The 131253-nt window shown below is 33.8% G+C and overlaps 13 protein-coding genes, 2 long non-coding RNA genes and 1 other non-coding gene across 18 annotated transcripts in view; 8 read left to right on the top strand and 8 right to left on the bottom strand.

Moving 5' to 3' along the window:
• Nucleotides 1-3305: 3305 nt before the first annotated feature.
• LOC25502562 (uncharacterized) lies at nt 3306-6739 on the bottom strand. The gene is made up of 6 exons (XM_013590113.3): nt 6563-6739; nt 6189-6253; nt 6059-6091; nt 5034-5958; nt 4455-4700; nt 3306-3675 (listed from the first exon to the last, which is right to left on the bottom strand). The coding sequence occupies exons 1-6, from the start codon at nt 6611-6613 to the stop codon at nt 3607-3609; spliced, it is 1389 nt and encodes a 462-aa protein (XP_013445567.1). The 5' UTR covers nt 6614-6739; the 3' UTR covers nt 3306-3606.
• Nucleotides 6740-8331: 1592 nt separating this feature from the next.
• LOC25502561 (myosin-2) lies at nt 8332-21524 on the bottom strand. 2 transcript variants are annotated; one of them, XM_024772393.2, is made up of 24 exons: nt 20957-21524; nt 20222-20323; nt 19996-20139; nt 19761-19911; nt 19631-19658; nt 19313-19481; nt 19026-19089; nt 18886-18899; nt 18712-18796; nt 17756-17859; nt 17511-17649; nt 17146-17264; nt 16873-17025; nt 16704-16793; nt 16150-16227; nt 15220-15378; nt 14170-14370; nt 13786-13991; nt 13567-13702; nt 13020-13149; nt 12588-12698; nt 12203-12315; nt 11019-11234; nt 8332-9240 (listed from the first exon to the last, which is right to left on the bottom strand). In XM_024772393.2, the coding sequence occupies exons 1-24, from the start codon at nt 21320-21322 to the stop codon at nt 8779-8781; spliced, it is 3540 nt and encodes a 1179-aa protein (XP_024628161.1). In that variant the 5' UTR covers nt 21323-21524; the 3' UTR covers nt 8332-8778. The 2 variants fall into 2 exon arrangements, with proteins under 2 accessions (XP_024628161.1, XP_013445566.1); XM_013590112.3 differs by having other exon boundaries at nt 11019-11231.
• An 11018-nt stretch (nt 21525-32542) lies between these two features.
• On the top strand, nt 32543-39099 carry LOC25502559 (proteasome subunit alpha type-6). Its single transcript, XM_013590110.3, has 9 exons — nt 32543-32786; nt 33989-34083; nt 34173-34254; nt 35033-35129; nt 35551-35609; nt 35771-35853; nt 36753-36848; nt 38471-38530; nt 38748-39099. The coding sequence occupies exons 1-9, from the start codon at nt 32711-32713 to the stop codon at nt 38838-38840; spliced, it is 741 nt and encodes a 246-aa protein (XP_013445564.1). The 5' UTR covers nt 32543-32710; the 3' UTR covers nt 38841-39099.
• A 2777-nt stretch (nt 39100-41876) lies between these two features.
• On the top strand, nt 41877-45553 carry LOC25502558 (lysine-specific histone demethylase 1 homolog 2). The gene is made up of 4 exons (XM_013590109.3): nt 41877-41980; nt 42082-42122; nt 42443-43988; nt 44548-45553. The coding sequence occupies exons 3-4, from the start codon at nt 42452-42454 to the stop codon at nt 45270-45272; spliced, it is 2262 nt and encodes a 753-aa protein (XP_013445563.1). The 5' UTR covers nt 41877-41980; nt 42082-42122; nt 42443-42451; the 3' UTR covers nt 45273-45553.
• Nucleotides 45554-46252: 699 nt separating this feature from the next.
• On the top strand, nt 46253-48322 carry LOC25502557 (uncharacterized). The gene is made up of 6 exons (XR_003007433.2): nt 46253-46609; nt 46812-46929; nt 47105-47536; nt 47663-47753; nt 47841-47894; nt 48083-48322. It is a non-coding gene; the product is annotated as an uncharacterized lncRNA (long non-coding RNA).
• Nucleotides 48323-51294: 2972 nt separating this feature from the next.
• Nucleotides 51295-55360, top strand: LOC25502555 (cytochrome c-type biogenesis ccda-like chloroplastic protein). The gene is made up of 12 exons (XM_013590106.2): nt 51295-51517; nt 51677-51787; nt 51893-51927; nt 52067-52197; nt 52300-52385; nt 52463-52494; nt 53218-53379; nt 53717-53789; nt 53878-53978; nt 54799-54891; nt 54999-55045; nt 55150-55360. Exons 1-12 carry the CDS (start codon nt 51310-51312, stop codon nt 55223-55225), a joined length of 1155 nt encoding a protein of 384 aa, XP_013445560.1. The 5' UTR covers nt 51295-51309; the 3' UTR covers nt 55226-55360.
• Nucleotides 55361-57448: 2088 nt separating this feature from the next.
• LOC25502554 (ADP-ribosylation factor GTPase-activating protein AGD5) lies at nt 57449-65381 on the bottom strand. 2 transcript variants are annotated; one of them, XM_013590104.3, is made up of 11 exons: nt 65159-65253; nt 64844-64902; nt 64518-64608; nt 63734-63788; nt 63542-63632; nt 63205-63397; nt 60188-60413; nt 58831-59009; nt 58411-58653; nt 58264-58322; nt 57449-57971 (listed from the first exon to the last, which is right to left on the bottom strand). In XM_013590104.3, the coding sequence occupies exons 1-11, from the start codon at nt 65207-65209 to the stop codon at nt 57815-57817; spliced, it is 1404 nt and encodes a 467-aa protein (XP_013445558.1). In that variant the 5' UTR covers nt 65210-65253; the 3' UTR covers nt 57449-57814. The 2 variants fall into 2 exon arrangements, with proteins under 2 accessions (XP_013445558.1, XP_039684590.1); XM_039828656.1 differs by having other exon boundaries at nt 57788-57971; nt 58239-58322; nt 65159-65381.
• Nucleotides 65382-79029: 13648 nt separating this feature from the next.
• LOC25502552 (expansin-A23) lies at nt 79030-80624 on the top strand. The gene is made up of 2 exons (XM_013590102.1): nt 79030-79174; nt 80005-80624. The coding sequence occupies exons 1-2, from the start codon at nt 79030-79032 to the stop codon at nt 80622-80624; spliced, it is 765 nt and encodes a 254-aa protein (XP_013445556.1).
• Nucleotides 80625-84608: 3984 nt separating this feature from the next.
• LOC112417556 (uncharacterized) lies at nt 84609-85607 on the bottom strand. The gene is made up of 3 exons (XR_003008148.2): nt 85390-85607; nt 85018-85216; nt 84609-84891 (listed from the first exon to the last, which is right to left on the bottom strand). It is a non-coding gene; the product is annotated as an uncharacterized lncRNA (long non-coding RNA).
• A 1335-nt stretch (nt 85608-86942) lies between these two features.
• LOC112417373 (uncharacterized) lies at nt 86943-87473 on the bottom strand. The gene is made up of 2 exons (XM_024772974.1): nt 87345-87473; nt 86943-87254 (listed from the first exon to the last, which is right to left on the bottom strand). The coding sequence occupies exons 1-2, from the start codon at nt 87471-87473 to the stop codon at nt 86943-86945; spliced, it is 441 nt and encodes a 146-aa protein (XP_024628742.1).
• Nucleotides 87474-88810: 1337 nt separating this feature from the next.
• Nucleotides 88811-88918, bottom strand: LOC112417583 (small nucleolar RNA R71). The gene has a single exon (XR_003008185.1). It is a non-coding gene; the product is annotated as a small nucleolar RNA R71 (small nucleolar RNA).
• Nucleotides 88919-93427: 4509 nt separating this feature from the next.
• On the top strand, nt 93428-95785 carry LOC25502551 (uncharacterized). The gene is made up of 2 exons (XM_013590101.3): nt 93428-93728; nt 94889-95785. Exons 1-2 carry the CDS (start codon nt 93491-93493, stop codon nt 95674-95676), a joined length of 1026 nt encoding a protein of 341 aa, XP_013445555.1. The 5' UTR covers nt 93428-93490; the 3' UTR covers nt 95677-95785.
• Nucleotides 95786-100686: 4901 nt separating this feature from the next.
• LOC112417372 (uncharacterized) lies at nt 100687-101037 on the bottom strand. Its single transcript, XM_024772973.1, has one exon. It carries the CDS (start codon nt 101035-101037, stop codon nt 100687-100689), a length of 351 nt encoding a protein of 116 aa, XP_024628741.1.
• A 6656-nt stretch (nt 101038-107693) lies between these two features.
• Nucleotides 107694-113795, top strand: LOC25502550 (PAP-specific phosphatase HAL2-like). Its single transcript, XM_013590100.3, has 3 exons — nt 107694-108017; nt 112018-112705; nt 113272-113795. The coding sequence occupies exons 1-3, from the start codon at nt 107873-107875 to the stop codon at nt 113573-113575; spliced, it is 1137 nt and encodes a 378-aa protein (XP_013445554.1). The 5' UTR covers nt 107694-107872; the 3' UTR covers nt 113576-113795.
• Nucleotides 113796-121512: 7717 nt separating this feature from the next.
• On the top strand, nt 121513-123734 carry LOC112417371 (zinc finger CCCH domain-containing protein 39). The gene is made up of 2 exons (XM_024772972.1): nt 121513-121987; nt 123466-123734. The coding sequence occupies exons 1-2, from the start codon at nt 121513-121515 to the stop codon at nt 123732-123734; spliced, it is 744 nt and encodes a 247-aa protein (XP_024628740.1).
• Nucleotides 123735-130670: 6936 nt separating this feature from the next.
• The window catches only part of LOC25502547 (187-kDa microtubule-associated protein AIR9), a 7017-nt gene continuing 6434 nt past the window's right edge, over nt 130671-131253 (bottom strand). The window contains exons 16-17 of the mRNA XM_039829071.1: nt 131085-131189; nt 130671-130993 (exon numbers count right to left, since the gene is read on the bottom strand). Coding sequence (XP_039685005.1) covers nt 130853-130993; nt 131085-131189 — 246 coding nt within the window. The 3' untranslated portion in view covers nt 130671-130852. The remainder of the gene's footprint in view (nt 130994-131084; nt 131190-131253) is intronic.

Below are 131253 nucleotides of genomic sequence, written 5' to 3'. Positions count from 1 at the left end.
TTCCATCCAACAATGTTCACAACTACGTAGACCAAATTAAAACGTGGACAAAAAGTATTTTATTTTGTAAGAAATACAAAAGATTAAAATTTTAATCATTCTATAAGAGTTCAAGTAGCACATAAATACATTTTTGATAGAAAAAGCAAGAAATAAACTTAAAAAGTGAAGAAAAAAAATGTCATTTTATTAAAATTTCCGTTGAGTTTCTATGAGTATTGGTCTAGATGATATATATTTAATTAGTGTTTTTCTTATATTGTGGTTTGATTTGGTTTGGTTCGGTTTGTAAAATCAAAATTGCAAACCTAACCAAACCATGCGGTTTAGTAAAAAAAATGATTCAAATACATCCAAACCAAATGTGATTTTTTGCAGTTTCGTGTGGATTGGTTCGATTTACGGTTTTTCTTTTGGATTGGTTCGGTTTTGAACACCCCTATTTTATGATGTATTTACTTTAGTGTTTTCTTTGATATTGTTGTAACAACTAAATTGTTGGTTGAATTTTTTAAATTGAATATCATAAATTAAAAAATAATATATATATATATATATATGGGGTATATCAAATGAGAATGAATATCTTATGTGAGAATGATAGGAATGATTCTGGATCATCGGATGAATAACTGTTTATTACTTATGAGAAAGATTTCAAATAGAAAAATTAAGAAAATTGTTCGATGTTTCTAGCATTTGAAAAATTGTTAATATTATAAATGATAATATGAATATTGTCTTCACTATCTAAAGTTCTGGATTTGCACTAATATTAATGCAGCTGATGATAAATCTCCACCCTATTTATCATTTAACTTCTTAATTAACTCTTCTATCCCACCACGAAATTAATCTTATATTTATCCTAACATGGATGTACAAATCAAAAAGATATTATTAGGTAGACGACTAATCTGGCTCATGCGAAGACATGCGCACTGACCAAGCGTTGTTCCCCAGGGAATCGAACCCGATGTTCTCCGGATACGTCCTTGGAAGGAGCTCCTTGCCACTAGAGCCCAAACAACTTGGTTAAAATATATATATATATATATATATATATATATATATATATATATATATATATATATATATGAGATGAGGATGACTTGCTTGAACACAAATACAAATAAAAATGGTTTGAACACACTCATATAAGTTAAGAAAAATAAATGAAGATGAATTTAGTTATATCATTCTATTTTTTATTTTTTTTTTAATTTTGTTCAATTATATGTGTGTGTCTAAACACTTTTTACTTGTGTTTGTGACGAAGATAGAAATGATGTTATGTTAGGGTATAGGCAATGACATGACAAATACGGGATATCTGTTCGGTTTATTCTCTCAAATAAGTTAAAGAAACCAAGGTTCGAGGCAGCTTCATGCATTTTGTTTGCTTCTTCATAATTTGTTTTTATCACTACAATGTTATAATCTTGAAATTAATATTTGGAATTTTATAGGTCCACTTGAAGCTGGACGACAAGGCCACAATCAAATTGTACAAACTGTACTACTCATGAGTAAGTCATTAGAATCAATACCCTAATTGGGTACGGAAGGAATTCATTGTCATAAAGATAAAATATCATATATATTAATTTAATTTGATCGTAGTATCCTATGTATATTGTGTGGTCTATTTTCCAATATTGTGTGGTTTATTTCGAAAATATGTTATAGTCTATGATCGATCAAACCAAACGTTGTTTCCAAATTAATGTCTTGTTATGACGTTTATCTGCCTAGGAAAATGTCTTGTTACGACGTCTATCTGCCTAGGAAAAACAAGACTTGAACACGCAAGTGTCAACCATATATATATGTATCCAAATAATTTTTGGATTTGAGGTTCGAACACCAACCATCATAAAAAAAAAACATAATATTTTATATGAATGATATACGGCATCTGCAGAGGGTGTTAAATTACCACTCTTCATGAATATCCCTTTAATCCATTTCATTTCACATAGATTAAAAATAAATAAATTAAAGCGGTGACAACTTTTATATCCAAATATTTAATTGGATAAAGTACTAGCAACCAATCATTTGAAGTCCTGTCATTTTTCCAAATTTAATAATATATTTTAATTGTTTTTTTCATTATATATTTTACCTTTTATTTAAACTATTTTTTTTGCTACAATATTATCAATATTATATATGAAGGGGATTGAGATTTTGGACTGAATTTTTTTATAATTTCAATTATACCCTTAAACAAATTTTTCTATATTAATGTTAAATTGTCGGTGGTATTAAAAAAGATAAAGAATATTTGTTCAATTATTGTTGTTATTGAAAAGAGATAAACATGGATTTTTGGGTTTGTTATAATTTGAAAGTCGCAGTTCGGATTATACGATCCAGACTTGTTCGAATATATAATCCGAATCAATCCAAGGGTATTTTTGAAAGAAAGAAAAAAAAAAAAAAGGCACGTTAGAATTTCATAGGATGGGAAAAGTAATAGTCTAATGATAATGGGTTTAGCCACTTAACTAGGTTTCTTTCTTATTTTTTGTAGTTGGATGCTATTGTAAGAATATTTTTGTACCATGTGCTCGGGAGATCCTTTTTGTTGGTATTTTAATTAATGTTGGCTTGTTCAAAAAATTAAACTCTTGTTAAAAAATGGTTAAGAGTGTAAATTTTTATGGTTAACGAAGTTGTAAAATTGAGTAATGACACAACTCAAATTTTATGTTAAAAAAATCATCATCTGTATTTAAAGAAAATGATTTTTTTTCAAAAATTAGTGACAAAAAATTGTTCTTCGTATAAATAAGGTGAACAATGCAGGTTGTCGCATTCTTTGAAGAAAAAAAATGTAGGTTTCTGCATATTGTTGTTAAAAGTGTGTTCAAATAGTATTTTTGATACAATAACTGATTCATTAAACAAAAATGTTATTTAAACACCATCTTGGACAAATATGGGACAAAATGTATGGTTCACTGTATTTATACAGTAAACTGTAGTTTTTTTTACTTACTCAAAAAAAAAAATCTATTTTTTATGATAGAGGAAGATTTTCGAAACACAAAAATATGTAGTTGTTTCATTAATCAATTTCACTATTGAATCAACCAAACAAACTTATGCCAATAACCACTTCGCAATTTTTTAAATTATATAAAATAAGTGGTTAATGAAGTAGTCAAAGTGGTTAATAAAATTTATGGTTAAAAAGTGGTCAACCGAAACTAGCACTGGTGTTGTGAGGGTTTAAAAAAAAAAAAAAAAAAATCTATGCAAATTAAATCAATAATTTGTGATGTACTTTTGTAAAATAAGACCAGGTGAATTGCATCGTATGATAGTGTGATGAAAAGCCACAAAAGGTAATGCAAAAAGAATTTGAAGTTTGGTATTTTGTCAAAAACAGAAACCAAAATTTTATCACCTAACATTGCAGGCTGGGGTCATAACCATAATACCCACTCACCCTATATACAAGAGTTAGTACACAAACCAATATGAAGCTTCAATAAGTCGTGTGATATCAGGCTAATTTTTCCCTTATTTTGAAATTGGGCAACTTCTTTCCTGGAGTTTTTGTATTCCTCAAAAAGAATGGATTGCTATACTCCGTTACCGCAGGTAAATCCTTCTAGCTGGATTACCTGGGTTCTTTGCCTCACGTTGATCGTTCACTTTTCCCTGTAATAATGTGATAATAATTTTGCATTAGCCTTGGAAGGTTTTTGCCAAAGAGCATTGAAACAAAAAATGCGGCGAAAGGAAAGAAAGTGTAAAGCACTTTGCAACCAAGTCACAAAACTGAAGTACAGTTCTCTATTAAAACTGCAAGATCAAGATCCGTGAGTTAAAACAATGTTGTCAAATAGCAGGCTATAGGCTACAGCAAAGCTATAGTGTAGTGGAATTTGAATAATCGTTATTTTCTGTGATACACTATTTAGTACGAAATGTTGTCAAATAATGGCTACTGTGGTACTATAGCATTGTAGCATAGTAGAATTTAAACAAGCTCGCAATCCGTGATTGACAACACAGGTGTTAAAAATAGAATGATACCATTTTTTTGGACAGGAAAATAGAATGATAATATGAGCACAACTTCATTGTAATAATTACAAATTTACATCTCTCAAGAGAACACATATCTAGAAATAAATATTTGGTCAGAAGCCATGGCAAGAAAAATTAAGTTGATCGAAAAGACTGGTACAAACTTCATGAAGAAACACAAACAAGACACTTGAATGCAATATCTGCTAAATGAAAGCCTAATCACATTCCTTTAAATTATAATTTAACAAAAGGATATTAGAAGTTGCCAGACATCTCAATTAAGGAAATTTTTATGATTTCTACATTCAACAACAATTCACAACGCATGATACATTAGACTTCTAACAAAACTCTAAAACTAATATTCTTTCAACAATGAACAAAACAAAAGAATAGTGAAATACCAGTATTGTCAAAGCCGCTGATCCTGCTTTGTCATCCTTATGTTGACAATTATGTTCTCTAGCTTTCTGACTTTTTAAAATGCCCCTTGCAAGAACACCTTTTTCATTACAATTTTTATTCACTGTCAATTTCCTGGTAGCATTCTCTTTCCCCTTGTCAAAGGCCTCCTTTTTACCAACGGTAGAGTTTTTTTTGTTGACTTTTCCTGGTAACATAGTACTTGAACTTACAGATCGACTTTTGACCTGTGAAAAAGTAAACCCAGCATTCTCGATAAGCACATATCTTATTACTTCAAAACTAAAAAGTAAATTATAGGATATCTAGGAAAGGAATTATTATGATGACTAACAAGATAACTGTCACTTAGTTCAAAGAGAATAGCTCAAAACTTCTAATTTGGAAGATATAGTGATGCATTTGATAATAATTTGGTGAAAACGTTTTCAATATTAAACTAATCAATGTTTTATATGAGCCGGATCAAATTTTCTAAGTCATTCAGAACTGAATAGAGATAAAATCTGCATATCAAATGATATAAAAATGCATGACTTGAAGACAGTACAGCTTCTCACCAATGACTTTGCAACACTGATGTTACTTCCTTTTGTGCTTCCTGTTTCTTTTCCTTCAACTTTAATGGAAGATGTCTTGGATTTATTACCAACATTGCATCTGTTCTTATCTGCAAGATTCATTGAGCCCACAACTTTCTTATCTGTGATTTTCTGCCTCTGCTGCTTTGATACAAACTTAACTTCATAACTAGGATTTGAACATGACCCAACACTAGACTTCCCAGAAGACAATGTACGACCTCTTGATTTTATGTTACCAACATCCATCTCCGCTTTTGGTGTTACATGAGTTTTCCCAAGATTAATACTATTCACTGATGAACTTCCACTTTTCTGATCACATGGTTTACTAGACACCTCCATATATTTATGCTGGTCCTGAACTACTCTTGAGGCTTCTACTGTAACCGCACTTCTTCCAAAACTAACGCTTCTAACCGACGAACTTTTGCTTTTCTCATCACATGATACCTTCTTATGCCCCTTATAATCCTTCTTTGGCATCATATTCTCAGATGTAACCATGCTTCTTGTAGACCTTTCATAATTCTTTTTATCCATAGAACTTGAACTTCCAACAAGATTGCAACTAGCCTTCGACGTAGCTTTTCCCCTGGTATTGTGTTCAAAAGTCAACCCCGATTTCTCGCTCATCAAACCGTTTGTCCTGCTAACATTTGACGTTGATTTAACCTTCACTTCATGACCAAAACTAGAACCTTGTTTCAAGCATCTCCCCTTGCTTAAACCCTGCTGTTTATCCAACAAAACATTCAGATTAACACCTTTCCCCCAATTCTTGTTAATGTAGTGTTTTCCTCTTGATTTCGAGACAGAAGAAGGAAGTGCCGGCGACGTCACTGCCTCCTCACCAGAGTGAGCAAATTTTGACTTTAACTCGCGAGCAGACAACTGATGGAACCTGAAAATGATTTGATTGCAACATTGTACTTAAACACCATTCAGTAAAACCCCGAACCCAAAATGGAAAACCCAAAAAATATTCCAAAAGGGATTCTTACGGGTGGCTTTCGTTGAACCAGTCATCATCAGTTCTGCAACACAACCAAACCAAAATCAAAAATCAAAACAAAATATAAATAGATCAAAACAAAAGTAATGCAGAATCCATAAAAATCCAAACTCACTCACATATTTTCATAACCAGAGTTAGCTTCAAAAATCAAATCTGCCCACATAGGTGCTTCAAAGTGTTCCTGTATGTAATACAATTACAACTATAAACTCAATTTCATCCTTAACAAAACAAATTAATAGCTAATTAACCCTAAAATAAATAACTGTTAATGAGTAATTGAACATGTGGTAAAATTGGACGCATTGCTGTAGAATTGATTGTCTCAATTTCAATTGATTGTAAAAACAGTACTTCAGTTTTTAGTTACCCTAAATTGAAACAAATTACAAGAATGTGAGAAAATTGAATAAGCAAAACCCTAAAAATTGTGAAATGCGGAATCGATGAAAATGGGAGTAAGAAGAAATGAGAAGAGAGTGTTGGTTACCAGAAAAGCCCAATGATCGATGAAGATCACGTTCTTCTTAGAAGCTTCCATGATTCTCCAACTCAACAAGGACTGTGAAATCGCTTCTCAGAGACTCGAATCGATGGTGAAATTGAACAATCGTGTGCGAAACGACGGTGTTCAATGTGTCATAGTTTTTTTTAGGGGGAAAACACATTTCGACATAGTTAATGTCTTTTTTTTTATATTTTTGACAAATTTTAATTGATAGATATAAATTGTGTTTCACTACCAAAAAAAAAAATTATATATATATATATAAATTGTGTTTTTTCTTTTTTTGTCAAGTAGCTAGTGGTCAGAGCTCACACAATTAAATTATGAACAAGTGGAGTGTCCAGATTCTGCATATAATATACAATATCTCTTGAGTTAAGCTCGCGGGATGATTTTAAAATCGTTCGTGGGAACAACCAGATAAATTGTAAATTGCGGAAAAATGTTCGAACAAAATTGAAATTTGTGTCTTTTGCTAAATCATATGATTACTTTTTATCTCAAATACAAATTATTTAAAATACTAAAATATATTTTTTCCATCAAACATCAACACAAAAAGTTATTCAATAACTTAAAAGTTTATCATATGTTGTTTTGTCTGGTACTTATTTTTGTAAATTAAACGAAATTGGTTTCTTCTATTACCAAACAAATTGATTAGTTAATCTACGTAAGTGATCACACTCACACATCTTAATCATAGAGAAATGGAAAGGGTCAAATTCAAACTCTACATCTTAATCATATTAATCTTTAATCCAACAATGCAATTTTTTCTCATACTTGATGTCATTTCCAGAAGTCTCATTATAGGCAACAATTTAGTTTAATCAATGTAAGAAGAGTTGGTTTTTTATTCACTGTACGCAGAGGATCTGCATTTTCAAGTTTGAAAATGATGGTGAGTGGTAGGTTTATCTGAATCCGTTAAAAAAAAAAATTGGGAAAGTTAAAATTTTATCCATTCTCAATACTTTAGAACCTATTGATTGAACTGCTTCAATGAATCAAATTTGAATTTTACAAATCTATAGCAATAAAAAAAAAAAGTCTTTCTTTTAATTCTACCGAAATGCATTAAAAAGGTTAAATGTGTCTTCATTAATTGAGTCAATGTTGTAACCAAATGATTGTTCTCAAGTGAATAATGAGTTTTAGTCAATAATGGATCTATAGGAAGAAGTGAAATTCAAATTTTGATTGGAACAATCATTAACCAGAATTTACTTACTTATCTCTCAACTCAACTTCGGATTATCAATGTTTTCCTCATTCCTCATGAAAATTAGAAGTTGAGATAAAAAAAAAAGATATAAATGCTATAAACTTTCAAGCATCTTTTAGCATACAATGATTTAACAAACAGGTTGGGGAAAATTTAACTCTTTGCCCTTTTGGATGACTGGCTCCACTAATTGTATTATGATTAAATGAAAATTTTCAATTTTATGAACTAGTGTGTTTCAAACATTAATAAAAATGGAAGTGTTTTCTCTCCAAAAAAAGGGAAGTATTTCACATGCCATTTTTGAGTTTGAGGGGGTAACATAAAACAGCCAATACCTTGGTGGTAAGTACTTTGACCCTCTTGGTCTTGCTAATGACCCTTTCACTTATGCTGAGTTCAAGGTTAAGGAGATATATAATGGAAGGTTGGCTATGTTCTCTATGCTTCGTTTCTTTGTCCTTCCTAGCCATTGTCACTGGAAAGGGACCACTGTAGAATATTTTGGATCACATTGACAATCTTGTGCCACGAGAAAACTGCTCATAGACATAACAAAACAGCTGGAATATTTTTCCCTTACATTGAAGATATTAACACTAGTGCATAAAATTCTTTTAGGTCGGCCGCAATATGCATGACACGACCAAATAAAGGAAAAAAGAATATACAGAAGCAGACTAGACCAATCAATATAACTATGCTATAAATCTACAGACTACAGCTTTGCATGACCTCTATTATTTCGACCATGTAACAAAAATGCTAGATATACAAATACAACTTTCCCTTCACCAGGTAGCACAATGATGAACACTTTTATCAAGTGTCCAAGCAACATCGTGAGATAATAAAGAAAGAAACTTTTCAAAAGATCATAGTTCATGACTACAATTATATTGCCATTTTTTTGCTGATTCTTCAACATTTATGTACTTCAGCAAAAAGACTTCTTGAAAACTGGATGCTATTATGCTCTTGAGCTTAATTTCCCGCCCCACCATGTCCGTCGGCTTTTTTCATTTTCTGAAATCCTTGCTTTTGTTTCTCGTAATCTGACCTTGTATTGTTTCTTCCATCCCTCAAATCTTTGCTTAAGTTTCCGAAGTTCATCAGCAGAATTTGTGTTGCCGGACTGCCCTGGTTTAACCTCATTCAAAGCTTTAACTTCATCATTAAAGGTTTGTCTTCGCTGCTCAAATTCCTTCATCAGATTGCTCACTGTAGTCAAAGTACCATTAGCCTGCCTCCCTGCATCAGACACCGAAAAACTACCAGAAAGCTTCATATGTGTGCTCCCATTAGTGGTTTGAGATCCCAATAAAGTAGCATCTTCAGAATCATAGTAACGAGGTGACACAAGATCATGTCTTACAGGTTGAACAGTGCCATTCTCTGAAGCAAGGCTCTTTCTAGCAGCAGCAAGACTCGTCTGCATTGAAATTGCAATTAAAGCCAACTAAAGAAGTATAAACTACCTGTCTAGTAAAAAGTGAAATAAACTCATGATAGCAAAAATCAATAGACACATTAGTTTACCAGCAACAATTTTTACTCATTAGAAATTTGACAAATTCAAAGTTAAATCCATTTGAATATCAAACCAACCTGTGATAACAAGTCTGGCTTACTTAAGAAAATTACATGCTACCAAAGTATATTTTGGTTCTCGTAGGTTTTAAATTAAGGCTGACTCATCCTTACAGAATCGGCTTGTAAGGTATGGGATGCACTTCTTTATAAACTTTTATTAGGCCTTATCTCCTTTCAATGTTGGATATGGGTTTTCCCAAATACACCCCCTTACCCACAATACTATTGGGCATGAAATGTGGTTAGTATGGTGGGCTCTATACCAATCTTAGATTTTGGATTTAGAATAACTCATCCATACAAAAACCGATTTGCAAGGTGGGGATGTCCTTTATAAACTATTTTCAAACCGTATATTTTTTTTTCAATGTGGGTCTTGGGTTTGCATTGAAAATGGCTGATTGGAACCAAGATAGCAGCATTTGGTCTTGTTGCTCTCAATCAAGACAGGCACTGCTGACTGTACCAATGTCGCAATCTTGCTTTGTGAGAAATTGCAGTGGAATGCTAGGGCATACAAAAAAATGTTGTAAACACTGTGATTTAATGACAGGTTCTACTTGCTAGTGCTAGAGCGAGAAATTTGCTCATCGAGCTTGTCTGAAATCCAAAAAAAGCTTGTCTGAAGTCGAATGCTAGAACGGAGTCAAAGTAAGAAACGAAGTTCTTGGCTGAATCTGATGCACAAGTCACCAAAGCAAATGAGTTTAACGGCGTAGTATATAAAGGAGTTTGTGCCCCCGTGGGTGATGGCGGTGAAAGAGGAAGAGGAATTTGATATGCGGAAGAAATGTGAGGACTAGAGAGCTCTTGATACAAGAACCCCCATTGGAGGAAGAAAAAATGGGTACTTATTAGGTAACAGGCAACTATATAACGACTCTCTCTCCTGAGCAACTAACGGATCCCACGATCAAAAGAAGTAATAAAATATGTATAAGTTGGGCCCACTTTCAAAAGAAGTAATATTTTATGATGTAATTTATAATTTAATAAATAAATTACTTTTGTATAATGATGTAAAGTTAGTGGGACCTATTTAAGTACATTTCATTGGAGTCCCTATTAGTGTATTGTCATTGGAGTCATTGAGTCCTTAATAGACATTTTTTTTATTAAAAAATTATAAATAAATGATGTGTACATGTGGAGTCCATTTAAGGAGTTCCTATTAGTGTACTACCATTGTGGATGCTCTAAGGAGCCAATAGAAAGAAATTGATAAAAGAAATTTCTGTATTTTGATTTCTGAGTATAAAGTACAGAGCTTAAGCTTATATAGAGATTGCAACCATCTCTGTCTGTAACTGACTTTATATGATAAGTTTAACTAAAATAGTTTCGACAGCTGTCCTAGCTAACTACCCATAGTGAACAGAGGTAGAAGTGGAATAAAAGTAGACATTTAAAACTATTAAGTTATTAAATTCAACTATTTGGAATGTAAATGTTATTTGGTTAGGAATCGGAGATAATAGTAGGAAGTAGAGAGGATAGTAGGAATTAATTGATGTAGACTAAAGGTAAATAAACTAATTAAAAATTTGGTTTGATATCAACTGCATCCATTTCAGTAATAAGTCAAAAAATGAGGCCTAGCCTAAACTGAAAACTTACTTGCAAGGATGCCATCTGCTTTTGCCATGCATCCTCCATTGACTTCATCTTTGCTTCATATTCAATCCTTTTTCTTTCAGATTGTTTTAACTTTTCCTTCAATTCGGTATTTTCGTCTTCCTTTTGCTCAATAATTGCTTCAGCCCTGTACACCCGTTTTTGGAGTTCTGCTAAAGCTGAAGGCCTATTTTGAACCAGCTCGTTGGACAAATCCTGCTAAACCAACAAGAAGAAAAGAAAGGACTTTCACCATGAGTGGATGGGTATTTTAACAATATCATGAAAAAATAGTCTATATCCGTGAAAGGAATATTTCAAAAAGTAAAGAAGAAAGATGTGCATTAAAAACATATGCAGAAGAAGTAGCAATATTCTGAAGGGAAAAAAAAATTTAAATTTTGGAATACAGTGTAAATTAGTGGTTGGTACCACTTTTTCCAGGAAGCCTACATTATTGTATAATTACCACAAAAATGAAGACAAATTAATATTTTGGATATCTGGCAGTTGACTGGTAAAATCCAGCTGCAACAGAGTTTGCTTTTTATGTCCAAACAAGGAAATAATTAAGGAAAAAAGTATTTCCAAAGCATTCCAAAGATTGTTAATTAGATTTAGTTGAGAGATTAATAATTAGGAAATAATTAAGAACTCAAATATACTAGAATTGGGGGTAGTCGAAATTATAAATGAAGCCATACTCTAGGACTTCTCTCCATTGGTTTACAACTTAATCTTTTTTTCTTTTTTTCTTTTTTTGACAAACCTTAAGTGTTTTATTCTTATTCTTAATTACTTAGTACTTTGTTACTGTAAACAAACAATTCAACACTCGTTAGTCTAATAATAAATGATATTTATTAGCTAGGCACTTGCTAATTAACCTTTGTGGATGCAATAATCTTTTATACCACTTATGCGATAAAGGGCACTTGATCTAAGTGAGTTTTTAGCACAACAACAGACATTTCAATGATATGTAAGCAAAGCATTTCCGGTAATAGTATTGAATGGTTTTTATTTGGAACCCTAATTAGTCGCAAGTTTTACTCAGAAAAAAAATAAAATAAAATAAAATAACTGGATTGTAGTGTATTTACAAAATTACAAGTGGATGGAAATAACTTAGAGCTGTCTAGAATAAATGAGATAAGAAGACTAGATTCAAGTGTAGAGTAAAATACCTTAACTTCTGGCATCTTAACACGAGACTTCCGTCTAGGTTGTGCATTTTCATGATATTTCCTTAATTTATTGATATTACTAGAATCCCTACGAACCTTCCACCCACGAATCACTGCATAAAAAGGAAATACATAATAACTAAGAGCATGTTTGAAACACTTCCCAAAAACTCTTTTTTAGTTTTTAGAAACTTGAAAATTAAATTCTTTTTTGCTAAACTATTTTTTAAAATTACAGTTTTGGAAACTGTAAAAGGATAACTATTGTGAGAAGAGGACTTGTATATTTCAAAAACTGAAAACAAAAACTATTTCAAACAGGCTCTAAATCAGATTCAACACCAATTTGGAATGCAAGCATGACTGAAAACAGAACCATTCTAACCAGATTGAAGTAATATGATTGCATGAATCTCCTCAATTTTTTTAGAATAAACTGTTATGGAAGATTTCGTCAAAACACCATGTTTCCTTCTTGTAACTTCTCCACGAATAACTGCAATGTGACAAATTAGAGATTAGCAAATTAGAGATAAACTAGAACCAAGGTTACGAACAACGAATTGTGACAAGAATTTTATGATTTAAGCCTGTAACTTAAACAATTTTCGTAATGAACGAGTACCAATAAGATCCTCAAATTTATTTTACAACTAGCGGCTAAACTGCTGAGTTGTGTTTCTATTTCAAGCAATATTAAAATTTCTTTTATGATAATTACCGAGAAATATTCATTTCAATGAAGAAAAATATTCAAAATGCCTACAATCAATAGATAGTTTTGCTAAAATTGAAACAATATTGCTACTGGCAGTACATGATTGTAATGTTGTCACTCCATTCTTAAGTTCACAGAAATAACTCCGGACTTGATGACCACGGAAGCATTTTTGAATCCCAACAGTTGCTTGCAAAAAATGTTTTCTCTTATCCTCCAGTGCACCAATCTACAAAACAAACCAGAGCACAGGAAAAACAAGGTAAACAAAAACACAATATGCAAGATTATAAAGTCAAATCAAACAAGAAATAACAGATTAAACATAGAAATTAGATATTCTTCCATGCAAAAGTTAATGTTCAAAAACAATATTGAAAAAAACGGGTGGATCATCTTTCAAGGGCACCTCCGGTGTTTCAAACAGAGTATGAGCCATCAGGTTTCCTTTTAACTCAATAAGTAGTATACACATACATCACTTTGATTTTGAAGTGCAGTTAAGAGAAGTGAAGTCAAGGCATGAATGTGTCTCTACTGCCAAGCTATATAGAGGTAATGAATTTATTTTACATGATGCAGGGGGGAAAAGAAAATGAAAATACAAAGTAAAATCCATCCGTACAAAGAAAACTTAGACATATACCTGCCCTGCTCGAAGATACAGTTTTGTGTAGCCAACTTGGTACATTTCAGAAGGGATATTAAATTTTTGCAAAACTGCGACTGTGGTGGTCAACGGATCCTGAGGTACATCAGTCTCAGAAAGCAGAATCCCGTACCTAAATACATCAAGGAACTGAAGTCAACCCACCATTCAAGATATAATCAAGAAACCACGGGAAATTTCTCCAATTTCAACTACCTTCTGGAAAAATCTTGATGTTTAATTCGAGTAGGATACCCAGCCCTTGAAATTCTAACAGCTTCTAGAAGTCCACAACATCTGAGCTGTTGTAGGACAAGTTCGTTGTCATAAATTCCTGGAAGCTTCTTAGTGTTTGGCTTTATGCAGCGAATAAAGTGAGGAGTCGTGCTCTCCAACTGATGCATCAACTTGAACAATTGATCCTAAGAGTAAGAAACCATTTAGATTTGTGTTATGTCAAACATTTTTTTGTATATGTATTGTTTAGGATAGAGTTCATTGTCCATCATCATGTCCTGATCTTCGGTGAAAAACAAAAATAATAATTTCTTTTCAAATTCTAATTATGCTAAAGCAGCTTACGATATGCTAAAAGATTACCTTGAACTTTGTCCCAATACCTATCTTCTGTGAGTATGCTGCACCAACATGGAAAGTGGAATTTCCATGCTCCTCAGACTGGTTAAACACTTCGGAGAATAACTTCAGCAGTTCACAATTACTTGACGAAAGGAGTTGAATGGAATTAGAAGACAATGTATCTCTGTTCTTTTCTAGAAAGCCATTTGTATCATACAAAACCTGATAGAGGCCCATATGTTAGTAAAATCACAAACTATGGACACATTCTGAATAACCAAAGGCTCACAGACAGAGAATTAGGAAAAAAAGAGGTTATTCCTAGCTCCTTGACAAGTTCCAGCTATAAATCACTTTCCAAATGCTTACAGACAAACTTAACTGAATAACATTTTTATTTGCAGGTAAAGAAAGAAACTGAAAACTATGAAGGGACAAAACAGTATGTTCAGAAACAACTTAAGATCACATTCAGAACTCGCACCTTTTGATAATCACATGCGGGATAAAAGTACTTTAACTTTCTAGCTAAGATAGTATAAAAAGGAAATAACTATAACAGATCTTAGAATATGGATTTCTCATGTCATGTACATCAGTTAAGAATTAGATTTTTGTGACCATGATTATCAGTGTCTTACAATATATGCAAGTCGTATCTCGATTAAAAAAAAACTGAACTCAATTATACAAATCTGTGTGTGTATCCATTTTGGACATGAATCGCAACTTCCTCCTGAAATTTCTGTAGCCAGACATTTTCTTTTCAATATTATAAAGCTAGACACTTTTCTTTTGTTATTTTCATTTATGACTTGAATTATTTTGAGGTTTGTATATAACATATAAGCTTGTTATTTGGAACATGTCTATTACTTTTGCTGAAAATAGCCTTTTTCTGCGATTTACCTTACGAATAAGTTTCAATTCAAGATTGTATTCCAAAAAAAAAAAGATTCAGTTCAAGGTTTGGGAAATAGGCCATTCAACTTATGATTTTAATCTGGATTTGATAATAATGTCTGCAACAACTAAATTCCAGAACTCCTTAAACACTGGGCCGAAACTAACCTCCCCTGCATAGTGACGAACACTGAAAGCTCTGCCACTTTCCTCTTTGAAGCAATGATTAGCATCCAGGAGATTCTTAAGTTTGTTGGCAAATGTTAAATCAGAAGCCTCAGGGAAATTTGATTCCTCATCCAACAAAGATAGTAGACTGAGAGGTTTCTGCACATTTTCAACAGATAAGGTAATAAGTACAGTAATGACGAGAGTAGTGTAAGAAGCCAACATTGGACCTGAACACATTATTCTCATAAAACAAGTAACCGTTTGGTTTGTGCAAATATTTTCTACTGTCATTTTTTAAAAATAAATTTTGTTTTGAAAATATGTTTTGTTTTGACTTCTTTTTCCTATTTTCATGAAATGAAAATATTGGAAATATGTTGTTTAACTAATTCTAATTATCAATTCATAAAATACTTTGTAGTGTAATTTGAATTTGAATTTATTGTAATATTAAATTAATTCTAGTATTTATTAATAAATAATTATAAAGATTGCTACATGTTTTTTTTTTACTGAATCAAGAGTGAGGATGACATCAAGGAGCCGCTGGACATCCCGACTAGGTCGGCACACCCAGGGAACTCCCATCCTAAAAGATTGCTACATGTAAGGAAGCCCATAGAGAATGACATGAGTACAGTAATTCTATCATTATTGTTTTACCTTTTTAACAATGAAAATAGTATTATTTTATTTTCAATATTGGCTCATTTTTCGAAATGTTTATAAAAACGTAACTAAAAAATATGGCCTCTATTGTGTTTTGTTTTAAGTAGAAATAGGAAATAAAATAAGTAAACAGGCCCTAAATGGTCCGTTCTATAGAGGGATAAGTCCTGGAAATGAATTATACTACAAATAACAGCTCAATTTCCAGGGAAAGTGGAATAACCATAGATCATTTAGAAAACTAAACCAAATAAGTACCTTCTCAAATAGATCCAAGCACTCTTGGTTGTCCTCAAAATCTAACACTGTACAATCTATGCCGTCTGATTCACAGTCCTGACAAAAAATGTAAATTGCATATCAAGCATGTGATGAAACATACTTAGCATGTAACCTTTAACTTATACATGCGTGAAAATAGTACCTACTGTCACTGCATTCATATTTTACTCTGATGAGAAATAGTCAGTTTACAGATCTACAATAATAGTACCAAGCAAATGACTCTTTAATAAGATATCCTTCTTGATTAAACTAGAGGCTGTAAATAGCATGCAACAATTTAATCTCCATGAATGTATTTTAACCACAAAGCCTTCATGAACGGATATGGTATTACGCCCATTTCACAGTTTTTATTAGTATTTGGAAATAATTTTGGTAGTCTAATCAAACCTTCCCTTTTGCAAAGAATAAAGAATTAAAACTTTAAACACAAGGAAGGAAACACTTTCTAGGAATTCACACGACAAAATTGAAAATGTACAGGATCAAAATATCCAGTAATATTTACACTTAACAGATTTACTAACCTCCTGCTCAAGTTTAAACAGATGCCGATAAAAATGTTGTTGAAGCCTCTCATTGGCATAATTTATACAAAACTGTTCAAAGCTGTTCTTCTGAAAAAGTGAAACAAGAATCTGTTAGATCACATACCACAATCTTTGAAGCACGAATATACTAATACAAATTGCATACCTGGAATGACTGAAACCCACAAATATCAAGGATACTAATGGATTTCTCAGTATGGTTTTCACCCACTTCAAGCGACTTGTTTACTTGTTGTACAAGCCATTCAAATAAGCTTGAATAAATAAATTTGGCAATTGCATCTCTTGTTTCAATTGCCTGAGCATAGAATGTGGAAAAGAGAGATAGTTAAATAAATAAATAATACACATATGCACATACTGAACAAAGAGCATTTAGAGCCATGAAAACTGGGACAGGTGAAATGTTTAAACTGACCTGCAATAATGTCAAACTTTTGGAAACAATATCCTGGTCAGATTGGATTTTCTGGCTAGATAATGCTGACATTAAATCCTGGGAACTGCAATCCATCAGCAGGGCAGCACTGGTTATAGCTGCAAAAAGAAGTAAAATTTCATGTATCCTCTTAAACTAATATCTTAGCCACTATTAAACAGGACTGGTTCAAAATCCTATCCTACACAATACAAAATAAGATATTTATTGTTCTGTATAGTATATGGCATCGCAAAGAATCCTAATCCCAGTATACTTTAAGAATTTAATAACACCAAGTCACAATACAAAGCAGGAGGTGCATATAGACCATCAAAAGACATGTGACATGCTATGTATCTTACCTTCATCACCCACAACCTCGATGTGATTTTCACTGTCAGTAACTTTGAATGATATATTTCCCAGCCATAGTATTGTAGCAAGCATCTTAAAGATCATCTCTTGGTCCTCTTTAAAAATTCGAACAGCATCAAATGCTTTCTGGAGAAATTGCAGATGCAAATGGAGAAAAATTACATGGATTTCAAGCGGCCAGAAATGAAGTTAGCGAGTTTACTATAAACCAAACACGTTTCAAGTAGTATACCATCAACTGATGAAAGTTTTTAGCATCATCAATACCACCAATTGTCATGCAGTCACTTTGATTTAGATATTTATATTCACAGGCTGCTTTAAGATTTAGTCTCTCTGCATAGAAAAAGAGAATGATTCTATTATTCAAATTATTACAAATTCAATTATGGTCGAGAAAACATTCTTCTGTACAACAGTACTCTCAACATAATGTTTTGTAGAATACAGTTCCGTTGTACCAAAACATTATATATTTCTTAGAATATTGGGTTGGGCCTAACTAAACCTTAAAAACTAGCTTGTAAGGTGAGAGATGCCTCTCACTTATAAACATTTTTTCAGGACATATTTCATCCAATGTGGGACTCTCACGACACACCCCTCATGCCCAGAAACTGGACGTCAAGAGCATGACCTGATTGGCTCAATAGCAGGTGGTCTAGCAGATTTTGGATATACTCTGACACCATCATATAATTTTGGATTGGGCCCAACTCAACCCTATAAACCGGCTTGGAAAGTAAGGGATGCCTCTCACTTATTAACACTTTTTTAGGTCACATTTTACGCACTATGGAATTCGCAACAATATTCAATGGCAGATCATACTCATTGTCAAAGCATGCCATCTTCAATAATAGTAACACAAGGGTAAGTAAAACCCCAATAAATATCCAGATACCACGAGCTGAGAATTTTTTTAATTATCAAAACACTTCAATACTTTCAGAATAAATAAAAGAATGGGATGGTTGGCTCTTTAGTAAACTCAATGATCATTGCCATTCCAACCGATTGCATAAACCTCATAAATAGAAACAAATATGTCATATACAAGATATGATGGTGTGACAGAAAAGTATGCATAAACCCCATAAATAGAAACAAATATGTCAAACAATAAATGATTGTGTGACTGAAAGTACACAAGTACACAAAAGTTAACAGATTTCTCAGAAAACACACCTTTAAGACTAGATGGAGATCCAGCACAAAGTTGATAAAATACGTGATACGACCTCTCACCACTGGCCAATTGAACAACTCTTGACTGCACACAGCACACATGATATTTCATAAGTGACAAAAGATGAATATTACAGTTCGACACTTGGTTCAAACAGGGGCATCAGAAATTACCTTTTCCAACAAATCTGTTCGAGTTAGCATATGGGTTGGAATATGACAATCACAGCCACAAAAATAAGTCAACTCAGTAACGGAGATAGAAATAAAATCAAGCACGTGCCTAGTAAAATGTATAGCTTGAGTTAGCTTACAGGTTTGAATGTTAGCCCCACATATTTTACCCGTTGCACTGAAATGAATTTCAATAAACTTTCCCTGCACCAAAATAAAAATATATATGAAAGAAAATGTCAGCCTTTAAATATCATCCAAAATGTGATGCATAGCCTTTAAAAAGTGATATGCATAGCATTTAAAAGTAAGACTAAAATTGCAAATTTATGGACTAACTTCTTGGAAAACCTTTCAAGCTGTAGAAATCCTAATAAAGCAATAGCAGGAGTAAGTTCATTTAAACTACGGGAAAGAAAATACTCACAAATCTGCTAGAGTTGTCATTCACAGATGTTTTTGCATTCCCAAAAGCTTCTAGTATACAATTTGTCTGAAGAACATCATTTGCTCTCCCAAAACTGCCGCTGCCAAGAGCAGCTAAGTATTGCATAGCAATTTTAGCTGTCTCTGTCTTCCCAGATCCACTCTCACCGCTGCAACCAAATTCTAATGGTGATTTTCAATAACTGCACTAGAGTTTATATTTATTACTACTATGACAATTCAATGCCATCAAGTAGTTAAGGAACGTATATTTAAGTATTGCGCACAAAAAGAGTCTCCAATGTACTAAAGTGCTGACCTTATTATAATGGACTGATTTACTTCATCTGCAAGATACAAACAAAAACAAATAGAAAACCTTTATAAACATGTAATTCAAGTACAGCACAAAAAATTCAAATGAAGAGAGGGAAACAGTCTCCACTCACCTCTCATCATCTGGTTATAAGCTGCTTCTGCAATACCATAAACATGAGGACTATCAACAAGTCGCTGCCTATAAGTGGAAACATAATCATTTCCATACATCTGGAGATCTTTGAAAGGATTGAGTGCAATTAAAACCGGCCCTGCTTTACTCTGCACACAGAAAACAAGAACAATTTATGAGGTCATATATATGACCACCTAAGCAAAAGAAAAAGCTAGAGCAGTCATACATACATAAATCATCTCCCGAGAATATCTAAACCTAAGATTGTGAAGAACCGATGGCTCATTCAAATAAGCCAGTTTAATAAGGTCGTCTGCAACCTCTAAAATGTCAGGATTAGCTGGTACGAGTTCTGATCTAGCCACTTTCAGCACCTGAAGTAACAGTTGAATAGCATGAGCAAACTTAAGATTACACATTATCTTCAAAAAAACACAAACAAGCATAGAAACTTACTTTTCCACTTGAAAATAAAACAGATGCTTCTTCTCCTGACGTTGATTGTATTGACCCTAGCTCCCATTGTCCTCTTGGTTGCCTACACCAAACACGAAGTTTCTGCGGAAAACAACAAACAAACCAAAAGTAAATTTAACAGAAAAACAATTTGTTATGCAATATCTTAGGGCCTGTATGGATTGACTTATTTGAGCTTCTCCAATATAACTTACAAAAACAACTACTGTTAAATATTCAAAAACAATTTAATGTTAATTATCTTTTGCTATAAAAATAGATTATGATAAGTGCTTACACTATAAGCTGTAAATAAGTTGTTTATCCAAACAGGTCCATAGTCTATTCTATTCTACCAATCACTAACAAACAAAAGAACAGATATGATGCAAAAATATACCGCTCAAAAAGACAACAATCACAAACAAAAACTCTAGCTTCCAAGGTTAAATTCAAAAAGTAAAGTAGAAAAATTTCAATGAAATACCCTTTGTAAAACAACCAAAAACAGTATGTGAGACAGAAAATAAGCAAAAAACTAAATGCATGTTCAGATTGATTAAATAACAGTGACACCGTGATTTTGTAAAAGCTCTTAAGTATAATTTTTTGTCAAAATCACACTGAGATATGATGCATGATTCAACCAAACTCATAGTCAATCCAAACATGCACTAAGAACCACTATTAAAACTCATAAATCAAATATTAAATAAGAAACTAGGAATTTAGTACCATTTTGATGAAATAAGAAAGAGTATCACAATCCAATTTCGCATAAGGTGACTCCACAGAAGCATCTTTCTTCACTCTCTTCCTTCCAAAACTACTCATACTCTCTCTTCTCGACGTTGATGTTAATATTGATATTTCCTTTCTCTTACTTTCCACATTGTCATTCATTACACTCCCAACTTTGAAATTATTCGGCAACGACCGCCTCGCGGGAGGCAGCCGTGCCTTGGAGGCTGGGCGAGATGGCAAAGCAGGCGGCAATTCTTTGTTTTTGTCATTTTCTTCTTCGTCTTTTCGACGAAGCGAATCTAACATTTCTTCTAATGAGCTTCTGGTTAGAGAATTTGGCGAAGCTGATAACACCATTTTGCTGGCGATTTGGAAAAGGCGCGAAATAGAATGTGATGGTTAGTGAAAGGGTGAGTTAGTTATTAGATATAGAAGAATGGTGCATTCAAGAGTGAAAAGTTGTTGTGTTATTGTTGCACTTGTTTGGGAGATATAGAGAAAAGATGGAGGAGAGGACTAAAAACAGGAAGGAACAAAGTTCTTGTTTGTGAAACTAAAAATTAATTAAGAAAAGAGAAAAAGGAAAGAGAGGAAAATGTCTTTTTCTTTATAATAATAATTCGTCCGTTGTAATAATACAAAAAACAAATCAAAATTGGAAAGAAAGATTTATATTTGAATTTTGAATTTAAAAGTATGGTGCAACTTAAGAGAGGTGTATCAACTTAAAAGAACCTATTTGGTTTGTATTGTTGATGAGCTAAGTTTATGAAAATTATTTGGATTGGATCGGATTGAATAAAGGAATATATGTTTCTCAAAAATAAATAAAGGGAATAATACGTAATGAAATAAAAAAAAATACAAAGAAAAAATTAGGTCTATAAAAAAAAACATATATATACTGCTTCAACATAGACATTTTATCAAAAAAAAAACATAGACATTTTATTAAAAAACAAATAAAATAATAAGGATCATGTTAACCATTGCTTCCGAGAAAATTTTAAGTTAAAAATGACACTTTCTTTACAAGAAGAAATTACACTTTTTAAACTTTTGATACATTTACCTTAGAACTTCCAATACAAATACTTTGTTTATATTTTGGGTCCTGTGAATAAGTTAGTCACATTATCATCAATTATTTTCAAATTTTATTGTGTTCATATCTCTTCAAATTGAAGAAATTGAGAACTCTAAAATGAAGAGGACTTTGACTCGTTTACATTATCCCGCAAGAGATTTTGGTTTTTACGCATAATATTTTTTTCTAAATTGGATTCACCAGTTCGCAACTATAAAAATTAATCTTTGAAGTCTTATAGAACTCAAATGTGAAGTAAACTCTTTCTAAAAGTTTCAACGTCATCACATGCCTAAATTCAAGTTTGAACCTAAAACCTTGGTTAAATTAAGAAAGACTTTAATTATCTCATCTAAGTGTTTTTTGTTAACAAATCTCATCTAAGTGTTATGAAATGCTTTTATGCATAATTAAGTAAAATAATGTTGGAACACTATAGATGGAATTGAAAGTTGCATCAAACGTGAGACTTAGGTTTATTCTTTCAACTTCCAATTCTAATTCGAGTATCCACCAATTCAAAAATTAAAACTTGATGGTTCAGTTGATAAATACAAAGCTCATCTTGTAGTCAAAAGAAAATTTAGACAAACAAATAATTAAGATAAAATTTAATTATTTGCATTTTTATATGTTTTGGTATGATTATAGTTTGAAAAATAGTTTTTGTAATTATCACAAATTTTGAGGAAATTATAAATTTGAAAAATCATGATATCGAAAAAGACACTAAGATTGAGTGCTACACATCAACTAAAACTTTGAACTTAATTTCATAATCGTTAGAGGTCGATACACCTGGTATCAATTTCTCCAATCCCTCATATTATATCCATACCAGTTTCTAATTATTCAATTTTTCAATTAATTTTAAAGTCAAAGTTCAGTAGAGATGGTGACGTTTTATAGTGGAGGCCAGTGAGAATTTTGAATGATTCGATTCAGTATGCTTTGGCATATCCATTTGTTTATATGTTTTCACCTTATCTTATCCAAACTAATTAAGCAATTTAAAATAGGAAATTGTATTTTTTTTTTATGATGGTCTATTTTTTTTTTATAAAAATAAACGATATTTATTCATTCAAATTGATATCGATATAATACAAATCCAAGTTCGCTGAAAACAAAAAGGATGAATCTGTGAACAAACTCACAGCATCCATGTTAATAGCATAAAACAGCAAAGTAGATATGCCTACAAATACGATTAATATGATTATATTTATGTCTCCGGAATACCCATGTCTCCGGATCTGCAATGTTGACGACGCCAAAGTCATTCTCATTGATCGTCTGCATTTACTCAAAGCTAATCTTTCAACCTGAATCAAATAAACACCGCACTAAGACGGAAAATCAAAAACACACCGCACAAAGATAAGAAATCAAAACAAACAGAGTCGTTCAGAAACGACGGAATCACAAAAACAAACGAAAGAAAACAGAAAATATGTTAAATCACTTATTCAACTAGGATAGAAAGGGGAAAAGAGTGAGATAATATTTTATAATGGCCTACCTAGTGGTGGATTTTTATGCCTTCTCGTTCCGTCTAAGGCAAAAGTGATAAAGAGACGACAAAAGAAAGCTAAAGAAAAGGTTTATGGTAACGTGCATAGTGTTGATGAAATGCAGACTCCATTTTGAAGGTAATGATTTTGTTCTGTTCTTGACAAACATGTTAGTAGTGAACTTACTTTTACTAAAATTCAATTCAAAGTAACATCTCAATCTGACAAGTCTCCGCGGAATGCTCCTTATGATTGCTCATCACTACAACCCAAATGCTTAAATATAAGTTTTGAGTTTATGAAAAAATAGCTTAAACAAATAAATAAATTTTGGGTTTAATTGTACTTTTTCTTCCTATATTTTGCTAATTGTGTAATTTTGTATCCTCTCTTTTTTTGAGCGATTTTGCACCTCATCTTTTTCCAATTGTGTTTTGTTCAAAATCATCATTAAAAGAGGGGAAAGGGGCAAAAGATGGGTGCAAAATCGTTCAAAAAAAGAAGAAGAGAGGGTGCAAAATCGCACAACTGACAAATAGATAAGGGGCAAAAGTGCAATTAAACACAAGAAGGTCTATCTAACCAGAAATAGGGCAAAAAGATACGGTGCAAAATCACACAATTAGTAAAAGATAGGGGGAAAAAGTGCAATTAAACCTAATTTTTTTTTATTAATTTATAAGATTTTACTAACGAAGAATGCATTATCATCGATTATTCTTTTCATCAATTATCTTGAAAAACTTATAAATAATACTAAAAAAAACCTTATTTATTTACATTTGTTTTGTTTTGTATGAGTTCAAAAATAAATCAATCAAAGACATACCTTAGCTGCCATTGACTTTGGTGTTATTAGTTCATTTTAGATGAAAAAGAATGATAAATAAATAATTAAAGTAAATTATTTAAATGAAAGAGAATGAATGGTTAAAAGAGAGATAGAACAAAGACACCAATAACGCACCCAAATGCTACTCCTTATGGACTTATGGAGCCCACCACTCTGATCAATTCAATTCAATTCAAGTGCATATCAAGTTAGAAGATGATCCAAAATAAACCAAACAATGTCTATGCTCTTCTTCCTTTACACTTCTTAATTTGTTTAGTTTCATGTGGGTCTAAACCATACCAACCATATGATATGTTACTCCTGTAATTCAACTCTTGTTCTTTTCCTTTTTCCCATCAACACTGCCTTGATTTCATGCGTTATTGCTAAGGTGTTGTGTCCCAATTCCAAAACATTTTAACTACACACATGATTCAATTTTGTGAAACCAAAAATAATAATGGTCTGGTTAATGAATGTCGCATTGATACTCTTTAAAGTTTTATATTAAAAAAGAGTTATTTAAGATTATAAATAAAAATAATTTATTTGGGTTGATCTGATGGTATTGGATTGAGACGTCAGAGTTTGTTCTCCTGAAGGTCTCATGTTCAATTCTCTTTGGTGCCAATTTAGGTGAACTAATTTAGTTTCTTAAAAAAAAATTATAAATTAAAATGGTATTTAAAAATGTCAAATACTATACTTTCGAATACTTTGAATATACACATTCTCAATAATAATATTATTAAAAAAAATAGTTTTTTTCAGACGAAAATAGTACTAATTGGATCTCTCTATAACTCAATTTAAGTCTCACACCTTCACCACAAAGCCAATTTTATATTCTCACACCAGGTGCCAAATTATCAGTGCATGGTTTGGGATAATTAGACTATAATATTCCTCGACAATGGTGGTCACATAGCTTTTAATTATTGTTGATTTTTTTTTTTTATTACGGATGAATTATTGATGATGTCCATCAACAAAAAGGTGCACTTTTAAAAAATCAAAATCACTTTATCCAAACCAAATTTCGACCTTGTGCCATTAATGATTTGTTCCGATTATTATCCTTATATGGTATAGCTTCATGTCTTCAGTTGGACTAAATTGGAGAGGAATCCCCGGTAAGCATGCTTTATGGAAAAATTAATCAATCGAAGTGTATGCATGGTACTGATACTCCGGTCCTTTTATAATCATGAGACGTGATCGGAGACGGATCTATGAATTTTGAATAATAAAAGTATTATATGTATAGATAAATTTGTAGTTATCTATACTACATGTAAAGAAAATAGTTTATTTTGAAAGATTTTTGGGCTGACCTTTTTGTTATTCTAATTATACTTTTAAACAATTTCTCTTATAATAATGCTATATTGTTTGTGCTACATTCAAATTGGAATCTCCAGATCGTCCTATCCATGAAAAATCGCTGCCACCTATAACCACACGCACTCACACCCCCCGTCAAACTCCCCACGTGTGGGTCTCATGCGCTTCCTTCTCAGTCGTGCATGGAGGTGCATCCGACCACCGTTCATTCAATCGTGTATCCTTGCGTTTTGCGCTATTCTCTCTCTCTCTCTCTCTCTCTCTCTCTCTCTCTCTATCTCGACAGTTTCAACACACCGTTTGTGATCCTTGATTTATTGCATATGGCTGTTTTTTATTCTCGTGAGCGACCATCTACCTTCATGACTCGTCCCAAATGTAGGTATTGTCAACATTTGGGACATACTATTGTTCAGTGCTGGAAACTTTACGGATACCTTTCATGTCCTTTATTTGCTCTATTTAACACCATTCGGACCATTGATTCTCCTAAGGTTTCTAAGCCAACTTATGAAGATTTTCTCCGATGTGTAAAATTTCGTCAACACTCAGTTGTTTCTAGAGCACACACTGGTAAATCATTTAGTTGCAACACTAAGTCACTTTCTCTTAATCCTTGAGTTCTTGATTCAGGTGCAACTCATCATATTCCTGGTAGTATTGTCACATCAAATGGTTCTAAATTAAACACAGTCTAAAGGCATTGTCACTTTCAGAGTATTCCCATCCTTGTCAATTACATTAGTCCTTTGTGTTCCCGATATCCATTTAATTTAATTTCCATCACTCAATTGACTTGTTCGCATGACTGTGTTGTCACCTTTACTAACGACAATGTTACTCTGCATGATCGAATTTTGGGACGACAAATTGGTATCGGATGTGAGTCTAATCGCCTTTATTAACAACTCGGAGATAGTCCTTAGAAAGCAAGAGAAAATTATTGTTGTTAGACACTTTAATGGCAAAATAAAATAGTCCCTCTCAATAATTAATTTTATTCCCACTGTTGAGATGCTTTTCTTAATTTTTTTTCTCTTTATCAACAAATTAAAGAATTGGAAGCTACTCATCAAGTTAGTTTTGTATTTTCCTCTCCTTATTCTTTCAATCTTTGTGTGGAATAGATTATGAAATTCAATTACTTACTCTTGCAGGATTCAATTGCAAGAACTAAAGAGTGAAGCAAAACAACCATTGTAAAGAATACTTCCCATATGCCATCAATTACTAAATGACTCGGTCTATACAAAGAAGAGGACAAATCACATACTTAAACACAAATTTTGGAGGTAAAGTAAAAATCAAGATTTTTGTGGGTGGTTATTATTGACATTTTTATTATTCAGATTTTTGTGTTTGTGGCATTGCTCGCTGAGGTGCCAGTTAGAAAGTAGCTAAGAGCACATGTACATACCAATGAAAATGCATTTATCTGTCTCAATTTGACTTTAGGATAAGTTTGATAGATTTCATGGGAATTGGCTATGTGAGCTTGATGACAGCCAGAGGGAATTTCATACAAACATTAACTTTTGTAATTACTAAAACATTAACCAACTATATTTTTAGATGATTGACATTCCCTTAAAAATAGCAGGCTTCATATTGTTCCGTATGACATAAGTTGTTTGATTGTTGAAACACTGGAACTGTTTTGGTTGGTTGTATGTTGAAGGCTAGGATTTCTTCTTAATTGATTGTAAGGGATGTTGATGGTCATTTAGTTAGTTGTACAACATAAGTGGAAAGGAATTTCGAGAACCTTGGATATTTGAGTTCTGTTGTAATCTTAATGGAATAGAAGTTGAACTAACTCAAGCATTGAGCCAAATGAATTGTCCTTTGATAATATCTGAATATGATTTTTTTTTTTGAACAAGCCAAGATAATATCTGTATATGATGGTTAGCTTCAGACACAAAATGACCACTAAAGACTTTATATAATCTCTTCATGTGAATTTTCAATAGACTATGAAGTATATGTTTCTTTTTAAACATGTGAATTTGAGTAGTTAGGTAAGTTGTCAATCTACTAATAATTATGTTGCTTAACAAATAGACGCCTCTGCAATGTACTCAGTCAATGTCCATTCCTAAAGCTCTTTACCTGCAAGCTTTTATATGAACACTTGAGTTTTAAAATATTTTACACAAAAAAAAACAAAAACTACAAATTTTATCTTGGATAGACTTATTTCCCTTCTTTAAGCCTAATAAAATCCATTTAAGTTATGGAGTTATAGAGAACCAAAGCCATATTTTCAACATATTTATCATTCAAAAAGAAATTAATCCCTACACACAAAGAAAATCTATGAAATCCTTTTTTTTACTTTTTGTTATGCTATATTATCTACAATTGTGGCCATTCTGTTAGTAGAAGGCTCTTTAAAACCCTTTATCATTCAATGAATAAAGTAAGCAAAATAGTTATTCAAATATCTCTGATTTTTATGACTTTCTTCCTTGGAGTTTTTAGCTATACTTGAAGTACTATTATGTTCATGGGAGAGGGAGAAACAAAGGGAATTGCAATTAAAGAGATCAAGTACTTGTTATTGACACTTACATTGATGGATTCAAGAAACCAAAAATTGAATCTATATGCAGAAAACTAACAAAGTACCAAATCTCAACAATTATTTTGATTTGTGAAAGAATCGTGGAAATAAAATGTAAGAATGAATAACATGGCAGGTTATACCTTCATCGTTAGCCACTGTCAACTGTAGACTATAGCCACCGCAATCGAGAGCCTTCTTCTAACAACCACCACCGCAAAAACAACATTGTTGAGATCAGAAATAAAAATTACCATTGATAATAAAAAAAAAAATCGAAACCCATAAATAACAATCGCCAATGATGAACTTACGGCGAACATGGTTTGCGTGAGAGAGAGGAGACAATAGACTGAGTCATAAGATGGGAGAGGCAGCGTTGCCGACGGGAAAGTGCAGAGGCGGTGTATATTTAATCGAAACCCATAAAATAGGTATTGTTGCTTTTAATCGGTTTATATTTTATTATTTTTTGGGTATTTTACTGTCAGTTTTCGTAGAATACTGACATGGGAGCATCGGCACTTAAGTGCCAAAGAAGTAATAAGTATGGGAGCATCGGCAGTTAACTGCCGATGAATTTCGGATGAAAACTTGCAAAAAAAACACAAGCTACTGCTGATTTTTCAAAAAAAAAAAAAAAATTGGACGTTTTGTTTTGTTTTAATTCATTATGCAATTGATGCATATGCATTAGTTAGTTGCTAATTCATAGTTTTATACTTCCTCCGGTCCTATTTATAAGAGAAAGTTGATTTTTTGGATACATTGAATAATGTATGTATCTAGTCAAGAACCTAAACCAAATACATAAATTATTTAATGTATCTAAAAAGTAAATTGTTTCTTGTAAATAGGACCGGAGGGTGTATTGTATATCTTTTACATCTAATCCTAACAAACATGCAAACCCTAATTCCACAACCTTAAACCTAAAAAATTGGCTCCCGAAATTTCAAATTTGAATCTCACATTTTCATTATGAGTAAATGCATTAGAAAACCATGATAGTTACCATGCACACTCTTGAACACGTGACTTAAGAAAGAAACTTGAGTCTCTTTCTCTTCCCTTCTAGCGTGTAATTTCCAAGGCTTTCTCTTTGTATTGCCTTCTCTCTTTCTCTTTCGGGTTTAAATGAGAGTTGTAACACCCCGTTTTCCCAATATGAAAATTTCTAAACATTTATCAGAGTAAACAACATAAACAAACGGGACATCACATTTAACATAATCCAAATCAGTTAAATAACAATTTAACTTTCAACAATTTATTTATCAATGCAGCGGAAAATTGTTTCATAAACCATAAATCGTTTTGGCACGTAGCCCCATCAAAGTATTTCAAAAGTTAATCAACATTATCCAAATAACATAAATGTTTCACGTAATAGAATGAAACATGCATATCAAACACCCCATCCCGTTACGTATCAGAGCGACCTAGACGACACAGTGAGGCAAGGCCACTCACAAACAGCAACTGCACACTAAGCACGATCACCTGCAAGTTACTCATACGAAGAGCAACATTTTCAAGCAGAAGGGGTGAAATTTCATAATACAATAATATCAATCATTATAATTCAAAAATTATAACTAACATCATAATCAGTCTTAATCAACATTGCATCTTTGATAAACAATTATCACTTAATCACAACTTCAATCATCATCAATGACATAAACATCTTTAAAACTCGACAATGCGACAGTGCAACTTGGACACTTATATGCATGTGGTACCAAACGTCATCATAAATATTAATATACTTTAATCGAGTGGAGGACAAAGCTCCTAAAACGTGTGGAGGACAAAGCTCCTATCATGGTGAGGACAAAGCTCAATGAATGCTAATGCATGGACTCTAACAACAAAACACCTTAATCGACTTATCACTTATACTTCCAATAATTTGGAGTTCATCATCAACTTATTCATACTCATGCAACTTAGTTTAATAACAATTGCAGCATAATCAAATCACATCAGGTTAAACAACAAATCATTCTCAATAATTTCTTAATCATTCAACAATAATTCAATCCATAATTCACTTCATAATCACTTAACAATTCATAAAGCTTCACAGTTCTCAGTCAATATCTTTAATAGGTTTCATTAGTACCTAAGGTTCCTCTCCTAACCATTCCAAATCACTCAGGTCTCACAATCCTCAAAAACATTCAGTTCTGGAAGTGCTCGCGAGGCGAGAGCATCAGCTCGCCATGGCGAGTACAAGCCAGAATTCCAACCAAGGTTGTTCTAAGTTCAATCTCATTCTAAAACATTCTCTAATCAATAGTAGGCACCTAAAGGTACTCAAAAGCATCTAAGGTTCAACTCAAAAGTCAAAAACTCAGAAAACAACTTGCTCTCTAGTCAAGCTCGCTATGGCGAGTAAGGTTGCTCGTCGTGGCGAGTCACGACTTGTAACTCGCAAGGCGAAGGGAAAGGGGCTCGCGTGGCGATCGATGAACATCATCACTCGCGAGGCGAGGATCATAGCTCGCTATGGCGAGCGATGAATTTTGGCTCGGACAGAATGCACTTTCTACACGAAAATCATTATCTAACATAGTTCTAAGCCTAATTTCAATCCCAGAATTCATCCTAAATGTATTCTAAGGTTATAGGACAGTTTCTACATCAATCTAACTCAGTTGTACCATTGGTCATCAATTTGTAGGGTTTTGACCTAATTCCAAAACTTTTCTAAATCAATCCTAACTTTGTCAATTAATCATCAGAACTACAACAATTAACATTACTGAATTATTAGTCTCACCCTTACCTTGTATGAAGAAATCGCAGCCCTTCTCTTGGTTCTCTCTTCTCCTTGCTTTTTCTCCCTTTTCTCCAAAAACGTACGTACAACAATGTTTTCCTAAAACTAGGTCTATCTCTTATATACTTCTTCCTAATATCTTATCTTATCTCACTTTCTCCCCCAAAACTATCTAAAATCTCAAAACAGCCCTCAACTAAATATTTTTATTTTCTTATCAAATCACCAAAACACATCAAATCATCCAAAACAACTTAAATCATCCTAATTCAACAAAACTCACACATATATTATAAAAATATAATATAATCGCTTAAACTCGATTAAATAAATAATTAAACGAAAGTGGGCGTTACCATGATAGTTACCGAAAAAATTGGCTCCCGAAATTTCAAATTTGAATCTCACATTTTCATTATGAGTTAATGCATTAGAAAACCATGATAGTTACCATGCACACTCTTGAACACGTGACTTAAGAAAGAAACTTGAGTCTCTTTCTCTTCCCTTCTAGCGTGTAATTTCCAAGGCTTTCTCTTTGTATTGCCTTCTCTCTTTCTCTTTCGGGTTTAGATGAGAGTGGTATGGAAGATGATAATGAAATAGTGATTAGGGGGAGTAGCTGTTCTTATCAGCTGATGAAACAGTGCTTCAATAGTTAACTGCCGAAGAAATACGAAACCAACGACAGTTAACTGCTGAAGAGTATTTTAGTCATTTGTTGGTGTTTTTTCAGCCTTGTTAAATGCGTGAGCAACAAATTTCTTATTTTATTCATCAAACCTTTTCCTTATGTCCTTTAGTAGGACTATGTTGGTGTGTTTGATCTGATTGTTCGTATGTGAATGTTGAGTTCGGGTATGCTCCATTTACTCAATTTAGGGTTTGGATGCAAGATATGTGACAAAAAATATTTAACGGTTGAGATTTTAAATTAAAAAACAAATATTTGTTTAATAAAATATATAATAATAACAAACAATCATGTTCCCTTCTTCTTTCATATCGCAACAACCTTTTGTTGTTTTTTAATTTAAAATCTCAACTGTTAGATATCTTTTTGCCACATGCCTTGCATCCAAACCCTGAATGGAGTAAATGAAGTTTAGCCTAAATAAAACATACTGAACTCGTGAATGTTCTTCTAAAGTGAAGTGTTATGTTATATACTCACCATAAAACTTGATTTATTTATTTTTGGACTTAAATCTAATTTATTTGATATTCATGTAATTATGTCATTTAATCAAAGATATATTACTATCGTAAAAAAAACTAAATATTTTTTTTTATATATCTTTATAATTTGTCTTACACTCAAACAACGAAAATAATAATTTTTAATTTCTTTTGTCAAAAAAAATAATAAAAAATAATTTCTATTTGTTTTTTGTTTTGATAACCAAACAGAGTGTAAGTTTTATAGTATCGAGGTTATTTTATTCTTTTCTTGAGTAGGAAGTTCTTTTTTTTGGTTACATTTTCTTGAGTAGGAAGTTGAGCCTGCCTTCAAGACTAAAAACACCCCCATTTTCAAAAACTTGACCCTCTCTTGTCATCATCGGCATCATCCATCGAGCAGTAAATTACCGAAACAGGCATTAAGAAAACATGAGTAGAGGAAGCGGAGGTGGATACGATCGTCATATCACCATTTTCTCACCGGAGGGGCGCCTCTTTCAAGTCGGTACGTACGTGTTTATTAGGTTAAATTGTGGTTTAGTTCTTTTCAATTTTCGTTTTTCTTCTTCTATTTTTTTATTATTTCAATTAAATAAATTTACTGTGTAATGGGTTTATTCAGCTAGGTTTGTAATTGTTTTTTGGCCAAATACCTCCGCGCCGGTCCTTTTAAGTTTCATGTTTGTTTCATATAGGTTTTAAGTTTCGAGTTTGTTTCGGATAGATTTTTAAGTTTATAAGGTTTCAGATAGGTTTTAAGTTTCGAGTTTGTTTCAAATAGGTCATTTCTATCAAATCAACTTTGGCTTAACCGAGGTTGATAGAAAGATCTATTGAAACAAACTCATCCGAAACAAACTCCAAACTTAAGACCTATCTGAAACCTTAGAAACTTAAAGGATCTATCTGAAACAAACATGAAACTTAAATGACCCGGGGAGGTATTTGACCTTGTTTTTTTATCGGTTTAATTTGCATTTCATAAAGCATTAGGAAAGTGGAAATCGAAACTGTTAATCGGTGTTGTTAAAGCAAAATTTGAACAATGTGTTGTCAAATTGTGGCTATAGGAGCAGTATACAAATTTAGTATAGTGGAATTTGAACAAGTCAGTTTTTTTATTTATTTGGAAACTCGGTTTCCCCGCAGTACCGTAGGACCGACTAATTTGGGGACCAATTCAACCGTCCACTAGTAGGGTGCCAATTGAACCCAAAGCAAAACCCGTTGTGGTCTTGTGGACTAGCCCAACACATGAATTGTTTGTACCTAGAGGATTCGAACCTGAGACCTTGAGAGGAGCACATTCCAAGGTCCCAAGCCTATGCCACCAGGCTAACCCCCCAAGGTTGACAGCATTGCTGTTAACATGGATACAGAATTGTTTTTTTCTCTTGTATTTATCTGGAATTTGAACAAATTGTTGTATTTCTGCAATATGCTATTTAGTACAATATGTTGTTAAATAGTGGCTACAAAAGCAACATACAACTGTAGTATCACGGAATTTGAACATACAACTATTTTCTACAATTTGCGATTGATTAGATTGTTGTTCACATGAATACGGAGTTTGTTTTGTCACCTGTATTTAACAATGTAATGACTAAGGAGGCTTGATTTCGCTTGTTTGGAAATGAGTTGTGTAGTTTGTTAGGCTGTATTGTTCTGAGTTTTTTCTTTTTTTTTTTTGGATGTGTTCAACAGAGTATGCTTTCAAGGCTGTTAAGTCTGCAGGGATAACCTCGATTGGTGTTAGGGGGAAAGATTCGGTTTGTGTGGTTACTCAGAAAAAGGTTCCGGTGAGTACAGGAAGTTGACTGTTAGGTTTTTTTCTTTTGCTTGTTATGAGTATTTGTGTTGGCTGATTAGGTGGGATTGTTCAATGCAGGACAAGCTCTTAGACCATACAAGTGTTACACATCTCTTTCCTATTACCAAGTACCTTGGTTTACTGGCCACTGGCATCACAGGTGTGTTCTTCATTACATCTATTTCCTTTGTTCTAGATCTGTCAAGTTGATTTAACACATTTTCTAATTCTAGTAAATAATATATGCATATATTCAGAATCTCTGATGCTAAGTTATGGTTGTTAAATAACTGTATGTACTGGAATATGCTGAGTCGGCAGACTTATGTAATAGTTAGTTTCCTGTTACTGCAGTTACTTTGTTCAGTTTATCAGTTTCAGAAATTTTACAGAACAAAAACTTACTGAGTACTCACTTTCACTTTCTCAAACAGAGGTCCACTTGCATTTCTGATGTGTCATTTTTATCGGATGTGGTATCCATTCCATCAATTGACTGATTATAACGATTTTAAATAAATTAAATTAAATATGAAAATGGATGCCACATCAGATAAAGTGACACATGTGGACCTCCGTTAGCCATATCATTGTTTTTGTAATGCTAGATGTAGATGATGCAAGAGACTAAAAATAATGGAATCTGACTTTATAGGGAGGAAAACCAAAAGACATATTTATACAAACAAAAACTAAAATTTGCTATACTTGCAGAAACCAAATATATATTTAAGCCTATAATTTTTCTGTGAGTTGAACTGTATATGATAAAATATATTAGATTCCGACCCCAAAAAATGAATATATTTTGAACTATGGTATGTGATAAAATGTATTTGATTTCAATCACAGACAATGATAATGTTGTTTTTCTGTGAGTTGACATATGTTAATACATTTATTTTGATCTATAATATTTTTATCTCACTTCTTTTCAGCTGATGCCAGGACACTAGTTCAACAAGCAAGAAATGAAGCTGCTGAGTATCGCTTTAGATATGGATATGAGATGCCTGTGGATGTGCTGTCTAAATGGTAGGTGATAAAGTTTTTAACAATATGTATGCATGTACTGCTACATTACTAGACTCTAGCCGCTTATGACTATTTCATGTCTTCCTTTAAAACTCATTATTTTAGAAAAGAAAAAATGAAGAGTAAAAAAATAAGATAATTATGGTGAAATATGCTTGATACTATCATTATACAAAAGATTGATTGAACACTAACCCTAAATAAGTAAGAAAATCAAGAAACAAATAATGATAATAACTAAGCAATATGGAAACTAATTCTAGAAGATAATTTAAAATCCTTAAGATTAGAAATTGATCCTAGGAGATAAACTAACGTAATATCAAAGATAGTATGAGAAATTTGACATGTTCTTAATAGTTTTACAATTTGTTGATAGCATTTTTTTTTATCTGAAGTTTGTATTCTTTTATGCTGACAGGGTTGCAGACAAATCACAAGTATATACACAACATGCTTATATGAGACCACTTGGAGTAGGTAAGTGTTTCTTTGCCTTTGAAGTTTTCACTGATGAACAATTTTCACCTTGTGCGAAAGTTGCATACTTGTTTTGTATAATATTTTATAAAATAAATTACTTATTGTCATTATTGAGGTCATTTTCTCATCTGTGATTTTTAATCTATTGTGGTGTGAAGTTGCCATGGTTTTGGGTATTGATGATGAACTTGGGCCCCAGCTTTACAAATGTGACCCTGCTGGTCATTACTTTGGTCACAAGGTACATTCAAGATTATTTCTTACTTTGATTTTCGATTATTTGAGTTGTTTAATAGGAGAAGATGAAAAACTTGCCCATAGTAATTTCAATTCCATAAATGTTTAAGATTCTTTATTAAATTTGGTTCTTCTAAAATGAGCTCCCACATTAGAGCGTAAATTTTTTCTTTATGATTATTAGTTGTTTATTTAGACTTTTCATAAGTAGCTCATAAATTTTATTTAATAATTATCACTTACGTGTGTAATCTATACCAATAGATACCGAGTTTTGGTATAGCCATTTTTTCTCCCAATTTTATTCTTTTTTTTTACTATTTTTTCTATAGTTTTTAAGTAATTGCATAATTTTTTTTAACTTCCATTATTTTTTTTTTAAAATTGTAACTGCCATTATTTACCATTTAGAACTTGAAAGAAGAACATCAACAATGTTGGACGGTTAGTCATAATCATAGTTTCTTGGGAGAGAAGAAAGAGATAAAAAGAGAGAAATAAAAAAAATAAAAAATAAAAGAGGAAGAATAAACTTTCGTTAGTGGGATTTAACTCCAAGTTTTATCAAGGAAGACTTTTACCAAAATAGAGTACGTCTTCCTTGCCACAGATTGATTGATTCTTTGTTCATTGGGTTTTGGTTTTCTCCTTCCAATTTCGCATCCTTCTCATTTATAATTAGTTTTTTGGAGTGTTGCAGATGATAGGTAATGTTTGGGGTGCCAACATGGTTGGGAATCCTTGCATTACAATGATGCTTCATGCCAATTTTCCATTAAAAAGAGATGTTGTTTTCTTACTTTCTTTAGCACTTCACGTGTCCTTCATCGGTTACCATAACTATATGCAGTTGATGCCAGAAACTAAAGTGTCTATTTTTCTAAAATTCTATTATATACTCAGGCCACAAGTGCTGGATTAAAGGACCAAGAGGCAATCAATTTCTTGGAAAAGAAGATGAAGAATGACCCTTCATTTACCTATGCCGAGACAGTTCAGGTAATATTTTTGCTTTGTTCAATTTTTTCCTCACTCTCATTTTGCAAGCCAGATTTTGTGTGAAAGTTGGAGTTGCTTTCTATTAAGTTGATAATGTACATGTTATGGGGATCCATGCGTCTAGCTTGAGAAATTGACATTCTTTTACTAACTTTTTTTGGTATAAAAGGGGAGACTACCATGTTATTGGACTATATGAACACCCTGATAGACGTAGTATGAAATGAATTGGGTAAATGATGGGCTATATAATGGATGCAACACTTTTAATATAATAGATGATAGTATACTGATGAACAAAGTAGTTATACTCTATGAATAACTTCCATAGAGAGGTGGTTACACGATTGCAAAGGGTAATAACCGCCTAATACAAACAGAAACTGAAAGTTACAACCTCTACGATATTTGAGAGCATAGTCTCTCCCTTTCTTATACCAAATATAGCAACAACCTAATGGTTTACATATGCCATCCTTATTCTATTCATAAACACACAACACACTAACAAATACATATGGGCCTAATTATTTGAGAGCCTAGTCTCTCCCATTCTTATTGCTGCTAATCAGGTAGCCTATAGACTTTCCTTGTTTGGTCTAGACTTATCTAGAATGATCTACTGTAGTAACTAAGTAAAACACAGTCAGTAAGCTACAGTTATTCAACGCGGTAGTTACTGATAGTTAGTGTCTCTATCTATAGGAGATTATACTCTTTGTAAAGTTATCTTTTTTTGGTGGTGGCCAGGGTTTGAACCCCGGACCTTGCATAAATTATGCATTGTCCAAACCAACTAAGCTAAGCTCACGAGGACCTTTGTAATGTTATCTGATTACAAAGTTACAGTTTCAAATTAGTTTTCTTTTTACTCTTTACTATAATCAAAATACGGTACCAAGAGCCTGATTTGGTTTCAAAACCCTCATATTTTTTTTCTCTCCACTTTCTCTTTCACCACATTCAACAGTGACATAGCCCAATTCATGTTCTGCTTCTTGATTTGCGCTCGATGATGGATTCTTCTGTGCGTTCAGCTTTGTCTAATTCTACTGAGACTAATGAGGCTCAGCATAATGTTCTAAGTTTCCTATTCAGAACTTCTAATTCTCCTGAGAACACTTTACAAGTTGGCCAATGTTGATAAACAATCAATTTTTTTCTCATATTTTTTTCCTTTCCTGGCAAATCTTATAAATTTTCTCGATAAATATATACTATGCTATTATATTCTACCATTATGATTATTAATCTGCATTAGAATTATCTGAAAGAATATTGGATATATTTGGATGCTGAAGATTGGCCATATTTAGTAAAAGGTGAGAAGTTGGCAAAACATAGTGAAATGTTATGAAAGTGATCTTAGTGTTGGATCTTTTGCTAACTGGGGGGATAGTGTTGATATTTATTGTATTTCTGAGTGCTAAATCAGTCAGATAATGTAGTAAAACCGAACTTCGGATATTTATTAAAACTTTCTGTGCTTTGTTAAATTACATTGTCGTTGGAGACAGTAGAAACCTATTGTAAATATATATTGTTTATCGGTTTTGTAAACAGTCATCTGATATCCTTTTAAGGTTCTAATTCGATGATCTCCATGGTTTTTTTTTATTCAGACTGCCATTTCTGCCTTGCAATCAGTTCTTCAAGAGGATTTTAAGGCAACTGAGATTGAGGTAGGACTTAATTTTAATTCTCAAATACCTTTATGTCTCCATGATATTGTTTCGTGATTTTGAAACTACGTGTTTGCTGTGGTATAGATCAGATTGCCAGTATTTATGTTCTAAATTTATTGGTTAAGGAATTCAAGTTTGTGCTTATTTTCATCGAACAAATAGTTTTACATAATGATAATATGACTCAAATGATTGTATTTTTCTCCTTCTCTAGGTTGGAGTTGTGCAGAAGGATAATCCAGAATTTAGAGTTTTGTCCACCGACGAAATTGACGAGCACTTGACAGCAATAAGCGAGCGTGATTGAGTTCTTAACAAGGATATGACTATCCAAACCATCTTATGTTAGATTAATTCATTTACTTGTTGCTCCCTATCATTGAATCAATATTTATATGATATCTGAGTATATCTAGTTGCCAAAACATGATGTTGAATAGTATTGTATTTGCTATTATTATACTAAGTCACTGTTCGTACCTCAACCATTTTACACATTAGCGTAACTATTCTGCAGTCTATTTGTATTCTGCACATTAGTATGCTGAAACCATACCTTAACATCATTCTTAATTCTTATGGCCATTAATTTGAAATTCAAATATATAAAAGTACACCACAATGTAATGGGAAGAGCTATCTTGGATTTTTCCACTTTATTGATATCCATAATTCTCCTGGAGTTTTTTTTTTTTTTTTTAATCGGCAAATATTATTAAACGCCATCCCCGCAAGACGCAAGGTATGGACGAAACTAGATACAAATGGTGCCGCATATAGACGGTACACCATAACCATCTAAAAACACCAGTGAAGATAAACCCACCAAAACATATCACCACCTAAAACAAATTCAAAAAAAAAAAAAACAAGCATTGTAAACATGGTAACCACCACTGCCCATCGTCACTACTCACCCACAAAGAACACCCTCAAAAGTTATAAATGGTCAAGCTATATCTAACAAAAATAAAAAGAAAAATGGAGCCTTTCACTAAAGAAAGAGCCCGCTATAACTGGGGCTTTGTTATATAACTGAAAAATAGACGAACTATAAAACTCCCAGACCCCAACACCCAAACTGAGCCACATTTCGAAGAGCACCTAACAGAAGGATCATGTAGATATCACAAACCTCGTGACCTCCAATCCACCCTTGAAGAGTTTGTTTTAGCTGATCTTCTAGGCAATAAAGAGAAAATACCATATTGAAGTTTCTGAAATAATTAATCTTAGTGCATATAAGTAAAATAGATTGTTGAAAAGCATAAATTAAAACATTCGAAATTATTGTTGGCTCTAATCCAATCCCATCTCAGAAAGCAACAAGCACACCTCATTTTTCTGTCCATATCTTGCATGTCCTTCGATAAGTAAGTTAGAGGTAATCAAATATGGGTTCGATAAGTAAGTTAGAGGTAAAACATTTTTTTTAAGACCGACTCACGTCTTGCTTTACCGTTTACATACTCATTGAGTTATAAAACATAGCAACAAAACGATCCAGAATTATTTGTAACTCTAGATCCTTGATTCAAAAGGTTTACTTGAACATGAGATTAGATCTGGAGCATGAGAAGAAACTACATCCTTTTCTTCATCGTTTTGTTGCTATGTTATATGACTCGGTGAGTATGTAAACCATAGAGCAAGAAGTGAGTTGGTCTTGTATTCTCTGCTTATTTATTATTATTTAGTTTAAAATTTCAATTTTTTTATGGGAGTTGAACTAACACACATGAGAGTGTCACGCATTCGTGAATTTTCGTAGGTAAGGCTTTGTACTATATAACATCGCTGTTTAAAACCATGAAGTTTATAGTAATGCAAAAACTTTTAACATCAAAATTATATACTTTTTTTTCTACATTAAAGCCTCTGTCTCCTGCTTAGGTATTTAAAGACACTCTCGAGAATGTTAATTTCTATGACTATAATATATGTGAAGAATGGAACAACCCCATATAACTCGCATTCTTGTACAAAACATGGTGGAATTTTGCTTTTTAAACTTGTCAAGACCTCATGTTAAATAATATTGTTTACATTTAAAAGTAATTATCTTGTTATCCAATTAAAATTTATGCAAAAAACCTCACATTGAAAACAAATAAGATTTATGGAAAACAAACCATTCTCATTGAAAAGAAGAGGGATAAAAATTCCAACAAAGTTGAGAATAAATTATTGTGTAACTACTCATTATTATCTCATTGAAAAGAAGAAGAAACTACATTTTTCTCTGCATCGTTTTGTTGCTATGTTTTATAACTCAATGAGTATGTAAACTGTAAAGCAAGACATGTGTCGGTCTTAAAAAAAAATGTGAGTCGGTCTTGTATTTGTTTGTTTATTTATTATTAACTAGTTTAAAATCTCAACTATTTTTATGGGAGTCGAACTAACACACGTGGGAGTGTCACACATTCGTGAATTTTCGTAGTTAAGGATTCTTACTATATAGCATCACTGAATATAAAATGCATAAAGTAAAGTATTCTTAAAATAGGGTGGACAAAAAATAAGGCGGCAAAACTTTAATTTTTAGTTTTTGAATAGAGATCAAAAGTGTATTTATATCAAATCTTTTTTATCATTTAAATTTATTTAAATTGTTGTTATTTTAAGTCTTAGCTCAACCGACAAATACTAAAATTGTTAGGATGAAATTACTAACTACAATTACTAAAACTCCCTCCGTCTCATAATAATCGTCTGTTTATCATTTTTTTTTTCTCAAAATAATTGTCACTTTAGAATACCAATGCAACATTTATTATTACTTTTCATTATTATACCCTTATTTATTGAATTTCATCCAACATAATTACTTCACTAACTACAATTAATAAGGGTGTTTTAATAAATGACACTAATTTTACCATCAAAATCAACCCAATTAATCAATTCCTTAATAACTGTGCATAAACCTTAAACGATAATTATTTAGAGACGGATGAAGTATATTTTAAAGGTTCTGGAGAATATATAAATATTAATCAAACATTTTCTTTTAAAATGTCTAAGAATAAAACTCTCATTTTTATATTTCCAGAATAAATCTAATAAACTTGAAACAAATCGTAACCTAATTTTTTTTTCTTTGAAATCATTCTAATGTTTTTTCTAGAGGATGGAATAATTCTAATGTTAAAAATAAGAAATAAATTTTTTTTTTAAGGAAAGAAATAAAAAAAAAATGTATTATTGTTATTTTGTTTGACTGGAATAATGTATTTGTTGAATCATGTAAAATATAAAAATAAAAAGATAAAAAAAACGCATTAATATTAGACACTATAAATAAACCAAACCCTCTTTCCATCAATCACATCTCATTTTCGAATTTTCATCCTCTTCCATAGTGAGTCTCGCACTTACACTTTCACGGAGGCAACAAACAAACACCGTTTCATTTCCCCCCAAATCTCTCTCTCACTCTGTAATGTAATCTCTCTCTCTCTCTCTCTCTCTCTCTAGTATTTGTTTCTCTGTTACTCACCATGCAAACGGTGCTCACTGAACAATCTTTGTTACATACTCTGCAGAACAACTATTTGGAACTGAGACTATTTGCATCAACCTTTTGGTAATTTATTTTTCAACTTCAATTTTTATTCTTTTATTTATTTCCGCATACCCATATTTTGTATTTGCTCATAAGATTGTTGTTATTATTCTATGAAGCACATATACTATCTGGATTAGGCGTGTCCCGGTGTCAGATACATGATACTCACACATATGATTACATTGAATTATGTTGTTTTATCAAATTATTATCGGTGTCTTGTTTGTGTCATGTCTGGTGTCCGTGTATGTGCTTCATAGTTGATGTTATTTTATTATTATTATTGTTGGGTTGGAAATTCGGTTTAGATTATTGATTAGGTTAATTTTATTTACTAGGAACAAACAATGGCAACTCCTTCTTCTTCAGATGGATCTGTTTCAAGGCGTATGTCGTTGAGAAAGAAAGTGAATCATCGTAGTTACGACGAGGGTTTGATAGATGATGACCTTTTTGATAAGAGTTTGGATAGTGGTTTGAAGAAGAAGGGTAAGAGTAAAGATATTCAGAAAGAAACCAACACCGAGGCTATGATTGCCTTTTCACTTGGTTTCCCAATGAATGCTTTGCTTGAGCATGAGATTAGATCTGGGGTTGTCTCAGAATTAGGCGGGAAAGAGCAGAATGATTATGTTGTTGTTAGGAATCATATATTGGCTCTTTGGAGGGGGAATGTTAGGAGGTGGTTGACGAAGGGACAAATTAGGGAAACTGTGACCAAGGAGTTTGAACATTTGATTAATTCTGCTTATGACTATCTTTTGTATAATGGTCATATCAATTTTGGGGTTTTGCCATCATTTACTTCTCAGTTGCCTGAGGCGACGGAAGGAACGGTTGTTGTTATTGGGGCTGGCCTTGCTGGGTTGGCTGCAGCGAGGCAGCTTTTGTCGTTTGGTTATAAGGTTGTTGTTTTGGAAGGTAAGAACCGTCCTGGTGGTAGAGTTTATACTCAGAAGATAGGGAATGAGGATAAGTTTGCGGCCTTAGATCTTGGTGGGAGCGTAATTACTGGAATTCATGCTAACCCTTTAGCGGTTTTGGCACGACAGCTTTCAATTCCGCTTCATAAAGTTAGAGACAATTGCCCTTTATTCAAGCCGAACGGGGAGCCGGTCGATAAGGAAATAGATTCAAAGGTTGAGAATATATTCAACAAGTTGCTTGATAAAGTTATGGAACTCAGGAAAATTATGGGTGGCTTTGCAAGTGATACCTCACTTGGTTCAGTCTTGGAGACACTCAAGAATTTATATGCGGTGGCTCAAACTACTGATGAGAAGCAGATGTTTGATTGGCATCTTGCAAATTTAGAATATGCAAATGCTGGATGTCTTTCAAATCTTTCAGCTGCCTATTGGGATCAGGATGATCCTTACGAAATGGGTGGTGATCATTGTTTTCTTGCTGGAGGAAATTGGAGATTGATAAAAGCTATGTGTGAAGGAGTTCCTATTTTTTATGAAAAGACCGTCAACACTATCAGATATGGAAATGAGGGTGTTGAGATTATTGCTGGGGATCAAGTCTTTCAAGCAGACTTCACCTTATGCACCGTGCCTCTTGGAGTTCTGAAAAAAAAGGCCATTAATTTTGAACCTGAATTACCTGCAAGAAAACTCGAATCAATTGAGAGGATGGGTTTTGGGCTTCTGAACAAAATTGCAATGGTTTTTCCACATGTGTTTTGGGGGGAAGATCTGGACACATTTGGATGTCTCAACGAAAATAGTCATGATCGTGGGGAGTTCTTTTTATTTTACGGTTACCACACTGTTTCTGGTGGCGCAGGACTTATTGCGCTTGTGGCTGGTGAAGCTGCACAAGCATTTGAAACCACAGATCCAATCGTCTTACTTCATCGGGCTTTGAATACTCTAAAAGGTACCTCTCTTATTGTGGTTGTTCGTTAAATTATATGGTTGTTTCCTTTTGCACATTTTCCTTCCCCCCTTTTTTAGGTGTTATTTGATAGGGTTGCATGATTTGCTGTTTTATTGTACGATTTGATTTGATTTGACTTCTTAGCTGCTTGTATAATGTGTGAATGAATCTCGTATTGCTCTGAAATACAATACATGCAATTGCAAAATTCCATATCATCAATATGAACCACATGATTTTAATTTATTTGGCTATATAATTCCTCCCCATTCACTTGCTTACCATGTGAAACTTATTTGGCGATATCGTTCATCTTTCTGCACTTTGACTTATGATGTATGGCTTTTTATTTTATTTTTTTCTGAGGCTTATGGTGTACTTTCCCCCCCCTCAATTTTTAGCTCACAATTATTGAATTGAACAGCCATTAAATATTTTTTTATTGAATTGAACATTATTATCTCAAGCTATTATGTTATTATTCTTAACTTGTGAATTTATTTGATTCACTGTTAAAAAAAATGTGGTTCTAATTTTCAATTTATATATTTTTCTACAGGTATTTTTCAACCTAAAGGCATCACTGTGCCTGATCCAATACAATCAATTTGTACCAGATGGGGAAGCGATCCCCTTTCTTATGGTTCATACTCTCATGTTAGTGTGCAATCATCTGGTAAAGATTATGATATACTTGCAGAAAACGTGGGGAACCGACTGTTCTTTGCAGGTGAGGCCACTTGTAGGCAATATCCAGCCACTATGCACGGTGCTTTCATGAGTGGCTTGAGAGAAGCTTCACGCATTTACCAATTAACCCGTGTTCAGCAACCTTGTCCTAAGAAGTCCCTGTCCAAGAATATAGGAACCAGCAGCGGTACTTTGGTTAATTTATTCAAGAGGCCTGATTTGGAATCTGGGAATTTCGCTTTCATATATGATCCTTTCTCAGAAGATCCGCAGTCGAAAGCGATTCTGCAAATGACATTTGGTGGTACCGAAGAAAGTTACAAGGAGGAGATATTAAACTGCTATCCCAATACCACAAAGTTGCCGTTGCAGCTTTACACTATTTTATCCCGTGAACAGGTGGATCAAGTGCAGCAAATTACCGAAGGAGATGAAAATAGGTTGTCATATTTGACAGAAAACCTAGGTTTGAAGCTAATGGGATTAAGTGCTTTACTCATTGCTGGTAATGACGTAATAGCTAGCATTGCTGGCTCCCGAAAAGGAAGGAGGAACCGAACAATTACCTCGCAACCCGGTGACCCAAAGAAGTAGTTTGCATATAGGGATGCGTGTTATCCAGTTCTGACTTGACGTCTTGTAATCTAGGCTGTCTTCCAATGGATCCCCAATCCCATTGTATCAACTATTAGAAACTTTTTATGTTGTTGTAGACTTAGCTATACCCCACCTCATAGAGGAGATACAGATCACTGGATTTTACAGGCAAAATTGTTTACTCTGCTTGTAGTTGTATTTGTATCATAGTTATTTCTTTAATTCCTTAATTGGTTCCAACGCCAAGACAAGGTTTTTCATATGGGGTTTTAAATTTTAAATTTCTGATTCTTTATTCAATTTCTTGATGCACTTCTTTCATATGGGGTTTTAAACTCCACCCACTGAAAACATGCCATGTGTAAAAATAATCAAAGTTTGGTCAAAATGAGTGACAGGGTGGTAAATGAGAAAGAGGGCAAACTCGAGGGGTTAAACTTGCTCATTTTAAACCTGGGGGATCACAGAAATGATAGATACTAAATAGATTTACTATTATTGATAGTTAAAATTATTATGATTAGGAATTAGGATTACAAAACCTGAAATTAATTAGATATATATGTTGCACCATCTTTACAATTATGCTACTAGATTTGTTTTTTCCCATCATTAATACTAAAGTATAAGTGAAGCTAAGAAAAAAGACCATGAAGCAGCATGCAAGGGCTGCCAATGGTAAACATCTATCTAATTAATTAATGTTATTTGAACAACCGTATGAGACAACTTTTGTGACAACTTCTTTTTTCTCTCTTTTCATTGGTCAAAAACAATGGAGAGAGAAAAAGGAAGAGAGAATAAGGGGATAATGTGAGTATGAGAGAGAAAATTGTCAAAAAGTTGTGAGAAAATGGTTGTACAAATATCATTTCTCAATTTAATTTCTATCAGAAGAGTATTTATGTAACAACATCATGAAAAAAGAAACATATACTTGGATGCTATAATCATTTGGTTGAGGTTTCAATCTTTCACATATGCCTATCAAAAACTATTTTTGGTTGCTTCAAGAGATCATTCTCATTTGCTTGTTTTCCCAAAAAAAAATAAAAAGAATAAAATTGCTGAAGTATATAAGGGTTTGAATAGATCAACAATTATGAGAGGATCACAAAGCAATTGAAAGTGCTAAATAGCACATTCAAAGATTATAGGCTGATAACTGCAGAAGGTGGAAGGCATATTATCAAGTGCAAGAAGATTTTTAGCGAAGAGCTCGTAACTATCATGATTTTAACCATTCCAGAAAACCAGAAAAACAATGGATTTCCACAGAGTATCTTAAATCGCGTCTCTATGCTCAAAAACTTGAACCTCCCCAATATTGTCGGGTCAATCTTTTTCCTTCTTTCCTTCCTTCATCTCTTTTCTGTTACAGTTAGCTTCTTTGTAGATATTAATTGATATATCATTCATGCCTTGTCACATTTATTGATTTTTTGATTTTAGTATAAGATGCATATATGTTCATTATTTAATGATGTTGATTCATTCACAGAAGTGATTTATATGTGTTTTCTGTTATCTATTCAGATTGCAGGCAGTGATGGAAACTGAGGATGCGGTGTTTCTCGTTTATGAGCATTTTCACACTAGTCTTCGAAAACACCTCGCCAATCCGGAGTTTTTAAACATTCCAAACTGGAAAAAAGTAAGTCATCTTTTGTTAACAATTATGTGCAAGAAAAGGAAGAAGAATTTATGAAACAATTATATATCATGATTTCAATTATAGTTTTCAATTTTGTTTGAAGTTTGATAATTATTATATATTAGATGCAAACAAGGTTGCTATAATATAATCCATTTTCCTCTCGTCCTTGCAGATTTTTCTGCGTCAAGCTCTCTCTGGATTGGCATTCTGCCATATTCGCAAAATTCTACCCAGAGATCTGAAACCTCATAATATTCTGGCTTCAGTTGAAAATTTGGATGTCAAGAAAGTGAAGCCATCTGACTTTAGTGCGGCAAAAACTACTGAACCTCCTCTTTCACCCTACTCTATTAATGCATGACACTTTAAATCTTTTTTGAATTTGAGCTATATGGTGTAGTTTATTTAATGAATAAATGTTACTCCCCAAAAATTTGAAGTTATTAATGCTTTTGCAAATTTATTTTCAATTTTCAGATGGGTAATCCTTGCTATAAAGCACCTGAACTTTTGATGGGTTCTACCAATTACTCAACTGCAATTGATATCTGGTCTATGGAATGCATATTTGCTGAGATGCTTAGGCTCGAACTTCTGTTCATTGGTAATGATGAACCACCGCAGATATTGGCTGCGATATTTTGGCAATTTCATCAAAACACCATAACTATTTTTATGATTTCTCTCTACTTATATGAAATTAACGAGTTTAACATTTTTATATGTAAAGCTTGCTTGGTACGCCAACTGAAGAAACCTGGCCTGGTGTGTCTTCTATATGCAACTATATTGAAGCATTCAACCCTCCAATTGTGCCAAAGGTATTCATGTTCTACATTTGATCAATTTTTTGTTCCACTACCTTTTATAAATAAGCAATATTTTATGCAAACTATTGGATTTTGTAGGACCTAGCAGCAGAATTCCCTGAGCTCGAACCAGATGGTCTTGATCTTCTTTCGGTAAATTAACTGCCTCATATCTTTGAGAATTAATTTGCTTGTAAAACTCTTAGAATTTATTTATCATGCACTTACATCGCAAAATATTTTTCACAATAGCTATTTTAAGCAGAAATATTGTTAGTTAACTCTTCCATTGATCTGGCGAATGTTTATTAATGTAACGGCAAGTATTTTGTGTTGGACAGAAAATGCTTCGCCTGTGCCCAAATAGCAGAATTTCAGCTGATCAAGCTCTTGAGCATCCATATCTTCGAATTTTAACCACCCACGATGATTGATGAAGCTCCTGTATTCACCACTTAAGATTTCTTTTTTCATCTAAATAAACAATCTTATAGAATATTAGGTATCCTATTGGATCTATCCTGTGTAATAAATTTTTCTCCTGTGAATCAGTATGTGAGGATTCCTTGTGTTGTTTTCTATTGCTGCAGACTTGAAAAAAATTGTTTCGCATCTTGGCTAGCACTGCCAAATTAAAATAAAGTATTATAGAAAAATTTCTGAATCAGTTTGCATAGGTGGATCAAACGATAACAGAATAATTACAACAGTGTTAACAAAAGAATTTGTAGGAATCAGTTGTGAATTAATATCTTCAGTGGAGAGTAAAATGAATCTACCGAGTTGTTAGATAAAATACATGACGCACTTTACCGATGATGGCTTGCAACTCACTCAACTCCTCAGTTATAGGAGGTCCTTGCTTCTCATGGAAAGCCTATTGCAGCAATCTAGAACGTGTTATATCTAGTCTTTCGAACTACGGTGACATTAGCCATGTTGTTCCTCTTCCACCCCAAGTCCTTGTTTGAAAAATTCAGAAGGGTTTCTAATTTTTACTTCTTAGTATGTGCAGTATTTGACTTTCTTTTTTGTTGCTCCTTACTTTTGCTGTTAGCACCTCTACTTGTGATGGCTGCTACAATGGCCAATGAGTTTATTGATGATTTTAGGCGCAAACTCAAGTATCGTGTTCTCTTTAGTGTTATGCAAATGCAAATTGATCATGTGTGAGTCCCACATCGGAAAATGACTGAGTAGTTTAAATATTTATATACTCATTATATGGCTTGATCGTACAACTTAGGGTATGTGGTGGATGATGCACGTGATTATTTAAACCCTAAACCTTTCCCTCTATTTTAAAGAGGTGATTTCTTAATTGGGGGTGTTTGACCAGTGTTTTCCCCTAAACAAATGAAACACTGATGCCTTGCACGTGCTGACTCCATGATGAACCATTTGGGAGGGGTTTGCAGGAGAGTGGCTTGCCTACATCACTCTCTCTTGAGATGACTCGCGGTTCACTATATTCCTCACCTCTCCCATACCCAACCAATATTTTTTTTAATTTTTTTTAACAAAATTAAAATCCTAAAATCCAAATTTCGGATTAAATATATGTTTAAATAGATCTTTCGTCCCTGCAGCTATAAACCATTTGAATTTTCGTCTCTGAAGTTACTAATCCTTCCAATCTGTCATTGTAAATATTAATCATTTGACTTTTGGTCATAATTTGGCTTTTTTTGCTGAGGTGGGCTGTCATTAGCGACGTGGTGCTCATGTGGCAAATGATGATTGGGCGAGGTGGTTGGCTTAAATAGGTCTTTCGTCCCTGCAAATATCTGCTATTTGAATTTTCGTCCCTGAAGTTACTAATCAGATCTAATTAGGACCATTTTTCAAATGATTAATATTTGTAGTGGTAGATTAGAAAGATTAGTAACTTCAGGGACGAAAATTCAAATGACCTATATTTGCAAGGACGAAATACCTATTTAAGCATTAAATTCTTACTTTGTTTTAGCATTCAGATTAAATATATCTTACTTTGTTCCGTTAGCATAAATCAGTTGAATGCATTGATATATGTAAAACTCGGGGTTTAAATCTCAAACACTCCATTTATTCATCTTAAAAATCAATTGTGTTAAAAACTTATTTATGTTTCGTTACAAAGTGACAAAGTTATGAAATAATTTTATACATCTTTTTAGGCTAAATTACCTTTTTGGTCCTCTAACTATTTAATTGGTATCAGATTGGTCCTCTAACTAAAAATTGATTTATTTCGGTCCCTTAAGTTTCTCACCGTTACTACATTTAGTCTTTTCCGTTAAATTTAATTAAAAAAACGTTAGGGTTTGTTAGATCATCATCTTTATTCAACTTCTTCATCATCTTCCTAATTCACCTTCATAAAAACATCCAACATAAAACCCATAAGAAGAAAAAACCAAGAAAAATCAATAAAATTCTTTCTCTCCCTCTCTTCTCTCCCATGGCCTCTCTCTCAAATTCTATTTTAGTACCTTCCCTAATTCACTCACCCCCAATTCCATTCCATCCAATTTCAATTCACCCCCAAATTCGAATTTTACAGATTTTTAAGATCCAGAGATACAAAGAAATTTAGAGAACTTCAACTCTATTTCTCAATCGATTTGGGTTGAGATATCAATTTCTCCCAAACTTCTTATTCTTCTTCTGACCCTCTAACTTTCACAAACCCTAATATGTTGTTTTTCCTACTCCTTTTTCTAGTTGTTGTGGCTGCTGGGTTGCTGTTGTTATTGGTTGTTGTTGTTTCTGGATTGTTGCTGTAGGTTGTTATTGCTGGGTTGTTGTTGATGATGAGTTTTGTTATTGTTTGTTCTTGGTGCTGGGTTTTGGGTTTTGTTTTGTTGATGGTGTTCTTCCTATTTTCCAGAAATTGATGAACCCTAACAGTTTTTAATTAAATTTAACGAAAAGGACCAAAATATGTAACGGTGAGAAACTTAAGGGATCGAAATAAATCAATTTTTAATTAGAGGATTAATCCGATACCAATTAAATAGTTAGATGACCAAAAATATAATTTAGCCATCTTTTTAAGTCTATCTGATCAATCCGATCTAAACCAACCTATTATTTATTGATTTGAACTTTATTTTAAAAGCTGTATGTTATGAAAAATAAAAAATGGAATCAGGGGGCAAATTTTCCCTTACACAAATTTTTTTCGCATTTTTCTAAGAATATAAAAAAAATAAAAAATAAATTTAAACAATGAAATTTTCTTAATATTCGGCGCAAGTTTCAGAGTAATTCATTCAAATAAAAAAATTTAAATTTTTCGAACATAAAAAAATGATGAGGAAGACAAGAAGCCAGAAGGGGTTAAATGGTTAATTATTTTTTTTTTGTTGAGGAATTGTATTATTGTTTTATATTTTTTGACAATAGAAATTGTATTTTTTTTTGGTAGACAGATGAAATGACAAAGACATTATAAACTTATACACACAAGTGGTAGGTACCGAGGTTCGAACTTCGATCATGACATCCGACCTAACAATTTCGGCATTTTGTCAGTTGAACTAGAACTTCTGGATCAATAGAAATTGTATTATTATTATAAAAAATGGAAATTTGTGTCCTAAAAAACAGAACCATCCAAATTGAGCAACGAAACATAGCTAACCGCCACAACTCAACTCAAGACCAAGTTGGATTTTTGGCATTCCCTTCTTCCGTTCCGTTCCGTGTTCGAATTGAGATGAGTTTTAGCATGAGCTACTACAGCAGCAGCAGTAACATTCTTCAATCTTGCAGAACCATAAACTCTCATGGTATTAAATCAAAGAGATTATGCACTTCAATTTTTCTTTTAAGCTATTATCTTGAAAAGCTTATTAAAATAAGTTTAACTATTTTCACAAGTGTTGTTTATACTGTAAGATAAGCTCAAATAAATTCTTATCCTTGGAGATTTTTTCTTTTGGTTATAGGCAAGCGTATTATTGCCACCAAAAAAGTTAAAACTGAACATGAGAATTGTCTTCGGTCGAAGTCGAAGATCAATGGAAATAGTATTATGACATTCATTGGTGGACTCACAGGTAATGCTCAAGCTCAATGTTTTCTTAACCTATGGGTAATTTGAATGAAATATTTTTTTTTGTGTTACTGATTGGCATTTTTTGTCAAATTTTCAATATTTTCAGCTGCACAATTGGTTGCTCCAGTCACTGCAAAAGCTGTAAGTTTATATGTCTCGGTTGCATTAATGTCTTCTACAATTCTTGTCTCTTTCCAATGTTTCTTTTGATTTGTTTATTTTCCGGAGTAGTTTGGTAACGGTATAGTTCTGAGGAACAAGAATTGTGTTTTTTAATCAGGAAATAGTTGCTCCTGTTTTTACTTTGGCTGATGGAGGCATCGGTGACTGGTTTGGAGGCATTCTATTTTCAGCGGGACAACAGGCCAATGAAGCAGTTCTGGACCAACTATCCTCCCTAAGTTTTACTAGGTGCACTATAAATTCCGCCGAATGATTTTATTTCTATCATTTCCCCTAATAATTGAAACTTGTGTTTATGGTTTTTTATATGCTTCTTATTCAACTTTACAGTTTGGCTGTAATTTATGGGGCAGGACTTGTAACCAGCCTTTCTCCCTGTACGCTTAGTGTGTTACCACTAACTCTCGGTTACATTGGTAAGCTTGTTGTCGTTTTACGTTTTTCGGTACCAAAAACGTTTTAAAATGACTAAAATCTAAATCTGTTATGGCAGGGGCTTTTGGCTCTGGAAAAAGTAGAGCACAGGTTATCTCTTGCCGCCCGAGTTAATCCATATGATATTATTCTTCTTATTATCAATTTTTATGGCCTTATTTGAAGATTGATTTTCTCTTATTACCATTGTTTATTACTAATGTAGTAAGGGATATGTCATTAGACACCATTGCTTAGGAAATTGTAGGTTTCCAGTATTCTAGGTTTTCACTAAGGTGAAAGGTGCTAATATACGGCAGCATTTTATAACCAGCGAATTGCTCTTTAGGACATGCTTTCTTTAGAAAAGAAGAGACATTTTCTATGTCAAATGCTTCAATGTTTGGTCTCTTGATCCTTTTACTTCCTATCTTCACGGAATATAAATTTTGTTAGTTGCATATTCGAGGACGTCACCTAGACCCATAACATTTCATGGATGGATTTTCTCATAAGTATAACTGTCATCACTTGTTGTTCTGTTTTCTTGGTTTTCGACAAACTCTGTTTGAGTGTTTCGTGCTCCACAAACACATACAGAGACAGAATTCTCGCAAAGAATGATGTCTGTTCAAAATATAATATGATCTTTGTATTTGTGGTATAGGCATATCATATAATGTAAATAGCAATAGTATCTTCTATATTTGTTTGTATAGATTGCCTTGAGCAGTTGAGCCTATGTATTAAAAACGACTTTTGTAGTTCAAACAATTGATTTCACCATACACCTTTCTCTTTTATTCTCATTCAACGATGTCTTCTTCCTGTCAGGTTATTGGAGATTCTATAGCATTTTCCCTGGGACTCGCAACCACATTAGCACTGCTCGGCGTAGGAGCGTCTTTTGCAGGAAAGGCTTATGGACAGATTGGCCAAGGATTACCTGTGGCTGCTTCTGGTTTGGCTGTAATTATGGGTCTGAACCTTCTTGAGGTACTGAAACAAATCCGAATCTGTGATATCACTTTTCTTATCTTTTTGTTTAATTTCCTTGTGTTTACAACAATATTCATAGTCTAACTCTCAGTTGGCAGTGTTATTCATTAAATATTTTGGAACCTTTTTTTTTTTCAACCTCTTCTAAATAAGATATTTAAATAACAGTATTTTAGGTCTATAAAAGCAGTCTTATTTTTTGGATCTTTTACTCTTTTACTCTTAACAGATTCACTGAAACAAGTTTTTGAAAGTTAATCAACGATAAAAATTTCTTTGAATGGACATTTTTCTTTATATTTGTTTGTTATTCACCTTGAATTTTTTTTCGCAGATCATTGAATTACAGCTCCCCTCATTCTTCGACAGTTTTGATCCAAAATCATTAGCTGCCAATTTTCCATCAAGTAAATCAAATGCTCTTATGCTCACAATTTGTTCTTTTAATATTGATTTTAATGCAGAGCATTTTACATGAACAAATTCTACTCTTAGGTGTGCAAGCATACCTGGCCGGGCTTACATTTGCATTAGCTGCCTCACCATGCAGTACACCTGTTCTAGCCACCCTTCTGGGATATGTCGCTGCATCCAAGGTATTCCTGTTAGTAACCAATGTTGCTTCTTGATGTAAACATTTATATGCTGTATCTGAAAAAGGACCAAGGGTAAACCAGTTTTATTTGCTTATTAGTTTCAGTTTGTCAGTTTAAAAACTCAGCAGTCTCTCATCGGTCAAATCGATTTTATTGGTAGCATTTTAAATCTAATATGTCAAAGTTACTTACGTTTGCATATCAAGGAATATTCACACATCATGGTTACGAGTATCTTACGATACATGCGAGTCATATCTCAATTCGATACAAAAATCAACCCAATCAATACAAATCTCCGGTGTGTGCGTGTGTGTTCTATTAAATCATTACCAAAACTCTGTAGTCTTCACCTAGGAACGAGGATAGTTGCTATAATTTGGATAGGTATGATAGTGACTATCTCGACCGTAACTATGATAGGCATTTGGTGTTTCTAAGTATGAAGGATCCGGTATCTGAGGATATCATGCCGGATATAGACCAATTTTTTCTCACGCTTCAATTCGAATTAGCAAAAGCAATGTCTCGCATAATTTGGATTCCGAACATTCATGATCTGCCACTTTTTTGTCAACTTTGTATAGCCGGACATTTTTCTTTTTCATTAGATTTATGAGATAAATCTTGCATTAGTTAACTTATCATTTTGCTATATCACTTGTTTTTGCTGAAAAATGTATCTTGTGATTCATAAAAGATTAAATTCACGATCCGGAAAATTTTCTTATGATTCATGGTTTGAATCTAAATCTGATAACCATGATTTGCATATTTAGTCACTCTTATGCAAATGAAGGAAATGAATATTTTTGTACAGAATCCAGTGATTGGTGGCAGCTTGCTTTTGACATACACAACAGGATACATCTCTCCCTTACTTTTGGCTGCTTCTTTTGCTGGGGCGTTACAGGTTCATACATGAGTTGTTTTGTTTTTACAAAATAACCTTAAAGCGTTTCTTTAAGATATAGATCTCTCATTGAAAACAATGTTTCTAATTCAAATCCGTATTTACAGAGCTTGCTTTCGTTTCGCAAGTACTCAGCATGGATCAATCCTATAAGGTAATTTGTTTTTTTTAACTTTCAGTAAACACTTACACAGCATCACATGATTATTTAGCTTGTATTTTCCATGTTTCTGATACTTGTCGTGATTTGTTCGACAGCGGAGCAATGCTGTTAGGAGGTGGTGTATATACCTTCTTAGATAGGCTCTTCCCAGCGGCCACAATGGCAATGTAGATATTGTGGGTCTGTAACATGTAGTGATCTTTTACTTAAAACAGTCACATGTGTGTGTATATATATCATACAACTAACTACTCATATACGATAAAATCAAAATGAAATTGAATCCTTCTTCTTGACCCTCTAAAATTAACCGTTGTTACAATTACTACTTACTTAAAAAAAAAAAAAAAGTATACCATATGCAGTTTAAACAAACACTTTTAGGATTCAATATAAGTTTTCTACATCATTATTTAATATGATTTTTTAATTAAAATAGTGGGGTAAATTTGTCCATATAAAGTAGCGAATTTTGATTTTAATCCTATAAAAAATTATTCTTATATCGTCATATCTTCAAGTATAGTATTTTGTCCCTAAAAAATAAGTATATTTTGATTTCAGCCCACTCAAGAAATATTAATTGGTTTTTATCCCTCTAAAATTTGATATTTTTTTTTGTCCTTAGCGTTCATTTAACATGTTAGAAATTAAATCAAGAAATATCTAGAAGAGTATAGAAGCTTGGAGTTACTCTTTGTCATTAAGAGTTAAAAATATCTATATTATGTAGCACCACCTAGAATAATCTTGTAACCAAAAGAATAATCTAGTACTGATTGTACACTGCCTCTATAGGAATAATCTAGCAGCATCCATGTATTTACTTAGCTAGAAAAATCTACTAACCGATATTAAGTTTAAGAGCCTATAAAAGGCACATGCTTGTACCATATTGTATTATCAAGTCTTCGACAATAAAATTAGTGTGTGTTCAAAGAAATTCTTCATTGTTCTCTTAGTTATTACTTTGTGAGTTTGTGTCCCACTGATATCATAACACATAATTATTATTCTATTGCAAGTTAAATAAAAAAAACATAGATAGATTTGTAAAAAAAAAAAAAACATAGAGCATAATTTTTACACTAAAATCATTAAAAGATGTGATGAGACTGGAAAATCATATGCATCATGACATAAGCAATGCAACTGTTCTGGTTTATTCTTTCCAAAAAAAAAAACTGTTTCTGGTTTATATAGAGCATAACTTCCTCACAGTAAAAAATGATAATAAAAGGTGGTTTAGACTCTATTTTCTATATGTCAAAGTACCAGTAACACCATGTTAATTAAGAACCCATTTTCAATATTCAATACACACTAAAGAAACTCACTGTTTTCTGGTTTATACAGAGCATAACTTACGGTAAAAAAAAGTGATGATAAAAGGAGGTTTAACTCTATTTTCTATGTCAAAGTACCAGCAACTCCATGTTATTAAGAAATCATTTCCAGTATACAGTACACACTAAAGAAATTCAGTCTCTTATATTCTATCAATTTTGCCATGTTAATTAACTTTAACCACTCCCAAGCCAAATGGAAAGAAAATATTAGATTTATTTATTATTCATCATATTCCTGTGAAACTTGTTCCAAACAACACGTACTTAACTATGCAACCAAAACTCAAGGTGTGTTTGATTTGCTAAACATATACCGGACAGAACTGCACACGACAAACTTACTTCTATAGTATTGAATAATTTTTGGTGGATAAAAAACTATTTTTGTATTTTAGATAACTTGTACGTGATACAAAAAGTTGTGTTGTGGTATAATGAGGGATAAAAATTTATGTTTTTGTCTTGTCTCTTGCCTCAAATTTGTCCTATCCCAGAAACAGTTTTACAAATCAAACATTGTATAACTGGAGTTGTTTTGTCCTTCATTTTTTAGCAGATCAAACACACCCTAAGGGAACAAATGCACAATACATAGCAAACCGGTACAAAACCAGAAAACTTGAACAAAACCAGAAAATCATAATAATATCACTGCATTTCCAATTTTTTTTATATGTGAAGGAATAAAGACCTATGAAATTTATAGAAGACCATAACCAAAATTTGTTAATTATATGAGACAAACTATTTGATCTAAAAATAATTCAAATCAATTTTGTGAATTGTACAACTTAACTGGTGGAGCTTATTTGTTAATATACCCATTATAATATAGAGATGTAATAGTGTCAGTTTACCGGTAGTTGGGTTGAAGTGGTTAATGATAAGTCAATACCGAATTCCAAGTTCAAAATCTGAATTTTATTTAAAATCCTACATACACTTGCAGAGGGGTTTGAAAAAAATATCAAGTTTAAATACATTCAGTCATCAATTTTTCATTGTGTGCACAACACTTAACTTAAGTAACAATTACACAACTTCCAATATTAATAATTTAACCAGTTTTTATACATAATTGAACAAGTTTTTATACATCATAGTGGAAGACCTAACACCCGTAGTCCAGAAGATGTATAAGGAAGGAAATACAGGACCATATAAAAATAACACTATATTTTGTTGTAAAAATACACCTATCGATACAAATGAAGCAATCACCCGAAAGAAGATAAAAAACTTCATATAAAAAATAAAGGAAGAATCGAACTGGCTTAGTAGCTCTACAAATGGTTTACAACCCAATGATGAGTCAAGGGAAGGTGAAAAAAGAAGTGCTCTTTTCTGTAAATTTAACTAGTTTTCCATGGTATGTATGACCCACAGAGGGAAAATATCAAACAAAAGCCAATCAGGGTTTCGCAAACATTCCTTGTGTTAACGAGGAAAAATCATAATCATTCGCCGTTTGTGTAGTGTTTGTCGATACCGGAGTTGCTGATTGAGGTTTACTTGCCACCGCTGTCGTTGTGCCATTAACTGGAGCAACTTGCGGCATTGTAAAAAAACTGCAACAATGGGCAACTTTGTTAACCAAAAGGAGGATTATGATAAAAAAAAAAAAAAAATTGAAGAAATAAATCGACAATTATGAAATATCCATGACCAAATGAATGAGATTCTATTTGGTACAAGGATTAACACTAGGTGAAACATTTGTAGAACTATGTTCGCTTCTAATTGGCACCTAACATAAAATTATTCAAAATTCTATGCAGCAAGATCATGCAACCACAGATCAATCCCGATCAGCTATCAATACTTAAATTTAACACCTTTAAATACAGACTAGTGGCGTACCTAGATGGTGGATACTGAACTGAGCTCCCTGCTGGACGAGTGGATGTCATGTTTATTGTCTGACCAAGAAGGAAAAAGTTAAACAAGTTGCAGAACAGATAAGAATAAATCGTCAATCATTAAACTAAAGCTCACATGGATTATTACCTGCATAATTTTCTGCAATTCTCCCTGACCACCCACGGGCATTACTCCTGGAATTGGGTAGCTTGCAGCTGGCCAACTTTGGAAAGGAATGTTGGAACCAGGTTGCTGTACATTAGCAGGATATTTCACATCCCCACTAGCAGATTTAGCAGCGGCAGCAGCTGCCATTAGAAGAGACTGTTGCTGTGCCAGCATAGCCAACTGTTGTTGATGCATAGCAAATGGAGACACTATATTGTTGTTCTGCATATATCCCATTTACTGTGTAAGGTAAAATCATATTGAAATACCAAAACAAAACAAGCCATCTGTAGAAAGATCAGCAGCAAAATTCACTCGTACTGGCTCATAGAACTCAATAAGACTAACCATATCAAGTCATGTAAGAGGTTCTAACAATCTTAAAAGCATTGTACTAACCTTTTCAAAAAGGCTCATAATATCATTTTTTACATCTTTTTGTGGTTTTTCAAGAGAAGAACTTGGCGTCACTGAAGATGAGTCGTTAAACAGATCCTCAATTCCAGAGGTAGGCTGGGGTGTACTCTCAACCGATTTTCTGGGGTCAGTTTTCTCGGCTGTTGACGTCTCTGCAGCAGCTGCAACAATTACAGCAATACAAAACGATCATTAGAAGAAGCTTCTCCAAATCCTCAAAAACAATGTCTGAAAACACTATTGTGATGCGGCTCCCATTCCCATATCTATAAACTGTTGTCTATTATCTATTATAATATCTATAATAAAACCAAATTACAATTGATTGACACCAAATCACCTATACTGCACATCATAAAATGATGCGATGTGATCATGGAAAACAGTTCATCCATTTCTCATCTCTAACTCGGCGACTATTCACCCCAACCTCTCTCATCCCCTACCTACCCTTTTGTCTCCTCTCTTTTCCATTTTGAAAATGTATCATCATAACACATAATTCCCATTAAACAAAAAATTCTATAAATCCCTTCATTCCAACATATACAAAATCTTACTGATGGATCTTCCACTAAGTTAGTTATAGATAATGATCGAAGGTTTTACATAGCATTAAAATTCTATCAAATTCCTAATTTCATTTTGTACTAACAAAATTTTAAACCAATTTTATTCATTCTACCAACAAATTATTTAAAAAAAGTTTTGATTGTTTTAATCCATTTTCTTCCAAGTTTTCTCGTACAGTAACTTTCATTGATATTCACACTCGACATTATTAGGCTAGAAACATGCTTATTATGAGAACTTACAGTAGAGATAACACGATAATCGCAACATTATAGAGCATCTATGAATGTTAGTTTAATTGATAGACAAGTAAAATATATAAATTTACTATTAATGGGACAAAATTCTATAAGATACTGCTATTTTAGGATCAACACATGATTTTTCATTAGTAGAAATGTTCTTTAAGTGATTAGAGATTGGGTTGCCAAAGTTCTATAATTATACAGGAAAGTGATTAGAGGTTACAAAAATATATTGAAGTGATTAGAGATTGGGTTGCCAAAGTTTAAAATATAAGATACTGCGGTTTTAGAATCAACACATGATTTTTCATCAGTAGAAATGTTCTTTAATTGGTCATGTATTAGATAAACCTCTCATTCAAAGAGGTCACTATTCTATAGCAGATTAACTTTTCCCATAACTTCATATACCTATTCTAGCTCATATTATAATATTAGATATCATGAGGACAAATTAATTCCAGCCGCAAAATGCGGATCATCATCTAGTTGTATTTTTAAAAAGTATACCGAGAACATACACTGAAAACCTGCCCAGTTGTTATCATCGTCAGCAGTAGCATCAGCTGCGTCAGAGCCCTTTTCATTTGGATCATCCATAGACAACATGTCAAAAAGGTCTGTCGCAAAGTCAACTTTTGGAGGGGGATTAGAAACTGTAGCAGCCGTCTGTGATGTTTCAGTTTGCACTTGTGGCACCAGAGGTTCCACTTTCTCAATATGCTGATGTTTAGCCACTGGAGTTACCTGTTTTAATGATTAATTATTTTTATACCTCTGAAAACTAAAACTGTGATACTTTCAATTTTAAAGAGCAAGCAAATTAATTTCTTTTAGACAAGAAAAGATAAGAAATTAATTGTTCGGTATTATAATTTATCATGTAAGCTATTGAAAATGTATGTTAAGCTAATTTTTTATTTTCCTGAAGAGATGTTAAAGTTGTCACTGATAAAATCTTCCAAACATCCACCAACATCAATATGTACCTCAACAAAGTTGATATCAGAGAGGAAATCGCGTGGAAACTGTACTTCTAATTGATTTATTCATAACAAAGAGTATTTAAATATACACATACAAGGCAAGGCTAAAAATGAGGAAAGGATAAAGTCAAATCTGAAGAGAATGATCCTAATTTCTTATGTACACAGTATCTGAGCACTCTCCCTCAGACTAGAGCATACAAATTGTATGCATCGAGCTTGTCATATATAAACTCTTGGTCCTAGACGAGACTTTGTGGAAATATCGGCTATTAGATCATTAGATCCAACCAACAATGTAACATTCTCTCCACACAAAACCTTCTAGTGAATAAAATAACAATCACTCACAGTCGTTCGCACATGAAAGAGTGAAATGGAGGCAAAGTGCAAGACTGTTAGGTTGTGACAAATGAGAGCCACTAGTCGCCACTCCACCTTCACCTAAGCCACTGGTCGTCGCTCTACCGGCAACAGTTCCTCCCAAACCAGTACTGCGACATCCATCCATTTTCACCGTACCCTGAGTTGCCGATGACAATAGCGCCATGGAGGAGTGCGACGGGAGAACTCAATACTCCTATGACAGCTTCAAAGTGTGACTACTGGAGTGGTTTACTTATTTTTCATTGATTGCTCAACTTTGTGTTTGATAGAGGCAAATTCCCAGGCTCAGACTTGAGGACAAGTCTGATTTTCAAGATGGTGGGAATGTTAGGACATAGTATGGGTCGATGTTTTAAGTAGATTCTTAGTAAGTGGCCCATTAAGATTAAATAATAATAATAGGCCCATTAGGATTAAATACTAGAATGTTCTCTCTTTATCTGTATATATAAAGGGGAATTCTTCTGAGAGTATGACAGAATAAGCTTTCTGTTTAGGGCCAAAGTAAGATTCCTCTCTGAGTTGTGTCGGAGCTTTGCTCTGGGAGTAGTTAGAGAAACACGCTTCTAATATTTTCATTTGTATCAATCAATAAAGCACCATATTTTCCTTAATTACCACTGTTTCATCTACATTCTTTTGTTTTCTTAGTGTGGTTCAATTATAGGATCCTTTGGTTCCTATCACTCATACTTCCAGCTTTTAGCAACTTTTGAAATATTTAGTAGTTATATTATTGATAACAGTTGATTCAGTCTTTATTTTAATTTCGTATATCACTCCTAGATTTGAGGAGTTGACTGTGTACTCTATATTTTGAGTTCTATAATCTTTTCCACATGGTATTATAAGCCCTTGGTTATTTGATCAAGGGAAAATATTATTCCCCAATGGAGATAGCCACGCTAATGGCTCAAGAGGAATTGAAACCGGCAGCGGTCTTGGCTACAGTGACGGTCCTGGGATTCTCGTAGGCGATAGCGGCCGGGGGTCCCAGCAGGCGGTGGCGGCCCTGAGAGTCCTGTAGGAGATGGCAGCCCTGGAGTTGCCGCAAGGGGTGGTGGCCCTGGAATTCTCCCAGGCGGTGCAAGCGACGGCAGAAGCGCAAGCGACGGAGAACTCAGCAACTACTACGACGGTGGCTATATTGGTGGTTACGGCGGCGCTGGTCCATTTGGTCCAGGTGCTGGAGGTCAAAAGATGTCCAACTACAGCATCCAAGTCGCTCAAACTACACATAATGGTCCCAAGATGTCTAACTCATTTAGGATGGCAAGCGGGAATATGGTTTTCTTACTGGAGATCTCCTGGAACAAGCAGAGGTAGATCCAGCCTATAGGTTCTGGAGATCTGAAAACTCATTGTCTCGTTTATCATTGCCCGACTGATTAATTCAATGGAAGCAGGAATTGGGAAATCACTCATGTTTCTGCCCATAGCAAAAAAAGGCTGGAAAGGAGACCTACTCTAATATTCATAATTTATCTTAGATCTAAGGTCTTAAATCAAAACTGTGGAACTCAAAGCAGGGAGACAAGGATTAACAAAGAAAAACAACAACAAAGTGACAGGACAACATTAAGGCTATGTTCTAAAGTGACCCAAAGTTACCCACCATATTCCGTCTTCCTAGATAAAAAATGTTATTGTTTTACAATGTGCCCACTGCCCAACTCTGTAATTAAAATTTGGGTTTTGGTAAGAAGTGCACATAACCCCAATTTCAGTTGTTAATTATGCCCCCTAAATTTTAAAAAAATTGGCCAGCAGTTTGATCCCTGAACCTTTTGTGTTGATAAACATGTGCTGGCAGAGGTTAACCCCTTAAATTTTATCTAGTTACCTTGAAGGATTAATCTCCACAGCTGCACGCAGGGATACCATGGTTTACCAAAATGTAATTTAAAACTGGGCATTTAGGATACGTAACTACCTGGTAGGACAGTTTTCTTAAAAATAAAGGGTTAACTTTCTAAAATTTCAGGTTAAGCATTTTATTTGTTATGGCTCCAAAGTTGACAAGGGAAGAACGTGTTTTCTCTTCTTATGGTACGTATATTGCTAAAAAAAATGCTACTGACTTATGGGTCTACTCTGACTACATGATCAGAGTTTAGAACTAAAATGACACACAATTCATCACAAGAATATGAAAATAGAGAGACCTGCACATGTCCTTTAGGAGGAGCAAGAACACTAATTCTAGTAGCAGGAATTGCATTTGACGGTTGGATTTTCTTCCTTTCCTCAAAAGTATTGTCCACGGGCTTTTGCCATTGTGAAGGACTTTTCTCTTCTATCAGTCTAGAAGGTGATTTTGGCTTAGTATCCTTTGCAACCCATCTCTTGTCTTCATACCTTCAAATATGTGCAGCGAATAAAAGCGAAGAGTCAGCTTCACCGGGTGCACATAACAAAGAAATAAACACTTCAAACTGTACAAAGACTATTTTATTTTATTTTTTTAAAAACCACTCTGGTTCAAGGTATAAACTAACATACTTTGCACGGATGAAGTTTTCAACGCCAACTCTGTCATAATTTGTAGGTAATTCTGCTTCCCAGTAACTATTTGCTCTCTCATTTCCCATAGCTGTTTAAAACAATGCACATAAATTCAAATACAGTGAGAATACTATAACAAATGTACAAGATTCAATAACCACAAGGTCATGACCATTTAGATTCACTTACATTGAATAAATGCAACCTGCTCTGGGAGCCAGGTGTCCAAAGTAGCAGAACGAACCTACAGAAAAACCAAGAAGTAATGTAATAATGAAAAAATTGTAAAAAATATTAATGAAAATATTGTAGTAGCAAGTTGAAAATTAGAAAAATTCTTTTGTTAACATAAGCATAATAACAACAGCTAAAATCATAACAAAAATCCAATAAAAAGGACCCAGGAGCGATTTTCCAGTAGTTCCACGTCAAACTGAGTCACATTAATAATTGATTTAAATTTAAAAGGAAAAAAATATAATGAAACATTTTGTGAACTAAGTAGACTATCATCCTAGCACTCTTTAAACCCACATTAAAAAAGTAACAGTCTAACCATATATCGATAAACGGATTCCTATCGACAAAAGTTTGAGTCAAATTACCAATTCAAGAATGCATATTTCATTAATGTTGCAAAGTTGGAAACCATTTTGTAGTAGTTAGCTAACAAGTGAATTCACAACAAACAATAGCGTCTCAAAACTAAAACATATAGTTTATACTCTTAAATTAATGTTCCACGATACAATAGGAGTAACACAGCCATAACGCAAACAAGATACTCAAAGTTTTTGAATTCACAAAGAATATATTTCCGTATGAGACAACCATGGCACAAAATTTCTCCCTCATGCCTTGTTTTCTGACTTTCTGATAGATCAAACTACAACCATTTTAAGCATTCAGCATTATAAAAGAAACTAACAGACCTCAACAACTTCTACCATACAAAGGAACATAACATTGTTACCTTTGAAATATGTACCCCAAGACTTCGATGTATTCCTGAACAACTCATGCAAATAAAAATTCCAAGATTGACACTAGCCCATCTTGGTCCTCTGCAAATAAAAATTTCCATAAAATTAAAAAAGAAACAAAATTAGAAAATAATCCTATACAAAGATAATCCAACATTGATGAAGTGTTGTCAATCGCGGAAAATAGCAGGTTGTTAAAATTCTGCTACGCAGTAGTGCTATAGCGCCAAATTCCGCTGCGCCATAGCTTAGCTACAATTTAACAACAATATCATGGTATCCTACAGTCCTTAGAATGATTTAGATTATTACGTACTTAGCTTTGCAATCAGCACATTCCCTATTCTCTGGTAATTTAAGAAGTCCTTCTAATATCTGCATATAATTTGAATAAGTAGATTAAAAAACATTTAATCAAATGAGAAAAAGGAAATTATCCAAATTAAATATATCATGATTTGATCAATTCATCCATTCCAACAAATGCAAATAAGATCCTTTCTTAGATCGAATTTAGAAAGATACAAGCATCCAAATAACAATGATTGAATCGGGCAATGATTGAATCGAATCTGAAGAATTAACGATGATTGATCGAAATGAAATCGTGGATTGAAGAAAAAGAGAGAACCTTTTTGTGTTTGGCGTTGAGCTCTTTAGAAACGTTGGCTTTCTCGTTCATGGTTACACCAATGCGATGATCGATCGATCGATCAGGCGATAGAGAGAGAGGAAGACGATGAAGAAGAATATCGATGATTAAATTCGTCTTTTAACGCGCTTTCTCTTTCCTCTCTCTCTCTCTCTCTAGGTTGGAAGCAAAACAGAAAGATTACGGTGAAGAAAGAAAGGAAATACAAAAAACGATATGCATTTCTTTTTAATTACACTTTTGGTCAATCTATTTTTATTCATTCAACAAATTGATCTTTTTTTTTTTGAAGGGCCAACAAATTATTCATTTTAAAATCTCCCAATTTTGATTGATTACTCTTTCTTTCACATTAGGCTAAATTATACTTAATTAATTTTTGAGTTTTACTTTGGTCCCCTAATTAATAAAAATTTCATTTTGGTTCCTTAATTGCCTCTTCGTTTGCTAAATTGGTCCTTATGTTTTAGTCTTAAATGTTTAAGGTGGACCAACATTATAGATGTCCCTCATAAACCTTATAAATTTTTCAATTTCAATTTAAACTGGTTGATCTTTTTTTAAAATAGAGAACCATTAGATTTTTAAGGTCTATGAGATCTAACAATGAATCATCAACATCTACTTTTATTTTATATTTCTAATCTTCTCTCTCCCATTGTTCTTCTCCATCATCATCTTCACAATACCTTCATCAGAAACCCAAAAGATAAAAACATAGAATTGATTCACATCAAAATTATTCGAGCATCTTCCCAAATTCATTTTGAATTTTTTTATTCAAGAACCTTCCCAAATTCATTTTTGAATATTTTTATTCAAGCACTTTCTCAGGTTTTTGATTTCAACATCTTCCCAAATTCAAACAGTTTTCTTCCTCTTCTGTTGTCTTTCTTTTTCCCCCTTTTTCCCATACATTGAATTGAACAACCAACACCAAATCATTCTTTCCCTATTTCCACGAGAATCCCTCTCCATATCCCATTTGACATCTAGAAAACCAGTTTTTTTATTCTTCAAATTTTTTTTGTCTTAGTTAATTCCTTCATCACTTTAGAAACTTTTCCATTCAAAATCGCTTATGTTGATCTACTGATTAAAATTTGAAACAATCAACATATTAACCAATGTTGTTTGAGGAGTAATTAGCTACATCTGAAAAATATTAGAAACTGAATAGGAGAAAGGTCATGGGAGATGAGAGAAGACGAGAGAGAGGGGCCATGAGGTCGTTTTGAATTTTTTAATAATTTTTCTGGGTTTATTTTGGGTTTGATTGATGAATGTTATGAAGTTGATGAAGAGGGGAAGGAAGAAGATGGAGAAAAAGTGGAAAAAAATTAGGTGTTGGTGGTTCACATATTTATACAATAGATCTGCAATCAAATAGTTAAAATCATATCATAAATAAGTTAGGGTTAAAACATAACAGAAAGGACCAATTTGGCAAACTGAGATGTAACTAAGGGAGCAAACCGAAACTTTTATTAATTAGGGGACTAAACTCAAAAATTAATTAAGGGACCAAATATGTAATTTAGCCTTCACATTATTATTGAACTAAGTTGATGATATATATATATATATACACACACACACACACACTAATGAAGTGGGGAAAATGGATATGCTTTACAAAATTTTATTCACGTATTGGCCTTTTAAAAAATATATGTTTATTAGCCTTTTTATAAATAAGTCAAATGTTATATTTAAAATTGTTAGTACAAATTAGGTTTTTAGACAGGCTAATAGGCTAGGCCGATCTTTTAAAAAAGTCATATCATGCTTAAAATAAAGCCTTTGGCCTGCTAATAGGCCACACTTAGGGTTTAAATTTTTTCAACTAGACCTGACCTATTTAAGCAAAGTCCGACTCAACCCATCCTATTCCCACCCCAAACGGGAAGTTAATTATCTCAAAAGCAATGAAGAGGTCAAGAAAGATGTTCCAAAGATAAGCCCAACCTTAGTTGCACACCTTTAGCTTGTTACATTTATGTTATTTTGTATTTTTTTGTTATGTTTCCTGCTTACATTAATGTTACACATACCCTTATAGTCAACTTGTTAATTAGATTAGCAACAATTGCACTTTTTAAATACTAATGTTTGTCATCATAAAAAAGTGGGAGATTGTTGGAACAAAATGTGTTTAACATTACCCTTTGAGAGTTTTGATGATAATAAGGTATTAAAAATTGTCAATTGGATATGCTAATATTTGTTCAAGTGTACAGGACGATAGACAAAAATTTGACATCTTAAATAGGTTCTGGAAGAACAAAAAAGAGCAAAGGAATCAACAAAAAGGAAGCTTAAAGTGTCTGAAGAGAAGTGCTCATGAAGTGATGACGTCGTCAGAAGCAAGTTCATCAGAAGCATCTCATCAGAAGCTGAAGATCACCAGAAGCTCTAGTTCATCAGGAGATGCAAGACTTAAAGCTTCAAAGGTTGTTCAATGGATTTAATCTCGTCTAAGCATTGTAGAAGACTGGAAGTGTGAAGCTGTAACAGCCCGATTTTCGCTAGATTTATTTTTAATTGTTTTATTATGTGTCTTATGTGCTTGTGTCTGATTATTTATCATTGGGTGCATTTCATTGATTTTTGTGTTAGAAGGGTAAATTAGTAATTATAGTGAGGATTATTTTAGTGTTCAAGTGAGAACCATTATTTTTACTAAGTTACTAGTGTGGTAAATAGTTGTGAGCTGGTAAGTGACCGTTGTTAGTATTTTACCATTAAATGTGTGGAAACATTTTAGAATTGAGATTGGGTGGGTTAAGCCCACTAAGGCATTAGGGTTGAGCCCATTTGAGAATAACCTATATAAACCTTGTCTTAAGAGAAAATATAATTCATTTTTCATTTCACAAGATTTTTAGAGAGAGGTAGAGAGAGAAAGTGCAAGAGAAGAGGAAAAGGGTTAGAAGAGGAGAGACTTGAAGACCTAAGAGGTGGTGGTGATTCTAAGAGCTAAATTGAAGCTTGGGCTAGGATTTGTGCTAATTGTAACGCCCTAGTCGTTATTTTATTTATTTATGATTTATTTAGAGTCTTTTATATCATTTTAAATAATTATTGTTGATTATGTGGTGTGTTATATTTTATTATATGATTTATTTTGATATTAATTAGATTATGTAAGAATTATTATTATTTTGGAGGTTGGGGATTTAATTAGAATTAATAGAATTAAGAGGGAGTTAAATGAAATAAAGGGGAGTTAAGTATTGGGAGTTAGGAAAAGAGATAGTCAGAAGCAGTTTCACGTACAAATAGAGCTTTTGGGAGAAAAAGGGAGAAGAGCCAAGTAGAGCCAAGAGAACCAGATTCTGTAGAGATTTTTCATCTGAATTAAGGTAAGGGTGATGTTTACTTTCAATAATGTAGAATGAAATTTTGATTTTGGTTTAACATAGTTCTGTATGAAAATTGGAAAATTGGGTTAGGTTTTGGTTCTTTGGTTTTTGGGTGGATTGAGGGTAGAAACCTTGTTTTGATGTTAGAAATAGGTTCTGGTTGCATACAACATTTAATTACACATCTGTAAACTGATTTGGGGAGTGAAATGGAGGAAATTGGGAATTTTGGGAAAAACCTGCATTCTGCCCGTACAGACCTTCATCGCTCGCCCCGGCGAGTAGCCTGCCTCGCCTTGCGAATGAGCAACTTCATGGCTCGCCTCGCGAGCAGAACCACTCGCCATGGCGAGTTAGAGAGTGAGAGATCATGATTTCTAAATTGTTGTTATAAGGTGTAATTTCGTTAGTTTTGAGTGCCTGGATGTTTTTAGAGAGGACTGAGACAATTTTTAGATTAAAAAGATGAATAGGGAGCTTAAAAATGAAGTTTTATTGAGAAAAATGTCAAAACTCCCGAGAGCACCCTTTTTCTCGTTCGCCTCGTACTCGCCACGGCGAGTAACCTTTTTCTTGAGCTCGCCATAGCGAGCAGATGTGCTCGTGAGGCGAGTTGCCCAGTACTGAAGCTGTTTGCTACGCATTTGAATAATGATGAATGAACTTGATGTAGGAGCATGATTATGATTAATTGTGTATTTTCTGGAATTGTTGGATTAATTATGATGATTTGTTGATGACTGTGATGTATGTTTATATCTAATTAAATCATACATGTTTTTAAATTGTTGGGTTGTAAGTCATATTCTATATATGCATTGTTGAGTTGTATGTAGATATACACAAGTGGAGTCTGTTGCATAAACATAAAGCGGTGAGGGCTCATGCCCTGGAACGCCTTGTCGTTCAAAGCGGGAGGGCTCATGCCCTGGAACACCTTGTTGTTCAAATTGGTGAGGGCTTATGCCCTGAGAATGCTTTAACCATTCAAAAATTCGGTGAGGGCTTCTGCCCTGTAAATTGGTACCACATGCATGTGCATAGTCGCATTGTTGAGGAGTCTTAGCGGTGTTGTCAAGTAGTTGCATGAGTCGTTGTTGTTGGTTGAAATTACCACTTATTGTTGATGTTGTTAATTATGAAATATATATGTATATTGAATAATTATTGTTATGTTAGGGTGTTAGATTCAATTGATGAATTTTATATCTATTATTATTGTTGTGAATCTCACCCCTTCTGCTTGGAAATGTTGCCCTTCCTATGGGTAACTTGCAGGTGATCCTGAGTAGTAGATGGTGGCTCAAGTGTCTAGGGCTCTGATACGTAACGGGATGGAAATTAGTTGTTTATTTTCATTCCTTATGTATCATATTTTGGAACATGCTGATGTAGCTCTTTTATTGTTTTTGAACAATTTTGATGATTATTTTGATGAGGCTTTTATGCCGGGATTATTGTTGGATGTTGATGTTAGATATTTTGAAAAATATTCCGCTGTAAATTATTGATGTTTATTAAATAGTTTTATATTCTATTTAAGAGATTTTGAAATAGCAGTGTAGCATGTCCGTTTGGTGACAAATTAATTGTTTGGGATAACGGGGTGTTACACTAATTAAGGTAAGGGGGTTAGAATTCAACCATAATCAATTAGTTGTAATTTTTCATTAATTGCATGATTAAGTGCTTAGTTGAATAATTGATTATTTGTTCATAGTTGTTGAAATTCGTGCTTTGATTATGGTGATATGTTTGAGTGCATGAAATTGGTGATAATTGAATTGTTGTTGGTGAAATTGCATGTTCATAGTATGTGAAAATGATATATTGTGAATTGTGCTCTAAATGTTGAATTGTGCTCTGTTGTTGTTGAATTATGATGAGAATCATGTTTAATTGATGTTGTTGTTGTTGTTGAGGAATATTGTTGTTGATGATTCGTGGCTTGGGTGTTCATAAATCTTGGTTTGTTGATGAGAAATAAGTTGTTGTTGTTGGTTTTGTAAAAATGGGTTGATTTGGTGAATTAGGTTCAAATGACAATTGTTTTCATGTTTGATGTGTTCTTGGGACCTCTTTTAGTTGTTTTGACATGTAAACAAACTTTGGAAACATATTTGGGCATTGGGAGATCAAAATTGAGAATTTTGGGTGAAAAAGGGTTGAAACTCGTAATATTTTTCTGTAGAATTATGACTGTTCGCTTAAGCGAACGCTAAGCGAATGAGTAAGCGAACAATCACAGTAGGTTCTGTGACTGGTTCGCTTAAGCGAACAGAAGCGAACAACAAGCGAACTTTTGCTGTAGCTTCTGGAACTTGTTCGCTTAAGCGAACAAGGTGGAAGCAAACAAAGTGGTCGCTTAAGCGAACTTTCCTAGTTTCAGCCACCTTTGATTTTCATTTCGGGCTTTAGGGGGGCCAATCCGAGCTTTGTAAAATGTTTTTTTTCAACTTGTTTAACTACTGTTTGAACTCCTAAACCTACTGGAACAAGTTTTACTCATTCAAATTTGGGATTTTCCATTTTGGGTTGAAACTTGAATTTTCTTATTATATTATCTTTCAACCGTTTGAAAACCCCAACTTTGCAACTTGATTCTCTTCTAATCATCAACAAAAGTTAGTTGAATTTAACAACTCCCTATCGCAATGATACTCTTATTTTACTACTTCGATATAACCGTACACTTGCCGTTTTATCCCATCAATAGTATAGATGAATATGGGTGTGTAATTTAGAAGTGTGTGTGGGTGTGTGTGCGCGCGCGTGTGTGTTATTGGAGGACAATATGAATAAATGGTAGCCCTCATAATAAAAGAAACAGTTAAGATTTAAACTTTAATTAATTGAGATATATGCACATCATGTGACTCAAGTGAGACGTGTGCAAATCATCTTCCATTTTGTAGATTATAATAGCTCCCCATTTCGTCCTCACTTTGGAGTATGTCTACTCTTCTTGATAGAAAACGTCGCTATCAAGAACTTCCACTAAAATTGAATGTTTGATTACAATGTTGTGATTACAATAACTTCTTCAATTACCCTTATTTTCAATTCCCATGCAACCATAACCCCAATCTTCAAATACCCTTTGAAATTGGTGTTTCTTTAAGTCTTCGAATCTTCAATCACCTATGCAATCCTTGAAGCCCTTCCCTCGAGCTCTTCTTTGGTTTGTCCTATGATTAGACCCCTTGAACTTGAGAAGGTTAGAAAGAACCCACAATACCCTTGGAGGTGGAATTAAATTACTCACTTCACTTTAGATCCTTTATTCCCAATCAATATCCTTGAAAGAAATCAACTTACAATCCCTATAGATTCAAATGACTCAAAGACCACAATGATTCTTATAAAAAGTTTTTGATCTAAAGAACGAATGGACAAAGAGGTGTAGAGAATCTAGAGAGAATAGATGCAAATGATTCAGTGAGGATGTCAATGGGTATCCATGGGTATACGTAGTATGATATACGTCCTCGCCCCGTTAGATATGGTACCTGTGCCCGTCCCCGTATCCGTGCGGGTATCTTTATACGTGTAATCCATGGGTATTTAGATACCCAGGGATATTCACGGGTACCCATGGATTTTTGAATTTTTTTGTATAAATAAAAAACTTTTTTAATTACCTATAAACTTCAACTTTTAAAGATACATACATAACATATTCCATTCATATTTTATAATCCATACCATAGTCCAACAAAAATCATGATTCTTACATAATCATAAGCAAAATCATCATACCATAATGCATATGATTCTTACATAACCCATACAAATTCTTGAAGTAAAATAAAAGGATAAAAACATCCAAAATCCAAATAAACATCCAAAAAGCATAAAAACGTCCAAATAAAAGATAGAAAAGACTAAAATCCAAATAAACATCCAAAATTTCATATGCATTTCAAGCTTCAATAATAGAATTTGAGACACCAAACTAAAGTTTTTTGAGACAGCAAACTCTTATATGTATACACATGGATATTTAGTAATTTACTTAATTTATTAATGAGTACGAATACCCGCAGACACGGGTATCATCAAATCTGTGCCCATGTCCATAAAGTAACGGATAGTTAAATACCCGTTTATTATTTTCGCGGGTACCCCTTTGGCTACCCGTCCCGCGCCCATGACGGATTTTATCACCGCGGGCACAAATTTTTTTGCCACCTCATATGTGCCACAATGTAGTGAATCGATTAAGGAAAGGTCTTCGATTCAAATATGTGAAAAAGGAAAAATTGATGCTGTCAAAATTTGATACAAATAAAAAATATTTGATATGATTCAAAAGTTTTTAGATGAAGATTGATACAAATCAGGAATATTTAATACGATTCAAAAGTTTCCGGAAGAAGATTGATGCAAATCAAGAATATTTGAATTGATTCAAAGAGACAAAAAAACAAGACTAGAGACAATAAATGTTACGAATCAAGACATTTTGATTCGATTCATGATTGATATGATTCAAGGAATCATGATTCGAATCAAAGCTCAATATCAACAAGAAACAAAGGCAGAAACATTCCTTGATAAGATTCAAACTATTTTGAATCAAATCAAACATCTAGAAACATGGTTTTGTCCACTCAAGATTAAGATTTCTATACACAACAACACACGTGACAACTGGGGATCAAATGACATAATGCAACAAAGATTACTAGGTCCTTTAAAATGTTTCTAAGCTAAAACTAATCAACATAAAAATATCATCAAATAAACCTAGCTAATGAACATCATCAAAACACAAACCTATAACTAAAAACAACTTCATCTTCATATGCACCAACACGTTAACGTTTCTTCGCATCTTCTGGTTATGCTTTCTCCATATTTCTTTTTCACAACATCTTTATCACCCTTGAGTAATAATAAAAAAAATAGAAGATAAAAGTTCATTTGTAACCTTATTTATTTATTTATTTATGTATTTGTTCATCATGCAATTTTTAAATTTGTTTTGTATAGTTTTTGGTATTTTCTTCTCTAAATAAAGATAATGCCTAAACTTGTTGTTCTTGAGTATCAAATATGAAATCTCTTATTCGTACTTGAATTTTATTGTTAATCTATTGGAGAAGATGATGAGAGTAATTTAGCTTCTATTGGAGATGAAGAGATTGATTTATCTTTTAATTGAGATGAATAATTGGACGGGAAGAACAAATGTTAAAGCAGAAAAACAAAGTAGAGTTTGAACTTGCAAAGAGGAAAAAACTGAAGCCTTAATGCATTGGTGCATAAAGAATGAAGTTTGAACGAACACATGACTCACTTAAGTCATGTTTTTTTTACAAGGTGTTTTCCTGTGATTTTAGCAAATGGGGGCTAGTTATGATTATTATAAGCGAGATCGAACTAGAAATCTCAAGACCGTTGTGCAAATGCTTTTTATAGGAAAAGGTTTAAAAAAATAGGTCACGAAATGCACTCAGGTTGCTTAGAGAGCAGAACAGGTTTGAGTTTGCAAGTAAAATCTTAAAATAAAGCAAGATAAAAGTAAGTTTACGCCCATAAACTTAAGAAAAAGGTAAAATGCATTGAATTAAAATAAAAGGGGTGGTCTACAAATCAGTTTACATACATTCTGTATTAACTCGCTTCCCTAGACGCCGGTGGTTTGAGTGTTGTAGAATTTTGTATATGATTTGTGACTAGGGATGGGAATAGGCCAGGCCGGCCTACAGGGGCCTATGGCCTAGCCTACGACATGCCTTGCCAGTCCAGACTTTTTTATTAAATAGAGAAGGCCTAGGCTTTTTAAGAAGCTTATTTAGCGTAAAAGGCCAGGCCACAAGCCATTCAAAAAGCCTCTTAGGCCGACCTATTTAAGTAAATACGAAATATATTATTTATTATTATATTATATTTTATACTTTGAATTAAAATAAAAATATGGTAACTTCTTTAGTAATTTAAACTTATTAGTATACATTAATTTTTTTTGCATATTTAAATGTATTATTATAAACTAGAATTGAAATATGGTATAATATATAGTCAAATTTCCTAAAAACTAATGTTGATTGTCAAAAGAGAGTTTAATCTAATTAATATATTAGTTCACTAGTCTATTTAAACTTAGATCATATTCCTTATTTAAAGATGTTCATATAATATAGGCTTTTAAACAGGCTAGCTGGCCGTATCAGACTTTAGAAGGCCAAACTCAGGCCTAAAAAATATGCCTATGACAGGCCGCAGGCCAAGCTTATGCCTTCAAAAAACTTGGCAAGCCAGACTCAGGCCTTGCAAAGCCTAGCTCGGCCTAGCTTATTCCCACCCCTATTTGTGACCCACTTTCCGGCTTGGAAACTACTATTTATACTAAAAACCTAGATGATGAACCACTAAGCCCATGATCAGCACTTCCTCTATCTTGGACAACTACTTGTCCCACATTTTCCACTAAAAGGAAACCGCCTCATTGCTTGAAATCGTGCTTTCCCGCCTTTTGTAATGCCATATTTCTATCAAAGCGATAAAACTCGCGAATAAAACATATATTCAAGAAATAGACGCTACGTCATCATACAAAATTCAACTTCAACATGCATGCATATAAATCTCAACAGTCGCAGCGGATATAAACCAGAATACTTCGAAGCACACATGTCATGAATCAAATAATACATCAACATAGATGAATCTCCAACAATGGGTAAATCTCCAACATGAATAAATCCAAACATAAAATCTAGACCAACATAAACACACGCCTAGATCAGAGTCATCCTAGAGTCTACAAACACCGATACCGGAGATAGCTCCCGATATCCACCAAGCAACAATCAACTCACCAGAGCAACTAATCCTGCACAACGTCTACCCACCATACAGACAGGTAGGCGGTCAAAATCACTAGGGGTAAGTATTACATCATCATAATCTACATAACAGTTAAACATGAATAGTTCAATTCAAATATCATGCACTTAATCAAATAATAATAATAATAATAATAATAATAATAATAATAATATCCATATGTATAATCATACCATAATTCCAATATCTTACATTAAGAAATCACTAATCACATGTGTCATGAACAACCATCGATCACATTTATCATGAACAATCATCAATCACATTTCACCAATAAGACTCATGTCATGAATGTACCTAGTTCGACACATATATGCATGTGGTGCCATTTCTTTTCAAGGTCGTCACCTATATCTAGACCATTAAGGTCTCTGCAAGGCCGAAGCCCACAATCTAGATCACTAATGGATCTCTGTAGGGTCAAGGCCCATAAACTAGATCACTAAATGATATCTGCAAGGCCGAAGCCCAATGATGCAACAAAACATCATAAAAAATCTCAACATGACTATGATGCATGAACATGTAGCAAAGACTCGATAATGTGACATCACCTCAACAATTTTCACCACCATATAGAGGACAACTTCCAAATATATTGATCATCTCCACCACAAATGCATTACCAAGAAATTACGTCCACACAACGATCAAGTCATAATTCAAATAGGATTCATTATCACATCATCAACATAATCATCAATATTCATTGACATCATTCAACATCACATGATAAATATCATATCATATCCCATTCACACATCTTCAGGTAGTTATGTAAAACTGGTCACAAAAGTCATAAGGTATTTCACTTAAAAGACTCATTTCCGATAAGCCGTATCAAGTGGCAAACGACCAACATTGACAATTCTCACGAGAAAGCAACATATACAAATTGAAAGCTCTCAAACAATCTTAATCAATCATGTAGTCATGAATTTAAGCCACTCACGGGCTATTAGACATTATACCAAAGAATAGCTTAAGTTCGTATGAGAAACCCAATTTCACAATTTTTCACATTCCCATCTGATATATCACTTTTGACATAATTAAGATGTTTGACCAACCTTACAAGTTTACCTAAGTCTCTATGAGCTGTAGGCTCAACTTGTAAGCTCAATTAGTTCGCAAAAGTTTGTTTCGACAAAATCCAAATTTCCCAAAAATGTACAAGTTTCAACCCAAAACGGATAAATTCAAGTTTGGGTAAGCTAAGCATGTTCCAGTAAGTTTAGGGGTTCAAACAGTAGTTAAACATGTTGAAATAGTCATTTTACAAAGCTCGGATTGGTCTCCTAAGACCCGGGACGAAGAATTAAAGTGGCTGAAACTAGACATGTTCGCTTAAATGATCACGTGGTTCACTTAAGCGAACGAGTTATAGTAGCCACCTGAAAGGTACGCTTATTGGTCGCTGACTAGTCGCTCATCAGTTCGCTTAAGCGACCACATGGTTCGCTTAAGCGAACGAGTTCCAGTAGCTACTAGTAAGGTTCGCTTACCTGTTCGCTTGCAGGTCGCTTAAGCGACCTGTACCTAGAAAGCACTATGAAGGTTCGCTTAAGCGACCCCTTAAACGAACATTCATAGTTCTGCAGAAAGTGTTACAGGTTTCAACCCCTTTTCACCAAAAATCCCCAATTTTGATCTCCCAAAGCCCAAATGTGTTTCCAGAGATTGTTTTCAGGTCAATATAGCTAAAATGATCCACAAAGACACAACAACATGAAAACAATTGACATTTGAACCAATTCAACCCATTTTACAAAGTCACCAACAACAACTCATTTTTCATCAACAATTCATGAATTATGCACACCCAAGCCATGAATTAACAACAACAACATCAGTTAGCAAGAACAACATCAATTGAACATGAATCTTATCACAATCCAACAACAACATAGTATAATTCATCAATTTGATCATAATTCAACATATATCATTTTTTTTATACTTTGAACATGAAGTTTTACCAACAACAACTCAATTATCAACCACTTCATGCATTCAACATATTATCATAATTGGAGCACGAATTCTAACAATTAATCAATTACTCAATTAAGCACTTATTCATACAACAATTGAAAATTTACATTAAAAATGATTATGATGAATTTTAACCCCCTTACCTTAGTTAGATAAATTCCCTAGCTCAAGCTTCACTTTAGCTCCTAGGTCCTCTCCAACTTTCTCTAACCATTTTCCTCTTTGTTCCCACTTTCTCTCTCTATCTCTCTCAAAATATCTATGTAAATCAAAGTGTGTAGGAAATTTCCTGTAAGACAAGGCTTATATAGGATGTCCCCTTAATGGGCCTAACCCTAAAGCTTAGTGGACTTAACCCACTCCAACTCAAATATAAAATGTTTCTACACTCTAAACGGTAAAACACTAACAACGGTCACTTAACGGTAAAATTCTAATAACTAATCACTACGATAGTAACTTAGCAAAAATAACGGTTCTCACTAACCACTAAAAGTAATTCTCACCAAAAGTTACTAATTTACTCTTACACATAAAATGACCAAAATACCCCTGAGTCCAAAGATGATTAAATTACCCTTCTAACACGGAAACCCATGAAAATGCACCTAATGATGAATGATCATACATAAGCACATATAAACACATAATAAAACAATTAAAAATAAATCTAACGAAAATCGAGCTATTACACCTTTTGCTTGTCTTCGACGCAAAAATGCTCTTTTAGCCTTACTTCGTCGAAACTCTAACTATGCGCCTTAGGGTTATTGCTTCGTCGAGATTCTCCAATTGAAATGAAAAAGCTCATCGATTCCTGCAAATTAAAAAGGTCGGACACATGTCGATCATATTAAATGATCCTGTCAAATTTACAGACTAACACAAGGCCAGAACATAAAAACAACAAGAAAGAGAATAGGTGATATATCATCTATACTCTAATCTTGTATCCAGTGCTCATATATATTATTAAAAGAAAAGTAAAAAAAATAAAGAAAAAAACTAGGGGATATAGACTTAACCGGTAAAAACACACAAATGTGCAAAACAACCCAAACGAGCATTACAAACATTTTAAACCACACATAAGATACCTCCAATGATTAATCCTAATTAAACAATGGTCAATTATCTGGTGTATAAACCAACCGTCAACACAGCATAGTCCAAAAACCAACAACTCTCTAATGCCAAACAATTGAGTTACTTGACAACAAAAAAAACATAAAAAAATATATAAACACAACCATACGAGTTGTGTTGTGTGCTGGAATACCTTTTTATTAAGAAAAGTAAATCAAATAACTATTTATTGGAAAATAAATAAATGCCATAACTAATATATTTTTTGGTCAATCGCATAACCTTGAATATAGTATCATATCAAATCATTATCAAATAAGGCACGTATAGTTCAATGATATTACTTTTATTTTTGAATCATATAAATAGACATTATTTCAATTTGTAATTATCTTTTATTTTCTTAATTAATTAATTAATTAATTAGTGGCACACTACAGCCTATACATACCACCTTTCATCAGCATCGATAACAAGCAATTACTCCTCTTTCTTTGCCTTTTACCACAAAATTTTCTCTCCTTTCCGTCTCTTAATTTCCCCACAAAAATGCCTAAGTCTTACTGTTTGCTTCTTTTGGCCTTTTTTACAGTGCTCTTCTTGCATGAGGCCATGGCTCGCAATCCCATTGACTCAGAATGGCACGATGCCCATGCAACCTTCTACGGTGACATGTCTGGTGGTGAAACAATGCGTAAGTATCAAATTAAAATAACTCCCTTTTTGCTCTCTTCACTGATATATATATATATATATATATATATATATATATATATATATATATATATATATAGTCGTTCTCACCATGGTCTAATTTTTTCTAGTTTTAACAGCACTTTTAGTTTTTATCTATTATAATACATAGATCAAATTGGATTCACAGCATTAACGTAGTTTTGAGTATTAAAAGCAGATTTTGAGGCATTCTTTTCAGTGGATTTGGTGAAATTTGGTTTGTGAGTGTCGATATGGCTTGACTATATTTTTGAAAATACTACCAATTTTCATGAGAATACCAAATCTCTCAAACACACGTTACATGTTGATTCGTTAGAAATACTAGTATATAATAACTATTATTTATTTAATTTCGGGTTAACAAGGTTTAACCTATTGTAATTTAGTTCATTTCCGAGATTCCTGTAATCTTTTTGTTTATTTATCCCCCTCTAAATTTTTTATTCAAAAACAAGGGATAAAACACTATTAACCCTTTAATTTAATTTAATACGTTGTATAATTATTCTTTTTATGATATATTAGTCCTACATACATAAAGATACTCATTAGTAGTGTATCAAAGATACTCAGTAAGATGTTTATTAGACCGATTTTCATGAGATATCCAGATCTCGAAAACACACGTTAAATTTGTTTGTTATGAAACCCACATTAAATGTTTTTTTGAGCAAAAAACCACATTAAATGTTGATTCCTAAAAAACATGTATTTGCTATTTTGTATTTTGTATTTTGTTTATGCCATTAATATTTTTTTTGTATATAATATATTGTATCAATGCAGAGGGGGCTTGCGGCTATGGCAATCTATTCCAACAAGGATATGGGCTAGAAACCACAGCATTAAGCATGGCATTATTCAACGATGGCTACAGATGTGGTGCATGCTTTGAGATTAAGTGTGTCAATGACCCACAATGGTGCATCAAAGATGTTAACTCAATCATTGTGACAGCGACAAATTTTTGTCCACCAAATTACGACAAACCTGATGGAAATTGGTGTAACCCACCTCAAAAACATTTCGATTTGAGCATGAAGATGTTTACAACAATTGCAGTTTATAGAGCAGGGATCGTCCCAGTTCAATATCGACGTGTTCCATGCGTCAAAAGTGGTGGTGTTAGATTTGAACTAAAAGGAAACCCTTATTTTTTGATGGTTTTGGTGTACAATGTTGCCAACGCTGGTGATGTTCTGCGTGTGTCAATCAAAGGGTCTAATACTGATTGGACTCCAATGATACATAATTGGGGACAAGTTTGGCATACGGGAGTTAATTTGGTAGGACAAAATTTGTCATTTTGGGTTACGACAACTGATCGAAAAGCTTTACTGTTCACTTCCGTTACTCCTTCCAATTGGCAATTTGGACAAACCTACGAAAGCCCAGCCAATTTTTAGATTTTTTTTATTTTTTTTTGGTGCAAAAGAGGGGAAAATTTGCCAATTTTAAGATTTATTAAGTTTTGTTTAGAATCCTAAAATACATCAAGTTATAATTATGCATTGAAAGTCTTCGTACGTTGTTATTTTGTTCCACCATCTCTTATATTACATGAAATAATTTCCTTTACTTTAACAATTCTCCTAAAATTTCAATTTTCCCTTTCATTTTTTTCAATCATGGATATCCTCGTTCATATTCTAGTGTTTTTTATTTCAAACAAAAGAAAATTCTAGTGTTTTTTATTTTTTTTATAAGCCAAAAGCAAATCTTCTTATTCCTAAACAAAGCTTTGTTGCCCTAATTTTAACCTAATATTTTAGCAATTTTTCCCTCCTTCAAAACCTAACCATATTCCCTAATTCCCCTCCTCCAAACCCTAACCATGATTTCCTAATTTCACTCCTCCTAAAACCTATCTAATTGATTTTCATAAACCATATCTCCTAACTCCCCTCCTCCAAACCCTCACCAATATATTTTAATCCATTCTTCTAAACCGAAATCTCTTTCTAAAACCATATCTTCTTATTCCTAAACAAAGCTTTGTTGCCCTAATTTTAACCTAATATTTCAATTTTCCCTTTCATTTTTTTCAATCATGGATATCCTCGTTCATATTCTAGTGTTTTTTATTTCAAACAAAAGAAAATTCTAGTGTTTTTTATTTTTTTTATAAGCCAAAAGCAAATCTTCTTATTCCTAAACAAAGCTTTGTTGCCCTAATTTTAACCTAATATTTTAGCAATTTTTCCCTCCTTCAAAACCTAACCATATTCCCTAATTCCCCTCCTCCAAACCCTAACCATGATTTCCTAACTTCACTCCTCCTAAAACCTATCTAATTGATTTCCATAAACCATATCTCCTACCTCCCCTCCTCCAAACCCTCATCAATATATTTTAATCCTTTCTCCTAAACCGAAATCTCTTTCTAAAACCATACCTTTCTCTTAAACCGAAATTTCTTAATCAACATGGGTTCCAGAAACATTCAGACTTTGCTGTCATACCACTGCCTCACTGATAACCATATCTTCATTCCACTCTGGTTTATACTAAATATACAGACTTTTGCTCTTATTCCTCGCTGTTGTAAAATATAAATCATTCTTTCAATCCCTTTTAATCTTTTGTAGGTCTGTTGGTGAAAAACCCGCTTTCCGATCTTGACAATGCAATCAACAAGCTGAGACTGAAATACAAATCATATATCGTTGAATATGACATTGATGATGTATGTTTTTTTTCCAAATATACCTATTCTTAATTATTTGCATTCTACTTTACACCGGCAAAATGTTCCACAGATGCTTGATACACTCAAGACAACTGTGAATATTATCGACGATTGCGGTAACTTATGGGTGTGTGAGCTAACTTTTGCAAATTGGGTCACATGATACCATCTACCTTGATGTTATTTACAATTAGTCCATGTTTAGATAAATTGTGCAACACCTTTCCACTTTGAATTTTAAGTTTTAGTTTCTTAGAGTTTTGGAAGCATCTATTTTTTTGTCTTTGAATTTAACAAATGTCCCTTGAATTTCATAAATAATTTAGCCTTGCTTGCTTTGGTTTTTGATTTATATATTTATGTTTGTGCTCCTCAAACTATATTTAGTATCATTGTTGTGTTATTGAAGCATTTTAGTAGCATAGCTTTTAGTAACATTATTAGTAATAATTACTACCTTTTGGTGACACTTTTAGTAACATTATTACTAACAATTAGTAATCATAATCTCTAAAATATGTTTTGGGTGGAATCAAACTAAAATCTTAATCATAATTTCTCTCATTCAAGTAACTAAGAAATTTTATCCACATCTCTAAAGTAACTTTTTGGTGGAAACAAACTAAAATCTTTATTTCTCTCATTCAAATAATTACGGAATTTCATCCACATCTCTAAAATATTTTTTGGGTGGAAAAAAATTAAAGATCCTAATTCCTCTCATTCAAGTAACTACTAAAGATTTCATCCAAATCTCTAAAATATTTTTTAGGTGGAAACAAACTAAAATCCTAATCTTAATTTCTCTCATTCAAGTAACCAAGATTTAATCCACATCTCTAAAATATGTTATCAAAAATATTAATTTCATTTTATTCATATTAATCTTTATCAAAAAATGTTGAGCATAATTTTATTTCACTTTAACTACATCCCTTTGTTCTGCGCCCCTTCCCTATTTACATGCCAATTCTTAAGTAAAACAAAGTGTCTCATCAACAACATTAATTTCATTTTATTCATATTAATCTTTATCCTAAAATGTTGGCCACTTCCTAATTTTGTTCCACTTTTTTGTGCTTATCCTGATAACTAATACTCTTTATTTCTCAACCGACATATCCTACTACACGTATTGCACCTTTTTCCTATAAATATATCATAACCTATTAGCCAAACCATTTCAATCTAAATAAGCATCCTCTTTCTTGGAAAGGAAAAAACAAGCCAATGATGTCTGCCAAATACACTCAAATCTCAGCCGTTTCTGTAGGAAGAAAGAATCTCAAGATGTGTGTGTGAGTTGCTCACATTTGGTTGATTCGAGAGAAGAAGGTCCCCACTGGCATCATTTTCATGAACATGTTACTGGTCGATGAAAAGGTTTTTCCATGTTTGCACTCTTAACTTTAAAATTAAACTAATGTCATCGTTGTTTTTTAGTTATGTAATTTAACCAGCTGTTTAATGTTGTTGTTTTCGTCAATAGGGTGGACGTATTCACGCCACAATTAGAAAAGATTTGGTGGCAAAGTTCAGGTCCATGGTTGAAGAAGGGGGTACATATCAGCTCGAGGGACAGGTAATATCTGGTTCTAATATCGGTGAGAAGGTGTTTATTCCAAGGTTATCGCTAACACCATCTGATAATAGAATTCCTTTCAAATTTAAACGAAGGTAGTTTCCGATCGCTGTCTCATTTGCAATGACTACTAACAAGAGTCAGGGTCAGTCGCTAGAACATGTTGGTGTCTACCTACCGTCTCCTATTTTTTCACATGGACAATTGTACGTCGCAATATCACGGGTTACTTCGAGGGGTGGTTTAAAAATATTGATTAATGACGACGACGGCGATGATATCGATGTTGCATCAAATGTGGTCTACAGAAAAGTTTTCCGTAATGTGTAGGACTTTTTTGTGTACTGTTCATTTTCTTACTTATTGAAACTATTTGCATGTCAACGAACTTCAATTTCCCTTTCAAAATTATATGTTATTTTAAAGTAACAGGAACTACGTACTAGAATTATGGAACAATAACACAGTCTTTGGTATTGACATTTTGCTTTGATTCATGACAATTTTTAGATTCACGCAAACTACAATGTCTTATTTTTCAGTGAATATTATCTTTTTTAAATGACACGTGCGTTAGCACGGGTCAATGGTCTAGTTGACATAAAAAAGAAAAGAGTAACGCCCAATGATATTGATTAAACTAATTATAGTGGTAATTTTATGAATTATTCATTTTTAGAATTTATAGTAGATTAGAAAATATTAAAAAAAATGATAAGTTTTAGTGACAACCGCAATCGTAGGCAGAGGTCCTTAATGTTTTTAAAATGGTATCTTTAGAATTACCTACGATTTTGTCCATAGCCAAAGGTGGAAAATATGCCGTGACAGCCATTTGACAATGACATACGAATTTAGCTACGGAAATTAACTCAATAGTGACGGATTTCGGGTTATCACTAAAATTCAAAATTCTTATAAATTTCTTGTAGTGATACAAAGAAAGTATGGGTTAAATCCAGGCATATGTCCAGGCTCGTCGGGTGGTAAAACCGCCTTGTCCCTCCCCAAGTCTTCGAAGACAACTATTTTATAGGATTTTTTCTTTTTGAAGTTGGTTTTTGGAACCATTGTCTTTGTACTCTTTATTTTTCTTATTAATAAATTTTGCCTTTACTATTAAAAAAGTAAAAAATACGATTATTCTTTGTACATAATACATGCATAACTTTTATAAGATAAATACTTAGTAGAAATGTTATAGTAAGTCATAGTAATCCCTCTATAGCTATGCTGCATTAACTTGCGTACAAATTAGATAGACATATTGTCTGAGATATAATATGGCAGCGTATAATTTTCTGCATGAGGAGCAACCATTCATTCTACGCCACGCTTAGCTCCAATATTATATCCTTAACCTAATTTAAATAACCCATCTCTTGGTAATTTTCAACAACATCTGCATAAGAATCAAAACATATAAGTTTACCAATTATTCAATAATCAAACCACCCTTCTATATGAAGGTGACTATGCATAACATTAACTAATAATTTCTTAAAAAAAATAAAAATAAATCTATTACCTTGTTTTGTGCCGACAAGTGTACCCATACTTAATCAAAGAAATCACACTCGTTTGAGATTTATGTTGATCCTTCCAAAAACAAACAAAGGTGCAAAGTTCATAGAAGACGCAGAAATATGAGATAATGGTAATGAATTCCACGTGATCGAGCCTAACATGATAGTCCGTGAAATTGGTTTTGTTATCTCGCCATGGATCTATTTGAAAAGAAAAAAAGTATACAATATTAAATATGAGGAAAAGCCAATATATACACACACCCAATCGGTCCATAAACTGAGTTTTGTTATCTCGATCATGGATCTAATTGAGAAAAAAATAATACAACTTATTTAATTGGAGAGAAAAGCAAAAAAAATATAGTATCGACCTTGGAAAAATGAAGCCATAGTTTGTCTACTCCGTTCATAACATGTCACCATAATCAATAATGCTATACAAACATATATAGTATTTGAATGAATATTGTTGGGAAGGTAGCGTGAGGCTTCTATAAGAACTCTTTGCAAAATCAATATAGGGAGGGAGGGAGGGAGAGGGAGAGAGAGAGAGAGACCTTTGATTGTATTGTTAAAGAGAACACAAAAATCATTTATATAGAGATCAGCATATTAGGGGATGGTGTTATAAATAAAATCTAATAATTATAATGCTTAGAATACACTCTAAAAGTTGATAATTAACAAATAAAATTCTAACAAAATACACACAAATATATGCGTGTGTTTGTATTATTAATTTATATGATTGATGTTAACAAATTATTTTCGTTTTTTCTTTTTTATTTTTCTAAAACTACTTTGGGAAAATACACATCCTAAAAATAGTAGAGTAATATTATTATTTTTATTCCTTAATTTCTATAACTTGAGTCTAGCGCAAGTTATTGATGCATAACGTCAGGATTTTAAACCACCGGCCACCGACGTTTATTTGTACTGGAAAAATAAAAGTTTCCCTAATTTGTTCCATTGATAAAGTAAGCATCTAACACGGAGTTTTGTTTGATTCGATAATGTCAAGTAACTTTCACATGGCATCGGTGGTCAGAGTAAAATGAAAGAAATACACATACATAACGTACTCACTTTCATACTAATACGTCAACATAGAAAAATGAAATTAATTAATTAATTAATTCTTTTGAACATTAAAACTATATTTTTTTTTACTGAAATCTAAGAAATAGATTAAGAAAATCATGATAAAAAAAAATGTAGAGCAAGTTAAACAAAATTATAAAAGAAATATGTAAGTAAATTGTTAGAATTTGAACCACGCACATTATGACTCACAACTTTATTCCACGTTTCCAACCACCAAGCTACCTTTATAACTCAAGTTAAAGGTTTAACTTATATGTATGTTGTTTTACTTCTTTTGATACTTAAAAGATAAATAGTCATTTTCGTTCTTATATGCTAAACGTTTATTATATAGGTAATGAAAATCAGGACCTAAAAATTAAAATTTGATTTGAGCTCATTTCTTGCATAGAAACTTCATATAATTGCGTAAGCATGTATGCTTTAAAATCGTTCAAAACTACATTTTGACTTAACTGTTGGGACTAATAATGCATGCAACAAAATTTTACAGGGACGACAGCGTACCTTTTTTTACAGGGAAACACAAAAGTTTGAAATTTTTCAAGGACAAAATGTTAATTTTCATCACGGATCATGAAATATAATTTACACATGATGAACAATAAACCTTGATCATAGTTGCATGAATTAGGACACTATTAAAATTAAATAAGAGGGTTTAGAACTTACCTCTTGAAGCCATTGATTGTCAACGAGTATGTATGCCCCTGCTTGTTGCAGCAGAAGCACTTGCCCTCCTTAGCAACGCCTCCAGTAGGCTTCAAAGCTTTGGTTGATGGCTTGGCAACAACTTTGCTTTTGCCATTATTAACCATCAAAATGGCCTTTTTCCCTTCATATTTTTCTCAGTAGTTCTCAACATAGCTGCAAGCTGTGGAAGTGTTTTGTCCATATCATTCATGAGGAAGTTCTGGACAAAACTGTTGAAGCTTTTAGGCAACGCTTGCAAGAAAAGATCAACAACAAGTTCCTGCTCAAGGACAAATTCCAATCGAGTTAGGTTCTCAGAATACCCAATCATTTTGACTAAATGAGGTCCTACGGGACTTTCTTCTGACAGCTTGGTAGAGAAAAGGGCTTTTGAGACATCAAACCTTTCATGCCTAGTCTGCTCTTCATAAAGAGTCTAAAGATGTCCGATCATATCAAACACAGTCATCGCTTTATGTTGTTTTTGCAGCTCGGGAGTCATGGTTGCTAGCATGATGCAAGAGACTTCCACGGAATCATTGACAAGCCTGGTATGGGCATTTCTCAGAGCCGCAGAATCTCCAGCAGGTGGTGCCTCAGGAATGGGTTCATCAAGCACATACAACTTTTTCTCGTGGGTGAGGACAATCCTCATGTTACGAAACTAGTCTAAAAAGTTTGTTTCAGTCAATTTTTCCTTTTCAATGAGTGATCACAAAATGTTGTCTGATGCGTTATTGGCCATCTACAATTTTAAAATATACAAAATTAGTATCATGAAAATAACATATTTAATTTGTCTTTAATTAAATACGCTTCCACTATTTTACTCAAATCAAATGACCTTCAAACACTTGACTCGGAAAATCCCGTTGGAAGATTTTCTAGTGGATTGAAATCCTTATTTCACCTTGCTTTAAGTCAACCGGGGTTGTACTCAAAATCAGTTATTTAGGCAGGAACATTTCCAATTGTATCTTATACAACTTTCAAATCAATTGGGTGAATAAATCTTATTCAAGTCTATCATATAGACATTACCCAATTATAGCTTCTAAATTTATTCTAATCTTATTAAAATTAATTTAGTTAAGTTAAACCCAAAAGAATAACACTTGGGTAAATTGGATTACCACACCACAATTTACTAGTATAGAATATGCGCTTCATGTAACGTCCTATTTCTATTAAAGCGATAAAACACGTGAATAATCCAAATATTCAAGAAATAGACGCTACATCTTCAACAAATATCAAACAACATGCATATATAAAATTCCTCAACAGTCGCAGCGGATATAAATCATACATCTCCAAAAGATACATGTCATAAGATCAATATACATCATCATAAAAATCTCCAAGTGAAATTAAACAAGGATTGCGAAACATGAGAATCGTCTTGCAAACCTTGAGAAACATAAAGTTTCGTTCTTCAAGAATTCTAATAGCAATCAACCATGAGAATAGGCGTGGTTGCTAGAGGAACACACTCAATGATTTCGAGAGAAACTTTGATACGCTTAAGAGAAACTTGTCTTTAGAAAGTAGGTCCCATATAAAGTTTAGGTTTAGGGTTTGTCATTAAGATGAACCAATAATCTCAAAGCACCTTTTATTTCTATTATTTTCTTTTAATTAAAAATCCAAACTTTATAACTCAAAACTCTTTTCTAATCATTGTTAAAAGTTAATTGAATTCATAACTCCCTGTCGGAACGATACTCTTTTTACTACTTCGGTAGAACCGTTTACTTGCGGTTTTACTCATAAAGTTTTTGGCGCTGCTGCCGGGTAGTTGTTGTAATTTGATTAATTTTTTTATATAATGGTTTGACTGAAAAAGATTTTTTTTCTTTTTTTTCTTTCTTTTTCTTTCTTTATTTTTACCGTTAACTTCTTGGGTTCTTATTCTTTTATGCGAAGAAACAAAAGTCTTGGTGAATTCGTTCCAGAGATCGAAAGATTCTTACATAGAAGAAGAAAAGAAGCACAATTAAGGGCGAGGCTTTACCAATTCGCTCAAAAAGATGGGGAATCTCTTTACGATGCGTGGGAGCGTTTCAAAGAAATACTTAGACTTTGTCCCCATCATGCTTTAGAGAAGTGGCTTATTATCCATACTTTCTATAATGGTCTTTTGTATACCACAAAAATTTATATTGATGCAGCTGCAGGTGGAGCTTTGATGAATAAAACATACACAACAACATATGCTTTGATCGAGGACATGGCCCAAAACCACTACAAGTGGACAAGTGAGAGAGTCATCACTGTTGTTGCTCCTTCACCCTCTAAAAAAGAAGTAGGTATGTATGAAGCTTCTTCCCTTGATCATTTGAATGCTAAGGTGGACACACTTTTTCAAAAATTTGATAAAATAAGTGTAAGTGTTGTCACACCTACTCTTGTGTCACCACCATGTGAAGTATGTGGTATATTTGGCCAAACTGGCGTTGAGTGCCAACTAGGCAGTGCTACTGAAAATATTGAGCGATTAAATTATTCTCAATATAACCAAGGGATGAGGCCAAACAATTTTTTTTTTATAAAACTCCTTAAAATCCCTTTGGTCAACAAACAACACCACCCGTTTATGCAAACAACCAGAGGGTCCCTCAAAAATCCAGCTTTGAACTTTTAATGGAAAATTATGTTGTGAATCAATACAAGCAGCTCCAAGAGCTTAAAAATCAAACTGGATTTTTGAATGACACTCTTTTCAAACTTACATCGAAATTAGAATCCATAGTTACTCCCGACCAACTGGTGAGAGTGTCACTTGGGAGTCAGAGAGTAGGATGAAGGTTTCGTATCCGAAGTTGTTTCCTTCAGGTAATTTTCGAGGGCGAAAATTCTTTTTAGGGGGGAGAGTTGTAACAGCCCGATTTTCGCTAGACTTATTTTTAATTATTTTAATATGTGTTTGTATGTGCTTGTGCGTGATTATTTATCATTGGGTGCATTCTAATGGATTTTAGTGCAAAAAGGGTAGTTTGGTCATTTTGTGAGTAAGGGTAATTTAGTAATTTCATGGTGAGGATCATTTTTAGTGTTTCAAGTGAGAACCGTTATTTTACTAAGTTACTAGTGTGGTAATTAGTTTTGAGCCGGTAGGTGATCGTCGTTATTATTTTACCGTTAAGTGGGTAGAAACATTTTTGAATTAGTTAATGAGTGAGTTGAGCCCATTAAGGCATTAAGGGTTAAGCCCAATTGAGATAATCCTATATAAGTTCTAGTATTTAGAGAAAAATAGGTTTTCATTTCATTTCATAAGAATTTGAGAAAACCAAGAGGTGATAGAGATTCTAGAAGCTAAATTGAAGCTTTTGCTAGGATTATTGCTTATTGAGGTAAGGGGGTTAGATTTCAATCATAATCATTTAGTTGTATCTTCTACCCTAATTATATGCATAAGTGCTTATTTGTATAAAGTGATTATTATGAAATTAATTGATGAAATTCGTGCTTATGTTTTGATGTAATGTTTGGGTATGTGAATTTGATGTTAATTAAGTTGTTGATGATGAATTTACATGCTTAAGTTATGTATATATGTATACTTGTGTTTTTGCTCAAAATTGATGAAGTATTTTGTTATTGTTGATGAATTCACTTCTGATTGTTTTTGTTGTGATTGTGAGTAGTCGTTGTTGATGATTGAAACCTTGGGTAATTTTAACCATAGAGCTTGAAGTGAATTTGTCTTGTTCTTGAAGTTTTCATGAAAAAGTGGTCAAATGGTGATTTTTGTTGATATGATGTTTGATTCAATGGATTTGAGTGTCTTTTCATGTTTAGAAACGTTTATACAAACTTTGGGATCAAAATTGGGCATTGGGGAGTCAAAAGTGAAATTTTGGGATGAAAAATGGGTTTTTCCCGAAGCAGAACTCCAGCAACTTGTCACAACTCGCCATGGCAAGTTGGAGGCGAGTGGGAGGTGCTTCCTGTGTGTCAACTTGCCAGGGCGAGCTGCACAATGACACGTCCCCTGCTCCATTCACACTCGAATGTTTATCCACCTGCTCCATTGCATCCTCCAATGTAAACAGTAGATCATTCTCCATCAGCTCTACGCCATGGTCATGAGATAACTCATCCTCCTCAATGAGCCTTCCGGCGATGGGGATGTCGAGAAGACACGCCATATTGTCTAGTGTGACGGTTATCTTCCCAACAAGCAAATGGAAGTTGCTGGTCTCCTTATACCATCTCTCCGTCAAAGCACAAACTAGCCCGTGAGAGATGTTTTCGTACCCAGTCTTAAGGAGGGGGTAAGACCGGAAGCATTTTCCGGGTTCCAGAACCACGAATTATCTTCTACGGGCAACGTAAGTGTCAAGCTTTCAAGCTTAAGTTTCTTCCCATGCGAGATACCGCTCATCTTGTGCTCCACTTGCAACTGAAATACAAAAGAAAAATTAATTAAGTAAAATAAACATAAAATATTGTAAGTAAAAAAAATGTCACGTATTCTAACAAACACTTAAAAAAAACAATTAATTAAGTAAAATAAACATGGAATATTGTAAGTAAAAAAATGTCACGTATTCTAACAAACATCGTTCAAAAAATAAATAAGTAAAATAAACATGAAATATTCTAAGTAAAAATAATTAGTACAATAATTAGTAACATATCATTAAATTAAATAAAGCAATTACACTTACTACTCTATCGCTCCAAAGCTTGCATGCCACGTGTTTACCAAAGTCTAGTAAAAGAGACAACTCATAAGACCTGGAAAGCCCTCATCCTCCATACCAGGCTCAGCCTTCTGTTGAGGAGGCTGCTCATATTGAGGCTGATACGCCTCCTAATACTGCACCTGATACCCCCTCCTGATACTGAGGCTGACACCCCTCCTGATATTGAGGCTGATACGCCTCCTCCTGATAATGCTGCTCATGCTGATACGCCTTATGCTGATAATGATGACGCTGCTCATGCTGATATTGTGTCCGGTCCACCATTTGGGATTGACGCGTCTGTGACGATGAGGCCCCTGCAACATCAACCCTACCAAGTCTCGTGCCCCCCAAAGGAGGGCGTACTTCTTCCTTCTCCCTCCGTGCACTACTAGGAGAGGATACTGCCTCCCTAACCCAACTCTATCAGGCCTCTGAGACATTTTCATACGAATATTGTGTCATTTCTAACAATTCAACAACAAAAATTAAATTTCGGCAGTGTCATTTCAATCCGTAAACTGCCACATTGCAGTCAAACTAACTATAATCAAAATTAACAAACATATTTCTAACTAATGTCATCATTAACATTGAAAAAATGAAAAGAAAATTCATTGAGACATTTTAACTAACACCTAAAGTCCATATTTCAATGAACTTAAAATCAAACAATTTCAAAACCCTAAAACTACCACATTTCACTCTAAACAACATCTAAACTACAATTCTTAACTTAATTCATTACTAACAATCCTAAAACTAACATGCAAGCCAAATTTCTAAAAACCTAAAAATGTCAAATTTCTTCCACAAACCCTAAAATTTCAACCAAAAAAATGCAATGAAGTAGGATAATCATCACTTACTTGATATTGTGGGAGAAATTGGCTTTGAATGACGCAAGAATGAAGAAAATCGGATTTGGAGCGGAAACATTCGCAACACCAGAAGTTGAAAATGAGAGTGTTTGAGTTAGTTTGTTGCTGTTAAATGACTTAAGTCACGTTGCGTGACTTAAGTCACGCAAAAGGTACGTGAGGGGGAAAATTGTCATTTCAGTTGGGAGGGAGCAATTTTTGTTGGGTAAAGAGCATAATTCTTCCTTTGGGCTATGTTTGCAATTGGGTTTTGTTTTTTGTGCAAAAAAAGCCTGATTTTCCTCTTTCTTAGAGGGAAATTAATATATTCAATTTTTCTTGTTTAAAAATGATTTTTAGTGTTTTGAAAATTGTGAAAAATTATGAAAATGATATTTTTTGTCATCACCATTGATAAAAGAGATTAAGAAAATGTACTTTACAAAATTGATGATTTGGCAATGGATGTTTGAGAACTTGACACCTAGGATTTAAGGTCTAAAAAACGATCTATAATTGTATATTATTAAGAGAGTAAATAATCAATTATCCTCCTGAAATTGTAAGTTTCGTCAATTATTTCCTGAAATTGCACAACGTTAATCAATTTACCCCTACGTCAAATATTTGTGTTAGTCAACATAACGTTGATAAAAAGAAGATAGATGGCTAGAACCGAGCATGCCTTTGTTAATAAAAGAAAGTGAAAAACTCTTCACGAGTTTCCTCCGTCTCTCATGGCTAGTAGACCAGACTTAGCGGTATGTCAATCACCTGTATATATGTTGCCTCTCTCAATACAAGCACTTAAGAACCCTTTGTCCCTATTTAAAGGCACCTAGGTCAACTACAACTCACTCCATTATAATGAAAATATTAATTAATTCATTCACAGGATAAATTATATGATACAGATAAGAAATCATGAAATCCAACTGGGGAAATGGTTTTAGACAACATAGACTAAACTTCACGAAATAAAAATCGCTGCCAAATGGTAGAATTGAATTATAAAAGTAAGAAAGACATTGCATTTGTTTTCTATAAATATAGGGTCATAAAGTAGAGAAAAGAGAGCATATAAAGAGTGATTGTTTCCTTTGCATCAGAGGAAAGTAATGGGTGTCACAAGCATGAATTTGTTAGTATTTGTCTTGTTTACGTTTGCATTCAGCGAAATGCAAACGTTTGCAGGAGCAAAAATTGACAATGTGAGCTGCAACTTTCGGAAGAGTCCATGCTTTACTAAGAAAATACAATGCCCTGCTGAATGCCCTCTTAAATCACCCTCTGATCCAAATGCCAAAATCTGCTCTCTTGACTGTGCTTCTCCTGTTTGCAAAGCTCAGTGCAAACGTAAGTTCTTTATTCTATTGTCTTTTCCTTTGAAACGTAAGCTCATGATCTAGAAATTCACCTGTTAAAGTAAATAAGTGAAAAATTTGAATTCAGGGTTTGAACACTGACCTCTACATTGTTATGCTCACACGGAGAAGGGTCTTTATTCGTTATTGTTTTTATTTTAAATATCAAAATACATATATTGTATGTGACACAATTTTTATCTCTCATTTACCGTTTATGTTAGACAACTTACACATGTAAAAAGTACAAATTGACATTAAAATTTTGATTTCAAATAACCATTTCTTTTATTCTATATATTTAGCATTACAAAACTTTTCTGTTTGCAAAGTAGTAATTTTTTTGAGTTGTGTTATTTGAACAGCCATATATGTGACAACTTTTGTGATAACCAAAATTTTACAAAGAAAATGAGGTAGTTGCACAAAAACCAAAGCAATAGAGAGAGAAAGTAAAAAGATAATGTGAGCATGAGAGAGAAAATTGTCACAAAAGTTGTAAAAAATGGTTGTTCAAATATCATTTCTCAACTTTTTTTCATTTATTCATGAACTTTGTTTAGAGTTTTAGGAATATGTAATTTTATTCCCTCAATTTTGACGGTTTAAATCAAGGCTACATATATTTCTTTGATGAATTTGAGTCTCAATATTAATGTTTTGTTCGGTTGCAAATATAGTGAAATTATAAGATGACATTTCTATGATGACATTCCTTCAAAAAAGATGACATTTCTATGATTAAATTAAAACTGAAAAAAATATTTTCTCAGATCGGAGTCCATATATATTAAACACTTGAACTAATTGGCTAGACTTATTCCTTACATCAATAGTGAACAGTCCCACATTATAATAATGATTTAAAAAATAATACATAAGTGAGAGACATATATCTCACTTATAAGTCGATTTTGTGGAGTTAAATTACGTTTAGTCCAAATTTTAAGATGATATCAACAATATTCATTGAAATGTCAGAGAGCGTGAGAAGGTGTATTAACAGTCTCATATTTGGCTTCTGAAAATAAGGTTGAGTTAGACCCAATTTTTAAAACTCCGTGATAGAATAACAAGTTCATTTCTTCAGTAAAAAAAACTTAAAAAATTAACAAGTTTTCATTTCTCTATTTGAAAATTTATTAACAACAGAAAGCAAACCAAACTGCAATGGCCGTGGATCAGCATGCTTGGATCCTCGCTTTGTTGGAGCAGATGGAATAGTTTTCTACTTTCATGGAAGATCCAATGAACATTTCACCTTAGTATCTGATCCAAATGTTCAAATCAATGCACGTTTCATTGGCCTAAGACCTGAAGGTAGAACAAGAGATTATACATGGATTCAAGCACTTGGAATTCTCTTTGAATCACACAAGTTCACTGTTGAAGCAACCAAAGCAGCAATATGGAAAGACGAAATCGACCATTTGAAATTCTCTTACAATGGAGAAGAGCTTCAAATTCCACAAGGTTACCTCTCTACATGGGAAATACCAGAAAAGAAAATTAATGTAGAGAGAACATCAAACATTAACAGTGTTGTTGTTAATGTTCAAGGAGTTGTGGAGATATATGTGAATGTTGTGCCTGTCACTAAGGAAGATAGTAGAATCCACAACTATCAAATTCCTGATAGTGACTGTTTTGCTCATTTGGAGGTTCAGTTTAAATTCTATGATCTGTCTTCGAAAGTTGAAGGTGTTCTTGGAAGGACTTACCAGCCAGATTTTGAGAATCCGGCGAAGTTAGGTGTGGCGATGCCGGTGGTTGGAGGGGAAGATAGATATAGAACTCCATCTCTTCTTTCTGCTGATTGTGGTGCATGTTTATTTGCTTCTGGTGAAGATTCTGAAAAGAAGAACAATGTGATTGAATATGGTATGATGGATTGTAGAAGTGTTGCCAACAGTGGGAATGGTATAGTTTGTAAAAGATAAATGTTTAACGGATGTTGCAAGTGTGATAAGATCTTGTTTTCTGTGTTGTTGTATCAAAACAAGTGTTCATCCCATTTACCTTAAATAAAAATTTCTGTGTTTTTTTTTTTTTTTGGTCTAGTAACCTGATAGCTAGATCTTACACAATTAATTGTCGAGAAGTGGGGTGTCCGGGGTTCGAACCTCGGCCCCTGCATAAATTATGCAATGTTCCTTTCAACTGAGCTAAGCTCATGGGGACAAAATTTCTGTGTTTTATTTGTGGGAAATGCTAAAATTTAACACTTTACCGTAAAAAAAGTAAAACAATTTATTGCAGACTCATAGTGGAATGGCATCTCAAGAATTTGTATAAAAGAAAAACGGAAAACAATTATTTTACACAGTAAATTGCATGTGGCAAAAAAATGAATTACAAAAGTAGTGGCTATATGAAACAGGGATGAAGGCTGACCTTGGGCATAACACTTTCATTAACACTACCCCAAATGTAAACAAATTTAATTTTTAGTAAATTGTTTTTTTTTTTTTTTGGATAAGACAAGAAGTAGGGGAGGCATCAAGGAGGCCGCAGACATCCCAACTAGGTTGGCACCCCACTGGAACTTCTATCCTATACCGACTACTCCATATATATTAAAAAAAAAAAGGAAAAATATATATACAAAGAAGGGGGGCTAGACCGTTACCTTCAAAAGAAAAAAAATGCAAAAAGGAAGCAATAAAAAAAAAATAGAAATCTTAGGCAAGCCATTTATATCCCTAGAGAAGTCGAAAGCCAACAAAGGAGGTAATCTGTCAAACAAAGCAGTGTCTGACAAGTCATGTCCGAGGGAGCCAGCCAACGGTTCCGAAGACGGAAAGGAATGAGATTCGTGTCCTTGAAAGCAAGAACAGCCGCAAATGAATCACTTTCCACCCAGATATTCCAGTAAATAATCTTCATTTGGAATTAAGTAGAGGACCCTGAGAGCGGGTTGCATATGTTGCCTTTGCCGCCTTCTTCTTTTGCGACTTTGATAAATATGGAGTAAAAGGGACCTCTGCCGATGAAGCATTTTGCAAAGAATCTTTCAGCAGCTCCATCTCTTTTTTTAACACTGGATCTACCGGGTCATCTTCCCTTGCCATAATATTTTGAACATTCAGAAAATCAGATGCCAAGGTTAGAATAGGTACCATGTCGTTTCGAACAACCGGAGAGCGGACTATATCATCTGAAACATTATGAAGAGGCATACTGAATGATGTGCTAGAAAGTGCAACAATTTGTGGGGAATCACCTGTCTGTTTCTCTTCATGAATTTCTGAATCAACAACCGTAACCTCCTTGTCATTGGTTTCTGTACTAGTTTTGGTTTCTTGTGTCTCGATGGTGGGGACCGTGAGCTATTTTGCCTGTGGTACCTTGTCCATAATTACTTCCTCTTCTTCATGGTCTATTTCAACAATCTCTAGTTCCTTTCATTGAATTTTCTTGGGGTCGTGAGCTTCAAAGGCAACCGAGGATCCAACACCATCAGGGTTATCATTTGGTTTCCATTCATTTCGTTGTTTTTGGGAGTTCACTGGTTTCTTTCCATTATCAACTTTTTCTGCTTGCTTGTCCTCTTTCCTCGGATGTAACCAACGGCAAGAACTAACATTGTGGCCAATACTCTTGCAGTGTGTGCAAAAATCAAGAAGGCGTTCATATTCAATAGCAATTGGGAACGCAAACCCCTCTCTTTCCACCATAACTTCATAAAAAATATCTTTTGAAAGGTCCAAATGAACTAGTATTCTGGCATAGTGACCAAACAAACGGTTCTTGGTAACCTGATCAATGAGCAATGGAGTACCAACCGCCCCTGCTATCTCCAATAAAGTCCTCTACATCCAATATTCTTGTGGCAATTCCCATAAACGGATCCAAACTTGAGCATGTGTCTGACGCTGCGTGTGCATATTAAAGTCCTTCGACCATTCAAATAAACGAAGAACCCCTGGCTTCAAACTGACAGTTCCCGCAGCCCAAACTTTACACAAGTCTTCATGTGATACAAAGGTAAATTCATAAAAAACCCTACCTAATGAGCGTAGACTCCAAGGACCAGGAAGTTTCCATATTGTCTGTAGCTTTTCAAAGACTGCCTTGGAAGAGTATGGAGTATCCCCTTTGTTGAGCATCAGTCTGCCCCGAAGGTTGGTCCGACAAGCATCTAAACCACGGACATAAGCTTCTTTCGAAATTTTGACGGACAACATGTCCCCACGAATAACAGGCGATGGAAGGGGTTCTGGGTAGATAACTGTAGAACCGGGTAATGACTGAGCAAAAGAAGGTTTAGGAGCGGTAGCTTGTATTAGTGTTTTAAGCGCAACCATGTCGAGAGCCAATGTGGAAGTAGGTCTGGTCGTCGACGAGACAGGAACCGGAGCAGGCGTCCCCAATTCTGCTTGCCAATCGAACATGACTATCAGCAGAACTGAGACTACAAACGGTAAAGTAACTGGAAATACGTAACAGAATTTGTGATAACGTGTAACCCTAGTTTATTGAAAATAGCCACGCCAATTGGAACAACACCACCGTTTGGAAAACCACCAAATGAAATTGGCGATAATGAAAAACAAACGTGATGAAATTGGATTTTGAAATTAAGAGAGCAAATTCCTTAAATCATGAGATGATGGTATACGTGAGTGGAGGAATCAATTGGAAAGCAATTTGTTAATATAGTTAGTTACTTGCGACACGACCAGTTCTTTACTAGTAAATTGTTGAATTCAATAGTATTGAATAGCAGTTCTCAGATCACATGTTTGGCATCTTCACATGTTAGGGAATTATGCTTTGAGCAGCTGGTAAGGAAATAATAGGGTTAAGCAACTCAATTGGTTTAAGGAAATGGATAAAGAGCTAGAGGTCTTGTTTCTAACAAACTAATATTCGTCAATGAAAAAAAGAAGTATGGAAATAATGAAGGCCACTTGTTTCTAAGGCATTAGAAACAAAGTTTGGTTTTGGATTTCCAAACGGTTCTATTCAGATTTCCAAATTCTATATTAAAAGAGAATATCTACCGAAGTTGTTATTAGGTTGAGTTACTCCTCTAATATCACTCTTTAATACTGAAATCACTCTAATATGATACTTTGATCACTCTTTTATGGTGCTAAGATCATTCAAATATGATGTTATGACCATTCTAACATTTAACTTCTTCAATATATCAATATGGTATTACGATCACTCAAATATGATGATACTATCATTATGACTTTTTAACTTCTCCAAAAGTAGAAAAATATCGAAAGAATATTTATATGTTAATAAGATCATTCTTAATTTCGATGGGATATTATTATTCCAAAAAGGGAGTATGATCTTAAAAGTACTCTTTATCCCGAAGGAACATACATTATCGAATGGACTATGTTCTTAAGACCTTTACTACTTCCAAAGGGACATTATACCGAATAGGGACTAATTCCTTAAAAACACTCTTAATTTCGAAGTGAAGGAAACAGGAGATGAGGAGAAGAATAACTCGTTAACACAAGCTGGAGGGAAATAACGAAAGAGTTCTCGACAACTCAATAGAACTCTTTTGTGTAATTTTTGAACTATGTGAGCTCTCCTTTTATAGGGGGAGTTTGTAAATAATTTGGAGAAACTTAAGAATTAAGTAAACTTAGAAATTAAGCAACCCACAGATCAGCTCAAGTAACAAACTAATCGCATAAGCTAAAAAAGAAACAAACCCAAAAAATTAGATGAAACAAACTCATTGAATATGAATGAAAGAATGACAAGAAACTCAATTGAATTCTTATTCTTATCACAGCCAACATAAGCTAAATTTATGGGAAGTGATATCCATGAATAAAAATAATAATTACTATTACTTGTATCATTATCTAGTATTTACAATTAAGGCTTAAATATGTAAATCGCCCCTGTAAGTTCGTGTGTTTTTGGTTTTCGTCCCTGTATTTTTTTTTGTCCTAAAACAACCCCGGTAAGTTCTAAACGTTTTGTGCTTTTGATCTAGTTTACCGGTGTTTTTGGCAAACAAGAAGGGCTGGTTTTTATTATTACAAGCAGGATCAAACCAGAAACCCTAGAACATGTTGTGAAATGTTTTTAAGAAAATAGAGTTTGCATTCATCAAATTCACAGGTTGCTTTATGAACAAGACGAGACCGTATGGCATCTTTCGACAGAAAAAGGGTTTTAAAATAAAAAGAAACGTAGTAAATGCAAAATAAAGGCTAAAAGTTAAAAGTGTAGAAACTTAAAGAAAAGATAATTTACATTGCATTAAAAATAAAGGTGGTTTGACAAATTCTTTACATATATTCTATATAAATCTTTTCTATCGCGTCGATAATTCGAGAGCTGTAGAATTTCTATAAATGATATGCGACCCGTTTTCCCTATGGAAAAGTACTATTTATACATAGCAAAATAACTGGAAAAGGCCTATCTCCACGATCAACACTTCTTCCATTTGGACAACCGCTTGTCTCCCACGTTTCCATTAAGGAAACCGTTTCTCTTTGAAATTCGAAATCTTCCCGCCTTAACCATAATTGCTTGACTTCGACGGTCTTGCATTCCTGACTCACGTCTTATCGAGCTCTAGGGATTTTAGATCATTTCATGCTAAGTCCACATCTCGTCAAACTCCTTAAGTTGAAGGAAAAGATTTCGATTTTTGCAAAGATAAAAGTCGAATGATGTTGACTGCATTAAACGAGCCTGTTAAAACTACAGGCTTACAAATTGCCCCCACAAAAATGTCATTTTCGACTGAAAATTTTCAAAGAAGAATATTGGAATTTTTGAAAAACTCTAAGTATTTCAAAGCATGACGTCATGGTAATCATGACTTTCAAGAGTAGTTTTTTCAGATTCCCTTTCGTCACACATCTTCGTGATTTAGTGGGCCATCACTTCTGTTGTTGAAAAGTTAGTGGGCCTCTCCATTTATCCTAAGATGCCAAGTTTCCCACGTTAACCCTTCATCTTTGAATCCTTTGCGTTTCCCCATTTATCATCATTATAGCGCCTCCTAGTGTCGAAGTGAGCAACTTTAAACCTATTTGGTTGGTGAAATCAACCATTTTTTGACCAATGAAGACTGATCCTTGATCCGTAGTGATAGTTTCAGGAATTTCAAATCTATAAAGAATATGATTTTGAATAAAACTAATCACAATCTCCTGGATGACCTTAGGCAAAGGAATGGCTTCAATCCATTTAGGGAAATAATCTATTCCAACTAGAATAAAGTGATGATCTCTAGATGAAGCAGGATGAATTCCACCAATTATATCCAAAGTCGAACCTATAAACAGCCAAGGTTTTCCCATGGAGTGTAATTAACTTGCAGGTACACGTTGAATCCTCGCGTGCTATTGGCACTCTTGGCACCCTTTTTCAAACTCAATGCAGTCTTTCAAGATGGATGGCCAATACAAACCTTGTCGAAATATTAACCATTTCATTTTATGACCTGCTTGATGAGAACCACAATCTCGACTATGTACCTCAGAAACGGCTAATAAGCCTCATTTTCATTCATGCATTCAAGAAAAATGCCTTAAGCACTTTTCTTAAACAGCTCATTTCCAATGATCACATAGCTTAAGGCTCTATATCTAGTCTTTCGACAAACTGTGCCTGATGGATTCTCAAGGTACTCAGCGATTGGTTTTCTCCAATCATTATTTGACAAATTGTCAATGGCAAATTCAAGATAAGAAAATTTGGGATAGGCGTATGGCTCACTAGAATCTGATTCTCTTTCTTCCCCAAAAAGTTTTGGCATTGACATTTTTATCGAAAGGCATTCAATAGGAACCAATTTATCCTTAATTTCTATCAATTCCTGTAATTTCCATTTAGAAATTTTATATCCTGAAGCAACTTATGCTAAATCATTTGCCAGTTGATTCTAAATTCTTGGAAAATGTTGAATATCGATAGATTCAAAATTATATAACAAAGAATTAGCAGAAACGAAATAAGAAAATAAATTCTCACTTATGCATTTGTATTCCTTTTTTAGCTGCTTCACCACCAATTCTGATGCTTCCTTTATCACAACATTCTTTGCCCCGAGTCCAAGCAGTATATCTAATCCCATTATTAAGGCTTCGTACTCGGCCTCATTATTGGAGCAATTGCCACTGATTTTATACTTGAACTTACTTGGCACATTTAATGGTGATATTATGAAAATACCAACTCCGTACCATTTTTATGACTAGAGCCCTCAAAGTACAAAGTTCAAGGCTGATTTTCCACATAACTTTGTGTTGCTTCGACCAAAGAATGATCGACTATGAAGTTAGCAAAAAAAATTCCCTTGACAGATTTTTTTTTTTTTGTTACAAAAATTTTAGGATGAGGGGATGGTGCCCCAGTCCAAGGCAAGGAAGACCTTCGGGCTCAAAGAGCACTTACAAAGGTATTTACATTTACCTCCCTCCAAAGGCATTAGTTGGACTCAAACCCGAGTTCTCTCGGATTCAAGACCTGTCTTTTTACCACTAGACCAAACCTTTGGAGTTTCCCCTTGATAAAATTGGCTTTGACAACATATGCTTAATAACATCAAAATGCAAATAAACATAAACAACTAAAGACTTTATATATTGCTTAAGTTTAGAACATGAAAAATACAGACATAGACACAATTTTTCAACAGGACTATATCTAGTTTCATCATCATTCAAAACTCTACTAAGGTAGTAGATGGATCTTTCCATACAATTTTCATCCTCTTTAGCTAACATGCTTCCTACTGTTGAGTCAGATCTTGAAATGTATAACTTCAAGCTTTTATTCATAATTGGAGGCAATACAATTGGAGGCTTTATCAAATAATCCTTGATCGCATCAAAAGCTTTTTTATATTCCTGCCCCCGGTTAAAATTGTCCTCTTTTTTGAGTCGAAGTTGTTGGAACAAAATGTGTTTAACATTTCCACCTTAAGTTTTGATGATAACAAGGTATTAAAAAGTCAATTGGATAAGCTAATATTTGTTCAAGTGTCCAGGACCATAGACTAAAAATTTGAAGTCTTAAAACAAAGATTTGGTTCTAAAATAACAAATGAGAGCAATGGAAATTTACAAAGGAAGCTTATAATGCAAGTCTGAGTCTGAAGACCATCAGAGTCTGAAGATTCATCAGAAGCTGACTACCAGAGTCTGACGTCATCAAGAGTCTGAAGTTCATTAATATGTCCTTCTTCACCACAATTAAAACAAACCACATCATCATGCTTGCAATCCACAACTGTATGTCCCTTCCTGCCACAATGGAAACACCGTTTCACATCACCATTACAAGCGTTACACTTATGACCCTTTTCTCCACATCGGAAACAAACAACTTCGGTAGGAGTATCTCTTTTTCTGGGTCTCTTCTCATCATTCACCATCTATTTACCCTTATCACCCGGAGCGCTGTAAGGCTTACCACGCCTTTGTTGGTACTTACCCCTCTGCTCATTCAGAATCTTATAATGAGCTTTGGTGTCATCTTCATAAATTTTGCAGCTACTTACCAACTCGGAAAACTGTCGGATCTTCTGATACCCAATCGCTCGCTTAATCTCAACACGTAAGCCATTCTCGAATTTAAAACACTTAGAGAATTCGGCAGTCTCAGCATTATAGTGCGGATAAAACTTTGCCAACTCAACAAACTTAGCAGCATACTCCGTTACTGACATATCACCTTGCTTCAACTCCAGGAACTCAATTTCCTTCTTCCCGCGAACATCTTCCGGAAAGTACCTATTCATGAATTCTCTCTTAAAAACAGCCCATGAGACTTCCTCACCTCCGTTCTCCAGAATCGGGCGAGTACTTACCCACGAATCATCAGCCTCCTCAGCCAACATATGCATACCAAAACGCACCATTTGAGGCTCGGTGCATTCCATGACTCAAAAAATTCTCTCGACTTCATTGAGCCATGTTTGAGCTCCATTAGGATCATATCTGCCTTTGAAGGTTGGCGGATGGTTTCTCAAAAAAGTCTCCAGCATCTGAACCCCATTGTTACCACCAGCACCAGCATTAGGCTGTTACCTTACAGCTTGAGCCACAGATTGCAACGCAGCAGCAATAGCAGCATCGTTCCTTCCAGCCATTCTCGGTTCACTACACAACGAACATTGATTAGGAAACACAGATAATATTCAACTGTCACACGACACTAACGACTCGACTACTTGGCTGGACGGACCAACCTGCTCTGATACCAATTGTAACACCCCGTTTTCCGAACATATAAATAATATAAAATAAATCAGAGTTCATCGCAAACAGGATGTCACATTTCGTTCTTCAAAATATCATATAACACAAATTGAGTTAAATTCACTCTTTATTTAAACAACTGCTTTCAATAATTCAAAATAATGTCGTAGCGGAAATATTTAATCTTTAAGCATTACTTGGCACTATAAAATCCACCTAAAAGTGGTCCAACATCAAATTATAATAAGATATGTAACAATGGAAAATAAAACACATAAGAATCCACATCCCGTTACGTATCAGAGCATGACTCCTATGACGACACGAGAATTCAACTCACATCAGCTGCTACTCTTGAATATCTGCACGTTACCCACGTAGAGGTAACATTCAAACAGAAGGGGTGAGATTTCACATTCGATAATAATAAGCAATAAGTCCAACTAACTTCGCTCAACAGTGCAACGGCACGACTCAATTAACTTCGCTCAACAGTGCAACAACATGATTCAACAAATGCAATGCAATTATGCATGTGGTACCAACAGAGATACAGCTCCCTTCGCTAATGTCGTGATTCGGCTTTGACATGCTACAACCCCTTTCGCTTAATAAATCACCAATACAGGCCATCATGGTGCCAATCCAGGCCATCGTAATTAAAATGAAATGATTATGCAATGACACAATTAAAATGCAACAACAGCAACATCAACTTCGCATCACAATTTCACAATTAGTCAACATTATTCTTCGCAAATAAACAACAATTTCATTCACACACTTATAATTACGAAACTCAAGCATACATACCTTAATCGAAAACGCTTCAAAAACAACTCAAGGACATAACGAAATAATTATTAAAATACACCTAAATTCATCATTAAATACAGGAATCACGTTCTGAAATCCATTTCAAAATCTGGAACATTTTCAGTTTCGAAATTACGTTAAAATCCAAACTTTCACTTCACCAAAAATCAGAATTTTTAACACAGCAGTTCCATTTTAAGTTATTCCACAACAAGATAACTCACATCCTGGGCCAGAGACTATTATTATAAGGTAGCTCATCTCTTTATCTTTCCAACGCTTCGAACGGCGTACGAATCAAACTCCCGGAACTCAAGTTACGAATTTTTGAAGTTTCCAATATACAACACTAACACAGCTACGGGTTTGATCACTTTTTGCCCAAAAACCCAATTTTTGACCCCATTCGATCACAATTTGATAGGAAACATTACCTATGGTTACTCTATAACTTAAACATCAACTTTCACATTAATTCATTGTATTACTTACACTTTCAAGAATCAAATTGCAATTTAAAACCCTAACTTCTTTAACATCACAATTATCAACAACATCAAAGTTAGCCCCTTTTTTAGAATTATAGAACTCATATTAAAGAAGGTTAGTCCCACCCTTACCTTAGATTGGATGAACTTTGAATTCTTTAAGCTTTCCCTTGCCCTCTCACAATGCTATTCTCTTCTCTGACTTCTCACCTTCACATTTCCTCCAAAAACTGTTTTATGTGTCTGACTCTTCTATTCCTAATCTCTCCTTATTCCTAACTTAACACATTCCCTCTTATTTCAATTTTACCCTTACCGCCTCATTATTCTATTTTAATTTTATTCCTTCACTAATAATACTATAATAAGCTACTAATATTCACCAACATATAACACAAAACATCACACATCGCAATTATTCACATAAATTATTCAAAATGACAATAAACTCGATAAAATAACTAAATAATAAATTAGGGCGTTATAGTGAACACCACTGATTGTATATCAAGTGTTCAACCTCAAACAATTTTCTTTATAATTATGTTTGAATAGAAGTCTCTTGCAGTTGTGCTTGAGCATATGAAGTCTCTTGATTTTGTTCTTGAGCATAGGGAATCTCTTGCAGTTGTGCTTGAGTAGTTTGAAGTCTCTTGCTAGTTTGAGCAGTGAGCATTTGTAATTTAGTGAACTCTCATTGAAAGTGTAAGGGGGTCAGGACTACTTCAGGTTTGTGGAAGGAACGTGTATAATTGCTCTCTCTCTCTCTCTCTCTCTCTCTCTCAATTCAGTTTAGGAGAGAGAAAAAAAAAACTTAACACAATTTAACCCCCCTTCTTGTGTTTTCTCACCTTCACCAAATTCACTACTCACGTCCAAACACAAAAATTACACATATACTCATCAATTTTCACAAATAAATCAAAACAAATATGTCCCATAAGCTAAAAACATGATTATAGATTATTAGGAAGAACAAACCTATCCTCATTACCTTGATTCCTCTTAAGCTTAAGCTAATTCACCAAAATTTTCACTCCCTTCTTGAATCATAGCTTTCCTCTTCTCTTTTCTTCACCTGGGTTCTCTTCCTTTTTATTCTATCTTCACTTCTCTCTCAATTCTCTCTATTTTCCTCTGGTCAGTTTTATGTGAATATGTGAAATGAGTCTAACCCTAATTCTCCTCATAAGTTATCCTTATATACTTTGATCAATGGGCTAGGTTATCTCAATTCATAATGGACCTAGTGACTCTTACCACTTAATTAAAAAGTTACTATTCACTTGACCAGAAAAATTTTTACTATTCACTTAACTCTTAAAACATCTCATAAATACCGTCTCAAGTTACTTTTAACTTAATAAAAATAACTATTCACACTAAAACACTAAAATATCCTACATTTCAAAATTACTAATTTACCCTCGCTCCTCAAATGACCACAATACCTTTAGTTCTAAAAATGACTAAAATTCCCTTCTCGCCAAAAAATTCACTAATCCCAAATCAAACACACAAACAAGCAATTAAACACATATAATAAATAAATAAAATAATCTTAACAAAAAACAAGTTGTTACAAGGACCAACCAGCCATACTTGAGCTCGAATGACAACCTAAATTATTATTAGCCCCGTCATTTTTTAGTGTTGTTAAAGCTATTTGTAAGAAATATCATCATATCATATGATACATAATACCTTTGTATCTTGTTTTTTACATATTTGAATACTTTATGTTCGATTAAACAATGAAAGAAAACATTTTTTTTTATCTTTCCTCTCTCCCAAACCAATAAAAAATTCTTTCATTTTCTACTCTTTGGGTTCACTTTCTTTTCCAAACCAAACAATGCGTAAGATGTAAGGTATTCAAATGAATCTTACCCACATTGCTGTCCAGGCACATTTTCCATTAAATAAGTAAACTTTCCATTTCTTTTTACAAACCAAACAATGCGTAGGATATTAAAATAAATCTCTGTGTTTTGCAAGTACAATATATTTATATTAAATTAATTTATTTTCTTTTTAAAAAAAATTAAAACGCAATTAAAGATTATGAATTCTGTTTTGGACAAACAATTGATTAGACTAAGAGAGTGAGATCTCTAAATCCAAATCCAAGGGAGAGAGTGACAGTAATAAATAAATATGAGAAATGATATTTGAATATCCATTTAGTGACAACTTTATCTCTCATACTCACATTGTTTTTAACTTTATCTCTCTATTGTTTTGGCTTCCATGCAAGTACTTACTTTTTCTTTGTAAATGATGGTTGTCAAGTAAGTTGTCAATCAAATTGGTTGTTAAAATAACACTCCTCAATAAATATTTGTATCTGAAAAACAAATATTAAATATTTGAAATGCTGACGTGGAGGAGTCGTGGCTGCACTGTAGAAGCAAAAACAAAGTTGCATAACTAACTGCAAAAGAAAAAAGTGTTTGTTTGATCCTTCAAAAATAAAAATAAAAAAGAAAAGTGTTTGTTTGAAAATGTGATTTTCTTTGGGAGTGTCCCAATCCTTGGCAGTGTTTCGTTGAATAAACATGCGTATACCGTTTCGCTGAAATTGAAACTGAATCCTCAACACAACAGTTTTCGTTCTTGGCCACGTGATGGAGGGTGAAAAATACGCCAGAGAATTAGAGATAGCTGTGAGGATTGTCCACGTGGCATGTGCTCTGTGTGGGAGGGTGCAGGAGAAGCTTCTTGCGACTGAGGTTGTTTCCAAGGATGATGATTCTCCTGTTACTGTTGCAGGTTTTTTTTTTTTTCAATCTTAATCTTTATTAATGGTTCTTGTGAATTCATAATTTGATTTTGTTTATTGGCTGTGGGAATGTCTGCATTCTAATAATCACACAATAGTGAAATTAAAATGTGCTATAGGTAATGCACTACCTTATGGATCAGATTCATATGGGATGGGATTGAAAAAATTATAAAACTTGTTTTTATGAGTGATCCAAGTGTAACATTCCAAACGACTTTAAGCATTGCCGATTGACACTATAAACCAACACCCAACACGAGTCTTTTCAGCGTGTTTTGTCCTCACTGGCACGCTTACTGGAAAACTTCCCGGTAGGTCACCCGTCCAAAGCTACTCATTCAAAGACTACTCCAAGTCAAGCACGCTTAACTGTTATGGAATGGGTTACCAAAAAGATGCATCTTGTTGATATAGGTAGTACCAAACAATTCTTATAACCCTTCCTTCAATCATCCAGTCCCATACCTACACGGCTTCAGGATCCCTCTCATTCCTTCGGTTTTGCCTTGAAGCTGCCAGGAGCCTGACCACTCCCCGTCCTCATCAGCCTCGAGCGTTACATGCCCACCGAGCGGAGGCGTTACACCAAGCATGGTCACAAGTGTTTATGTTAATAGGTAAGCTCAAATAAGCCAATTCAAATAAACCCATATTAGAGAATCAGGGTGCCTTTGTTTTGGATTTTTATAAAAATCATTTTATCAAAAAATATCTATTTTCACTCCAAAATGAAAAACTATTAGGATTAACTTTTTTATTTTTTTCAAAAACAAGTTAAAAATCATTATTTTTAAAAAAGTGAATTTTTGGATAGTAAACAAACACAAAAATAGCTTCAGATATTATTTTTTAAAATCTCTAAAAAAAATCTCTAGATTTTTCTAATACAAAATCTATTTTTCTTAAAGTTATAACAAAGGCACCCTCATTCACGTCTTGCAAATCTCTTGTGCTTTTGGAATAATTTATAGAAGTTAAATTTCATTTCAACAAAAGATAGATAAATCTGAGCGCTATCTACATTTCAAGTTTTAAGGGCTATATAGCATGAGAGGACTTGTTAGAGATGTGATATGGAATATTATAAGTATCCAAGCTAGTGAGGATCCTTCCTTTTAATTCTAACTATCCAAGCTACTTAAATACTCTATGTACCGACCATCCCATACTACCAGCGTTAATTAATGGCAGCCATGATGGAATGGCGTGGCGGATTTTTTGACATCCGTCATAAGCATTTTGTAAAGGGACGATGCAGACTACAATGGCATGTCTGTATGGTGGGTTTGGCCTTCATCTACATGACTGCATATCACTCAATGTGGAGCCTGGGCATGCCATTATACCCAAGTCCCTATAATAATCAATCTTGTGTTTTCACCTAAAATCTCAATTTTGAAGAAGTTGGATTCTGAAAATATATTATGATGATTTACTTTTTAAATCAATCTAGTTAAGTATTATGGTTCTTAGTGAAATTAAAATTATTAGTGAATAAATCAGCTGAAGTCTAAAATTGAGTTTGCTTGAGCTCTGATTTGACAGCATTGTTGGGCTAAATATCTTATAGTCATGTGATACATTCATTTTGGGGCCATAATATTCAACATTGGTTTGGTATTTGCATCATAGTGAAACTTCTCCATCTACTTTTTATCTTTGTTAATGCTGTAATTTTAATTGCATCGAATGTTTTGCCAATAGTAAGTCCATAAGAATACACACGCAATGCAAATATTTTGTCAAAGATCCCTTTTGGACTGAAGATTGATCAATGCACCATAACTACTTCATTTGTGGATGTTATGATACTGTCGCAATAACTATCTTAAAAGCTTAAGCTATTAGGAGAATGTATATGTATGGGTTTCATAAGTTGAATTTTAAGCTCTGATATCATTTACTTGAGTTACAGATGTTATGTACCTGCAGGTGATATCACTGGTTATACAATCTGTAATTGTGAAATAGTGGTTGAAATTTGAAATTATGTTAGTTTACCACATATAGTATAACCGTACACCGTCTATATGATGCATTTCTTGCATCACAGGACTAGATTTCCTTGACCTTATTTTAAACCGGAACTGGTGAGAGATGCATATGATTTTCTTATACCGACATAAGGATTTAGCTTGGCTGAAAACTTTCTGGATTGGTTATGCATTTACTCTGTTGTATCCAACATTTTAATGGGCAGGAAAGCAATATCTTCGTTCGCCCATAGTTATCCAGCTGGACTGGAATAGGAAATTTATATTTTCATCATATATGACAGAATTATTACCGTAAAAGTTACACATATATCATATCTCCCAAACGAATTCTCCTGTCTTGGATGATTTCTGTGTTGGAACCCAAGCATTGAATTTGATGGAACCCATAAAATCAAGATAACGAACTGTATATTATTGAATGATAAAATGGGGAGCTTTAGAGCTCTACAATGATGGAATAACAAAAGAAATGATAAACCAGAGTGTAAACACTCCTACCAGAGCACAATGCTCCTAACCAGAGAGAAACTCTCTTAATTAACTCTAACAATATTTCTCAATGACTTATTACTACCCTTCACTCCCTTTTATAACATAATATTCCCTAAAATCAAGGAAAGTGCTAACTAACTCTCATTCCCTATGCTTCTACAATCTTCTAGAAAGAGTGCCCGTGTAAATACTGATCTTAGTGTTCTATCAGAACTCATGATGCAATTAATTGTAGGAGCTGTGCAAACCAGTAGCTGGATGCTTGGCCCATTGGCATAATTTGAATTTTTACATAACAGTACAAAAACTGTCATATGGTTAAATGTATTGGGTTCATCATGCAAAATAACAGGTAGATAGAGAGAGAGGTTAATCATAAAATTCATTCAAGAAGGATGGAATAGAAGTGGAAGAATACTTTCTTGTGTTATTTTAGATAGAAAGGTATCAGTTAGATTTAAATAATATTATACAACACAACTTTAAGATCTACATTATTGTATAGGATTAACTGTTGGATTGTAAAGAGTCATGCAAAATGTAGACTCAATATTGCCCAGATGAAACAGTTGTAATAGATGAGTTATACACTAGGTAGGATAAGGAATGAAAGCACTAGAGAGAAAGTCAGGGTAACACCTATGATAGAATATATGGACGGTCCCGTCTTGGTTTGTTTGGGCATGTGTGGAGACAACTCGTATCCCAGTATATATGACAGACCAAATAGAGGATAGTCCAATGATTAGAGGTAGAGAGATAGACTAATGGATAACTATAAACCAAACCGTTGAGAAGTATTTTGATTTAAATGGTTTATTATTAGACATGATTCATGATAAGACATTAGAGCGGTTTCATTTGATTAGCAGGCCTTATTTAATGAGATAAGACTTGGGTTGTTGCAGTTCAAAAACCATCAATGTACCAATTATAAAAGGGTAGCTGATTCATTTTGCTGTTAGAATTTGGTATGATAACTATGCAAAGGAAAATTTATTAAGATGACAATGGTTTGTAATTTCCTCTCTTGGATGTTGTTGTCTTGCTGTGTCTTTTCTTACTTTTCATGGTCTCCCATTCATGGTAACAATGTCTCTTTGGTAATCCATTATTAGTTACTGAACATCATGTTTACAATGTACCTCGATACTCTCAATTATTGGTTTTATCTTTAAGGTCAATAAGAAATTGGCTTGATCATCCTGTAGTGTTTTTAGTATTTCACTTTTATCGAGTATATATGGCTTAAAATCTTTGAATGTCAAGTTGTCATTTTCAAGTTGCTACTATCCTTCGATTTCTTAACCTTTTTTCTCGCTTATAAATTTGAATGGAAACTAGTGATATTAAAAATGGAGATAGATATATTACACTTCTATTAGTAGTATTAGTTTTCTTCCTTAGCAATGTCTCTATGGTACTAGATATTTTTGTTTTTCGGTGCAATTATTGTTTGAAGTTATTTGACTGCTTATTTTGTTTCATATCTCTGCAGACTTGAGTGTTCAAGCAATCACTAGTTGGTTACTATCGAAAACATTTGGGGTTCAGAATGTGTCAATTGTTGCGGAAGAAGATGTAGAAACTTTCACCAAGGATGATTCAACAGGCTTACTGGAAGCTGTTGTGGATACAGTCAATGAGTCTTTAGCTTTTGCATCCATGTATGGTCTCCAAAGTCCAGACATAACTCTTGGAACATCAGAAGTTCTCGCGGCCATTGGCCGCTGCAGCTCAACGGGTGGTGCTAGTGGAAGGCATTGGGTACTTGACCCTGTTGACGGCACATTGGGATTTGTACGAGGCGATCAGTATGCGGTTGCTCTAGCTTTGATTGAGGATGGAAAAGTTGTTCTTGGAGTTCTTGGGTGTCCCAATTACCCAGTGAAGACAGAATGGCTAAATTATCAGTACCAGTATCGTCAAACAACGATATCACAAACATCAACAACTCTTGATGCATGCGGAAAAGGATGTGTGTTGTATGCAAAGAGAGGCAGTGGTGAGGCGTGGTTGCAGTCATTGATTCCTGAAGATAGGTTGTTAGAATGGCCGAATTGTGCTAGGCCTATTCGAGTTTCTTCCGTTGATGATCCGGCATTGGCAACTCTATGCGAACCAGTAGAAAGGGCAAACTCAAACCATTCCTTCACAGCTGGCCTTGCTCACAGTGTAGGACTAAGGTATAATATTTCTCTCTTTTTTTTTCCGTCAAATGTTCTGCAACTGTACCTATTTCAGACATCTGATTTGCTAAAAGTACATCAAGATAATTAGCAATGCAGACTGCAATGCATTTAAACAGTGTCTTTTTTGAAGATTAAGGATAAACAGCTTAATTAACCACTTATTGATATAAGTGCTTATGCATAAGCTGAAAACAATGTGCGAACATTTTCTTTGCTCTTCTATAAGCTATTTCAAAGAGTCTCAAAGAAGCCTATCAAAACAAGACCCAAGGTAACAAATAGGGTCCGTACAAGTAAAATTATACATATATAACATTATATAATTCCAGGCATTTAATTTTTGTACTTTCGATAGGAACTATACCGACCCTAAAAAAAAATAAAAATGGGACGACTTTCATATCTACTGGACATAGGAAGCTCTCTGAAATTCCTTGTTTACAATATCTTCCAAAACATAATCTAAGTTTATTACACATATTTTTTATATACATATTTCTCTCTTCCTTTAACACCATCGTTGGAATTGAAATGCTCTACACTCTCAAAATCTGGTACAGAAAACAGCCCTTACGTGTCCACAGTATGGTAAAGTATGCAGCAATAGCAAGGGGAGATGCCGAGATATTCATGAAATTTGCAAAGTCAGGTTACAAAGAGAAGATATGGGATCATGCTGCCGGTGTTGTGATTGTTGAAGAGGCCGGTGGTGTGGTAACCGATGCCGGAGGCCGACCTCTAGACTTTTCAAAGGGAACGTACTTAGAGGGTCTTGACCGAGGCATAATTGCATGCTCTGGTGTCACATTGCATGAAAAATTGATTGATGCTGTTTATGCTAGCTGGGACTCCTCAAATTTATGAGGCTTTTTTACATATTGCAAAAAAACTTGTATTCAATTTAGCAGCTAATTTTTCAGTATAATCATTGGAAATTGTATAAACTGAATATATAGTTATCTTATAGCATAATTCGTCCATGTGCCAATATGGAATGAAGAAGCGATTAAGGATATTGAAAGTAGGGTGATGAATTATAAAAGTTAAGAGCGATTCTATTTATCCAAATCAATCAATTAATACATTAGTTGAGTAAATCACCAAATAATTACGTCTATGAGATTGTGAATATTTCGACTACATACTTAACTTTGTTAAAAGTTATTCAACTTTCATTGTTTTGTTAGTGTATGTTTATTGCAGTCATTTTATTGGGTGACATATCTGTTAAATGCCACATTGTTTGATGTACACTATCAATTTGATCCTAAGAGATATATTGTACAACTTACTTCCAATATCATTACTAAAATTACCATTAATTTTCGTAGCTTTTGTAAGTTGCCTAAAAAGTAATCCCTCCGTTTCAAAATGAGTGTCGTTTAAGGTTGTTCCACACATATTAAGAAATGCAATAATGTTGTATATACTATAGACATGACACTTTTACTAAAATAACCTTGTTAATTGTTGGTGCATTTCTCATCATTATAAATTAAAGTAAAATGTGGTACTTTAGAAGTCGTGTGTATAGTAATAATCAAGGGGTACTATTGGAAAAAAGTAATTAATAATGCATTGGAAACTGAAGGTGACATGCATTTTGAAACAATTATTTTTGGTTAAAACGACATTCATTTTGAAACGGAGGGAGTAAAAACTAATAAATTTTTATTTTTATAAGTATATTTGTAAGTGAGTAATTAATGAGATGATTTAAGAGTTAAGTGAGTGGTAATTTTTTATTAAGTGGTAAGAGTTTTGAGGTCTATTATGAATTGAGATAATCTAGCCCAATAGATTGTTGGATAGCCTGCATTTTTGACAGGCTAAAATTAAATTCACTCAAAAGAGTTGACTTTATGTTTTGAAGAACGGATAATATGTTCGATTTCAGAGAATATGAATGATTGTTTTTCGTTGTGTCGAAGGAATAAACTTTGCAAAATTTGGTGTCAAAAACGTCATCATTCGACAGAGATTGAAGGTGTCGAGAAGATTGGTTTCAGATAAGGCCAAGCAACTGTCACCATCGGGGAATGCTTTTGAAATTCAATTTGGAGAGGTGTTTTTAGGCCGTTAGTGGCAGTTATGGTTTCGAATGTCTATGTATAGGTAGTTTTGTAGTATAAATAACAGTTTCTCATAGGAAAAAAGGGTCACAATTCAACCATACAGAAAACTTACACTCAAATTATCCGCATGTAGAGAGAAATGAGTTACAAATCAAAATGTATGAATATGCATACCAATTTACTTTCAATCAATGCAATTTAAGTTTGTTTCCTTAAATTCCTTTTCAATTTACTTGTTTCTTTAAGTATTTTTCACCCTTTTACTGAAAATAACTTCGACCGATTTAATCTTATTAAATTCGGAGGTTATCGTCATTGTTTTCAATAAGAACATCAAGAACATTCATCAAATTATGGAAAATAACAAACACAATATGTCCCAAGATTTACTGGTGTTAGCCAGTATTTTTAAAGGCTATCATTAAATGCAGTCAAAATAGGTTGACCCTGTAATCAAAGGAATTGTTCTTTTATCCTTATCGAAGTTGGACTTGCTGGAGATGCCTGAAAGCGCATGTCTCGGTTCGACAAGTAGAAAACTCTCAAAAGACAGTTTTTTTGGATAAGGTCAAAACAACGGATACTTCCAAGACACATTCGAAATTCAAATCGAATGGATAAGTATAGTTAGTTTACTGCAGTAAAAGTTTAAAATTCAAATCTAGGCGGTTATTTCTATTTGTATAAATAGTAGTTTTCCCTAGGAAAAAAGGGTCACAATTCTATCATACAAAAAACTTACACTCAAATTATCCGCATGGAAGAGAGAAACGAGTCACAAGTTGCAATGTATGAACATGTGTACCAATTTACAGTCAATCAATACATTTTAAGTTCATTTTCTTAAATGTCTTGGCAGTCTACAATTTACTTGTTTCTTTTGAGTAATTCATTTACCTTTATTTACACCGCTTTCGATTGGGTTCAACTAGGTTGAATTCGATTGCTTTTTATCACGTTCTTCAAAATAATATTAAATTTCTGGAAAATAACAAAACACAATATGTCCTTAAGATTTACTGGTTGATCTTGCAAGTAAATATTTTTAAACCAGCGATTGTTTACCAAAATTCAGTGTAAACAAATTGGCACGCCCAGTGGGAGATTTTGTGCTTTTGTTTATAAACTTCTTGTTGAAATTTTATTATTAAGATTATTGGTTTGTGTTGTGTATGCAATTGAGGAATAAGAAACAACTTCCTGAAATGATGTGTCCTCCTCCCATTCCGAACATAGCGTCATCGAATACCACCACTGCGTCAGGAACAACAACCAACCCACCAGTACCACCAGTACCACCAGGGGTTATACAATCGAGTCAAACTAGGCACTACGACAACAGTAACAGAGTCTGTATTTACTCCAGTGGGAAATACTATGGCCGCACAAACTTCCCAGGCCATTCCAATGAATACTATGGCCGCTTCGACTTCTCGGGCCATTCCAGCGGCTTCGATGGCCACGCAAACTTCGCAGGCGATGGGAAGTGCATCGTCCCAAGGATTCTTGAATCTTGGCATGGGTCGTATGACGACATACGGTATGCCAACTTCCCTGATGCAGAACCTTCAGATGAGCCCATCTGTATCCTCTGAAAGTTTGAACGTATAAATGCCCCAATTGTTTAACCTTGGGGTAAGTATCCCGTTCGGGACACCCCAACAATCGTTCACTCCATTTGGATCGCCCCAACTGTCGTTAACTAACGCCTCTTTCAGCACCTTAAGGCAAAAAATGGAGGAAACCAATCACGAAATGGTTAATTTGGTTACTCAACAAGTGGGTACAGTGATTAACCCATTAATTCGAGATACTAATAACAGTTATCAAGCAATATCTCTTCAAATGGAGCGAATATCCAATTTCTTGGGCGCTCCCCCAGTGCGAATAACACCAGTGCCTCAAAATGTAAATGTGAGGCAATGAGAAAACCCTGTCGAAGAACAGGTTGACCAAGTGCTTGAAAATCAAGCACATGAAGTGCAACCAGAAATACCAGAGGAACTTGTGAGGGCTCCTATAATAGTGAACAGACACCAAAATGCGTACCAAGTGGTCATGCAAGCTCGTCGAAACAATTACGAGGGCCAAAATAACATAGCCAATGTGGTCGAAGCCTTGCTAGCCCAAAATGGTTTCAATATGGGGCTACATAGGCCTAATTTTGTATCGGCATTATCTGAATATGTGTTAGAAATCGATTTGCCGAGAAATACTAAAATCCCTAAGTTCACTAAATTCGCTGGGGAAATACTAAAATCCCCAAGTTCACTAATTTTGAAAAAAGGAGAAAGATTTGGTTGAAAAATATTTTTAAGTTTTTCTTTTTGAACAATGGTGGAGGAAAACTTGAAGAGATGATGGATCTTGCAAGAGAAGTTGTGGTATTTATAGTGGATGAAGAAGTTGAAAGAAGTTGCATTTTTACGGTTTCCATCATGAGAAGATTTGTACACATGGAAAAAAGGCATCATCAGATGTACCTTGGAAAAAGAGGAAAGTCGTAAAATTTCATTTCTTTTTTATTGTTTCTTCAAGTGTCATCATGAACTTGGAAGTTTTACAGTTTCCTAGGTGGTTTAACTTGTGTGGTTAAACAAAAGAGACTTTTTAGTTTCTCATCATTTGTTTTTCTTTGAAACTTGTTCCAAACATTAATTTTGTAATTTTCAAAGTAAATTAATGAGTAGCAATATTTAGATAAAATCTAAAGATGTCATTAAAAGCGGTTTTTATACCGTTATAAATTACAAAAAATTAAAGGTTAAAGGAACCAAACAAAAAAGAAAAATTTCAGTTAAAATTCATGAAGAGTTTACTTAAATTACAAATTTAGAAGTAAGCTTGTCTAGTTGATTTTTAAAATCATTAAGCTTTTCTTCAAGGGCTTTGCCATTATCAGTAAGGGTAGTTATCTCTTGTTGGGACAACTTTGATTCCTTGACTTTTTGGATGGCAACTTGAGCCTCCTGCTTCATGAGATCCTCCTTGGCCAAAAGGTTGGCTTTTTGATTCTCTAAATTTTGAATCTCTGCCTTGTACTTGGCAATAATAGAATCGATCTCTGCCACTCTTTGTTGAGTATTCGGAGTCTCCTATCGAAAGGCCTCGAGTTTTCCCTTGAAAGCAGCAACTTCGTCTAAAAGCTGGTCACAACACAGGGTCTGCTCTTCAAGTTTGGCTTGGCCAATTTTCTTTTGTTGAAACCCGTGGTTAATACTTTCCAAGAGGGGTTCTAACATTCGAGAAAATGCTTGAAATTTCGAGCCTAAAGGAAGGTTGCCCAGCTTGCATAGCAACTCTTTTACCTCGATAATGATGTTCTCGTCTTGCTCTATAGCGTCGAACAGATTGGCTCATAAAACTTTACTTTGAAACTCTGCTAGAAAGTTTTCCTTCGAGGTTTCTGAAGGATCATCAGCGGAAACATTGGAAGATTTTCCAGTGCTCCTGGAAAAAAGAACATCGTGTGCTAGAAAATCAAAAGCATCCAGAGGGTTAACCTTCTCAAGTTGGTCAAGGTCTTCTTGGTTGATGACCGCATTGGTTGGATGGACGTTCGTCATTGGCATAGCATCTATCGATGATTTTTCACCATGAATAGGTGTGGCTCAAGCCAGCATCATCTTCTCTCGAAGCAATGACAAATTGATCTGCAGGACCCTCGAGGTCCAGATCACTGTCTCCAGCACACACTTGCCTGTCTATGTTTTCACTTGGCATTGTTGGAGGCTGGTTAGGAGAAGTTATTTCAAAACTGAAGTTGAAGTAAATGTCACTAGAAGGGGGGGTTGAATAGTGACCCTTTAAAAATTTCTTAACTCTTAGAGAGTTTGAACTCTCAAGACTTTGCTTAGAGTAAGATGATTAGTAAAACAATAAGTAAATATGTAATACTAAAATAAACAAAGCAGAAAGTAAAGAGTAGAGTTTAAGAGAGATCACACAGAGAAGTTATCCCGGTTCCCCCAATATGGGTTAGTCCAGTCCCCACAGCTTTTGTGAGATTATCCCTTAGTTCTTGGGAGTTTCTTCCTCCTCTTTGCAATGTGCAAAAAAATATGTATTCTCTCTGCCTCACCAGACTTACACTGACTCTCGAGCTCTCTCTGAGCTTGAGGCTAAAACAACTATGTATTCTCTAAGCCTCACCAGGCTTACACTGACTCTCGAGCTCTCTCTGAGCTTGAGGCTAAAACAACTATGTATTCTCTAAGCCTCACCAGGCTTACACCACTTATATTATTAGCTTCAGCAAGCTTACAGTATCACTCAAGATTTTACAGGCTTGAGGATATACAATCAAAATGAGATTTGATGTTTGGATCTAATTACAACTTTCAAGCTACTAAGAGAATGAGAGATTGTAGTTTGTAATACTCTTAAAAGGATGATCCGAAAATATGATTGAGTACTGTAAGAGTATTTTTGATATTAAGACTGATTGATGAATTTATTGCTTGTATGTAGGCTTGTGATTGTGTTTCCAATTTGTTGCCTTCTTTGTTGGGAGAAAGCTTCTATTTATAGCCAGCCATCATCCTTCAATATCTGAAGCTGTTCATTCTTGTGTAGACACCCTTGCTGTTGAAAGGAATTGCAAAACTGCCATTGTCCCATTCTTTTGTACGTTGAGTTTGAGCTTGCCAACCTCGGCCTCAACTTTTAACACTAAGAGCTTGAGCTTGAAATGGACCAGGAGCGTGTGTGAACAGTGAAAAGTACATGAACAGTAAAAAGATATTTTCTTTTTACTACTGTTTCTATCTTGTTCTCCAAGATGCATTGCTGTATTTGTCCTTGCATTTCTTTGTCTCCAAGACACCATTAATTAATCATATTAGCATACTTGGTCACCCAAGTCTTGTTACTTTATGAATTTTTGCTTGCTTGCTCATCAAGTTACACAATAGGGCTTATGTCATCATCCTTGTCTTTTCCAAATGATTAGCACATGATTGAAACAAAATGTTTGTTCATTTTCCCTTGCTTGTGCGCATGGCATTTCCTTTGTAATTCTTTATGGATTAAATCAATAATTAACCTTCCTTGATTAATAATGAATTACCGTATTCTTCTTGAGAGCTTGAGCATAAGCATCCAAGGATACATGGCTTTAACAATGTGTGAGAATTGGACTTTCCTATCCTTAATAAAATTCACTCAAGAGCACACATTAAATACCCAAATAAAATTATAATCTTAATCTTAATTTTAATGCTGAGATTTGTCATCCTGGCTTTGCTCTATATCCTGTATAGGAAGAACATGACTATTAAAAACAAATTTCGAAGCCAAAGGAGTAGAACTTGGTTTAAAAGGAATCAGATTATTACCTTTGAGACATTGTCACCAACATAATAGTGGGCACTATTAGGCTTCAAATCTCTATGCTTGTGCTTCTTCCTCTTAGGGCTTGATTGGCCCAGGGATTCATCAGCGGTGGTCGCTTCGATGGCTATGTCCTGAATCTCTTGTTTCCTTTTCCTTCGATTTTCTTTGGCTCTTGGTGCCTCAGAGACCGTGGTAACTTCGATGGCTTCAGGGAGGATTTCAAGCTGCAAATCAAATTCGATGTCAAGAATATATCCCATAACAGAACATTCAAATATTGATCGAAGAAAAGGGACTTACAGTCTCTTCAATCTTCAACTAATGAAGATACTTCAACAAGGAACAAATTCAGTATTGTTTCTAGTGTTTCTAGTAATTTTAGATAAACGATAAAATAAAAAAGTAATATATTAACTAGAATTATTTTATAAAAAGATATTTCATAATATCTAGTAATTTTCCCTGCAAAAAAAATATAATAATTTAGAAATGTGATTAAACACATTTTTAAAATAAAGTCTATATTTAAGACAAAATTAGTGGTCCACAAGCACAACATTCATGGGCGCTTTGTCCTGTATGAGAAAATTACTGCATTTGGTAAAAAGGAAAAATTGAGTTTTGTACAGATTTAGCTTTTTGTGTAGTTGCAAAAAGCATAATTTCTCCAATTTTGTAATGTTTTAATTATGGGAGGAATTCCCCCATTGTAAATGTTCTTCACTATCTCATTACAACACCAATTTCATAGAAGTTGTGCATGTGAGAGTTACAAATGATATGTGAGAGTTCTTATTTGAATATCATTTTTATCATTGATGTTTTAATTTATTTATATGCATTTTGATGTTTCAAATTATTCTCTACATTTGTTTGAGATGGAATTATTCTCTAAATTTATTTATACATTTTGGTATTTCAAGTTCAACATTAGAAAGAACACTAATGATATGTTAAGGATTTGGATTTTAGATGAGAGAGTTTTGGATGTTATCAGAAATAATGATCGAATAGATTGAGATTAGCTTTATAGGAGAAGTATGATTGATAGGAAGAAACACAGTGAAAACCCTTAGAATTCATATTGAATTGTATTGAAAAAGATTTATAGTAATGAGTACATAGATGGTCTTTATAATTTCTTTCTCTTTTCTTTTCATTGTTAGTCATTGATTCTTTGATATACATTCATTGCATCCAATTGCATGTCACTAATGGATTCAGTTGCAAATTTTCTCTTATCCTTGATCACCAATAATCACATTTCACTGAGTTTTATCGAAATCGTTTTCATCCTTTATCAATAGTCATGACTTTTCCAAACAACCACAGTGATATCATGTTTCCAATGCATTCACAAGAGGGCAAGAATTTCTGAAAACAATCATTCCAATGCATTCATATGCTCTCCTCCATCAAACAAAGAAACATGCAGCATTTTCTTCAAGACTCGTATTTGTCATAAGTTCAGGTTTGGTAATTGTCCGAAAGGTGAACATTGTACCTAATACCTATGCTCACGGGGTTGGTGAGATAAGGCAGCCACCGCCGAATCGGAAGGAGCTAGCTGGCGCTCGCAACGAGGAATGGATGCAGTTTCTGGATGATGATCAAAAAATCATTCACAAGATGGGGCTATGCAAGAAATACTACAATGGTAAAGAATGTCCTTATGATGATAAGTGTAGTTTTCTTCATAGGCTTAGGGATGATTCTTGGAAATCAAGAGAGGCCTGTGCATTAAGCATTGGAAGTATCGGAGATGGTTCCAATTCTAATAGTTTGGAAGGCAATAGGTCTGTGAACAAGCCAGCAAGGGGCACTTACTGGAAGATTAAGGACTGTCACTATAGTCATGGAGAAGCAGGTAATGATAATAATGGTTTTGGTTTTTTATCATATAATTCTACTGTTTTGTTTTGGTTTGTTTAAATTATATAAAATCTGTTTTTCAATTTTCTCGATGATGTGTGGAAGTTCATTTTCTGAGATATGATGTACAAATTATAGTGTTTGATTGTGTGTGGTTTTTTCTGTTGTGTGTCATATTTTCATTTTTGGTTTGTGACACAAACTTTCCCCTCCTTATGTAGTTGATCAAATTAAAGGGAACGACATTTAATCCTTGCTTATAGTTAAAGTGCGGGTTCTGAATGAGCATTTGGTATTTAGTTCATTCATCAGATGCTGTTTCAGTTTAAAAGCAATGAACAACTTGTCTGTATGATTACACAATACTTTATCTGAATGTTGTTATATTGTCGCTATAACGACACCAAAAGGCATGGAGGATTTTGTGCCAGCCGCCATAGGCTACAATGGCTATTATATCGGCATGTTTCTGCCATAGGCCACAGTCCATGCTTGTATGCCGGATTATTGGCTAGCTGTCGTAGCCTGCCTTCCACTTTTGATAACACTTGCTCTATCTGCAGTTTACATAGTGTTGTCAACTGTAGATAGTGGAGAATTGCATTTTGTTCAAATTCCGCTGCGCAACATTTCTATAGCAGGCTGCTATTAGCAGCTATAACCACTGTTTCTCAATATTTTGTACTAAATAGGGTATTGTGGAACAAGAAACATTTGTTATATTTTTCGCTATGCAATACTGCTTCTATTTAATAGCACTTACATGATACTCGAGTGAAATTCTTCATTTTCCCATCAACCCCAATGTCATGAATTTTTATTTAATAGGAAATTTCTAGATTTTCATAAATTGAAGTAGGTAATCACCTCCATATCCTAATGGATGATTACAATTTTATGATGCTAAAGTTATAATTATGTTCCACAGGTTACATTTGTCTTTTAATTGGAAATTTTTGTAGTTTGGAGTAATGTGTGAAATGTTTCCTTTTTGTGATCCACTATGCAGCATGGTACTAAAAATTAGAGATAATAGCTTTATGAGTACTGTACTAGTAGCTGGTAGTCATGTTTAAGTACCAAGTATGTACCAAAATTACTTTTGAAACAAAAAAGTTTGATACTCAACTTGGATTCATCTTTTCCAACCTTGCTTCTCCTTTTGGTTTTTACTGATGGCTTCCTATAACTTTTTTGTCTGGCTCATCAATAATTTGAATGTACATTTCACATTTAAAAGGTTTTAAATTGCGGCAATCTCTCACTCCGTAATGTTGCAGTCAAATGTAGTTAATGCAATTGCAACTGTGGTGGCGGAGACATCAAAAATCTTAATGTTTTAGACATAATCGTGGTTGCAGACGTTTTATATATGTCTTGCTGATTTCCGCGTGATAACCTGTATATGCATCTTGTGAATGTTTCCATGTATCTTCTTCTAACTCTTGTAGTATTGGTTGTCTTGCAATTCAGAGTTACTAGTTCCTGGTGGAGGCGCTGAAGGTGAAGCTAAAGCTGAAGTTTGCATAGCAACTTCAACAAAAGCTATCATACAAACTTTATCAAATGCCTTACGAGTTTATGCCAATGATGCCCCTACTGGCATCCCAGTAAGTCTAGGTGTGGCAAAGGAAGAGGAGCAGGCTAAGAAGAAGCGTTTACTTTGGTTGAAATTAAACAAGAAGACCAATACTATATATGCTGATTGGATTGATGATTCACCTCTTATTCTACCCAACTAGCCAAGTGCAGAGGAGACCTGAGTTGAATTTTGTGCTCTTGGAAACACCCCCTCATCTGGATAATGATTCTTCTCCGCTGACAAAGAATTTTGGAAACATCGTCAGCAATAATGGTGATCAAATCATAGATTCTTTTTTACTGTTAATTGTTACAGTTTTATGGTTAGACTTGTACATTTGTCAGTTTACGTCAAAGTGGATGGATGTTTTCATCGATAATGGTAATGAATTTGAACATGAAGCATTTCTTGCTACTTGGTTGTCAATTTTTGTTTTTCCTCATAAAAATATGTCGGTCAAAAGTTCTTTGTTTACTATTTCTATTCATCTGGCTAGAGGCAATACTATTGCTTTGGCACCTGCTGTTTTGGCTAGCATATATAAGGATTTGAGTTTGTTTAAGAAACAAATTGTTGATTTCAAAAAATGTCCTGTTGATGTTAATCTGCAATCACCCTTTTACTTGGTTCAAGTTTGGGTGTGGGAGAGGTTCAAAAATTTGCAACCACGGCCCATGTTGATCAATAGTGAAGACCATGTATTATTGAAGTGGCATTTGGTTAATGCTTTGAAAATTGACAATGTGAGGTTGACGTTGGATTCAACTGTTGATAATTTTATTTGGCGTCCTTATGTTAGATATGCTGATAAGTGTGGAGTGTTTTATCCAAAGGATGAAATTTGTGTGCCGTCGATGAAAGATTTGGCGGATAAACAAATGTTGTCATTTGTTATATGCTTGAGAGTTTCTGAGCTAGTTGGATTTGAGTCTATAGAGCAATATCTACCACATAGAGTTGCTAGGCAGTTTGGAATGGATCAAGATGTTCCTGGTTATGTCTCTAGATTCAGAAAGACTAATGCCATTGCTTGGGAAAATTATTGCAGACCTTTTTCTGATACAAGTTTATATTATTTTCCATCCAGATTTTTCAAGGCTGGTGTTACCACTTGTTATGCAAAGTGGTGGAAGAAATCAGTATTGGGTCCTCAAGGTTTTGTTAAGAATGATGTGCCCCAGAACAAAATTGCAAGTTCATCAAAATATAGACCTCATGCCGAGATTCCTAAACTTGTTGGTTGTGGCACTGTTACTTTTGGAAAATCTAGCGATGATGGTTTAAAAACGAGCAACGGTGATAGTATTGTTGGCGAGGATGTTCCTTCTGATTTTATTCCTAAACTTGTTGGCTGCACTATTACCATCAGAAAATCTAGTGATGATGGTTTAAGAACTAACAAGGGTGATAATATTATTGATGTTCCTTCTGATTATCTTCGTAAACTTGTTGGCTCAACTGTTACTATTGGAAAATCTAGTGATGATGGTTCAAAATCTAGCAAGGGTGGTAATACTGTCGATAATGTTGTTCCTTCTGTTCGTGATGGTATGAAAGCATAGGGAAATATTGTTGACGATGATGTTCGTTTTGTTCAATATGGTATGAAAGTTGGGGGAAATATTGATCCTGATTGGAGAAATATTGTTGATGATGCTCATCGGGGAAATTTTATTCATGATGATGATCCTTCTGGTTCAATTCCTAAACTATTGAAAACTATATCCTCTGAAAACTTTGTTGAAGATGGTTTGATAGCTGAGAAAGATGTTGATTCTGATGCTCATTCAATTTTACCTCCCAAAGATAACACTCTGACTCCTTTGATTTCTGTTGAGGATTGTAAGCATGTGTCGGAAAATGTTCAGTTTGAAGAAGATGCAAATGGGAGCAAAGAAGCAAGGCTGTCAAGTGACACAATCGGTAAATCTGAGACTCAAATGGAACGCTACGGCTATTTATCTGAAGTAAACGTAGCTGAACTTGAACAAAGAATTAAACAGCTCGAGAGAGTGCAAAGAAAGCGAAAGAGAGCAAGGTTAGGCCTCAGTTGAAAATGTTATTGGTGCATCATACTTAAACCTTACTGCTTCTTTATGATACATATTTCTTATTCTTATACTAGATAAGTTACATGACAAGAATGTTTAAAAAGAAAACCAAATGAAACATGATCTGTTAGTATATTAATGTTGGTACTTTGATATTCTTTTACTTGATTATTACATAGAAACATAGTTATCAATTGGTACTTTCTTGTAGGAATGTAGTCAGCTATTTAGAACAGTGGATCTTTCCTTCATATCAATTTTATTTTACATGAAAGTGTGATATCTGAATTTTTTTCAATGAAAATCTAATCCAAGTGCAAAATTATATTGTTCTAGTTGGGTAAGTCAAAACATCATTAATTTCATTTGCTATAGTAAACTCTATTAATGGCATTGAAAGTAATTTTAAATTGACATTACACACTGTTAAACCTATGAAACTGTTATAAGCATGTTAGAAAATAGTGACTGCAACTCTCATACTTTCAAGTTATTTGTGTCTAATAGTTTTTTTGAACAATATTTGTGTCTAATAGTTATCATCATACCAAATTATATATTTCACTGTTTCGAAGTTTTGATGTGTCCTTTTAAGTGGTCTTTAGTAAAGGTTACTTATATGACTTCATCTCCTACTTAGCATCAAAAACATGTAAGATGAAGTTTTTTGATTGGATTAGTCCAATATGAAATATTTACCCAATTTTAATATTAAAATATTCTTTTACTTTGTTGATAGAAAATGGGGGAAATATATGAACAGTTACAAAATAATGCATATCAATCATTTAACTTTAAAAAGAATGCTTAAAAGCACAATTACTTCAACTTCTCTTTTATATGTTTTAATGGAAAAAACTTATTTCAGCATTTAAGGTTGTGAGTAACATCCTATGTAAATTCTTTGTAGCATTGCAGGTTGTTGCAGTGAAGCAACTTGACAGAAATGGAATTCAAGGGAAACATGGTATTTTGATTTTGAGTCTTTTGCACAATTGTCAACTTAGTAGAATTATAGATAGCAAGTTTGGTGATAGTTAAAAGGGTTAATGGTGCTTTAGCCTCCTATAATATATGTCATTTTTGGTTTTCCCCCCTGTAAAATATTTTTTTTGATTTACCCCCTGTAAAATATATATTTTTTGGAATACCCCCTAATAGGTCATAAAAAAACGAAAAAATTTTAAAAAAAACAAATAAAGTCGTTTTTTTATGACCTATTAGGGGGTATTTCAAAAAAAATAAAAAATTACAGGGGGGTAAATCAAAAAAAATATTTTACAGGGGGAAAAACAAAAAATGACCTATATTACAGGGGGTAAAGCACCATTAACCCTAGTTAAAAACACTATTGTACTAGTTATGCTATATGACAATAATGTTAAGAATGAAGCATTAACTTTTATAATCCTATTGTTGGAAAAGAGATGTAACATTAATCTACATTGAGACAAAAATCTCTCCTTTGCCGGGTGGCCAGTAGCCACAGGTTTTGGATCAATTGTTATCTCTCTATTCTTTTTATATAATGTTTCCTTAGTTTGTGCTCTGAAATTTAGATAAGTTCCTAAGTTGAAGATTCTTATACTGAATTTGGCTACTGGATGGTGGAATTTGATTCCAGGATGCTTATCACACAGGGATTCTTCAAGATAAACTTGAACACTTGTTGTAGAACAAGATTTTTTAGCAAAACCAAACCATGATGAATGCCTCAACAATATCAGTCATTATCACAACTTTTGTACCTCTGATTTCGATGTTTTGGATATGTGCCAGGATATCTTTTAAAAGGAGTAACCTATGGTTCGTAAACATCTCCAATGTGTGTATCGTGGTTTACCTAGTCGTTGCATATCATGTACATATAGTATTTAATATATCAACAAAACATTTTATTATGTGTTTCCTTTTTGTATTTTTGAAATGATTAACCTATGGTTATAAATGCTGGCACGCAACCGCAATTGCATCACACTGTCATCTACTTGTTTTACCCTTTTACCTAAGTAGAGTTTCCTAAAACATGCTACTGTCATCTTTTGGTGCAAATTACGAAGCAACCAACCATTACTTGTAAAGTTTCAACTTTCAAACCCATCTTAGTTTCTCATTAAAGATTTAAGCTTTATGAAGAATAGTTTCAAACCCATCACAGTTTCTCAGTCATGGTTTTAGGTGGTGATCCTGTTTTCACTTCACTTCAAGACCAAGAAATGAAAGAGATTGAACAAAAGCTCATCATAGCAAGACAGACACTTTATAAGACCAAATCAGGTAAAGCTTACACAATAATTTGGTAAAGGTAGTGAAATTGAGCATGAAGCATTTCTTGCTGCTTGGTTGTCACTTTTTGTTTTTCCTCATAAAATTTTGGTGAAAACTTCTATGTTTCCGATTGCTATTCATCTTGCTAGAGGGAATCCTATTGCTTTGGTAAGGATTTAAGTTTTTTTAAGAAAACAATTGTTGATTTGTCAAAACATCAACAATTGTTTAGGAATAGCTAACAGAAGTGGTAATGATGTTGGTGTTCCACCTGGATTTTCTTTCAATCTTGTTAACACACTTAATTTTGGAAACTTCAGTGATGGTGGTTCAAAAGCTAAAACTAGGAAGGTTGATGATTTTCAAGCTGTGTTGAAAGAGTGCAAGTGTGGCGGCAAAGTCAACGAATCTAATCATTTATTGAAGGTTATGTTGTTCAACCCCTTCAGCAGATTATGAAAAGATAATACCAGTGAAAGGGCCAGTTTCAAAGGATAACATTGAAGTTTCAATAGGGGTTTTGGAAGATGGGTTTAAAGATGCAAATGAGAGCAAAAAAGAAAGGATGTGTAGTGACCGTATTAGTGAAGAAAATATTTTATAAGTGTGGGACTTAACTTAAAATCAGAATTCTGAAGAATCGTGCCACGATGAAGAAGCTTCGTGCCACGATTGTTGAACCAAAATTCTGGAGCAATCACTGGAAAAATTGTGCCACGATCGAATCGAATCGTGCCACGATGGTGCGATTGAAGATAAAAATAAAACGTATTTTTATTGAAGATTTGTTTCAGTTTTTTAAGGGATTACTTTCACTATAAATATAGACCTTGTATCAGAGCAAACTTTGAGAGAGAGAGAGATAGAGGAGGCTGAAACAAGGGTTTAGAAAGACAACAACAAAACTAGGGTTTGTATAGAGTTTGTCTTTTTGGAACAAACACTAGGGTTTGAAGGTTGATTCACCTTGGGAAACACTATTAGGATTGAGTCTCTTGGTTACGGGAAGAGGCTGGGACTTTGGGTAGAATTAGGCGGGAGACTTATTCTTGTAACCCAATATTGATTTCTCTATTGTAACGTTACTCATCATATAGTGGAACGGAGGGCTGCTCTCTCCCCCAGATTAGGTCAATTTGGACCGAACTGGGTCAACAAATTCTTTTGTGTTCTTCTCTTCTTTGTGTTCTTCTCGCCGTTGTTTTCTACTTTTGGCTTGTATTTAATTGTTCCATAAACTTTGATTTTGGTTGCCTGATTATCCCTTGCTCCACACATCAAGTTGTTATTGGTGTGATTTTTTCCATCGAATTCGCAACAATAAGTAGCAAATTATGGATTGGTATTGGTGAAGAATCTGTGCATCAGAAAGTATTCCATTGTCCATTTAGTGGACTAGCAGAATTTAAGCACTGCTTATTGATTGTTGAATAACCCATTTTCATAATCTTCTTCTTCTGTTTTTGAACCAAGTGCCTTCTTCAATAGTTTAAGTTAATTATTTTAAATAAGTTGGTAATTTAATTTTGGTCAAATGCATCTAAAGGTCCTTTAAGTTTTTCGTTTTTCCCAAAGTCGTCCTTTAAGTTTCAAAAGTCCCAAACAAGTCCTTTTAGTTTTTGAATCGTTTCAAACAAGTCCTTTTAGAGGATGATGGTGATGATTTAGATGATAGCAACAAAGAGCATTATTCACCATTTGTCATGGCTAAAAAGATGACTAATTTTAAGTGGGTGTTAGGAGCCAGATTTGGTACCAAAGATGAGTTCAAGGAAACAATTACCAACTATGATATCTACAATATGACTTGTTTGAAATGATTCAAAAACTAAAAGGACTTGTTTGGGACTTTTGAAACTTAAAGGACGACTTTGGGAAAAATGAAAAACTTAAAGGAGCTTTAGATGCATTTGACCTTTAATTTTTTATGAAACAAAATGATCTTTTTAAGTCATAAAATGTTTGTACCATTACTCGCTTTTCATCAAACTCACAGTTCATCCAACAATAAACCTAATCCGAATTATAGAGCTACTATACAAACAAACCTAAACAAACAAATTGTTGAATTGAATCGTACCAGTATATAATGGGGTTTATTACTCATTTTTGTATTTGGTGTTTTATTTTCAAATTATTTCTTCAATTAATAGAAGAAAAGGGAATAGTGTGTGTGTGTATATTAGGAATTTTCTTATCCTATTCGAAAGTATATCGTTTCATAATTATCTATGATTGTTTAGGTCTCTAGCATGACTGACTACTTGATCAAATGTGGAGAAAAGTGGGATAAATGGCCAAAGGATTCCTCTTTGGATAATAGGTACTGTAACATGTATTGTCATGATCGGTTTAGTTGGTATTTTCTTTTATGGTTCATATTTCGGATTGGGATTCCTTGTAATAATAAGACAAATTAAGTTTTCGAAACGAAAGAATAAGAACTGAACGGAGGTCCCACTTTTTCTTTGATGAGTTCGGGGGATTGAAAAGGGATTATGATATTGTGTTAAAGTTGGCAGGTCCAAGTTTATCACTCTCAAAACTAGCGTTCAAGAACTCATTATTATGTCTTGTGGTTTGAAACGAGATTGATCGATACTTAATTATAATGTTGGTTTGAAACGAGATTGATCGATACTTAATTATAATGTTGTTTAGGTATCTATGATTATCTATGTTGTTGATACTTAACATATAATTGATTACTTCAGCTTGATTTTTAACCTAGAATACAATGCATTAATCTCACCAATATCTTGTCAATTTTAGTTCCTTTGATCTCATCCATCTCCCCCTCACTTATTCATGACATAGCCAAAAGTTTCTCCATGATCTAACAAGATTTATGTAGCAAAACTAAACTACTAATCGACTCCAAATGTTGAAACAACAAAATTAATTCGGTAGTCCAGTTTGAGGTCCATTGCTAACTGAAATACACCATCATCATACACCGTCAGTTTGAGGGTGTAGCAAATAATCTAATTACAAGAAAGATAACATCCCGAATCTCTCGGTAATGTACCTTGAACTCAGTTTCATTCTCACCTTCCACTGCTATTTTTAGACGGTATCCATCATTTTCAAAAAGCTTCACCTGATACATTCAAAGATCAACACAAGTAAATAAAGGATACAATAATCTGGCAATGATGAGGGAAAATGTGTTTCATGTCACCCAAACTTACATGCAAGGTAGGGCCATAACTAGCACGAAATTCTGTAGTTGGAAAAAAGGCAGGTTTCACCATCTTAACCCTTTTCCGATTAATATCAAGGATTCGTTTCTGCCTCTGAAATATATAAATTTTTATGTCAAAATTAGAACAAGTCTTTTTTGTTTTCCACTACTTTTAA

Source organism: Medicago truncatula, chromosome 8, assembly GCF_003473485.1.
Source record: "Medicago truncatula cultivar Jemalong A17 chromosome 8, MtrunA17r5.0-ANR, whole genome shotgun sequence".
In the NCBI taxonomy this organism is placed as follows: domain Eukaryota; kingdom Viridiplantae; phylum Streptophyta; class Magnoliopsida; order Fabales; family Fabaceae; genus Medicago; species Medicago truncatula.
Note: the sequence above shows the minus strand (reverse complement) of the source record. Positions and strands in the feature narration are given on the sequence as shown.

Coding starts and splice junctions, on each gene's coding strand:
- LOC25502561 (XM_024772393.2), bottom strand. CDS start 21,322: ATGGTGTTATCAGCTTCGCCAAATTCTCTAACCAGAAGCTCATTAGAA. Junction 12,699..13,019: donor AGTGACAACATTACAATCAT/GTACTGCCAGTA, acceptor GTCACATTGCAG/TTATTCGTGGAGAAGTTACA. Junction 12,316..12,587: donor AATCATATTACTTCAATCTG/GTTAGAATGGTT, acceptor CTTTTTATGCAG/TGATTCGTGGGTGGAAGGTT.
- LOC25502559 (XM_013590110.3), top strand. CDS start 32,711: ATGAGTAGAGGAAGCGGAGGTGGATACGATCGTCATATCACCATTTTC. Junction 36,849..38,470: donor CCTATGCCGAGACAGTTCAG/GTAATATTTTTG, acceptor TTTTTTATTCAG/ACTGCCATTTCTGCCTTGCA. Junction 38,531..38,747: donor TTAAGGCAACTGAGATTGAG/GTAGGACTTAAT, acceptor CTCCTTCTCTAG/GTTGGAGTTGTGCAGAAGGA.
- LOC25502555 (XM_013590106.2), top strand. CDS start 51,310: ATGGAAATTTGTGTCCTAAAAAACAGAACCATCCAAATTGAGCAACGA. Junction 52,386..52,462: donor ACTAACTCTCGGTTACATTG/GTAAGCTTGTTG, acceptor CTGTTATGGCAG/GGGCTTTTGGCTCTGGAAAA. Junction 53,979..54,798: donor GATATGTCGCTGCATCCAAG/GTATTCCTGTTA, acceptor ATTTTTGTACAG/AATCCAGTGATTGGTGGCAG.
- LOC112417373 (XM_024772974.1), bottom strand. CDS start 87,473: ATGAGGATTGTCCTCACCCACGAGAAAAAGTTGTATGTGCTTGATGAA. Junction 87,255..87,344: donor TTGTCAATGATTCCGTGGAA/GTCTCTTGCATC, acceptor GGACATCTTTAG/ACTCTTTATGAAGAGCAGAC.
- LOC25502562 (XM_013590113.3), bottom strand. CDS start 6,613: ATGGAAGCTTCTAAGAAGAACGTGATCTTCATCGATCATTGGGCTTTT. Junction 6,254..6,562: donor TCGATCATTGGGCTTTTCTG/GTAACCAACACT, acceptor TATTACATACAG/GAACACTTTGAAGCACCTAT. Junction 6,092..6,188: donor AACTCTGGTTATGAAAATAT/GTGAGTGAGTTT, acceptor GTTGTGTTGCAG/AACTGATGATGACTGGTTCA.
- LOC25502551 (XM_013590101.3), top strand. CDS start 93,491: ATGGGTGTCACAAGCATGAATTTGTTAGTATTTGTCTTGTTTACGTTT. Junction 93,729..94,888: donor TTGCAAAGCTCAGTGCAAAC/GTAAGTTCTTTA, acceptor TATTAACAACAG/AAAGCAAACCAAACTGCAAT.
- LOC112417371 (XM_024772972.1), top strand. CDS start 121,513: ATGCATTCATATGCTCTCCTCCATCAAACAAAGAAACATGCAGCATTT. Junction 121,988..123,465: donor CTATAGTCATGGAGAAGCAG/GTAATGATAATA, acceptor CTTGCAATTCAG/AGTTACTAGTTCCTGGTGGA.
- LOC112417372 (XM_024772973.1), bottom strand. CDS start 101,037: ATGGGAAAACCTTGGCTGTTTATAGGTTCGACTTTGGATATAATTGGT.
- LOC25502552 (XM_013590102.1), top strand. CDS start 79,030: ATGCCTAAGTCTTACTGTTTGCTTCTTTTGGCCTTTTTTACAGTGCTC. Junction 79,175..80,004: donor GTCTGGTGGTGAAACAATGC/GTAAGTATCAAA, acceptor GTATCAATGCAG/AGGGGGCTTGCGGCTATGGC.
- LOC25502554 (XM_013590104.3), bottom strand. CDS start 65,209: ATGAACGAGAAAGCCAACGTTTCTAAAGAGCTCAACGCCAAACACAAA. Junction 60,414..63,204: donor CTCCTAAAGGACATGTGCAG/GTCTCTCTATTT, acceptor TCATTAAAACAG/GTAACTCCAGTGGCTAAACA. Junction 58,654..58,830: donor TTATGAGCCTTTTTGAAAAG/GTTAGTACAATG, acceptor GGATATATGCAG/AACAACAATATAGTGTCTCC.
- LOC25502558 (XM_013590109.3), top strand. CDS start 42,452: ATGGCAACTCCTTCTTCTTCAGATGGATCTGTTTCAAGGCGTATGTCG. Junction 43,989..44,547: donor GGCTTTGAATACTCTAAAAG/GTACCTCTCTTA, acceptor ATTTTTCTACAG/GTATTTTTCAACCTAAAGGC.
- LOC25502550 (XM_013590100.3), top strand. CDS start 107,873: ATGGAGGGTGAAAAATACGCCAGAGAATTAGAGATAGCTGTGAGGATT. Junction 108,018..112,017: donor TTCTCCTGTTACTGTTGCAG/GTTTTTTTTTTT, acceptor ATATCTCTGCAG/ACTTGAGTGTTCAAGCAATC. Junction 112,706..113,271: donor GCTCACAGTGTAGGACTAAG/GTATAATATTTC, acceptor AATCTGGTACAG/AAAACAGCCCTTACGTGTCC.